This window comes from Acipenser ruthenus, chromosome 23, assembly GCF_902713425.1.
Source record: "Acipenser ruthenus chromosome 23, fAciRut3.2 maternal haplotype, whole genome shotgun sequence".
Taxonomy (NCBI): Eukaryota; Metazoa; Chordata; class Actinopteri; order Acipenseriformes; family Acipenseridae; genus Acipenser; species Acipenser ruthenus.
In genome coordinates this window covers 29566745-29683974 of record NC_081211.1, presented here as the reverse complement: position 1 = coordinate 29683974, position 117230 = coordinate 29566745, and the positions used below count along the sequence as shown (strand labels likewise).

General features: G+C 48.7%; 5 protein-coding genes and 4 non-coding genes across 15 annotated transcripts; 8 read left to right on the top strand and 1 right to left on the bottom strand.

The window, feature by feature from the left end:
• Positions 1-3860: 3860 nt before the first annotated feature.
• Positions 3861-13125, top strand: LOC117413300 (uncharacterized). Its single transcript, XM_058997226.1, has 6 exons — positions 3861-4006; positions 7667-7898; positions 8403-8477; positions 8575-8638; positions 10617-10796; positions 10991-13125. Exons 2-6 carry the CDS (start codon positions 7691-7693, stop codon positions 11712-11714), a joined length of 1251 nt encoding a protein of 416 aa, XP_058853209.1. The 5' UTR covers positions 3861-4006; positions 7667-7690; the 3' UTR covers positions 11715-13125.
• Positions 13126-14370: 1245 nt separating this feature from the next.
• LOC117431566 (F-BAR and double SH3 domains protein 1-like) lies at positions 14371-29653 on the bottom strand. 2 transcript variants are annotated; one of them, XM_058997224.1, is made up of 20 exons: positions 29484-29653; positions 26934-27031; positions 25966-26011; positions 23379-23452; positions 22873-23017; positions 22643-22758; positions 22465-22528; positions 22213-22341; positions 19701-19823; positions 19310-19405; positions 18879-18998; positions 18505-18609; positions 17837-17998; positions 17525-17638; positions 17255-17338; positions 17005-17164; positions 16232-16455; positions 15986-16142; positions 15835-15890; positions 14371-15246 (listed from the first exon to the last, which is right to left on the bottom strand). In XM_058997224.1, exons 1-20 carry the CDS (start codon positions 29502-29504, stop codon positions 15214-15216), a joined length of 2127 nt encoding a protein of 708 aa, XP_058853207.1. In that variant the 5' UTR covers positions 29505-29653; the 3' UTR covers positions 14371-15213. The 2 variants fall into 2 exon arrangements, with proteins under 2 accessions (XP_058853207.1, XP_058853208.1); XM_058997225.1 differs by lacking the exon at positions 29484-29653 and adding an exon at positions 29059-29152.
• Positions 29654-59075: 29422 nt separating this feature from the next.
• LOC117413068 (stress-70 protein, mitochondrial) lies at positions 59076-70408 on the top strand. The gene is made up of 17 exons (XM_034021804.3): positions 59076-59510; positions 60800-60858; positions 61177-61264; positions 62310-62491; positions 62770-62894; positions 62992-63065; positions 63406-63512; positions 63815-63977; positions 64092-64184; positions 65279-65488; positions 65879-66106; positions 66706-66810; positions 67256-67373; positions 67571-67665; positions 67788-67880; positions 68346-68486; positions 68765-70408. Exons 1-17 carry the CDS (start codon positions 59418-59420, stop codon positions 68846-68848), a joined length of 2058 nt encoding a protein of 685 aa, XP_033877695.3. The 5' UTR covers positions 59076-59417; the 3' UTR covers positions 68849-70408.
• Positions 64324-64527, top strand: LOC117413522 (small nucleolar RNA SNORA74). The gene has a single exon (XR_004546064.3). It is a non-coding gene; the product is annotated as a small nucleolar RNA SNORA74 (small nucleolar RNA).
• Positions 70409-71211: 803 nt separating the features above from the next.
• LOC117413079 (fibroblast growth factor receptor-like 1) lies at positions 71212-96103 on the top strand. Of its 2 annotated transcripts, XM_058997222.1 has the most exons (12): positions 71212-71911; positions 72290-72458; positions 73089-73153; positions 73625-73713; positions 74154-75317; positions 76657-77170; positions 77588-77683; positions 86409-86681; positions 92566-92655; positions 92872-93150; positions 93982-94335; positions 94646-96103. In XM_058997222.1, the coding sequence occupies exons 7-12, from the start codon at positions 77620-77622 to the stop codon at positions 94999-95001; spliced, it is 1416 nt and encodes a 471-aa protein (XP_058853205.1). In that variant the 5' UTR covers positions 71212-71911; positions 72290-72458; positions 73089-73153; positions 73625-73713; positions 74154-75317; positions 76657-77170; positions 77588-77619; the 3' UTR covers positions 95002-96103. The 2 variants fall into 2 exon arrangements, with proteins under 2 accessions (XP_058853205.1, XP_058853206.1); XM_058997223.1 differs by lacking the exons at positions 71212-71911; positions 72290-72458; positions 73089-73153; positions 73625-73713; positions 74154-75317 and having other exon boundaries at positions 76121-77170.
• On the top strand, positions 71689-71892 carry LOC117413521 (small nucleolar RNA SNORA74). Its single transcript, XR_004546063.3, has one exon. It is a non-coding gene; the product is annotated as a small nucleolar RNA SNORA74 (small nucleolar RNA).
• On the top strand, positions 72633-72836 carry LOC117413520 (small nucleolar RNA SNORA74). Its single transcript, XR_004546062.1, has one exon. It is a non-coding gene; the product is annotated as a small nucleolar RNA SNORA74 (small nucleolar RNA).
• Positions 73442-73516, top strand: LOC117413527 (small nucleolar RNA SNORD63). Its single transcript, XR_004546069.3, has one exon. It is a non-coding gene; the product is annotated as a small nucleolar RNA SNORD63 (small nucleolar RNA).
• Positions 96104-97907: 1804 nt separating the features above from the next.
• Positions 97908-113322, top strand: LOC117431625 (F-box only protein 38-like). Of its 5 annotated transcripts, none has more exons than XM_058997219.1 (22): positions 97908-98013; positions 99321-99571; positions 99785-99918; positions 100343-100506; positions 100861-101026; positions 101309-101446; positions 101708-101845; positions 102349-102442; positions 102905-103035; positions 103457-103627; positions 104264-104406; positions 104936-105137; positions 105377-105508; positions 105742-105888; positions 106114-106695; positions 107274-107374; positions 107689-107791; positions 107872-108038; positions 108494-108639; positions 109526-109629; positions 110248-110361; positions 110669-113322. In XM_058997219.1, the coding sequence occupies exons 2-22, from the start codon at positions 99441-99443 to the stop codon at positions 110845-110847; spliced, it is 3387 nt and encodes a 1128-aa protein (XP_058853202.1). In that variant the 5' UTR covers positions 97908-98013; positions 99321-99440; the 3' UTR covers positions 110848-113322. The 5 variants fall into 5 exon arrangements, with proteins under 5 accessions (XP_058853202.1, XP_058853200.1, XP_058853201.1 ...); XM_058997217.1 differs by having other exon boundaries at positions 102890-103035; XM_058997218.1 differs by lacking the exon at positions 97908-98013 and adding an exon at positions 98057-98163 and having other exon boundaries at positions 102890-103035.
• Positions 113323-117230: the final 3908 nt, after the last annotated feature.

Genomic DNA, 117230 nt, shown 5'->3' with positions numbered 1-117230 from the left:
AATGAGTTTTGTATCGGATCAAACAAATAAAACGTTTTGGTTTTTTTTGCAGAGAAAAGCCGACTCCCCAACCTTTCACTGTGGTTAATGTACTTCTGTCAAGGGAGGTACTTTCAGGTTTTCGATGCCATGGTAACTTCTTATCACTATTTAAATCTATGAGTGTTCTTGCAATGTCAGTAAAAGTTTTTTTTTTTTTCTCAAACAAACATACATGTTACTATCATTCCAGTTTTATCATGTGAGGTGTAAAGCATTTCTGAGCAGCCTTCGGTGTATCATAAGAACACAAACACTGTTACATATGATCACCACAGAAGTGAAGCAGGAAGCTGGTGTTAAAAAGCTAGCCTCAGTATTCACTGTGTGTCAGCCTGCAGAACCAGCTGGATCACACGCACACGCACACGCACACGCACACACACACACACACACACGCACGCTGCAGGGACAGGAATTAAGGTAAGACCACTGTCTGTCCTTTCAAAAATGATTATAGCCTATAAAAAGAAAAGCATTTGTATTTAAAAATAAGAGAAAACCCTTTTGTCTACTACTGGGCAGCAGTGTGGAGTAGTGGTTAGGGCTCTTGACCGGAGGGTCGTGGGTTCAATGGTAGGGGACACTGCTGCTGTACCCTTGAGCAAGGTACTTTACCTAGATTGCTCCAGTCAAAAAAAATTTTAAAAAACTGTATAAATGGGTAATTGTATGTAAAAAAATAATGTGATATCTTGTAACAATTGTAAGTCGCCCTGGATAAGGGTGTCTGCTAAGAAATAAATAATAATAACACTGCCAGACTGAGAAGTCTCTTTAGTTTTACACACAATAATATCCCGTGGTTCCTCAGCTTTACTGGTCCCATTCTGTACGAGCAGAGCAGGGTGGTGTCTCGCGTGCAAACTGACAAGCTCTTGCATATGTTGGTCTCGATCGATGGATACCGCCTGCCCAAGTCCAACAAGCCGGCCCAACGACACAGCAGTTAAGCACTATGGCTCATTTCCAGATGAGAGTGCCCACAACTGCAATACTGGATCCAGCTTCATGTTTATCATCTTGCCATCCATCTACTGCCTGGTTTCCTCCTCAGTCTGGCTGGGAACGGTACACTGCTAGTCCATTACTCCTTTTTGAGATGATACTGAAGCACAATATAAAAACCACAGACACAGGTTTAGGTGCTAGACTATTTGACCACAACTAGGAACTGAAAATGTGCTGCTTTGATGAAGAAAGCAATTCTGTTCCATTTGGGTTAACTCTTTTTTAAAATATCATGAATACTTCTTGCTAATGAGGGACAGTAACTGTGTCACGCTGAGGAGTGAGTGTTTTCCAGCTCATCCCATGTTTCCTGCAGATATCAGACCCGTTCTAACTTTCATACAGCCTTTACTCCACTGAAACGTGTGCGTCCTGCGCAGAGTGAACGTGTCTCTTTCACTTCTCATAAGGACGCCTTGTTGACTCAGATGGAGATCAGACCAGGTTTTATTTATTCATTAATTTATATACAGACATGCTCAAATTTGTTGGTACCCTTACAGCTCACTGAAATAATGCTTCATTCCTCCTGAAAAGTGATGAAATTAAAAGCTATTTTATCATGTATACTTGCATGCCTTTGGTATGTCATAGAATAAAGCAAAGAAGCTGTGAAAAGAGATGAATTATTGCTTATTCTACAAAGATATTCTAAAATGGCCTGGACACATTTGTTGGTACCCCTTAGAAAAGAATAAATAATTGGATTATAGTGATATTTCAAACTAATTAGTTTCTTTAATTAGTATCACATATGTCTCCAATCTTGTAATCAGTCATTCAGCCTATTTAAATGGAGAAAAGTAGTCACTGTGCTGTTTGGTATCATTGTGTGCACCACACTGAACATGGACCAGAGAAAGCAAAGGAGAGTTGTCTGAGGAGATCAGAAAGAAAATAATAGACAAGCATGGTAAAGGTAAAGGCTACAAGACCATCTCCAAGCAGCTTGATGTTCCTGTGACAACAGTTGCAAATATTATTAAGAAGTTTAAGGTCCATGGAACTGTAGCCAACCTCCCTGGGCGCGGCCGCAAGAGGAAAATCGACCCCAGACTGAACAGAAGGATAGTGCGAATGGTAGAAAAAGAACCAAGGATAACTGCCAAAAAGATACAAGCTGAACTCCAAGGTGAAGGTACGTCAGTTTCTGATCGCACCATCCGTCGCTTTTTGAGCGAAAGTGGGCTCCATGGAAGAAGACCCAGGAGGACCCCACTTTTGAAAGAAAAACATAAAAAAGCCAGACTGGAATTTGCTAAAATGCATATTGACAAGCCACAATCCTTCTGGGAGAATGTCCTTTGGACAGATGAGTCAAAACTGGAGCTTTTTGGCAAGTCACATCAGCTCTATGTTCACAGACGAAAAAATGAAGCTTTCAAAGAAAAGAACACCATACCTACAGTGAAACATGGAGGAGGCTCGGTTATGTTTTGGGGCTGCTTTGCTGCGCCTGGCACAGGGTGCCTTGAATCTGTGCAGGGCACAATGAAATCTCAAGACTATCAAGGCATTCTGGAGCGAAACGTACTGCCCAGTGTCAGAAAGCTCTGTCTCAGTCGCAGGTCATGGGTCCTCCAACAGGATAATGACCCAAAACACACAGCTAAAAGCACCCAAGAATGGATAAGAACAAAACATTGGACTATTCTGAAGTCGCCTTCTATGAGTCCTGATCTGAATCCTATCGAACATCTATGGAAAGAGCTGAAACTTGCAGTCTGGAGAAGGCACCCATCAAACCTGAGACAGCTGGAGCAGTTTGCTCAGGAAGAGTGGGCCAAAATACCTGTTAACAGGTGCAGAAGTCTCATTGAGAGCTACAGAAAACGTTTGATTGCAGTGATTGCCTCTAAAGGTTGTGCAACAAAATATTAGGTTAGCGGTCCCATCATTTTTGTCCATGCCATTTTCATTTGTTTTATTATTTACAATATTATGTTGAATAAAAAATCAAAAGCAAAGTCTGATTTCTATTAAATATGGAATAAACAATGGTGGATGCCAATTACCTTTGTCAGTTTCAAGTTATTTCAGAGAAAATGTGCATTCTTCGTTTTTTGTGGAGGGGTACCAACAAATTTGAGCACGTCTGTATATACATATAATCCGATTCCTAAATGCCAGCACTGATCAGCCTTTCTCATTCCATTCAAATCATGTGCTGACCTGACCTTTCAACTCTGTCAGCCCCACGGAGTTGGCAGAGTTGAAAGGTCATACTGTCACATGATTTGAATGGAACGAGGATGGTTGTTCCCTTCTGGCACGTAGGACTCTCCAGACAAGCTCAAAGCAAAGCAATGAATCTCAAAGCAAAGCAATGGATCTCAAACCAAGGCAATGAATCTCAAAGCAAGGCAATGGATCTCAAAGCAAAGCAATGGATCTCAAAGCAAAGCAATGAATCTCAAAGCAAAGCAATGGATCTCAAAGCAAAGCAATGGATCTCAAAGCAAAGCAATGAATCTCAAAGCAAAGCAATGGATCTCAAAGCAAAGCAATGAATCTCAAAGCAAAGCAATGGATCTCAAAGCAAAGCAATGAATCTCAAAGCCAGGTAAAGGCAGAGTTAGAGGAAAATGATGAAAACAAAACACTGGTGCAAAATACAATTCAAATGTATTTGCTTTGTTGTGATGCTGTTACAATATATCACATCCTGATGGGACATGAAAGGAGTCTACATATAGGACCCCTCCTCCCCCCCCCCCCCCCCCCTCCCCCTCCCCCTCCCCCTCCTCCTCCCCCGTTTTCATATGATAAGACTTGAGTATTTTCCCTTTAAATTTCCCTCTGTACCCCTCCTCTCCCTCCCTCCCTCTCTCTATACAGTCCCTGCAGTCAGTGTTTACCAGCATTTCGGAAGACGGCGCGCAGCAGCAGCAGCAGCAGCCGCTCAATGATCCCGAGTGGAGGGCGAGGCGGACGCTGTTAATAACCCCACTGAACAGTAAGTCCTCTAAGCGATCTTTCACCGAGCAGCGTGTGAGTGGGGGGCTCGGCGCAGCGACACAATCATTGGAATGTTCTTCATGGCGAGGGGAGTGGGCGGTGTTATGATTTCTGGTCTGGTGTATTGGGAAGAACAGTGCAGATAGATTGTGTGTGATGGTGCTGCCGAGCATGTATCCGAAAACACCTACAGCTAGAGACAATCTGAGAATTTATAACGGAACGCGTTTATTTTCAAAGACGTACTGCGAACACGACTGACAGAAACGAAAAACCTGCTGTTGATTTCGCTGGAAAATATGCTTTACTAGGGAGGAAGGGCTGATACTACATTCAGATTGATATGTTTACATATTTGTTTCAAATACAATGCATGTGCACATTGAAATGGTTTGATAGATTTCTGTTTTTATTTTGTGTATCTTCTAAACGCCTTGTCGTGGAAGCTGCGCGTAATACTATTGAAACACCGTGTCCCCAATGAGAGCCTCAAGGACAGGTGCGTCACGACGCTGCTGGTAACAGCATTATGGATGGGAGTCTGGAAAGATGGAGGGTGTATGCAGTGCGGGAGACAGCATGGACCCGCGCTGGGGTAGGGACCGAGGGGTTTTATCTCAGCGACTCCCAGTTATCGGCCATGCCGAAACGTTATTAATAATAATAATATCAATATTTCGCAGCAAAAGCAGTAGCCATCATTGTCGAACAACGCTGGGAGACGGCGTGAGGGGAATGTGATATGGTGATAAACACAATCACAGAGAGACAGGACGCAGGGGTGAGGTAGAGAGGAGAGGCTTAGAGGTGACGGGACAGCATTACACAACAGTCACTTTGTACTCTCCACTAATGCAATGTATTAGGGCATCATTACATCCCTGTTTGCGCGCCCCTCTTTATCACAAACAGACCTTAATGATTGCCTCGTTTGTTTACATCGCATAATGTTTTGTTATTTATTTTTATTTTATTTTGTTTTGTTATTTTTTTCTGGTGAATAAAATGAAATAAATCAAACTCCGCACCCCACCGCTTACTCCCGGATCGCACTCGCTGCTGCTTGCATGAGTGGGAGGTTCTGGAAAGGAAGACTGCATTTCAATTTCAAGTGACAAGTGTGTTAAATCTGTAACCTTTTCTAAGGGTTATGGTGTTATACCTGAAGTCAACAAACGCAGTATTAAATAATAAATATATTAAATATATGTTGCTGTATGTGACACATAATACTATTTAATTATACTACTGCTATTGACAATAATAATAATAATAATAATAATAATAATAATAATAATAATAACAATAATAATAATAATGTGCAGAAGAGACAGACCGCCAGGGAAACCAGTAAACTAAAAAGACAAGCGTATGAAATGCACAGTGTAGTGTGCTGTTCATATTGAGCTCTGACACACTGCTGTCCTGCTTTTAGATTTCACACTAGAGGACAGAGCTTGCCATGAGCCTGTATTGCACAGGACCCCCTGAGGGTGTTTCCTGCACAGCTGCACAGAGCTGGGCTGCGTGGTTCTTATAGGGAGAGCCGACACAAGGGTGAAGAGTCTTTATCACGTACAGGGACTTTGTGTTTGTTGCTTGCTCAGCTCGGCTGTGTCTGAGAGGATGATCCACAGCTCTTCTGTGTCTGAGAGGATGATCCACAGCTCTTCTGTGTCTGAGAGGATGATCCACAGCACTGCTGTGTCTGAGAGGATGATCCACAGCACTGCTGTGTCTGAGAGGATGATCCACAGCTCTGCTGTGTCTGAGAGGATGATCCACAGCTCTGCTGTGTCTGAGGGGTGATCCACAGCTCTGCTGTGTCTGAGAGGATGATCCACAGCACTGCTGTGTCTGAGAGGATGATCCACAGCACTGCTGTGTCTGAGAGGATGATCCACAGCTCTGCTGTGTCTGAGAGGATGATCCACAGCACTGCTGTGTCTGAGAGGATGATCCACAGCTCTGCTGTGTCTGAGAGGATGATCCACAGCTCTGCTGTGTCTGAGAGGATGATCCACAGCACTGCTGTGTCTGAGAGGATGATCCACAGCACTGCTGTGTCTGAGAGGATGATCCACAGCACTGCTGTGTCTGAGAGGATGATCCACAGCTCTGCTGTGTCTGAGAGGATGATCCACAGCTCTGCTGTGTCTGAGGGGTGATCCACAGCTCTGCTGTGTCTGAGGGGTGATCCACAGCTCTGCTGTGTCTGAGGGGTGATCCACAGCTCTGCTGTGTCTGAGGGGTGATCCATAGCACTGATGTGTCTGAGGGGATGATCCACAGCTCTGCTGTGTCTGAGGGGCTGATCCATAGCACTGATGTGTCTGAGGGGATGATCCACAGCACTGCTGTGTCTGAGAGGATGATCCACAGCTCTGCTGTGTCTGAGAGGATGATCCACAGCTCTGCTGTGTCTGAGAGGATGATCCACAGCTGTGCTGTGTCTGAGGGGTGATCCACAGCTGTGCTGTGTCTGAGGGGCGATCCACAGTGTGTGTGAATGATTTAGTAAATCCCTGGTTATTGTACTTGCTATCCCAGATTTCTGTACACCTTTTTGTAGTAAGATCTTTTGATCTGTTTTGTATGTGTATTCATTGACTCATAATACCTCTCGTTGAGAGTGTACTACCTCCTGCACTTCTTTGCATGACGGACTCAGCTAAGAGTGAGTGAGAAGTACAGTCTCCACTTGATTGGAGGTAGCAGCCGCACACTTCTGCACATACAATGCATGCAGTGAGAGCCCTGCAGTGGTGGAGGGGTGGGATCAGCTGGAGGCCAGTGCCAGATCTCGCTCTGTTTATTTACATGATGATATTCTCTCAGGGTTTCCAAGGAGGCGGTCCGGGGAAACGTCCTGGGAACTTCGCTAGGGAGCTGCAGTCAGCACCAATGACGACTTCCAGATGCTCTCTAAGAGGGGGGAACACGGAGACACTCTTACAGGAACAGTGGCTTGAAACCTGGGTCCAGGAGACCACCGGGAGGCCTAGGTTGAGGCAACTTTGCTGTATAAAACCACAAGTCTCCCCTGGTGGCCTGAAACCTAGTCTCCTGAAACCAAGTTCCAAGCCACAAAGTGTCCTCGTGTTCCCTCAGCTTCAGAAAGCAGGTGGGATTGTGGGTTCTCTGCTGATTCAGTGTAGTAAACAGAACAGCTCCCCAACACAGTGTTACTGGAGCAGTGATAGATGGAGCAGACTGCTCCCTGCTCTCTGCCCCAGCTCTTCCCTATTCCCTGTATGGATGCTCTCTGCTCCCTGCCCCAGCTCTTCCCTATTCCATGTATGGATGCTCTCTGCTCCCTGCCCCAGCTCTTCCCTATTCCCTGTATGGATGTTCTCTGCTCCCTGCCCCAGCTCTTCCCTATTCCATGTATGGATGCTCTCTGCTCCCTGCCCCAGCTCTTCCCTATTCCCTGTATGGATGTTCTCTGCTCCCTGCCCCAGCTCTTCCCTATTCCCTGTATTGATGCTCTCTGCTCCCTGCCCCAGCTCTTCCCTATTCCCTGTATGGATGCTCCCTGCCCCAGCTCTTCCCTATTCCCTGTATGGATGCTCCCTGCCCCAGCTCTTCCCTATTCCCTGTATTGATGCTCCCTGCCCCAGCTCTTCTCTATTCCCTGTATGGATGCTCTGTGTTCCAGGGCTGTGGGTGTCTGGAGTGAGGGATGGCGGACGAGGAGAGCGTTCCACAGGGGGAGGCCCCGGACCACACCCCCCCTTACATGATCTTCCTCCTGGTCCTGTTCTTCTTCCTCACTGGCCTGCTGGGCTTCCTCATCTGCCATGTCCTGAAGAAGAAGGGGTACCGCTGCCGGACAGGGGAGCTTGAGGAGGAGGAGAGCGAGGGCAAGCTGACCCGAGAGGACACCGAGGGTGGGTACAGGACATTCATACTGACCACAAAACAATAAAGGACAATTTAAAAAACTACTATCAGTAATGATGTATCACATTACTATATCATGAAAAGAAAGAATCCTGATTCACTGATACACAGTAATGCTATAGGGCTCTTCATGTGCCCTGATTCACTGATACACAGTAATGCTATAGGGCTCTCCATGTACCCTGATTCGCTGATACACTAATGCTATAGGGCTCTTCATGTGCCCTGATTCACTGATACACAGTAATGCTATAGGGCTCTTCATGTCCTGATTCACTGATACACAGTAATGCTATAGGGCTCTTCACGCCCTGATTCACTGATACACAGTAATGCTATAGGGCTCTTCATGTGCCCTGATTCACTGATACACAGTAATGCTATAGGGCTCTTCATGTCCTGATTCACTGATACACAGTAATGCTATAGGGCTCTTCATGTCCTGATTCACTGATACACAGTAATGCTATAGGGCTCTTCCTGTGTTCCAGATTGTGTTCCAGATGATCAGGCAGAGGACCAGGACACAGTGGAGCAGATAGTGAAATGCATCATTGAGAATGAAGGTAGGGCACCAGCCTCTATCACACCATCCCAGCCTCATGGAACTGCAAGTCAGGGTGCTGAAGTGAAGCATCAGTCCTGTTGCGTTTCTCTCCCCAGCGAATGCAGAAGCCCTGAAGGAGATGCTGGTGAACCAGGAGCCAGTGGAGCGGACGGACCCGCGGTGAGGACTGTAACTTTACTGATCTGTGTCTGTCTGTCCGTCTGTCTTTCAACATGTCAATGTGTTCAGCAGGGAGGGGAGGGGCTGCAGACCAGTGTGTTCAGCAGGGAGGGGAGGGGAGGGGCTGCAGACCAGTGTGTTCAGCAGGAAGGGGAGGGGAGGGGCTGCAGACCAGTGTGTTCAGCAGGGAGGGAGGGGAGGGGAGGGGCTGCAGACCAGTGTGTTCAGCAGGGAGGGGAGGGGCTGCAGACCAGTGTGTTCAGCAGAGAGGGGAGGGGAGGGGCTGCAGACCAGTGTGTTCAGCAGGGACAGGAGGGGCTGCAGACCAGTGTGTGCAGCAGGGAGGGGAGGGGCTGCAGACAGTGTTCAGCAGGGAGGGGAGGGGCTGCAGGGATCCTTAACCACGGCTGCTGATCCCCGGATTAGAGCCCCAGCCTGGCCCCAAGCTGCAGACAGTGTGTTCAGCAGGGAGGGGAGGGGCTGCAGGGATCCTTAACCACGGCTGCTGATCCTGGATTAGAGCCCCAGCCTGGCCCCAAACTGCAGACAGTGTGTTCAGCAGGGAGGGGAGGGGCTGCAGGGATCCTTAACCACGGCTGCTGATCCTGGATTAGAGCCCCAGCCTGGCCCCAAGCTGCAGACAGTGTGTTCAGCAGGGAGGGGAGGGGCTGCAGGGATCCTTAACCACGGCTGCTGATCCTGGATTAGAGCCCCAGCCTGGCCCCAAACTGCAGACAGTGTGTTCAGCAGGGAGGGGAGGGGCTGCAGGGATCCTTAACCACGGCTGCTGATCCTGGATTAGAGCCCCAGCCTGGCCCCAAGATGCAGACAGTGTGTTCAGCAGGGAGGGGAGGGGCTGCAGACAGTGTGTTCAGCAGGGAGGGGAGAGGCTGCAGGGATCCTTAACCACGGCTGCTGATCCTGGATTAGAGCCCCAGCCTGGCCCCAAACTGCAGACAGTGTGTTCAGCAGGGAGGGGAGGGGCTGCAGGGATCCTTAACCACGGCTGCTGATCCTGGATTAGAGCCCCAGCCTGGCCCCAAGCTGCAGACAGTGTGTTCAGCAGGGAGGGGAGGGGCTGCAGACAGTGTGTTCAGCAGGGAGGGGAGGGGCTGCAGGGATCCTTAACCACGGCTGCTGATCCTGGATTAGAGCCCCAGCCTGGCCCCAAGCTGCAGACAGGCATCGACGTGCTGTCATTCGTTAATGTGTCTCTGATTGAAATCTGTCCGAGTCTTCAGTCAGGTTCAGAGCTGCCCGGGTGTGCTGGAGCCAAGCTGTTTATCTATAGATTGATTTGATTGTAAGGCTGCTGCATTAGATTTTGTTGAAGTGTCCTCAGAAACACAGACTGTAACCGCAGGACACACTTCCTGTGTATCTGTGAGCAAGCTGCTGGAGCATGATAACATTCTGGCAAGCTTCCAGGAGGATTAAGGGATTATCTACAAATTACCAAATTTAAGAAAACAATACATGAATTCAAACTTTGCAAAGACTATTTCCTGTGACTTTATTTAGCACCCTCTGTCTCCTGCATTCCCAGAGCTAGCCCTGCAGCGAGCCTTCCTCGCTTTCTCCAGTCTCTAACTCTTCTCTCACCGGCTCTGTCACAGAGAGAGGGAATCACCCTGGGGGAAGCAGCTGGGATTTGGGCTCAGCGTTGCCAGGGCAGGGATTCAGTAGATTTTCCTATGCCACTTTGCTCTGTACCCACTCCATGGAGATGAGATGAAGAGAGGGGGGAGCTGTCTGTGCAGGCAGAGATACAGAATGCACTTCCTGTACCGTGAACCGTGTGACCAAGTTTAAACCTCTGTCTCTGTCTCACTCTGTCTGTGTCTCACTCTGTCTATTTCTGTCTATCTGTCTCTGTCTCTATCTCTGTCTCTCTCTATCTGTCTCTATCTCTCTCTCTTTCTGTCTGTCTCTCTGTCTATCGGTCTCTCCCTGTCTCTGTCTCTCTCTCTCCTCCCAGGTTTCCTCGCCAGGACAGTGCTGGCAGCTTACCGCCCCATCACCACACGGTGCACTCCGGCAGTGACCGCACAGCCTGCCACCACTGCAAGCAGAGCCAGGCCAAGAGAGCGCGGGGGCGAGCGAGGGCCCCCCGGGGCAAGACCCGCCCCAGAGAGACCACTGTCTTCTCAGTGGGGAGGTAACAGCACTGGGGGTTACTGCCAAGACAGGAATGACATCATAATAAACTAGCTGTACCGTGTATTTCATTTAACTATATATTAGAGATTGTAGTCTGTACTGTACATATTATAAACGAGGAAAACAAAATCTTGAGTCCGCAATCTGGAGTCCAGTGTTCCTAACAGCAGTGTCTCCTCCCCCTCCCCTCAGGTTCAGGGTGACCCACGTTGGGAAAAAGTCTGGCAATCAGGAGAAGACCGGCCAATCAGAACAAGCCGAGTGTGACACCCTGCAGAAGGACGACAAAGTCGGCCAATCAGAGACAGAGCTGCATGAGAGGTGCAGCCTTCGAGAAATGTTCAAAGACACACCCACTGACGACACAAATGGTGCGGTCCAGAGAGGGACTGAGCCAATGGGTGCGGAAGACAGCCTAGAGACGGGAGGAGGCAATGATGGGGAATCCCATGTGGAGGGGCTAAAGAATGGCACAGTCCAAACAGAGAGCACAGATAAAGGCACATCACAAACAGACAGCACCCATAATGGGACAGCCCAAACCAAGGACACTAATAATGGCACAGTTCAAAAAGACCACCCCAATAAAGGCACAGCTCAAACCAAGGACACTGATAATGGCACTGCCCAAACAGAGCACGTTGGTGGTGATGGTGCAGCACGACGCAAGAGCCCTCATCATGGCACAGTTGTGATTGGCGGACCAGCCGGCAGGGAGTTCCGTTACAGCAGAGTCCAAACGGAGGACGAGGAGATGGCACAGACGGAGGATTCGAAAGACGACATGGTTCAGATGGAGGACATTAAAGACTGTAAGGTGAGCCAGGAGGAAGGGGGGGAGGAGCCCCAGCGAGGCCAGTGTGTGGAGACAAACAACCGCAAGAGGGGCTCCGCCCACACCCCGCACAAGTGGTGAGGACCCCGGGGGTTCAGACTGCCTCCCTGTCCGTCAGAGGAAGGCAGCCCCAGCACTTCACGGGAATCCTCCATTCACAATCTGCAGTCCAGATGCAGATATTTCATCATGTAGATGGAAGTGACTGTTTCAGACAATCCTGTAGGTGCTGCCTTGACTCTGTATCCGCGAGGTACCCAGAAAATAAACCCAAAACAAAACAAACATCCAACCAGGGGCTGTTGTGACCCCGGCTTCTCCACCTCACTGCAGCGCTGGTCTGAGATCATTACCCCTGTGCCTCCCTTCTGTGATCAACAGACAACCAGGGCATCCCCCCAGCCCCCCTCTTAGAAGACCCAGTGAATCAGCTAGCTGTTTGTACTGAGCTTGCTGTTTTAATGGATTAGCGGGCCGCACTGTCTCTCTGGAGTCAGTGGCTCTGATACTCTCAGTATAGTGCTGAGAGCTCTCCGAGGAGGCAGTGTGCTTATCTGTTTACTGACAGGACCAGTATCCATCCCCTGTGCTGTACCGGAGGCTCCCATTCCTGCAGCTGGCCTGGCACTGAGTGAATCACAGTGCCAGCCTGTCTGCTGTACCTGCCATGTGGGTGCATTGTTAACGCTCCCTGGTCCCTTTGGTTTCAACAATAACAAAATGCAGCAGCTGTGAACCATGCTGTCTGGATTTCAAGGTTTAAGCCAAGTCAGCTGAACAATGAAAGCTGAAAACCACGTAGCGTCTGTACTGTATCTGTCACTGTGGATAATGAACAAACAGCCCTGCACACCTGCCCTGGATTTACTGTGTTTGTGAAAGAACATCGCCATCGTCCCCTGCTGTGTATGTTCAGTATTACATGGGCTGCACCTGCACTGCAGAGCTGAGCTGCACTGACAGCCCTGTGTGGGCCTCAGCTCAGGAGCTCTGTCAGTCTGGGAGAGCATCGCTTTCTTACCATGTGTCTGGTCCTTCGCATTGCTGTGCACATGTGCAATGGGTTACCTGGGATTAGATAGGGTTTTATAAGTCACCGACGGCTGGTTTCACAGCCCCAGATTAGCACTAAACTTGAACTGCTAGACCTAAAGAACAATCAAGGTTCTCAAGATTATTGCTAAGAGGGGTCTATGGAACCAGGAGTAAATCATTTAGACAGGTCCGTTAATCCAGGAACGACAGCTCACTCCCAGACCAGGGCTGCCCGCCCTCTGTCTGCCCTTAATAATGTCTTAGAGGGATTTAGAAAGAGAACGAAGAGACACAGGAGGCTTTGAAGGAACAGCTTTTTAACTTCCATTCCCCCTCAGCTCCGACCGTGCGGTCAAGCTGCTCCCGTCGCGTCCCCCCTCGGCTCCGACCGTGCGGTCAAGCTGCTCCCGTCGCGTTCCCCCTCCGCTCCGACCGTGCGGTCAAGCTGCTCCCGTCGCGTCTCCCCCTCGGCTCCGACCGTGCGGTCAAGCTGCTCCCGTCGCGTTCCCCCTCCGCTCCGACCGTGCGGTCAAGCTGCTCCCGTCGCGTTCCCCCTCCGCTCCGACCGTGCGGTCAAGCTGCTCCCGTCGCGTTCCCCCTCGGCTCTGACCGTGCGGTCAAGCTGCTCCCGTCGCGTTCCCCCTCGGCTCCGACCGTGCGGTCAAGCTGCTCCCGTCGCGTTCCCCCTCCGCTCCGACCGTGCGGTCAAGCTGCTCCCGTCGCGTTCCCCCTCGGCTCCGACCGTGCGGTCAAGCTGCTCCCGTCGCGTTCCCCCTCGGCTCTGACCGTGCGGTCAAGCTGCTCCCGTCGCGTTCCCCCTCGGCTCCGACCGTGCGGTCAAGCTGCTCCCGTCGCGTCCCCCCCTCGGCTCCGACCGTGCGGTCAAGCTGCTCCCGTCGCGTTCCCCCTCGGCTCCGACCGTGCGGTCAAGCTGCTCCCGTCGCGTTCCCCCTCGGCTCCGACCGTGCGGTCAAGCTGCTCCCGTCACGTTCCCCCTCGGCTCCGACCGTGCGGTCAAGCTGCTCCCGTCGCGTTCCCCCTCGGCTCCGACCGTGCGGTCAAGCTGCTCCCGTCGCGTTCCCCCTCGGCTCCGACCGTGCGGTCAAGCTGCTCCCGTCACGTTCCCCCTCCGCTCCGACCGTGCGGTCAAGCTGCTCCCGTCGCGTTCCCCCTCCGCTCCGACCGTGCGGTCAAGCTGCTCCCGTCGCGTTCCCCCTCGGCTCCGACCGTGCGGTCAAGTCAAGCTGCTCACAGTGTGTTTTTGTAGTGGGCAGCAGAGCAGTCTGTGTAGAGTGGCCTTACACTGAATAATGGTGTTCTTCTTGCATGTATCTATAGTGATCCGAAACTGCGGAAGCATAGGACTAAAGATAGTGGTTGAAAAATGACCTCTTTAATGATAGTAACAATGGGTTGGATATTCCAATCCTAGAAACCAGAACTGTGCATCTGAGAACATGGGAACTGCACCTGAGAAGATGCTGGACTGTTCTATTTTAAATTATACCAGATAAATACTAAAGATAAAGCTATGCATTTTAACAGTACTTCACTGTGTTTTGGGTCTTGTGTTTGTATTGAAATAATGGTCCAGTCTCCCCAGACAGGAAGAAACACACAAGAAAGTTCTGAAGTTGTCCAGCCGGTGTCACTGAGGAGCAGCTCTGATTGAGAGGCTTGCTGTATAAATCAGAGCACAGGCTGAGATTGTTATTTTTATTGGGTCCATAAAAGTGAACATTGCAAACACACTGGCACACAGGGTTCTGCATAGCAAGCTTAATGGAAACCAACTTCCATTGTTCACAGTATCGGGGTACACAGGCATGTCCGCGGGTAACAATTTGAAATGAGACGGGCCCTTTGACAACACATAGGTGAAACATGCAACTGAAAAAAACGGATTCAATAAAAACTGCAAACAAAATTAAAATAATTATTTAAAAATAAAAATAATAATAATAATAATAATAATAATAATAATAATAATAATAATAATAATAATGTTCAGGTAGAGCAGTATTTGTTGGTTTGCATTTCAATTGCTTGTTTTTTATACCAACAAAATAAATAAAACTGCGAGACAAGTGTGCCAGCCAAGTGAGCTACACCTGCACACCCAGCTGCAGGGGACTGGCATTATTGAGGCAGGAGGTCAAACATTTCACATACAACAAAAATAAACCCAGAATAATAATAATTAGAATAATAATAATAAATATAAAGTAGAATATTCTTTTCAATATATTAAATGCAACTCCTAAAAGAAAGAGAACCCCCCCCCAGAATTCCTCTTCTAGATCTTCCAGCTCTGTGGTTCCAGGGTTGGAATGCGTGGACGGGAGATACGAGACGTAACAGAAGTGTGCAGATGTTGTGCTGGGAGCGACTGTCTAGCGCACACAGGAAATGAGAGGCATGGTGTGTGCGACGCAGCCCAGCGAGAGGCGGACGTGTGGCAGCCCAGCGAGAGGCGGGCGTGTGGCAGCGCTGTGGAACGTCTCAGTCAGTGATGCAGGCTGGTTCTACTCAGACAAAGTGCTCGTCAGAGCTGGGGCTGGGGGAGGGGCGCACGAACCTGCAGGGAGCAAAGAGAGACAGATCAGAAACACTGCAGTGCTGCAGCACCAGAACTACTGTCCCAGGGAAAATATATCTCATTGGTTTGTATGTTAGGAGACTCAGCTCAATGATGCTTATATAAAAGAAACAAATACAAACAAGACTATCTTTAAACTTTAAAAATAAGAAAACCAAGATAATACATTGTGTGCAGTGAGACAGAAAGACGAACCTGAGGGCTTGTTAGGGATGGGTTAGCATGTAAATATACTGTGTTCAGTATTACTCTCGGTTTGGTTGTGCTGTGCTCATAGTCTTCGGTCAGCTCTGTGAATTTCAGGCATCACTGACCGCAGCTGCCTGAGCGTTCTGGAACTGGTCAGCTGCATGCGACACTGTCCACTCTGCAACTCACGGGACACTAGAAAAGCCTCCCCCGTTCTGATTTTATAACATGCTGTCCAGCAATGGACAAGTGCGAAACTACCAGCTGCTTGAGCTGTGTTGAAACGTGATGGGCTGGCAGGAGCAGCAAACACACACACACTCATATACTCACACTCACTCACACACACACACTGGATGGAAAGGAAAGCACACGTACCGGCCTGGCCCGCCGGGGGGAGTGATCGGGGGAGCTGTGGGCACTGCTGCCACTGTCTGGAGAGGGAGGAGAAGAGACGCAGTCATTAAAAACCTTCAGAGCAAGAACAAGACGCACTTTCCCGTCCCTCCCTCCCTGACCACAGTCCTACCTGCTCTGCTGTCAGGCCGCCTGAGCAACCCCAGCGGAGTCCCCTGCAGCCTGTCCTCCAGTCCCCTAGGTGGCGTACTCCCCGGGACTGGCAGTGATGAGGCTCCAAGGATGGGGAGCGGGGGGGAGAAGGGAGGAGGGCCAGAGGACAACAGCTCCTGAAACCAGAACAGAGACTTTCTTTTTTTAGTCCTGATTTTTGGTACCATGAAAAACTGCAATAAAAATGGTTGCTGTGCATGCTCACCTTCCCCGCCTCCTCCTCCTCCTCCTCCTCCTCCTCCTCCTCCTCTCCCAGCAGCTCCACCACGAGGGAGGGGAACACCCCGACTCTCCCGTTCAGCTCCCCCTCCCAGAAGCCGTCGTCCACCTGGACGTCTCCGCAGCGCAGCAGCCGGATCACAGCCCCCTCAGGGAAGGACAGCTCCTCCCCACTCTGCCCACAGTACGGGTAGAGCGCCCGGGCCAGGCCTGCGGGGCAGAGAGAGAGAAACCATCACCAACACTGATACAATACAATACGATACGATACAATACAATACAATACAATACAATACCAGCACAATCCAGCTTGCTTTTATAAAGCGCTCTTCATGCAGAGCATCCCAGAACGCTTTACAATAAAATAAAAAAATTAAAAAGCCACTGGCCAATCAATCCAGCTCAAGAACAAGCCCGTTTTTAAATTAGATTTCCATGGCTTGGGATGGATGGCATCTCCTCACCCCTCCTGATTTTAGACAGCGGAGAGCAATCGCTGGACTCTATAAGGAACTGATGAACCATCAGGCCAGCCTCATCTCTTCAGTTATTTTATCCAAATTTAAAAGCACCTCCAGTATCATAGTCTATGCAGAATTGCAACAGGACTGGCTTCTATTTAGACAGAGATGTGGAGTCCTGACCCCCGTTCTCCCAGTCTTTCAAAACCATGTCTAAAGAAAACGGCTGCCACAGTCCTTCCAAGCTCAGGGTGCAGGGACAGCAAGTGACATGCTTGTAGTAGAAACAGATTCTCACCTCCCGTGCATGTCTGTGAGCCTCTCCCCTGGGACCCCAGCGACCTCCCTGAGACAGGGCTCCCTGGGACTCTCTGCGACACAGCGTCCCCTGCTGACAGGCTCGGGAACTGCAAGTACCTCTCGGGCACGTACCCCACCTGCCCTGAAGCATTCCGAGCCTGAGGGAGGAATACAGACACGCACACACAGAGTCACACACAGATACAAAGATGCATACAGAGACAGAGACAAGTAGAGAAGTGTCAAACCTTGAGCCAGTCCTCCATGTCTCCGTCCTCTATCACCTCCAGCTCCTCGTCCTCCGTGATGGACAGCTCGTCTGCTTGGCAGGCCTGCAGACGGGACAGGAATGAGGAGGGAGAGAGGAGAGTGTGTATCACTGCAGAGGGCAGGGGAACAGTGGAGGGGTGCAGGGGAGAGGAGAGTGTGGATCACTGCAGAGGACAGGGGAGAGGAGAATGTGGATCTAGAGGAAATGTATCATTGCACAGGGCCCGGACACAGAGCCGCTCTCTCACCTGGTAGCTGTAGAGAACCCGGCAGGGCAGGGGGTAGCTGCGGGGGCAGGGGCTCGGTGCAAACTCTGTGAAAATCTCACCGTCGTCAAAATCCTCGAAATCAAACTCATCCTCCTGAGAGCAAAGAGACACACACACACACACACACACACACACACACACACACACACACACACGTCAATGATTTAGAAACACTGAAACAAGCCAAAAAGTTTATTTTACAAATGTTTTTGTACATCAAAACATTGATCATGCAATGTAATAATCCTCCCTCTGGTTATACTGGTGCTCTGGCAGGGCAGCTGGACTCACCAGGGGGGAGATGGCTCCGTTGGAGAGCCGTGCCTCGCTCAGCCGCCGCTCGCTCTCCAGCTCCTCGTTGGCCTGGCTCATGGCGCTTGTCACCCAGGAGTCCGTCTCCACACCGGCCAATCGCAGGAGAGCCAGACGAGAGTCTGCCTTCACCCGGCTCACCTGGGGACAGGACATGGCAAGGGAACCCGATTGAGAGCCTTGACCGCTCTGCACAACACCTCACCTCACCTTCACAACATGCAATGTGAAGTGTCTGGGTACAGCTCGTTCACACGTGGGTATAAAGTCACAGGAGGTCAGCGTGTCTCTCACTTAGGTGTGTGTCTGGTCTGCCCGGGAGGTCAGCGTGTCTCTGGTCTGCCCGGGAGGTCAGCGTGTCTCTGGTCTGCCCGGGAGGTCAGCGTGTCTCTGGTCTGCCCGGGAGGTCAGCGTGTCTCTGGTCTGCCCGGGAGGTCAGCGTGTCTCTCACTCAGGTGTGTGTGTCTCTGGTCTGCCCGGGAGGTCAGCGTGTCTCTGGTCTGCCCGGGAGGTCAGCGTGTCTCTGGTCTGCCCGGGAGGTCAGCGTGTCTCTGGTCTGCCCGGGAGGTCAGCGTGTCTCTCACTCAGGTGTGTGTGTCTCTGGTCTGCCCGGGAGGTCAGCGTGTCTCTCACTCAGCCTGACATACCTCAGCCTTGCGGACGCTCTCCTTCACCTCCTCCATCTTCCGCTCCACGCCTGCCAGCTCGTCCTCGGAGACCAACTTCCTGCGCTTCTCCAGCGTCTGCAGAACCTGACACACGGACACACGGACATTGAGAAGGACGCCTCTGAGAACCGGCCGCCCACCTTAACTTTCTGCTTGAGTTTATAAGGATCTTGCAGGATGGGACGGGGGTCCATGACACCATTGAAGACAGACAGAGAGAGAGCAGGTATCTGATTGGGAGGGGATGCTAAAGATCTTGATTCAAGACACTTTACTTAGAAAGCGTGATTTAATTAAAGCTCTTTACGATGTATTAGGATGTGATGGCGAGGTGTCTGTTTCTCTGGACTCACCCTTTCTCCGTGGGTTTTGATTTTATAGTCCTTGGCTGCTTTGGTCGCCCATTTCCGCGCCTCCTTCTCCAGACAGCTTTCCCCCCCCTGGGCACTGCCCTGATGGACCAGACCGCACACCTGCAACGGAAGCACGAGATGTTAAAAGACAGCTCTGACCAAGGAAACAAAACACTCCTATTAGTTAAACATTAAAATCACCAATTATTAAAAACAGAGTTCAGTACATAGGGCCCACCAGTACAATTTCAACCTCTGACCAGCAGGTGGTGCTGTGCATCACGTGAAACTCTCACCACAAGGGAAGCATTGTAAGAAAAAGCCCCCTGCGTGCAAATGTGCATTGAAAACGGAAGACAGCCCTTCTGAGTCAGTTCCCCTTGAACGAGCATGTGGAGTGTGGAGGACGCAGGGGTCCTCTGGGACGGTACCTTGTCGCTGGGTGCCCCCTGGAACAGGAAGACGGGTGCCTTGGTGATGACAGGGTTCTCCTGAAGAAAGAGCTGGAGGTCGTGCTCTCGAGACACCTGCACACAGACACAGGAATCCTCCACCAATCAGACACACCGGCACAGAGCAATTCTTTACTCTCAGGTAGAGACTTAACACAACCCCTGTTTCACCATTCCACAACTCACTCTTGTTTTCATGTGCAAGTTAAACAGCGAAATAAATAGGTCAATAAGCAAGAAAACTTTATTCATACCATATACCATATCACACCATAATAAAAAAAAATTCCTCCTTCAAATGAGCTATGTAGGAAACGGACTGGGTGAAGCTGCTGTGCAATGGGGTCTTCCTTCCCTCCGTGTAGGGTACCTGGCAGGAGTCCTGCAGGACCCCGAGGAAGGCGCTCTGCGTTGCCTGACAGCTGTCGATCTCAGTCTGGCTCAGCAGGGTGAAGTGCTCCCTCAGCCGCTCGTACAGGTCCCCATCCAGGTCCTGAAACACAGGGAGCAGAGCGGCAGGTCAGCCACGTGGTGGCGACAGAGTCCTGAGAGGAGAGATAGACCTGGAGCGTCCTGTGCTGAGGGCTGAACCCCAGCCAGTGTTACTGAAAGCAGAGATCTCTTGCTTTCAAGAAGTAGACTTGCACTCCGTTAACACTGACATGGAGGAGTGAGAAAACTTGCTTGCTGGGTTTGTTAAAATAAGACTCTCAACTGTAGCTACTTTGCTACATGCAACAAACACCACCTTTCAAATGCTGCATTTCTACAAGAAAATGGCACAGAAAAATTATAATTGTAGTGTCAGGCTTTTGGTTTCTTCTAAAATCTTTTGGCTCTCTGGTTAGATCAGTGCGTCATCAGCAGATGGTGCATGATCAGCAGCAACAGGATTTCCTGGAAACTAGGGCCCCTGTTCAAACACAGCAAGGGTTTTAGCAGAGGAGGGACAGATTCCAGAGTGACTGAGGCAGCCCCATGGAGGTAAACAGTTCATCAATGGAGAGAGAGAGGAGGAGGCAGAGGAGAGGGAGAGTGAGAGAAGAGGGAGGAGGAGCATGTGAGAGAGCGCGAGAGGGAGGGAGGGAAGAGAAGGGAGAGAGAGAGTGAGAGAGAGAGAGGAGGAGGATGGAGAGAGACAGAGAGGAAGAGAAGGAGAGAGCGAAGGAGACACACACAAGTGCAAACAAGCAGCCAGAGGGTCTGCCAAACCACAGGATGTTCTGCACATCGCTAGAGGCACCAAAGGACCGGTTAATCTCCTTTAAAAAACAGGCCTGATAACATTTCACAGGAAACGTCTAGTGCAAGGAGCGGATATTTCAACACAGGTCACAAGGTGGCGCAGTATCGGTGACAGCGGCAGGGCGCTCGTTAGCTGAGTCACGACAACATCTCCATGCTGTGGTTCTCCCACGCGTGGTTTCCCTTCTCTTACAGAAACATGACAGCCTGTCTCCAGCTACACAGGAAGCTGCTGAGCCACATGACTCCTCTGCTCATCGGGGAGCTCTCCCACACTGACCACTGGCAGCAAAGCCATTTCCGCCTAAACCTCAACTTCAGTGTGAAGATATTTAAAAAAGGAGCTGATAATACGAGGCCGTCCGCAGTGTTGTGGGAGAGAGAGAGAGGAGACAGTTATACTGGTCCAGGCCCAGTTCCCATGCACAGCCTGATGAAGTGAAGAGGGAGGCTTGTTAACAGACATGCATGTTTCATAAGAGTCACACACAGAGGTACAAATAAAACACACGCTCGATTGGTTTGTTCAAGGCACCGAGATTCAGACTCCCTCCCCTTTACTTAAAAGGATCTCAAGAAGAAACTGTTTGTTTATACCCAGTTATTAATAAACTGTGAACTGTATTTGTCTGTCAGTTTGCAATAAAAACACATTCAAAATATATGTTAAAAGTCCTTAAGGTTTTGTGATTAGGGCCCAAGTCACACTGTTCTGACGAATTCAACAAAGTTCATATTTATTAAACTGTTCCAGTCCAACAGCGGTTTATAAAAGTCTCATGACTTTTTTTTTTTTTTTAACACATCAAAACCAGTTTTTCCAGCGAGTCAGTGAAAACAAGAACACAGCCTTCCTCTCTCCCACCGCTGTGGAAGAAAGTAGCGCTGCAGCTGAGAGCAGAGACAAAGAGCCCGACTTACTGAAGTTCCCAAGTGTTCGTTTATTTCTTTCAGCTGACTGTGACTCAATAGAGGACTTCACTATGTGTGTAAACAACTCGCCTGGTGAGCCGATAAAGAAAACATCTCACAAATAAAACAGCAGATGTGTTTGTTACTCAACTGCAAATTACCACAGAATTAGAACGATTCTAGAAAGCTCACTTTTTTTAAATGAAATCTAGAAAATTCATACAGATGCCCATCAACAAGGATATAAAACATAATCGAAGGGAAGTTTCTTGTGTTCAGTAGAAACTTTACAAAATTCAATGAAAATCACCAGCCTTAGCATTTGAAAATACTGCTGATCAACCAAAGAAAAGGAGAGCGGGCTGAGAGCGTGTTACCTTGACGAGAGCCGAGGGGAGCGCGTGACCTTGACGAGAGCCGAGGGGAGCGCGTTACCTTGACGAGAGCCGAGGGGAGCGCGTTACCTTGACGAGAGCCGAGGGGAGCGCGTTACCTTGACGAGAGCCGAGGGGAGCGCGTTACCTTGATGAGAGCCGAGGGGAGCGCGTTACCTTGATGAGAGCCGAGGGGAGCGCGTTACCTTGATGAGAGCCGAGGGGAGCGCGTTACCTTGATGAGAGCCGAGGGGAGCGCGTTACCTTGATGAGAGCCGAGGGGAGCGCGTTACCTTGATGAGAGCCGAGGGGAGCGCGTTACCTTGATGAGAGCCGAGGGGAGCGCGTTACCTTGATGAGAGCCGGCAGGTCCTTGCTGTGATAGTGCTCCTGGTGTGAGTTCACAGCGGCCAGGGTAAGAAGGTACTCGTTACGAGCCTCAGTGAGCTGCAGGTTGCACTCAGACAGCCGATTGCTCAGCTGCAGGGGGAGTGAGAGAGAGAGAGAGAGAGAGAGAGATATTTATTTCAAGCTTTTTCGCTGGACCAGCGTTTATACTGGGGACTCCGTGCTTACACAACCTGGACTCAAGGGGAAGCATACCTTTGTGTTCAACTTCTGCAGGGTTGTTCTGAAATGGAAAATCCCATAGTCATTCTTTTTGGATCTGAAAGAAGAAGTAAAATCTATGAAAATGTAAATCAGATTGATGGTTCAATCGTTGTGTTTATTTATTTATATGGCGTGTGTTTGTTTGCTCTCTCCAGTGTCTCTCACTCACTTGTCCCGGGCGAGCTCAGTGATGCGCTCCAGGTGGTAATAGCGCTTCTTCACCTTGCTCAGCTCCCGCACCGCCTCCACCAGCTCACCCTGCACACACAGCAGCTGCTCCGAGCTCTGAGGGACACAGAGAGAGAGAGGGGGGGTGATGCTCTGGACAGGGGGGCTCAAGGAAGACATGTCTGAAAGCCCCTGCTCCCCCGCTCCCCCGCTCCCTCCCGGAGCCCCCACCTTCTTGGCGCGCTGCTCCTTGGCCGCTCGCAGGGTCCTGGTGGTCTCGCTGGTCAAGGCGCGGTAGTTCTCGGACGCAGCGACTCTGGACAGGCTGGTGTGGACAGTGGCTTCAATCAGGGACCTCCACACCGTGAACACACTTCTGCAGAGGAGGGGGGAGCGCAGTTACCAGACTACTTACATTAAAAAAAAAAACAAATCAGCTGATTAAATAAAGTTTGGTCTTCATGGACTTCTGCAGACTGTCGAAGTTCAAAGATTTTATTTTATTTTACAAACAACAACAAAAAAAAAGCTGGTCACTGACATGCAGGCAGAAATGTTTTGATAAAAAAAACTTAAATTTCAGATCCGCTCTGGATTATGAACCTGTCCCACCCTCTCATGTCTGAGGTATCGAACGACCCGGTCAAGTTACTGTACTAATGAAACACTGAAATCAGCCCGCAGTGTATGGAAGTCATGTCAGATATCTTGAACGCTGCGGATCCGAGGGTACGTACCTGCTGTCACTGGGCTCCCCTCTCCCACGAAGCCCGTCCCTCTTCATGTACTGGGAGGCCAGTCTGTGCAGAGCCTGTGAGGAGACACCATTATTCCACAGTCTGAACAGGGTGGCCTGCAGGAGCACTCTTCTCAACGCAGGCATTCCCATTCATTTCCTTTTATTATTATTATTATTATTTGTTTATTTAGCAGACACCTTTAAGACGACTTACAGAGACTAGGGTGTGTGAACTATGCATCAGCTGCAGAGTCACTTACAATTACGTCTCACCCGAAAGACGGAGCACAAGGAGGTGAAGTGACTTGCTCAGGGTCACACAATGAGTCAGTGGCTGAGGTGGGATTTGAACCGGAGAGCTCCTTTAACCACTGGACCACACAGCCTCCTTACTTTGAGGTAAAACCAGAACAATCAGGGCACATTTTCAAAGGGTGTGATCCTGTCTTACAACACGGACAGAAATGAGGCTCCCATTGCACAGCAGTTTGATCCATTCCTGGTTTCACGGTGAGTTTTAGATGTCACACCTGAGCTTCTTAGCTACACCCAGTGTCTAATCAAGCTCGTATCAATACCTGAAATGGATGCATCAGGAGTCTTATTTCCATTCCTGCATATCACCTATGCAATAGGATTCCATTTAAGCGCTCTCATATTATAGACTGGAGAAAGCACTGACAATATGCCCTCAAGGCAAGTACAGGAGACTACCATGCCATCAGTGTTAATAAAACACAATTAAAGACCTGTCCGCTTTGTACGAAAGAGAAACCCAAGTAAATCTGGCTCCAACCCACCTGCCACACTTCTAGCTGGCCTCGGTGCCTGTTTATTTGGAGCTGCTGCACTAGTAGTATTGATCTCTCCCCATTAGGACAGGATTCAGAGCAGCTGAGATCCAGCACTGCTCAGAACCACTATTCAAATCTACCGGTTGCTTTAGCTCACACAGTAGAGTGCATTAGGAAGCACTACTTGCATGGATACAGACCTTGTGAGAACTGACCCCAGCTGGATGTACAGCCTCTGCTCACACTGAGCTCCTGCATTGCTGACAGTGAGGAGAGCGCGCTGACCCCAGCTGGACGTACAGTCTCTGCTCACGCTGAGCTCCTGCATTGCTGACAGTGAGGAGAGCGCGCTGACCCCAGCTGGACGTACAGCCTCTGCTCACACTGAGCTCCTGCATTGCTGACAGTGAGGAGAGCGCGCTGACCCCAGCTGGACGTACAGTCTCTGCTCACACTGAGCTCCTGCATTGCTGACAGTGAGGAGAGTGCGCTGACCCCAGCTGGACGTACAGTCTCTGCTCACACTGAGCTCCTGCATTGCTGACAGTGAGGAGAGCGCGCTGACCCCAGCTGGACGTACAGTCTCTGCTCACACTGAGCTCCTGCATTACTGACAGTGAGGAGAGCGCGCTGACCCCAGCTGGACGTACAGCCTCTGCTCACGCTGAGCTCCTGCATTGCTGACAGTGAGGACAGCACACAGCAGCAACCAAAACCAAACAGCTAAACAAAGTGGCTTCTGTTTCCAAGCTGTCCTGCGAGACCCGTCCCGAGTACTTGCTCACACATTGAGCCTGCCCGCCACATTCCACAGTGACATCAGTCCAGGTGAGCAAACACTCTGTGTGTGTGTGTGTGAGCACACAGAACACCACCCCTCGTTTAATCAAGCCCGTTCTGTCCTGGGTAAACCATGTTCATTTCACTTGGGTTCCCATTCGAATTGTTACTTCACTTCTCCATTTCTTGGAATGCATGGGATGTTTACCAATGCGTTTCAAGTCAGATTCTTGAATACATTTTTGTACAACCCACCTTTTCCCAAAGCCATATGGAAACCCCAGTAGCAGCCTAAAGCACAACTGACTTCCATCAGCAGATATGCAACTGAAAGCAGCTGCCAGGCCAAGCCTGAGATCAGCGCACGCACGCACGCACGCACGCACACGCACACACACGCACGCACACACACGCACACACAACTTTACTCATGTACAGGAAGGTTTCAATAGCTCAGCTTCATGAGTCTTTAAGAAATCAGGAAATCAGTCATCCCTTTCACATAGGGATAGTCAGCGCAGAGCTGTCTGGTTAACGGGTGAAATCTGACAGGCGCCTCCCGCACCACGGTCTCCAATACATTAATCAGAGGAGGAGGAGCAGGGTCCTGGGCTTTAAGATGCAAACTCCACATCAGGGCTAAACTACAAAGTACCCTTTGTGTTACACGCATGACAGGGCTTTCTCGTGTGTGCTTTTTAGATTTCAAGTCATTAAAAGATAAAGATAAACATATCAGGTAATATAAAATTGCTGAAATCAGTATTCAAAATTTAAAATCTACTATAGGAGAGTCAGCTGCAAACTGCCAGTGCTTTCTCAGCACTAGAGTCAGCTGCAAACTGCCAGTGCTTTATCAGCAGTAGAGTCAGCTGCAAACTGCCAGTGCTTTCTCAGCACTAGAGTCAGCTGCAAACTGCCAGTGCTTTCTCAGCAGTGAGTTCGTGGGAGTCTCAAATTCAAAAAGCTGCACAGTGTCAGGCAGAGGCCCTGCTCAGCCGCAGTGCTTACCTGGCCATAGTCCTTCTCAATGGCAGCTCTCTGTTTACTGAAGGACCTGCAAGACAAGCAATGAAACGGCGTCAGAGAGGCAGAGACCCGTCCTTTAAAATGAAAAATGCATGAAGTAATATTATTTACTATACCTCTTATCTCCAGCTGTGTGCACCTGGACACGGTCACACCATCACCAATAGAGAATAGAAAGTGCTTCCAGCTGTAGCCACCTGGAGCAGCGCTCCATTACAAGCCAAACACACACACACACCAGCTTCAACTGAAGTCATTGTGTGTGTGCTGCAGCTTTAGTGTCCAGGTGCACCTACATTCTATGCACTGGCCATGGAACAAAAGCAGTGGCACAGCCCAGATTAACGATACACAAGACCCCATCACCCCTGCACCTCTGCAACCCATCACCCCTGCACCCCATCACCCCTGACCTCTGAGAAGAACATTCCATTCATCCTTGGAATTGAATATTTACACTCTAGTCAAACTGCCTCCTCCTCATTCACATGCTAGCAGAACTCTGCCTCATGCACTGCAGGTGCACAGTGTTTCTCTGCCTCATGCACTGCAGGTGCACAGTGTTTCTCTGACTCATGCACTGCAGGTGCACAGTGTTTCTCTGCCTCATGCACTACAGGTGCACAGTGTTTCTCTGCCTCATGCACTGCAGGTGCACAGTGTTTCTCTGCCTCATGCACTACAGGTGCATAGTGTTTCGCTGCCTCATGCACTGCAGGTGCACAGTGTTTCTCTGCCTCATGCACTGCAGGTGCACAGTGTTTCTCTGAGGTGTACAGCTGACTGGCAGCACTGCTCTTCACTCTGTCCACTATTCACTGGGATCTATGTTGAGATCATCAGACTCGCTGCACTGGTGACCAGAGCCATTGTCAAAGCCCAGTCCAGTGAATTAGCTGACTGCACAGCCCACCCCTCTGAAGACAGCATTGCAAGCCCGCTGCTCTCACCGGATCTCCTCCAGGAGCTCACTCTCCTGCTGCTGCTTGCTCTGAAGTTTGGCCGCTTGTTCAGCAAAGGTCAGCTTCACCTCCTGGGTCACCTTCACCTGGTAAATAAAAGCAGACACGTCCATTCAATTCAGGTTAGCTCTTATAGCATTACAAGAATGCAATTAAAACAAACAAACAAATAAAAAGAAACACTGCCTTGACACTTCATTAGGATCCTTCAACCCGACTGGATCTGACACACACACACACGCACGCACACCCTCGCTAGAACACCCTTCATTATCACAAACCTGGTCCCTGGACCCCAAATAAAACATTTAAAAAGATAATATAAGCACACGCTGTCAACATCCCGGTCTGTACGCACAGGACACACCTCCGCAGTCGACTCTTTTGTCTTGATGAAAAGCGCGCGCTGTGTAACTAGGCCTCCGAAACGAAAATCATTTCATGTTGCAACAAAGCTGGAATCTATATTGATCGTTTGAAAGAAGCAGTAATGCAGGCATGTCTCTCTGTCGTAAATATAGGTTGTCAAAAAGCACTCTGTTTTTTGGCTTGTTCAGCAACCATGTGGCTCAGTTTGGGATTCTTGCATGCTGGATTAAGATTTGATGCACTTTGAATCGATTCGTGTCAGATTGATTGAATAAAAGTTCAGCTTCGATTAAGGATTTTTGCTTTTGTTCAGTGTTCAGCGTTCAGGACTCCAGCGTTCAACAGAGAGAGTGCGCCGTGTGTATAATCGAGAGGACTCCAGCGTTCAACAGAGAGAGTGCGCCGTGTGTATAATCGAGAGGACTCCAGCGTTCAACAGAGAGAGTGCGCCGTGTGTATAATCGAGAGGACTCCAGCGTTCAACAGAGAGAGTGCGCCGTGTGTATAATCGAGAGGACTCCAGCGTTCAACAGAGAGAGTGCGCCGTGTGTATAATCGAGAGGACTCCAGCGTTCAACAGAGAGAGTGCGCCGTGTGTATAATCGAGAGGACTCCAGCGTTCAACAGAGAGAGTGCGCCGTGTATATAATTGAGAGGACTCCAGTGTTCAGTATTCACAGTTCTGTTGTCACTATGTACTGTAGAGATGTACCTGTTTTTTAGGTTTCTTCTTCCAGTCTGAAGGAAGTCATTAGATAATTGCACAGCAGCCTCTCGAAGCACAGACTAATCCCTGAATGGATTTACAATGCGAGTAGGGCCATTATAATACAGGGCTCCAGAAAGAAGACAAACAGTCTTACAAACTCACTTTAAGATCCATTTTACAAAAGGCGATCAATACATTTTCAATTGAAGTCTGGATAGCCAGGTTTACAAATGTGCTGAGCGATACATGCACACAGTGTCTTAAAATAAACTGCATTACTGGAAACCAGAGCAGCCTTGTCAGTGCCTTTCTATCAACATTAAAAAAGAATGCTTACCTAACTAAGCCCGTGTGCCTTCCACACTGCAGCCCAGCACTATCACCACTGAGCTACTCAAACACACTGCCTTCCACACTGCAGCCCAGCACTCTCTCCACTGAGCCACTCAAACACACAGCAGTCCAGCACTCTCTCCACTGAGCCACTCAACCACACTGCAGCCCAGCACTCTCACCACTGAGCCACTCAAACACACTGCAGCCCAGCACTCTCTCCACTGAGCCACTCAAACACACTGCAGCCCAGCACTCTCTCCACTGAGCCACTCAAACACACTGCAGCCCAGCACTCTCTCCACTGAGCTGCTCAATCACACTGCAGCCCAGCACTCTCACCACTGAGCCACTCAAACACACTGCAGCCCAGCACTCTCACCACTGAGCCACTCAATCACACAGCAGTCCAGCACTCTCACCACTGAGCCACTCAGAGTACATGTATTTACTGCCAACCTACAATTCCGGCACACCGTTAAGAAACGTGATAACCTGATCCACCTTGTTTCTATGTAAATATATCACATTCGCTCTACGGCCAGTTCATCTGTACGCACAACACAGAGCGTTGAATGCTTCAGGTCGAGTCCTGTCAGCTTCCAATTGCAATTCTTCAGTCTGTTCAAACATTTGATTATTTATTTTATCGATAGTTTTACTTTGTTTCTTTGTATTTTTTTTAAAGGAGGATCGACTCACGTGTTAAGCTAAAGAACAGCTCAGCCTAGCAGAAGAGGAGTCCCATTCTTCCGCGACTCTCGCTGCTTTTCTTTATGTATTTATGTATTGATATTGCTCTGGTGTGGAACATCACAGAAGGCCGCTCGTTGCGAGGCTGTGTTATATTTTCATGGTAGGAAACGAGAAAAGCAGAACTGTCTGTTCCGCATCATAACTATATCAGTGTCACCAACGCCAACGATGTGAAAAGAACAAAAATGAATTCAGTGCGTCTGGCAAACAAAATCAAACATAAACTCAAACTCAAACAGGAGCACTCGCTTAGTGAGTTACATATTGATAAAGCGTCCCGTTCGCACAGATCAGGACGCTGGGGCAGCGTCAGTATCCAGCAGCAATACCTCTGAGAGTCTGTGCGTATTTATTTACTCAACACCCGGTACCTTTCTCGGTGGAGGCTGCATTCTCCGTTTCTCTAGTGCTCTCCTCGGCGCCGTGTTTCTGCCTCTCTCTCTCACTCGTTTCTCGTTTCCGAGGTAAAACCTCCCCTGTTTCCGAAGCTCTCTCGTTCTCTCCACCGCTCTGTTAACAGGACTCTAGAGGAGGCGGGGCGCGGACTCACCTGCCAGGGCTCACCTGCAGAACAGCAGCGCCGACTAGTGGTCATGACTCAAGCGACTGCTGAAAACACTCGGTCTGCGTTTCAAAGCCAACTCCAAACACTAAGATTACCTGTTGAAGTTACAAACCTCAGATCAGGTAGCAGCTATTCAATTCAAAGCAGTTTCATAAAGATAGGTAGCTTACATGTTTGTTGTGTAACCTGAAAGGTTATTTATATAAAAAAAAAAAACATTACATTTATAAAATTGAAAATCAGGGGCAGCAGGCCCTGGAGAAGGTGAGGTCCAGTTGACGGCCAGCTTTGTGGGTAGGAGGGGATGGAGAGAGACAGAAGTCGAAGGAGTGAAGGAGAGGGAGGAATCCAGCAGAGTGGCTGGGGTTGGAGAGATGGATGTTGAAGTCACCCAGCAGGACAGTTGCGGTAGACAGAGAGGGGAGGGAGGAGAGTAGATAGTCGAGTTCATCCAGAAAGTGAGCGAGAGGCCCAGGGGGGCGGTACAGAACAATGAGCAGGAGTTGACAGGGAGAGGTTAGTTGGACTGCATGAAATTCAAAGGTATTGACAGAGAGTGAGGAGAGATCGGAGGGGACAGAAAAGAGTAAGGAGGGAGAGAGGAGAAGACCAGTCCCACCTCCCCGTCCAGTGAGACGCGGGGTATGGGACAGGACGTAGAGAGAGGACAGGGCAGCAGGAGTAACAGTGTTATCAGGGGACAGCCAGGTTTCAGTGAGAGCAAGGAAATCGAGTGAGAGGTGGGAGGCAAAGGCAGAGATGAAATCAGCTTTGTTAGCAGAAGAGTGACAGTTCCAGAGTGCACCAGAGAGTGTGCGGGAGGGGGGGAGAGGCAGAGGGATGAGGTTAGAGGGGTTGGAGGAGCAGCAGCAGAGGGAAGGCAGAGGACGAGGATGAGAGGACAGAACAGGGATGTGAGAGACAGTCATAGCAGGACAGGCAAGACAACAGGCACAGTGGGAGCAGTGGGGTGAAGGGTACAGACCTGACTAGTAGATGGCTTCTTCAAGAGCGCCGTTAGGTTCGGATACATGCGAACAGCGTCTCAGCGCAGGCCTCCCCTCGCTGGACTCCCACAGCTAGACTCCCGGCTCTTTTGTTGAGGCTCTTCAGTTTGCTGGCGCTTCTTGCTGGCGCTGAAATAAGCTGCTTGATTAAATGTTACAACTACTTGGCAAAAGAACCAACTAAACTGTGTGGAAACCAATCAAATAACAGCAGTTTTTTTTTTTAATTTCAGAAATATATACGATTGAGGTTATTAATATTCAATGAGGAGGAATGTGCTGTACGTGTGAGTGAGGTTATTAATATTCAATGAGGAGGAATGTGCTGTACAGGTGAGTGAGGTTATTAATATTCAATGAGGAGGAATGTGCTGTACGCGTGAGTGAGGTTATTAATATTCAATGAGGAGGAATGTGCTGTATGTGTGAGTGAGGTTATTAATATTCAATGAGGAGGAATGTGCTGTACGTGTGAGTGAGGTTATTAATATTCAATGAGGAGGAATGTGCTGTACGTGTGAGTGAGGTTATTAATATTCAATGAGGAGGAATGTGCTGTACAGGTGAGTGAGGTTATTAATATTCAATGAGGAGGAATGTGCTGTACGGGTGAGTGAGGTTATTAATATTCAATGAGGAGGAATGTGCTGTACGTGTGAGTGAGGTTATTAATATTCAATGAGGAGGAATGTGCTGTACGGGTGAGTGAGGTTATTAATATTCAATGAGGAGGAATGTGCTGTACGGGTGAGTGAGGTTATTAATATTCAATGAGGAGGAATGTGCTGTACGGGTGAGAGAGGTTATTAATATTCAATGAGGAGGAATGTGCTGTACGTGTGAGTGAGGTTATTAGTATTCAATGAGGAGGAATGTGCTGTACGGGTGAGTGAGGTTATTAATATTCACGTACAATATAGTTCTGGAACTGTATTAAAATAAACTGTCCCAGCGAGCATGCAAGCTCTAGCGGCATACACAGCGCGAGCTCCCCGATATGAAGCAGTTCTGAGAAACTACGCAATAAGGTTTGTTTGTTTGTTAGTTAGTTAGATTGTTTGTTTCTTTGTTTCTTTATTTTCCGTCGTTGTCTTTTCAATGGTTTATTACAGCACTGCGCTTACTGAGTGCAGCGAGTGCCATGCTGCTTACTTGCCAGCAAGCGTGATGCAAATGGGTCAGTGCAAAACTGTGCAGTAATACATGGTGTGCAGATTTGAGTGTGATTTGCTGTTGACATGCATCCTGAGCTCAGGTGCTGGGGTGTTGCATGCTCGCTTCCACATTGTGCAGTTTGTTGCCCGTCAAGTGAGCTCTTCCGGCTCTCTGTCGTGTTTCCTCTCTGGTATCTCTGAGGAGGCTCAAGCTCACACCCAGCAGACCTGCTTGTTGTGTACTGCAGTCCAGTCTGTGAGTGCTGAGAGAAGCTGTGACTGTCACTGGGTTTGCAAGTCTCTCTCTGTACCTGCAGCTTCGTCGTCAGCCATTGCAGAGAGTCAGCCAGAGCATTCGCATCAGATTAGAGCCCTTGCATGGCACAGCTAAGCGCTTTTCAACACTGGCTTCACCTCGCAGTCATCCTCGGGCAGCGTTGTTATGACGATAAGCACTCGATGAAAAACTGAACAACTCTAGAACCCCACCTGCCCTTCACAGGCCTGCAGTCTGGATTGGATACCAGTGGGTTGTAAGCAAGAGTTTTAACTCGGAGACACAGCACTGGGAGTAATGGCATTCGTTCAAATCTGTCTCCTGTTACTCTGAGCTGCATCCTCCAGAACTTCCTCCAGACACAAACCTGAGCAAATGAAAAGGCATGGTGGGCATGGTGAGAAGAGAGACACGCAGCACAGGAGATACCGAGGGTAAGTAAACATTTCCTTTAAAAAGAGTCACTAGAATGTAGTTCCAGTGAGGTTATTGCCTCTGAGCAGACAGCAGTGATGACCCTGAGAGAAATGAACCCCAGGGCTGTATAGATCCCTGAACCCCTCCGCTATCTTTATCCCAGTCGTTGATTGCTTTCTATTCTGAGACTTTTCTCTTAAAGCCGCTGTTAGTAAAAAGGTGTCATAATTAAAAAACAAAACCTGTTTTTTTTTTTACTTCCGCTGCGATTTTGTTAAACACATAATTATAAATACATGTCTTTAGTTTGGGGGAAGTGTGTGGTTATGAAGTCATTTCCTGTTGTGATAAGAAACAATGACGTCACCATGACATGTGTGGCTGGGTCCTTGTGGCTCCTGTGTGGGGAGCAGAGCGAGTCATGAGAGTGTGGAGGGTTCCAGTCCTGTGTGGCTGTGTCCCTCACTGGGTCCTTGTGGCTCCTGTGTGGGGAGCAGAGCGAGTCGTGAGAGTGTGGAGGGTTCCAGTCCTGTGTGGCTGTGTCCCTCGCTGGGTCCTTGTGGCTCCTGTGTTAAAAGCATTACTGTGCGGAGGGTTCCAGTCCTGGTTGGGATAGCTCACTGTGTACAGCAACCCCTGCTGGTCAGACACCACACGAGTCTAGGAGGAGACTTGCAGGCTGGGCCTCGTCTTCAGGGTTTTAGGGTTCAAAGAGTCTGCTTTCAGTAAGGGGGTCTGCAGTGAACTGGGGAGATATGAAGTAGTGCTATTGAATTATTCTCATCATCTTCGCTGTGTCATGCATTGCTGGCCGCTGCTCTCCGATTGTTACGTCTTCGGTTCATTCAATGCAAAAGTAAATAAGAGCAGAAGATGGAAGTGCGGCTTGCATAAGGAGTGTGCTCTGGAAATGATTCATCTCCGCTGGGAGCGGGGCTCACAGATAACACTTGTTGTGCTTGACTCAGCTGATAAAAGGCAGTCATTTTCAGCGTACCGTCTCTGCGGTGCAGGTACCAGTTTTGTCCGGCAGGTATTTCCCCTCCACAGGGCTATTGTTTGTTTGCTCACTTGGCCTGACCTACTTTGTCATAAACAATGCGATGAAAAGAATTGTTTTGAGAAAAGCACCTTGCACCTGATAAACATCACTTATGAGTGTGATGCTGCTGCTCTCTGCACCAGACTGGAAGGAACTCATTATCTGATCAACGCCCCTGATAGCTTAAAACAGCCTTATCTGCTCAAGAGATGTTCCACTGCTAATGAAAACTAACAACCCGTGTCACTGCCACTATTAATACAACAGTGCCGAATTGTTCTGAAGTGCAGACTCATTGGAAAGAAGTCCCACTCATTAAGACAAACACACACATAATTAAACAGCCCACTGGAACTGCAATGGGTAACGCTTTACACTGTGTCTCTAATTACTGTGCATTTGCATAGTACTTACTTAGTAAATGCATGTGTACTGACACATCATTACAATGTGATTATGCAATGTCCTAATGTGAACATCTTTTTGCATGATATAACCCAAACCCTAACTCTAACCCAAACCCTAACTCTAACCCTAGCCCCTCCTAACCCAAACCCTAACCCTAACTCTAACCCTAACCCTAACCCTAACCCTAACCCTAACTCTAACCCTAACCCTAACCCTAACCCTAACCCTAACCCTAACAATCGTGCAAAAAGATGTGTAAATGAAGCCCATGGTAACTATGCCTAATAAAGTGAGTTTGTGAGTGTGAGCGCCTGCATGTCCTGTATGAGTGTGTGGATCTCCAGGGAGGGAGGGAACCTCAACAGCAAGAAACAGCAACGCCAGGCTGGTATGCAAAATATTTATTAATAAAAGTGAACCACGTTTCTCTTTAGACACAACTATAGATAGATATATAACTTACAAATGAATAAATAGAATAAATTATATAAATAACAGCAAGTGCAATAGTTGGGTTTATTTCCGTAAGACGTCCTCAGGCAGAGTGTTTAAATACTGGATGAAGCCATGGAGCTGATCCATGAAGCCCCTGGGACTGTGCTTCGGGAAGCTGGTGCAAGTGCACTGGTCTCCTTCAACGGGGAAGCTTTCCTGGAAAAAGACAGAGCGTTTCTCAGTGGATGTGCTGCAGAGTCACTTCACTTCAATGCAGGGCAGGTATCATCCATTATCCCCTATCTGCCCTGGACCGCAAGACTTCCTCATTCTATTCAAATCACATGATAAAATGACCTTTCAACTCCTCACTCACTGTATTTAAAATGCAGAGTAGGTTTGGGCCAGCAGAGTTGAAAGGTCACTTTGTCACATGGTTTGAATAGAATGGGGAAGTCGGTTCAGTGCTAGGCAGTTAGGATTCACAGCAGGTTCAAAGACATATATGAAGAGAAATGATAATAACTGACTACTGGCATTGGAGCTCCAGAACCCAGACCCACCCTCCAGAATGCAACACTCCAGAACCCAGACCCACCCTCCAGGATGCAACACTCCAGAACCCAGACCCACCCTCCAGGATGCAACACTCCAGAACCCAGACCCACCCTCCAGGATGCAACACTCCAGAACCCAGACCCACCCTCCAGGATGCAACACTCCAGAACCCAGACCCACCCTCCAGGATGCAACACTCCAGAACCCAGACCCACCCTCCAGGATGCAACACTCCAGAACCCAGACCCACCCTCCAGGATGCAACACTCCAGAACCCAGACCCACCCTCCAGGATGCAACACTCCAGAACCCAGACCCACCCTCCAGGATGCAACACTCCAGAACCCAGACCCACCCTCCAGGATGTAACGTATTGTGTTGATTTAAAAACAAGAAAAGCTGTCCTCCCCTCACCTCTACAACTAGGATAATTTCTACTTCAATCTCTGCTTTGCGCTATAGCGTGTATATTAAGTATGGACTTTTTTTTGTTTTTATTTGATTAAATGCATATTTCAACTGCGCATGTTGGAAAAAACGACTAAAACGCCTTTGACAGTGCGGAGCAAAAAAAAAACTTAGTAAGAGGAAAAAGAACAGAAAGGTGACAGCGGGACTATAAAAACAAAAGATAAGGAGTGCGTAGAAACACCCACAGGGCACAGAAACAGAAGCAAGGGAAACTCATGATACAGCGTCAGACAGCAAGGCTGAAAACAAAGCACTTTTATAAAATACTCGGACAGCGCACAACACAGTGTAAACTCCTGACTCCTCAATCTGCTGGAACTGAACTGCAGTTACAATGCTGTTCTGTGCAATTACAATGACACTGATTGCACCTAGTTAAGCATTGCACAGTTACAGCTGGAACTGACCTCAGGGCTGCTCGTCGCTGTGTGGCAAAACCCCTGCAGACAGAGCCACGCCAGAAATGATCTGCTGTTATTCCCATGGCTTACACTGCTTTTCTACCAAACTTCTCCCCTCTGTAAGCACCCCTTCCAAAACGTGGGTTTCCGTTATTTCTTCTCTCAATTCTTAGCATATTGTCCCCTGACTATATTGTCTTTGTTTGGTGATGCTGTACGAATCGCGTGTGTCCGGTCGACGAGGACAGAGGAAGGCTATGAAATCAGAGACTTACCACCCGTCGCGTATTCATGAATATGCTCATTCTTCTGACCAAACCTTTTGTGGTCGTCACTGGGAGAGATGCCAGTCCTTTTTTAAAGCAACTTAAAGTGCAATTTGCCTGCATAAAAAAGAAGTGATAAAAGTGAGGGATAAAGTGAGTATGGGAGGAAATCTGGCTCGACTTTTCTAGCTATTGGATAATTGTGCATTGTTTTGTTTTTTGTCCTAAATGACAGCTGAATAAAGTGCAACGCTGTCCGGTGTGACTGGACAGATACAGTGTTGAAGACGGACTCGGAGGGGAGTGATCAGATCGGTGTAACTCGGCACAGCCTTCTCCCTGTCAGTCTCTCACTGAACCAAGTGAATCGTTAGCAATGGGAACTGGAAACAGACGAAGAAAGCTGTTCGCTCTGCACTCCAGTGCTTCAGATCATAGCTGGGGTCTCCTTTCTTTGTCCAAATCTCCTACTCTTAAACCCAGGTCAATGCAAATGTTTAGTCCAACCATGTTTGTATGTCCGCAGAGACTTAAAATGAACTTCTAGTTTTCCTCTCTGATCATTGCTGTTGTTTGGCTCCTGGCATTACCAGGAAGGCCCACATGATGCACAAAGACATACAATGTGCCACCTCCCTGCATCTGTTACGCCTGCCACAAGCGTGACAGGAAAGAAGAGTTAGAAAGACAGCTTTTCATTGAGAGACTCGGAACTGAAGCGCTCCGTTAATGGAGAAAGCAAAGTGTGGGTGAGATGGAAGGTAACAGCCACTTACATAAGCAGGGCCAGTCTCCGGCAAGATGTGTGGAGTGTGTAAAGAGCCATTCTGTACAGAAGAACAAGAACAGAAGAAAAACAAAGAAAAAAGGGTCATTCGTGCACACTGAGCGACTGTCAGCACCTCACCCAGCATATCACTTTCAATGAGTTACATGCACTCTCTCATGGGACTGAAGCTCCCTGTTTGAGGAATCCATTCCCAGATCCCCGCTCGATATATCCTGGAGCTCAAATGGGGTTGGGAAGGTTTCACAGGATTCAGGTCCACACAGACTTCCGGATCACAGAGTCCCCCAACCCCATATAAACTCAAAACAAGCCACAACAAAATCATCAATTCTTTATGCGTGTAGACGGAACACTTGAAAGGTATGTCCTAGAAAGTGAATCGTTCACTCAGTTAATACACTGGAATACACTTCTACAGCAATACTCTTTACATAGACTGCAAAGCGGCTTTCTTTTTTGTTTCCATTCTTTTTAACACTCACAAAACATCAGCATGCTATAGATGTTTGGCTTTTTTTAAACCTCAGTAATAGAATTAAACACACACACACACACACACACACATATATATATATATATGTATATAATGCTTACCTCTGGCAGCCCTGCTGTAATTTTTTTAATGTCTGATATAATTTCAGAGCCTCTGTTCTGTGATGCAGCGTAGTGCTGCACAGTCAGGAAGGTGATGAGGAGAGTCAGTGTGCACCTAGTCATTGCTGCAGGAAGCTGAAGAGTACTTGAGTGAGCGTGTCTCTGTCAGGAGCCAGTGTGTGTGAGAATGTGCAAGGACTTGGAGACACCGCTTTAAAAAGACTTGAGTATAAAAATCCCTGCGAGTGGGAAATCCCATTGTACAGGTGAGAGCCCCAACCGCACACACACACACACACTGTCATACGAACCCTCCTCCTCACACTGAGCAGCCAGCACTCCCTGGGTCTCTTATCTTGGTCTCCTCTTAGAGGAAAAGTCTTTAGGATTCCTCTGAGAAAATATTTCTGTGGTCTCGATTCGTTGTACCTCCTCAGAAACTCAGAAACTATGACAGCTAGGGCTGACAATATACAGCATACGTATCAGTTAATATGCCCAGTCGACCCTGTCTCTTATATCAGTTAATATGTACAGCTGACCCTGTCTCTCATATCAGTTAATATGTACAGCTGACCCTGTCTCTTATATCAGTTAATATGTACAGCTGACCCTGTCTCTCATATCAGTTAATATGTACAGCTGACCCTGTCTCTCATATCAGTTAATATGCCCAGTCGACTCTGTCTCTCATATCAGTTAATATGTACAGCTGACCCTGTCTCTTATATCAGTTATATATACAGTTGACCCTATCTCTTATATCAGTTAATATGTACAGTTGAACATTTCTGTCTTAGTGTCTTTTCATGAACACTTTGGGTGGGCAAGGGTCAACTGATTATTTGTCCATTTTTTTTTACAGTACAGAATACATAGTTTACACGTCCAAGTCTCCACACATTTTACAGTACAGAATACATAGTTTACACGTCCATGTCTCCACACATTTTACAGTACAGAATACATAGTTTACACGTCCATGTCTCCACACATTTTACAGAACAGAATAGCAGGGCTGGGGCACTGGCACTTTATCAATCAGTAATGAAAGAAGACGCTGCAGCTCTCAGGGAGCAGGGCTGGGGCACTGGCACTTTATCAATCAGTAATGAAAGAAGACACTGCAGCTCTCAGGGAGCAGGGCTGGGGCACTGGCACTTTATCAATCAGTAATGAAAGAAGACGCTGCAGCTCTCAGGGAGCAGGGCTGGGGCACTGGCACTTTATCAATCAGTAATGAAAGAAGACGCTGCAGCTCTCAGGGAGCAGGGCTGGGGCACTGGCACTTTATCAATCACTAATGAAAGAAGACGCTGCAGCTCTCAGGGAGCAGGGCTGGGGCACTGGCACTTTATCAATCAGTAATGAAAGAAGACGCTGCAGCTCTCAGGGAGCAGGGCTGGGGCACTGGCACTTTATCAATCAGTAATGAAAGAAGACGCTGCAGCTCTCGGAGAGCAGGGCTGGGGCACTGGCACTTTATCAATCAGTAATGAAAGAAGACGCTGCAGCTCTCAGGGAGCAGGGCTGGGGCACTGGCACTTTATCAATCAGTAATGAAAGAAGACACTGCAGCTCTCAGGGAGCAGGGCTGGGGCACTGGCACTTTATCAATCAGTAATGAAAGAAGACGCTGCAGCTCTCAGGGAGCAGGGCTGGGGCGCTGGCACTTTATCAATCAGTAATGAAAGAAGACGCTGCAGCTCTCAGGGAGCAGGGCTGGGGCACTGGCACTTTATCAATCAGTAATGAAAGAAGACACTGCAGCTCTCAGGGAGCAGGGCTGGGGCACTGGCACTTTATCAATCAGTAATGAAAGAAGACGCTGCAGCTCTCAGGGAGCAGGGCTGGGGCACTGGCACTTTATCAATCACTAATGAAAGAAGACGCTGCAGCTCTCAGGGAGCAGGGCTGGGGCATTGGCACTTTATCAATCAGTAATGAAAGAAGACACTGCAGCTCTCAGGGAGCAGGGCTGGGGCACTGGCACTTTATCAATCAGTAATGAAAGAAGACGCTGCAGCTCTCAGGGAGCAGGGCTGGGGCACTGGCACTTTATCAATCACTAATGAAAGAAGACGCTGCAGCTCTCAGGGAGCAGGGCTGGGGCATTGGCACTTTATCAATCAGTAATGAAAGAAGACGCTGCAGCTCTCAGGGAGCAGGGCTGGCTTTGTGACTCTCATTGATTTTTATCAGTGTCACTTCTGACTCGGAGAGATCACCAAACACTCTTCCAAGAACTGCCCGCCTCCTGGAACCTGGTTATCTGAGCTCAGTGGTAAGACAAACTCCTGAAGCAGCACAGCGGGGGAGGAAAGAAAGCTTCCCTGCTCTTTGTCACCGCTGCTTTTCACTTCCCCTCCGGTTGTTCCCTCTGCTTATTTGTTCCGTGCCTCTGGAGGTATGAGCTTTATCTGATTTCTGCAAGACGAGCCCTTTCCTAGAAGGTTCCCCGGAGGTTTCCAAGGTTAGTTTGGTGATTGATTCACTAATACAATCAAGCAACATTGTGTGTGTGTGTGTCAGTGTGATAAGATCAAAATGAATAACTCAGCATGTATCTCTAGTAAGTGGGGCCTGCCTGCCTTATCACCAGGACTGCGTTCACAAGTTGCTAAAGCTGGCTAGACGAGAGCCGTTGTGTTGTGTGATATGTCGGGGTGCAGGGGTCTGATCCACAGAGTCCTGAGTCCTTCAGGGTTTCTAGGTATCATATCAATAAGTAACTCATTCAATTGGTTCATTGGTTCAGTGAATAAATTCAGGGAGCAGGTGGAACAGAGAGCAGAGGAGCAGAACTGTGCGGCTCTGCTGTACGTGTTGACTGTATTAAACACTCCTTTTCCAATGCTGTCGTGAAATTACCTTCAAGCAGCTGGGTGCCTGTCAATAACATCTTTAAACCCAGAAAACCAAGGAAGGAGTGGCATTTAAAACACTTGGGTTTTCTGTCACTGCCCACCGAAATCAGTAGCAAAGCGATGGACAATGTAAATATGTATTCTGTCACTATACTGTATATTGAAAGAAATCTGGTAAATGATATCCGTGTATTTGTATTTCTTGCCTATCAGAGACCCGCGGTTTGATGAGATGAAAAGTCTGTTCACGTGCAGGGTTTGACTTGGGCAGTTCAAGCCTTCATCTGCTTCCATGTAATGCTTGAACTGTTTTACCTTTTTTCAATGTAATGAAAAGTAACAAAGTTCTGTGTGATGTTACCCGTTACTTCCCAACGCTGGACGCGCTGCATAGGCTTTAGATAGTCCAGTGGTTCTCAACCCTGGCCCTGGGGACCCCCTGGGTCTGCTGCTTTTCATGCAATCACTCAATTAAACCCTTTCATTCAACTCATCATTTGTTTAATTAGACCTTTTTAATTGTTCTCAGCTCCTGAAAAAGATGCAGATTTAAAATGTTACAGCTAACTTGAAATCTGCGACTGTTTAAGAGCTGAAAACAAGTAGAAAGGTCTAATTAAGCAAATGAAGGGTGGTTACCGAGCTTTTAACTTCCCCTCACCTCACCGACAGGGGACAGGATCCATAACGACACTGCATCACACAGCACTGCCCGTCACAAATGATTTCCGTGTGTTAGGAAACAGGTGAGAACAAACAGCGATTATGCTTGAGAAATGATTTTCTGCTCTTCTGAGCACCACTTTCATTTCCGTACGATACATCTCTCTAGGCGGTGGCTGGATTTGGAAGTCAGAGTATTTTTTGTACTTTTATCTTCCAGACTTTCATGTCTCAGGTCATGGACCTACACTGAGAAGTTTGTACAATTATTCTACTTTTTAAAATGATTCAAAGTTCAAATAATCAAGCTAGATAGCCTTACTGCTTCATTCAGGCCCCCGGTTTGGAACTTGCTGGCAGCAGAGTGCTTGCCTGTCACAAACAGACGTGTGGCTGATGCTATTAAGTTAGGAGTGTGTGCTTGAGGGCCCAAGGAACAAAGAGCCCTGTTGAAAGCGGCTGTGAGGAACGGAGAGGAGGAGAGTCAGGGGAGACTACCCACGGTCTGCTCTCTGCTCTGGATTCAAAGTAACCTGCAAGGGGCTTTGACAGTGCCATCGAGGAGCACCACAGCTCCCCTGACTGTGCGAGAGGAGACCCTGGCAGGCATGGGACTCTGCTCTGGCAAGGCCAGTGTGGCGCTCTGTTCGAGGGCTGTAGTGGCGAGCATGGAGGAGGGCAGCGGAGAGGCAGGATGCAGGAGCGACGGCACTGCTACCTGGAGCGAGTATTCTGCAGTGACTGAAGCCACCAAGACGAGGGAAGAGCCGGCAGTGCGTACCGGCACCAATCCCTCGTACAAGGGCTACCTGGAGCTGGGGGAGCCGCAGCCTGGGAGAGGAGTGGTCCAGGAAGAGGAGGAGACAGACACCGATGAGCAGCCTGGGAGAGGAGCGGTCCAGGAAGACGAGGAGACAGACACTGATGAGCAGCCTGGGAGAGGAGCGGTCCAGGAAGATGAGGAGACAGACACCGATGAGATAGAGGAGCAGCTCAGGTTCTCGGAAAGCGAGGGCAGCGAGTTCATCAACTGAGACAGACAGAGAAAGCGAAGAAAGGCTAAGCCAAGCGAAATACATTGACCCAGATTCAGGAATGAATGGATGGACAGCCTTTAAAAACAACATCAACAAACAAACCTGGAGGAATGTTTGACCAACAGGAATTAAACAGAGACTGCTTAGCTTCTGCACCAAGGACTGAACATGAAGAGTTGAAATAGTGCTTCTCATTGATAGTGGTTACATTATTGCAAGGTCTGTGTCCTTCTAAATGTACAATAGCACGGTCATGTTCTTTCATGACTGTGCACACTAGTCCAGTAATAATGCTATAAAAGTATGAAGCTTCGCTAGCGCAGCCCAACTCAAGTGCACAGCAGCCAGTGCTGAAGGAGCAGTCATGTGCCCATTGAAGTACTGCATGTGTTAGCGACAGTAGGACCACTGGCTTGTTGAGCTGTTAAAAGTACTGACTTTATATCTCTGTGTATAGCTGGGGTTTGTTTGTTTTTTTGTAACATTAATATCTTGGTTTTCTTGGTTTGATTTGTTGATTTATTTATTTATTTATTTATTTATTTTTTACCTGGCTTCAATATCTCGTTTTAAATATTTGGTTTTCTCATTAACAGAGTTGGCAGAGTTGTTTTGCATGTTCAGGTCACTTTCCCAGATGTTTTCTTTCAAAGAATAAAAAGGAAAGAATCCTCGAAGTTTTGTTGAATAATACAGACGTGTTTCTCTTTGTGTTCATTCAGACTTTGTTTGGCAGCTGGTTTCTAGTAACACAGTCATTGTGCTGATTTCATTCCCATCTGTCACTGGAAATGCATGGGGACCCCCGGGATGCTGTAGTTAACAGTGTGGCTATCCACAAATCTTAAGAGAGGACCGTGCACACTGCACAGTATATACAGCATATATGAGAATGAAATCCCTTTTGTACAAACGCCTTTTACTCTATTCAAGCCTCTCTCTTGTCCCAGAAGGATGTGTAAGAAGGCAGTCTGTTTTATTTCCCCCATCTCTTCTTGAGATCACGGGTCCAGGTAGTCTCTAAACAGAACCCCCACACACACACAGCAAGATAGGGGGGCAGTAGAGGGACTAGGTTCAGGTTATCAGTGTCTGATCCAAGTAAAAGCACTGCCATGTGGGGTGCTGGCTGAGTCACGCCAGCATGATTCCAATCCCGGTGATGCCCAGTTGGTGGGCTTGTCTGGGGGCAGGGTTGGGGAGGAAAGTGGGATGGGAAGCACTTTGCCACGTGGAGTTCCAGAGACCACGGCTGGGCGCGTTCTTTCTGGGTTCAGCTTGGCGATATCCACTGCTTGTGTTTGCGTGGCGGAAAGCACATTATCTAGACTGGGGGAGTGTGGGCTGCTTGTTGATCTGCAGTTCTTTCCTACAGTAAGTGAGTTGTAGTGATAAGGCTCAAGGTAAAATCTCTAACCAGCACAGTCCCCCTCCCCACACACCAGCAGCTATCTACCATTCTATCACAACGCTATCAGTAAACTACTTGTTTTTACTCTGCATGTTTAGGGTTTTTTTTATTATTTTTTCCTTTCGTCGCGAACTGCAAAATTGACATTGGTACTTTTTAGTTTAAAGTGTGCAGAACCAATAATAAGCGTCTAACTACACTTTCATATCCGATACAGAAGACGCTGGGACACTGCTTTGGCTCATGAGTCTAACTACACATTCATATCCGATACAGAAGACGCTGGGACACTGCTTTGGCTCATGAGTCTAACTACACATTCATATCCGATACAGAAGACGCTGGGACACTGCTTTGGCTCATGAGTGTAACTTCACATTATCGGACCACTTCCATTCCTTTGGTTTTGACTGCAGTGTAATTAACATGCCCAGTGCCAGTATTACCACGTTATTAACATCAGGCAAAATCAGCCAGTAGAATCTAAGCTGCCCCTCCTTGCGTGCCGACATAGGCAGGTGATATTGGAGCTGAACTCGAACGAGCACAAGGCTCAGTGGAGCTAGAGAAATACAGCAGCCTTGACTCAGAACTAACACGTCACACTGTCTCTAATTACTGTGTCTTTACATAGTAGTAAACACAGGTGTACTTACACACAATTACAATGTGATTATGCATAGTTACAATACACTTCATGTGGAAATCATTTTGCATGATATAACTGTAACCCTTTTTTGATACAATTGTGTACTCGCATATATTATGCAAAAAGATTCACACATTCAGTACACTGTGACTGTGCACAACATTGTAATTGTGTGTAAGCACACATGTATTTACTAAGTAACTACTCTGTAAATACACAGTAATTAGAGACACTTCGTGTAAAGTGTTACCAGAAATTTTCATTTCTATCTGGTTCCTGCTGCCCCCCAGCTGTCAGTGGGTCAGTGGGTGATGAGATGAGATGAAGTTAACGCTGCCCAGCTGTCAGTGGGTCAATGGGAAATGAGATGAGATGAGGTTAACGCTGCCCAGCTGTCAGTGGGTCAGTGGGAGATGAGATGAGATGAGGTTAGCGCTGCCCAGCTGTCAGTGAGTCAATGGGAGATGAGATGAGATGAGGTTAGCTGTCAGTGGGTCAGTGGGAGATGAGATGAGATGAGGTTAACGCTGCCCAGCTGTCAGTGGGTCAATGGGAGATGAGATGAGATGAGGTTAGCGCTGCCCAGCTGTCAGTGAGTCAATGGGAGATGAGATGAGATGAGGTTAGCTGTCAGTGGGTCAGTGGGAGATGAGATGAGATGAGGTTAGTGCTGCCCAGCTGTCAGTGGGTCAATGGGAGATGAGATGAGATGAGGTTAGCTGTCAGTGGGTCAGTGGGAGATGAGATGAGATGAGGTTAACGCTGCCCAGCTGTCAGTGGGTCAATGGGAGATGAGATGAGATGAGGTTAGCGCTGCCCAGCTGTCAGTGGGTCAATGGGAGATGAGATGAGATGAGGTTAGCTGTCAGTGGGTCAGTGGGAGATGAGATGAGATGAGGTTAACGCTGCCCAGCTGTCAGTGGGTCAATGGGAGATGAGATGAGATGAGGTTAGCTGTCAGTGGGTCAGTGGGAGATGAGATGAGATGAGGTTAACGCTGCCCAGCTGTCAGTGGGTCAGTGGGAGATGAGATGAGATGAGGTTAACGCTGCCCAGCTGTCAGTGGGTCAGTGGGAGATGAGATGAGATGAGGTTAGCGCTGCCCAGCTGTCAGTGGGTCAATGGGAGATGAGATGAGATGAGGTTAGCTGTCAGTGGGTCAGTGGGAGATGAGATAAGATGAGGTTAATGCTGCCCAGCTGTCAGTGGGTCAGTGGGAGATGAGATGAGGTTAACGCTGCCCAGCTGTCAGTGGGTCAGTGGGAGATGAGATGAGATGAGGTTAACGCTGCCCAGCTGTCAGTGGGTCAATGGGAGATGAGATGAGATGAGGTTAGCTGTCAGTGGGTCAGTGGGAGATGAGATGAGATGAGGTTAATGCTGCCCAGCTGTCAGTGGGTCAGTGGGAGATGAGATGAGATGAGGTTAACGCTGCCCAGCTGTCAGTGGGTCAGTGGGAGATGAGATGAGATGAGGTTAACGCTGCCCAGCTGTCAGTGGAGGGCCTTCCTGGGTTTAGCTGGGCTTGCCTGGCCGAGTCTGCGAGAGCGAATGCAAGCCAGAGACACAGGCTCCGGAACACAGTATGGTAACACGTGGCGCGCTTTAACTCACAGGAGATATCCGGCTGATTGTAACTTTCATATTTATTGTCATTTTTATTTTCCGTCGTTTCAAGCCATACTCCTACGTAGCGATGCTATCTGCGCTTGCACTCATTTTTATTCACAATTGTCAGGTCGCTTATCTGATCGAGGCCCTCACTCTGTTTTTTTTTTCCGCACATTGATCAAAACGTTTCATAGTGAAACAATGAGAAATATTACACCTGCTGCTGTTACAGAACAGGGACTTGCTCCTTTGTCTTTTGTTTGTTTCCCCAATGAGTACAGATTAACCCTTCGCCCCCGGCAGTTCTTCACTAGGAAGCTCCACTACCGTCACACCTGGCTCCCTCTTGCATTACAAACAGCAGATGCGTGGGGGGTGGATGCTGTTCAGGTCTCTTATTGACTGAGCCCCGGCTCATTGGGGTATATTTGAGTTACACGAGAAGCAAACGTTCCTCATTACTGTGACGAAAGACAGTGGAAATATTGGCATTAGGATCCACTGGGCTGATCGCACTGTTTCATTAAACCAGGAGAGATCTCCATGTGTTCTTCTGGGCCGCACTGTCTAAGCAGAATAAGCCCCTTTGCGTTCCTGAGCTGTGGGTGGGTTCGCCCCTCTGGGATCCCCTGGTAATTGGGATATCTCGGGTGGAATCAGCACACGGTTCCGCTGGTGTTAATGGGATGCTGTCTTTGTGATGCGCAGGGGAATCCCCGAATAATACACAGCAGGCTTATCTACACTGCAGAGACAAGCAGGGGGACAGGACCTGTTTGTAACCTTTTTCTAAATGAGTGTAGGGCTACTCTGCAGAAATACCTCCACCCCAGCATGTGGACACGGCTTCTCATGAACTGAAAGCCAGTACTCAGAAGGGCTACCTTGCACACATGCAGCACAGCGCCTCGCTTCCCCACCTTTGCACACTGTGGGACAGACAGGGCCTCTTGTGGAAAGCAGCATTCATGCTCAGCTGGGGCTTTCCTCAGCGTGCTCAGCAATGAGAACAGCACATCCTTCCATTTCCATGGTGATCGTTTCCAGTTCACAGTTTGAATGAGTTGCTGCAGTATCAGCAGCAGTCTTCCTCTCATCAATCATCATATACAGCAGCATACCCCTGCCCCTGCAACGCAACACTGCCCCCGGTGGACGTAACACACACTACATCAGCTCTGAGCTCTCTTCCATCTTAGCCAGGGTAAGTACCCGTGATAACAGACACTAAACTCCAGGACGCGGTGAACAGCTACCGACACCTCAAATAAGATTATTGAACAAAAAATTAAAACACCGTGTACAAAGCTGTAAAAATAATTATATTTTAAAATCATTATAGAGTAACACTCCCAGACCATAGTTTATCTGGCCTTTAATATCTGTCCCAGAAATAACTTGGGGGGGCTTGTTATAGCTGCAAATAATATAGCATAACATTCTGTACGTGGCTTTGTTGTTGAGCATTTATATAGTTAACTTGTAGCTATTTAATTACAATGATAAACTACGGTCCGTTAATAATAACGTTTGATGGATAACTGCAAAGCACACATATTTAATTATAATGGATGCACTACTCATTTTATACTTTACAAATGCATGCATAAAACGCGGCGCCATGCCCATCGCTGCACCATGCACACCTATCACCGGTGCTGGGAGAGACCGGCTCTCTCTGATGTAACTCAAACCTATCACCGGTGCTGGGAGAGGCCGGCTCTCTCTGATGTAACTCAAACCTATCACCGGTGTTAGGAGAGACCGTCTCTCTCTGATGTAACTCAAACCTATCACCGGTGTTAGGAGAGACCGGCTCTCTCTGATGTAACTCAAACCTATCACCGGTGTTGGGAGAGACCGGCTCTCTCTGATGTAACTCAAACCTATCACCGGTGTTAGGGGAGACCGGCTCTCTCTGATGTAACTCAAACCTATCACGGTGTTAGGAGAGACCGGCTCTCTCTGATGTAACTCAAACCTATCACCGGTGTTAGGAGAGACCGGCTCTCTCTGATGTAACTCAAACCTATCACCGGTGTTAGGAGAGACCGGCTCTCTCTGATGTAACTCAAACCTATCACCGGTGTTAGGAGAGACCGGCTCTCTCTGATGTAACTCAAACCTATCACCGGTGTTAGGAGAGACCGGCTCTCTCTGATGTAACTCAAACCTATCACCGGTGTTAGGAGAGACCGGCTCTCTCTGATGTAACTCAAACCTATCACCGGTGTTAGGAGAGACCGGCTCTCTCTGATGTAACTCAAACCTATCACCGGTGTTAGGAGAGACCGGCTCTCTCTGATGTAACTCAAACCTATCACCGGTGTTAGGAGAGACCGGCTCTCTCTGATGTAACTCAAACCTATCACCGGTGTTAGGAGAGACCGGCTCTCTCTGATGTAACTCAAACCTATCACCGGTGTTAGGAGAGACCGGCTCTCTCTGATGTAACTCAAACCTATCACCGGTGCTGAGAGAGACCGGCTCTCTCTGATGTAACTCAAACCTATCACCGGTGTTAGGAGAGACCGGCTCTCTCTGATGTAACTCAATCCTATCACCGGTGTTAGGAGAGACCGGCTCTCTCTGATGTAACTCAAACCTATCACCGGTGTTAGGAGAGACCGGCTCTCTCTGATGTAACTCAAACCTATCACCGGAGTTGGGAGAGACCGGCTCTCTCTGATGTAACTCAAACCTATCACCGGTGTTGGGAGAGACCGGCTCTCTCTGATGTAACTCAAACCTATCACCGGTGTTGGGAGAGACCGGCTCTCTCTGATGTAACTCAAACCTATCACCGGTGTTGGGAGAGACCGTCTCTCTCTGATGTAACTCAAACCTATCACCGGTGTTAGGAGAGACCGGCTCTCTCTGATGTAACTCAAACCTATCACCGGTGTTAGGAGAGACCGGCTCTCTCTGATGTAACTCAAACCTATCACCGGTGTTAGGAGAGACCGGCTCTCTCTGATGTAACTCAAACCTATCACCGGTGTTAGGAGAGACCGGCTCTCTCTGATGTAACTCAAACCTATCACCGGTGTTAGGAGAGACCGGCTCTCTCTGATGTAACTCAAACCTATCACCGGTGTTAGGAGAGACCGGCTCTCTCTGATGTAACTCAAACCTATCACCGGTGTTAGGAGAGACCGGCTCTCTCTGATGTAACTCAAACCTATCACCGGTGTTAGGAGAGACCGGCTCTCTCTGATGTAACTCAAACCTATCACCGGTGTTAGGAGAGACCGGCTCTCTCTGATGTAACTCAAACCTATCACCGGTGTTAGGAGAGACCGGCTCTCTCTGATGTAACTCAAACCTATCACCGGTGTTAGGAGAGACCGGCTCTCTCTGATGTAACTCAAACCTATCACCGGTGTTAGGAGAGACCGGCTCTCTCTGATGTAACTCAAACCTATCACCGGTGTTAGGAGAGACCGGCTCTCTCTGATGTAACTCAAACCTATCACCGGTGCTGAGAGAGACCGGCTCTCTCTGATGTAACTCAAACCTATCACCGGTGTTAGGAGAGACCGGCTCTCTCTGATGTAACTCAATCCTATCACCGGTGTTAGGAGAGACCGGCTCTCTCTGATGTAACTCAAACCTATCACCGGTGTTAGGAGAGACCGGCTCTCTCTGATGTAACTCAAACCTATCACCGGTGTTGGGAGAGACCGGCTCTCTCTGATGTAACTCAAACCTATCACCGGTGTTGGGAGAGACCGGCTCTCTCTGATGTAACTCAAACCTATCACCGGTGTTGGGAGAGACCGTCTCTCTCTGATGTAACTCAAACCTATCACCGGTGTTGGGAGAGACCGTCTCTCTCTGATGTAACTCAAACCTATCACCGGTGTTGGGAGAGACCGGCTCTCTCTGATGTAACTCAAACCTATCACCGGTGTTAGGAGAGACCGGCTCTCTCTGATGTAACTCAAACCTATCACCGGTGTTGGGAGAGACCGGCTCTCTCTGATGTAACTCAAACCTATCACCGGTGTTAGGAGAGACCGGCTCTCTCTGATGTAACTCAAACCTATCACCGGTGTTAGGAGAGACCGGCTCTCTCTGATGTAACTCAAACCTATCACCGGTGTTAGGAGAGACCGGCTCTCTCTGATGTAACTCAAACCTATCACCGGTGTTAGGAGAGACCGGCTCTCTCTGATGTAACTCAAACCTATCACCGGTGTTAGGAGAGACCGGCTCTCTCTGATGTAACTCAAACCTATCACCGGTGTTAGGAGAGACCGGCTCTCTCTGATGTAACTCAAACCTATCACCGGTGTTAGGAGAGACCGGCTCTCTCTGATGTAACTCAAACCTATCACCGGTGTTAGGAGAGACCGGCTCTCTCTGATGTAACTCAAACCTATCACCGGTGTTAGGAGAGACCGGCTCTCTCTGATGTAACTCAAACCTATCACCGGTGTTGGGAGAGACCGGCTCTCTCTGATGTAACTCAAACCTATCACCGGTGTTGGGAGAGACCGGCTCTCTCTGATGTAACTCAAACCTATCACCGGTGTTGGGAGAGACCGGCTCTCTCTGATGTAACTCAAACCTATCACCGGTGTTGGGAGAGACCGGCTCTCTCTGATGTAACTCAAACCTATCACCGGTGTTGGGAGAGACCGGCTCTCTCTGATGTAACTCAAACCTATCACCGGTGTTGGGAGAGACCGGCTCTCTCTGATGTAACTCAAACCTATCACCGGTGTTGGGAGAGACCGGCTCTCTCTGATGTAACTCAAACCTATCACCGGTGTTGGGAGAGACCGGCTCTCTCTGATGTAACTCAAACCTATCACCGGTGTTAGGAGAGACCGGCTCTCTCTGATGTAACTCAAACCTATCACCGGTGTTAGGAGAGACCGGCTCTCTCTGATGTAACTCAATCCTATCACCGGTGTTAGGAGAGACCGGCTCTCTCTGATGTAACTCAAACCTATCACCGGTGTTAGGAGAGACCGGCTCTCTCTGATGTAACTCAAACCTATCACCGGTGTTAGGAGAGACCGGCTCTCTCTGATGTAACTCAATCCTATCACCGGCGTTAGGAGAGACCGGCTCTCTCTGATGTAACTCAAACCTATCACCGGCGTTAGGAGAGACCGGCTCTCTCTGATGTAACTCAAACCTATCACCGGCGTTAGGAGAGACCGGCTCTCTCTGATGTAACTCAAACCTATCACCGGTGTTAGGAGAGACCGGCTCTCTCTGATGTAACTCAAACCTATCACCGGTGTTAGGAGAGACCGGCTCTCTCTGATGTAACTCAAACCTATCACCGGTGTTGGGAGAGACCGGCTCTCTCTGATGTAACTCAAACCTATCACCGGTGTTAGGAGAGACCGGCTCTCTCTGATGTAACTCAATCCTATCACCGGTGTTAGGAGAGACCGGCTCTCTCTGATGTAACTCAAACCTATCACCGGTGTTAGGAGAGACCGGCTCTCTCTGATGTAACTCAAACCTATCACCGGGGTTAGGAGAGACCGGCTCTCTCTGATGTAACTCAAACCTATCACCGGTGTTAGGAGAGACCGGCTCTCTCTGATGTAACTCAAACCTATCACCGGTGTTGGGAGAGACCGGCTCTCTCTGATGTAACTCAAACCTATCACCGGTGCTGAGAGAGACCGGCTCTCTCTGATGTAACTCAAACCTATCACCGGTGTTAGGAGAGACCGGCTCTCTCTGATGTAACTCAAACCTATCACCGGTGTTAGGAGAGACCGGCTCTCTCTGATGTAACTCAAACCTATCACCGGTGTTAGGAGAGACCGGCTCTCTCTGATGTAACTCAAACCTATCACCGGTGTTAGGAGAGACCGGCTCTCTCTGATGTAACTCAAACCTATCACCGGCGTTAGGAGAGACCGGCTCTCTCTGATGTAACTCAAACCTATCACCGGTGTTAGGAGAGACCGGCTCTCTCTGATGTAACTCAAACCTATCACCGGTGTTAGGAGAGACCGGCTCTCTCTGATGTAACTCAAACCTATCACCGGTGTTGGGAGAGACCGGCTCTCTCTGATGTAACTCAAACCTATCACCGGTGTTAGGAGAGACCGGCTCTCTCTGATGTAACTCAATCCTATCACCGGTGTTAGGAGAGACCGGCTCTCTCTGATGTAACTCAAACCTATCACCGGTGTTAGGAGAGACCGGCTCTCTCTGATGTAACTCAAACCTATCACCGGGGTTAGGAGAGACCGGCTCTCTCTGATGTAACTCAAACCTATCACCGGTGTTAGGAGAGACCGGCTCTCTCTGATGTAACTCAAACCTATCACCGGTGTTGGGAGAGACCGGCTCTCTCTGATGTAACTCAAACCTATCACCGGTGCTGAGAGAGACCGGCTCTCTCTGATGTAACTCAAACCTATCACCGGTGTTAGGAGAGACCGGCTCTCTCTGATGTAACTCAAACCTATCACCGGTGTTAGGAGAGACCGGCTCTCTCTGATGTAACTCAAACCTATCACCGGTGTTAGGAGAGACCGGCTCTCTCTGATGTAACTCAAACCTATCACCGGTGTTAGGAGAGACCGGCTCTCTCTGATGTAACTCAAACCTATCACCGGTGTTAGGAGAGACCGGCTCTCTCTGATGTAACTCAAACCTATCACCGGTGTTAGGAGAGACCGGCTCTCTCTGATGTAACTCAAACCTATCACCGGTGTTGGGAGAGACCGGCTCTCTCTGATGTAACTCAAACCTATCACCGGTGTTGGGAGAGACCGGCTCTCTCTGATGTAACTCAAACCTATCACCGGTGTTAGGAGAGACCGGCTCTCTCTGATGTAACTCAAACCTATCACCGGTGTTGGGAGAGACCGGCTCTCTCTGATGTAACTCAAACCTATCACCGGTGTTAGGAGAGACCGGCTCTCTCTGATGTAACTCAAACCTATCACCGGTGTTAGGAGAGACCGGCTCTCTCTGATGTAACTCAAACCTATCACCGGTGTTAGGAGAGACCGGCTCTCTCTGATGTAACTCAAACCTATCACCGGTGTTAGGAGAGACCGGCTCTCTCTGATGTAACTCAAACCTATCACCGGTGTTAGGAGAGACCGGCTCTCTCTAATGTAACTCAAACCTATCACCGGTGTTGGGAGAGACCGGCTCTCTCTGATGTAACTCAAACCTATCACCGGTGTTAGGAGAGACCGGCTCTCTCTGATGTAACTCAAACCTATCACCGGTGTTAGGAGAGACCGGCTCTCTCTGATGTAACTCAATCCTATCACCGGTGTTAGGAGAGACCGGCTCTCTCTGATGTAACTCAAACCTATCACCGGTGTTAGGAGAGACCGGCTCTCTCTGATGTAACTCAAACCTATCACCGGTGTTAGGAGAGACCGGCTCTCTCTGATGTAACTCAATCCTATCACCGGCGTTAGGAGAGACCGGCTCTCTCTGATGTAACTCAAACCTATCACCGGTGTTAGGAGAGACCGGCTCTCTCTGATGTAACTCAAACCTATCACCGGCGTTAGGAGAGACCGGCTCTCTCTGATGTAACTCAAACCTATCACCGGTGTTAGGAGAGACCGGCTCTCTCTGATGTAACTCAAACCTATCACCGGTGTTAGGAGAGACCGGCTCTCTCTGATGTAACTCAAACCTATCACCGGCGTTAGGAGAGACCGGCTCTCTCTGATGTAACTCAAACCTATCACCGGCGTTAGGAGAGACCGGCTCTCTCTGATGTAACTCAAACCTATCACCGGCGTTAGGAGAGACCGGCTCTCTCTGATGTAACTCAAACCTATCACCGGTGTTAGGAGAGACCGGCTCTCTCTGATGTAACTCAAACCTATCACCGGTGTTAGGAGAGACCGGCTCTCTCTGATGTAACTCAAACCTATCACCGGTGTTAGGAGAGACCGGCTCTCTCTAATGTAACTCAAACCTATCACCGGTGTTGGGAGAGACCGGCTCTCTCTGATGTAACTCAAACCTATCACCGGTGTTAGGAGAGACCGGCTCTCTCTGATGTAACTCAAACCTATCACCGGTGTTAGGAGAGACCGGCTCTCTCTGATGTAACTCAATCCTATCACCGGTGTTAGGAGAGACCGGCTCTCTCTGATGTAACTCAAACCTATCACCGGTGTTAGGAGAGACCGGCTCTCTCTGATGTAACTCAAACCTATCACCGGCGTTAGGAGAGACCGGCTCTCTCTGATGTAACTCAATCCTATCACCGGCGTTAGGAGAGACCGGCTCTCTCTGATGTAACTCAAACCTATCACCGGTGTTAGGAGAGACCGGCTCTCTCTGATGTAACTCAAACCTATCACCGGCGTTAGGAGAGACCGGCTCTCTCTGATGTAACTCAAACCTATCACCGGTGTTAGGAGAGACCGGCTCTCTCTGATGTAACTCAAACCTATCACCGGTGTTAGGAGAGACCGGCTCTCTCTGATGTAACTCAAACCTATCACCGGTGTTAGGAGAGACCGGCTCTCTCTGATGTAACTCAAACCTATCACCGGCGTTAGGAGAGACCGGCTCTCTCTGATGTAACTCAAACCTATCACCGGCGTTAGGAGAGACCGGCTCTCTCTGATGTAACTCAAACCTATCACCGGTGTTAGGAGAGACCGGCTCTCTCTGATGTAACTCAATCCTATCACCGGTGTTAGGAGAGACCGGCTCTCTCTGATGTAACTCAAACCTTTCACCGGTGTTAGGAGAGACCGGCTCTCTCTGATGTAACTCAAACCTATCACCGGGGTTAGGAGAGACCGGCTCTCTCCGATGTAACTCAAACCTATCACCGGTGTTAGGAGAGACCGGCTCTCTCTGATGTAACTCAAACCTATCACCGGTGTTGGGAGAGACCGGCTCTCTCTGATGTAACTCAAACCTATCACCGGTGCTGAGAGAGACCGGCTCTCTCTGATGTAACTCAAACCTATCACCGGTGTTAGGAGAGACCGGCTCTCTCTGATGTAACTCAAACCTATCACCGGTGTTAGGAGAGACCGGCTCTCTCTGATGTAACTCAAACCTATCACCGGTGTTAGGAGAGACCGGCTCTCTCTGATGTAACTCAAACCTATCACCGGTGTTAGGAGAGACCGGCTCTCTCTGATGTAACTCAAACCTATCACCGGTGTTAGGAGAGACCGGCTCTCTCTGATGTAACTCAAACCTATCACCGGTGTTAGGAGAGACCGGCTCTCTCTGATGTAACTCAAACCTATCACCGGTGTTGGGAGAGACCGGCTCTCTCTGATGTAACTCAAACCTATCACCGGTGTTAGGAGAGACCGGCTCTCTCTGATGTAACTCAAACCTATCACCGGTGTTGGGAGAGACCGGCTCTCTCTGATGTAACTCAAACCTATCACCGGTGTTGGGAGAGACCGGCTCTCTCTGATGTAACTCAAACCTATCACCGGTGTTGGGAGAGACCGGCTCTCTCTGATGTAACTCAAACCTATCACCGGTGTTAGGAGAGACCGGCTCTCTCTGATGTAACTCAAACCTATCACCGGTGTTAGGAGAGACCGGCTCTCTCTGATGTAACTCAAACCTATCACCGGTGTTAGGAGAGACCGGCTCTCTCTGATGTAACTCAAACCTATCACCGGTGTTAGGAGAGACCGGCTCTCTCTGATGTAACTCAAACCTATCACCGGTGTTAGGAGAGACCGGCTCTCTCTGATGTAACTCAAACCTATCACCGGTGTTAGGAGAGACCGGCTCTCTCTGATGTAACTCAAACCTATCACCGGTGTTAGGAGAGACCGGCTCTCTCTGATGTAACTCAAACCTATCACCGGTGTTAGGAGAGACCGGCTCTCTCTGATGTAACTCAAACCTATCACCGGTGTTAGGAGAGACCGGCTCTCTCTGATGTAACTCAAACCTATCACCGGTGTTAGGAGAGACCGGCTCTCTCTGATGTAACTCAAACCTATCACCGGTGTTAGGAGAGACCGGCTCTCTCTGATGTAACTCAAACCTATCACCGGTGTTAGGAGAGACCGGCTCTCTCTGATGTAACTCAAACCTATCACCGGTGTTAGGAGAGACCGGCTCTCTCTGATGTAACTCAAACCTATCACCGGTGTTAGGAGAGACCGGCTCTCTCTGATGTAACTCAAACCTATCACCGGTGTTAGGAGAGACCGGCTCTCTCTGATGTAACTCAAACCTATCACCGGTGTTAGGAGAGACCGGCTCTCTCTGATGTAACTCAAACCTATCACCGGTGTTAGGAGAGACCGGCTCTCTCTGATGTAACTCAAACCTATCACCGGTGTTAGGAGAGACCGGCTCTCTCTGATGTAACTCAAACCTATCACCGGTGTTAGGAGAGACCGGCTCTCTCTGATGTAACTCAAACCTATCACCGGTGTTAGGAGAGACCGGCTCTCTCTGATGTAACTCAAACCTATCACCGGTGTTAGGAGAGACCGGCTCTCTCTGATGTAACTCAAACCTATCACCGGTGTTAGGAGAGACCGGCTCTCTCTGATGTAACTCAAACCTATCACCGGTGTTAGGAGAGACCGGCTCTCTCTGATGTAACTCAAACCTATCACCGGTGTTAGGAGAGACCGGCTCTCTCTGATGTAACTCAAACCTATCACCGGCGCTGAGGAGAGACCGGCTCTCTCTGATGTAACTCAAACCTATCACCGGTGTTAGGAGAGACCGGCTCTCTCTGATGTAACTCAAACCTATCACCGGTGTTAGGAGAGACCGGCTCTCTCTGATGTAACTCAAACCTATCACCGGTGTTAGGAGAGACCGGCTCTCTCTGATGTAACTCAAACCTATCACCGGTGTTAGGAGAGACCGGCTCTCTCTGATGTAACTCAAACCTATCACCGGTGTTAGGAGAGACCGGCTCTCTCTGATGTAACTCAAACCTATCACCGGTGTTAGGAGAGACCGGCTCTCTCTGATGTAACTCAAACCTATCACCGGTGTTAGGAGAGACCGGCTCTCTCTGATGTAACTCAAACCTATCACCGGTGTTAGGAGAGACCGGCTCTCTCTGATGTAACTCAAACCTATCACCGGTGTTAGGAGAGACCGGCTCTCTCTGATGTAACTCAAACCTATCACCGGTGTTAGGAGAGACCGGCTCTCTCTGATGTAACTCAAACCTATCACCGGTGTTAGGAGAGACCGGCTCTCTCTGATGTAACTCAAACCTATCACCGGTGTTAGGAGAGACCGGCTCTCTCTGATGTAACTCAAACCTATCACCGGTGTTAGGAGAGACCGGCTCTCTCTGATGTAACTCAAACCTATCACCGGTGTTAGGAGAGACCGGCTCTCTCTGATGTAACTCAAACCTGATCACCGGTGTTAGGAGAGACCGGCTCTCTCTGATGTAACTCAAACCTATCACCGGTGTTAGGAGAGACCGGCTCTCTCTGATGTAACTCAAACCTATCACCGGTGTTAGGAGAGACCGGCTCTCTCTGATGTAACTCAAACCTATCACCGGTGTTAGGAGAGACCGGCTCTCTCTGATGTAACTCAAACCTATCACCGGTGTTAGGAGAGACCGGCTCTCTCTGATGTAACTCAAACCTATCACCGGTGTTAGGAGAGACCGGCTCTCTCTGATGTAACTCAAACCTATCACCGGTGTTAGGAGAGACCGGCTCTCTCTGATGTAACTCAAACCTATCACCGGTGTTAGGAGAGACCGGCTCTCTCTGATGTAACTCAAACCTATCACCGGTGTTAGGAGAGACCGGCTCTCTCTGATGTAACTCAAACCTATCACCGGTGTTAGGAGAGACCGGCTCTCTCTGATGTAACTCAAACCTATCACCGGTGTTAGGAGAGACCGGCTCTCTCTGATGTAACTCAAACCTATCACCGGTGTTAGGAGAGACCGGCTCTCTCTGATGTAACTCAAACCTATCACGGTGTTAGGAGAGACCGGCTCTCTCTGATGTAACTCAAACCTATCACCGGTGTTAGGAGAGACCGGCTCTCTCTGATGTAACTCAAACCTATCACCGGTGTTAGGAGAGACCGGCTCTCTCTGATGTAACTCAAACCTATCACCGGTGTTAGGAGAGACCGGCTCTCTCTGATGTAACTCAAACCTATCACCGGTGTTAGGAGAGACCGGCTCTCTCTGATGTAACTCAAACCTATCACCGGTGTTGGGAGAGACCGGCTCTCTCTGATGTAACTCAAACCTATCACCGGTGTTAGGAGAGACCGGCTCTCTCTGATGTAACTCAAACCTATCACCGGTGTTAGGAGAGACCGGCTCTCTCTGATGTAACTCAAACCTATCACCGGTGTTAGGAGAGACCGGCTCTCTCTGATGTAACTCAAACCTATCACCGGTGTTAGGAGAGACCGGCTCTCTCTGATGTAACTCAAACCTATCACCGGTGTTAGGAGAGACCGGCTCTCTCTGATGTAACTCAAACCTATCACCGGTGTTAGGAGAGACCGGCTCTCTCTGATGTAACTCAAACCTATCACCGGTGTTAGGAGAGACCGGCTCTCTCTGATGTAACTCAAACCTATCACCGGTGTTGGGAGAGACCGGCTCTCTCTGATGTAACTCAAACCTATCACCGGTGTTAGGAGAGACCGGCTCTCTCTGATGTAACTCAAACCTATCACCGGTGTTAGGAGAGACCGGCTCTCTCTGATGTAACTCAAACCTATCACCGGTGTTGGGAGAGACCGGCTCTCTCTGATGTAACTCAAACCTATCACCGGTGTTAGGAGAGACCGGCTCTCTCTGATGTAACTCAAACCTATCACCGGTGTTAGGAGAGACCGGCTCTCTCTGATGTAACTCAAACCTATCACCGGTGTTAGGAGAGACCGGCTCTCTCTGATGTAACTCAAACCTATCACCGGTGTTAGGAGAGACCGGCTCTCTCTGATGTAACTCAAACCTATCACCGGTGTTAGGAGAGACCGGCTCTCTCTGATGTAACTCAAACCTATCACCGGTGTTAGGAGAGACCGGCTCTCTCTGATGTAACTCAAACCTATCACCGGTGTTAGGAGAGACCGGCTCTCTCTGATGTAACTCAAACCTATCACCGGTGTTAGGAGAGACCGGCTCTCTCTGATGTAACTCCTGAGCAATTGTTGCCCTCTTTAACTCCTGACCTTCAGGGCGACGTGCTCTATCAGGACCCGGGCTGACTATAAATGCGCCGTACAAAAAAATGACTCTGAAAATTAAATTATGAAACGGTAAGCAGCGATTGTCACCCTTTGGGATAGCAGTTATCTCCGAGCGTGTGAATGAATGTGTGCAAGTAGCAGGGCATGCGGATTAAAATCCTGCGCGCCCTGCGGTTCGGTTCAGGCGTGTCCCGAGCTCCCCGGACGGGTCCTGTCAGCTGAGCGTGTTGCGGGCCCATGTGGTTCGGATAGTTCCAGAAGCAGAGCGACTCGTCGGGTTATTCAGTCCGGTTTACAAACCGCTAAGAGACATTGATTACCGGGGCGCTGACTCTCACACACACAGAGACTGCCTATTATTAAAAACTAACAAGAAAACGGGAATAGGATTTGCATGCCGTTCTGCAGTCACGACAAAGACGCAGCAAAGTCAAACGAGCGACATTCTGTAACCTGCCATTTCCATTATCGCTTTACTCAGCCAGTCCCAGAGCCAGACACACAACTAACCCGCAGACATGATGCTCAGTGCGGCCAGAACTGCCTCCCAAACTCTCCTGCAGACCCGGGCAGCCTGCACAAGGAGCGTCGCCTCTCTCGCCATGAACAAGGTAAGGCTTTTCCTAATTATAGTGTTGAAAACGGCTCCATGGCAGTCGGGAGCCGAGGACAGCACTTGAAGAAGCTCAGCTGTAGTTGTCATTTTTAATGTATAGCAAGTAGTAGCGATGGCAGCATCGTTAGTAAAATAATAATTTAATTTAATTGAAACGCAAAAGTCTGTTGTTATTAATCATAACGTGTGTAATGTAAGAGGACGGGGCGGCCATTGCTGTCGATTGAGTGAAGCATGATGTAGTGTTATTAAAATCGTACTTGTTACCACTACAAGCTAAATCAACGATCAGTAAAAAATAAAAGATAAACTCGAAACACGCAGGATGTCGATGCGGCCTCGCAGAAAGCCGGTTTAATTCAACGTGAAGTTTTTAGTTGTGATGTTGCGCTCTGTACGCATTCGGGGTTGCTTGCCAGTATGTCTGTAGGCCTTAACAACAATTTCTGACTTGACAATAAAAACACTTGAGACGTGTTTAATGAACGTGTACATCGTTCGTCTGAGTTGTTATTTTGTAAACCGTGTGTACTAGCAAGCGCCCCTACCAATGTTATATATTGTAATTGGATTGCGTAACCTCCGCCGCGCTGCCTGCGTAGATAGTCATTAAAAAAAATAGCAACACTGCGGATCACTGTTTTTAATAAACCAGCTTGCTTCACTTTGTTTCAGCTGTCACTGTGTGTTTGTGTTTGTGTGTGTGTGTGTGTGGTTATTTATTTTCAATGAAAGACTGTGTATTTTGAGGGGTTGAACAGATGCGGCTCTCTGTGCAGAGACTGTGTGTGACCTTCACGGCGTGTCCCTGAATGTTCCCCTGAAAGAACCGTCTTCCTTTATCGTGATGTGTGGGGTGGGCTTTGATGCCAAGGTTAAGCCCAGACAGAGCCTTGGCTGACACACTACATGCACGTAGTGTAACCTGTGATTATGTATTGTGGTTTAAAAAAAAGGGGGGAGGGGGAGGGGGGCACAGTTTAGAACTGTACTACATTTTGCACGTTAGGGATGATTTCAATCTTAAAATCCGCAGTTTAATTCTCTCAGCTGCCCCGTCTTTCTACATCAATGAAAAAAAGAACTAGAACGCCCGCCCAGTTCACAACGACATGCCTTGCCTGCTGTAAGGAATTTGAGAGCCTGTGTTACTCGTGCAGGCTCGATAATGTGCATCCGTGTGTTTTTTTTTTATGATAAAAGGTAAAGCCTTGAATTTCAATGACGTGTGTTGCCGTGGTAGTTAATTTGTTTTAGTGTTTTAATGTGTTTTTTATATTTTAGGGATGTTGGAACGGACTGAGTCGAGATGTTCTCAGAACAGTATCCAGACGTGACTATGCGTAAGTGTATATTGACTTTAGGGTATTTTATTAATGTACTTACAGTTTATGTATAGATAGGCTTATGTTTAGTTTAACACTTAAATACCATTGTGTATTGTTTTTACCTTCTACATGTTTCCATCGTTCAGCATTCTTCTTTATACTCTTAGCTTTTATCAGAAAGCAGATGTTGACAGGCCACTTGGTTTACATTCTCCAGTGTGGGTGTGTAGAGATCCCAGCCTCCCTGTGCTGCTCCACCAGCATTTCATTTAGCTTCTTCTCATTCTGATAGAGCAGAGTCTAAGGCTGCAGGTGTGTCTTCCTGTGTTGCAGGTCAGAAGCAATCAAAGGGTCAGTTATAGGCATCGATCTGGGAACCACCAACTCCTGCGTGGCGGTGATGGAAGGCAAACAGGCAAAGGTAAGTGCTGAGGAACAACTGCAGGGGTGGCAATAAGACTCCCATTGCATAGCAGTGTGAACCATTCCTGGATTTACTATGTGTTTAATAAGACACACCTGAGCGTCTTACCTAGACACACTGGGGCTAATCAAGCTGGTAGTGAAAACTGGAATGGGTGACACTGCTGTGCAATAAGAGTCTTATTTACATTCCTGAATTAGAAAAAAAGAATAGCAGGTTCATTCACTCAAGATGCAGCCTGTGCAGTCCTTGAGCAATGCTAATAAAAACAGTCCATGTAGACAACTACAACTACAAAAGTTATTTTTTAGTGTCAGCCCATCCTCGATTCACTCTAACCCTGGACTTGCTATCTCTGTCCCGTCTCTGTGCTCTCTGATTGGACCCCCTCTATCTCTGTGCTCTCTGATCGGACCCCCTCTATCTCTGTCCCTTCTCTGTGCTCTCTGATCGGACCCCCTCTATCTCTGTCCCGTCTCTGTGCTCTCTGATCGGACCCCCTCTATCTCTGTCCCTTCTCTGTGCTCTCTGATCGGACCCCCTCTATCTCTGTCCCTTCTCTGTGCTCTCTGATCGGACCCCCTCTATCTCTGTCCCGTCTCTGTGCTCTCTGATTGGACCCCCTGTATCTCTGTGCTCTCTGATCGGACCCCCTGTATCTCTGTGCTCTCTGATCGGACCCCCTCTATCTCTGTCCTCTCTGGTCGGACCCCCTCTATCTCTGTCCTCTCTGGTCGGACCCCCTCTATCTCTGTCCTCTCTGGTCGGACCCCCTCTATCTCTGTGCTCTCTGATCGGACCCCCTCTATCTCTGTGCTCTCTGATCGGACCCCCTCTATCTCTGTGCTCTCTGATCGGACCCCCTCTATCTCTGTGCTCTCTGATCGGACCCCCTCTACCTCTGTGCTCTCTGATCGGACCCCCTCTACTTCTGTGCTCTCTGATCGGACCCCCTCTATCTCTGTGCTCTCTGATCGGACCCCCTCTATCTCTGTCCCGTCTCTGTACTGTCTGATCCGACCCCCTCCTCATTTCCCCGCAGGTCCTGGAGAACGCCGAGGGTGCCCGCACCACGCCCTCAGTTGTGGCGTTCACTGCTGACGGCGAGAGGCTGGTGGGGATGCCAGCTAAGCGCCAGGCTGTCACCAACCCCAACAACACCCTGTACGCCACCAAGCGCCTCATCGGACGTCGCTTTGATGACGCAGAAGTGCAGAAAGACCTGTAAGTGCAGAGCTGCTGCGCCTCTGTGAAGAATAACATTGTGTCTTTACAGTTCAGCGATGGGAATAAGACTCCTGTTGCATAGCAGTGTCACCCATTCCCCGTTGTGCTACGAGCTTGATTACCCCCAGTGTGTAGGTAACACGCTTGGGTGTATCTATTTGAACTCCTTGTAAAACCAGGAATGGATCAAACTGCTCAGCAGTGGGAGGCTTATTTCCATCCCTGTAGGTTAACGGTAAGACCGGTGCTGTATAACCTTGCCCTCTCCTCCACAGTAAGAACGTACCCTATAAGATAGTCCGTGCTTCTAATGGAGACGCCTGGGTGGAGGCTCATGGGAAGCTCTACTCCCCCAGCCAGGTTGGCGCCTTCGTCCTCATGAAGATGAAAGAGACAGCAGGTGGGTGCATCGCAGTTCCTCGCATGTCTGGCAGGTGTTTTGCTGTGATTCTTCCTTGTTGAGCTGAAGGCGTGGTGTTGTTGTTTCCCCTCTTCAGAAAGCTACCTGGGTCACAGTGTGAAGAATGCTGTGGTGACAGTCCCTGCTTACTTCAACGACTCCCAGCGACAGGTGAGGAGCACACTGCTTACAACCGATAGGCTGGCTTAGACCAGCGTCTCTCTGTCTGTCTGACTTCCTGATGGTTTGGTTATTTAACAGAAATATGCTTCAAAGTCTTAAGCTGTACACACAGTCATGCGCTGTTGCAATTTCTGAAAACTGAAACAGATTGCATCCTTAGCTGGATAGTAGCAGCAATGAGGTTTGTGTGTTTTCAGCAGTGGTATTCATATATTTAACGTTTGCAGCAGAATTGGATGAGGTCAGTAATCTGTAGCACTAAACTTCTCTCTGTGTCTCTGTCTCTCTCTCTCTCTCTCTCTGTGTCTCTCTCTGTCTCTCTCTCCAGGCCACCAAGGATGCTGGCCAGATCTCCGGGCTCAATGTGCTGCGTGTCATCAATGAGCCCACCGCTGCTGCTCTGGCCTACGGGCTGGATAAGTCCCAGGACAAAATGTAAGTGTGGGGAACAGGACCCTGTTGTGCTGCTGGGTACACAGTGAATACTACAACAGAGGAATGCAAACAAACCATGCTGGCCGAACGCTGGGAACGTTAACCACACTCTTTATCTATTTAATATCATGCCTTTCTGTTCCAGAATCCATCAACTTGATAGACGTTGTGGGTGTCCTAGAATAGGGGGGAAGCAGGGGCTGTGGGGCATTCTGATTGACAGTAATGCTGTTCTAGTTTCTCGTGTGTGTGTGTTTGGTACCCGGCTGACCCTGGCTCGCCCTTCTCTTGTCTCTGTGCAGCATCGCTGTGTATGATCTAGGAGGCGGGACCTTCGATATCTCTGTCCTGGAGATCCAGAAGGGTGTGTTCGAGGTCAAGTCCACCAACGGAGACACCTTCCTGGGAGGGGAGGACTTCGACCAGGCTCTGCTGAGACACATCGTCAAGGAGTTCAAGAGAGAGGTCCGGGAGGCAGACACGCTGTTTGGTGTTTTCTGTGCTTTCCACGTGTGAGTGAGTTCGTATGGTAAAGGGATTTACCGTTTGCTCACTTTTTTCTTTCTTTCTCTTTTGCAGTCCGGTGTCGACCTCACCAAGGACAACATGGCCTTGCAGAGAGTCCGGGAGGCTGCTGAGAAAGCCAAGTGTGAGCTGTCCTCCTCCCTGCAGGTACGGGACCACAAAGGCATGTGTGGAGCAGCTGTGGCTGGACCACGAGTGCCTGCTGCTGCAACAGCCTTCCCAGCCCCTGCCATCCAGACAATGGCTTATCATCCAGGAGGACTCCGTTAGTTCTTGTGGACCACACCCCAGCGGTAGTCAGCTGTCCAGGCGTCTCCCCGTGCCTGTGCCGGTGTTACACTGCTGGGAGAGGAAGGCTCGGCCCGGTAGCCTGGCTGTAGGAGACACTGTTTTAGTGGCTGCTGAAGCCGGGCTGTGGCCACGCTCTGCACCCTCTGAGAGTGGACTGAACCAGCTCCCCTGGAGCAGCCCTACTCGGGGTGCACACACATACACACAGAGCTGCAGATAGTGACTTGTGTGGGTGTCAACTTAGAAGTCAAAGTTTGCTTAAAACCTGTACTTGAGTATACAGTCTTTAAATATTCTAGTATAGTATTGCATAGTCCTGAGTATTGCATCTAAAAAGTGTGTGTTTGATTTAAAAGGTATAATCTGATTCCTTATTAAAGCTAGATGCATCAAACACCTACTCCGTATCTGCTTTTGATAAACGTTCCTCCGGCTCAGCACTGCGTAATCAGCAGCGAGCCTGGCTAGAGCAGTGCTTCTGTGTCTCTCCTGAGTCCTCCATGCTGAGCTCTCTCTCTCCTGAGTCCTCCATGCTGAGCTCTCTCTCTCCTGAGTCCTCCATGCTGAGCTCTCTCTCTCCTGAGTCCTCCATGCTGAGCTCTCTCTCTCCTGAGTCCTCCATGCTGAGCTCTCTCTCTCCCGAGTCCTCCATGCTGAGCTCTCTCTCTCCCGAGTCCTCCATGCTGAGCTCTCTTTCTCCCGAATCCTCCATGCTGAGCTCTCTCTCTCCCGAGTCCTCCATGCTGAGCTCTCTCTCCTGAATCCTCCATGCTGAGCTCTCTCTCTCCTGAATCCTCCATGCTGAGCTCGCTCTCTCCTGAATCCTCCATGCTGAGCTCTCTCTCTCCTGAATCCTCCATGCTGAGCTTGCTCTCTCCTGAATCCTCCATGCTGAGCTCTCTCTCTCCTGAATCCTCCATGCTGAGCTGTCTCTTCTCTCTCCCGTGCAGACTGACATCAACCTGCCCTACCTGACGATGGACGCCTCGGGTCCCAAGCACTTGAACATGAAGCTGACCCGCTCACAGTTCGAGGGCATCGTGGGCGATCTGATCCGCAGGACCGTGGCTCCCTGCCAGAAAGCCATGCAGGACGCCGAAGTCAGCAAGAGCGAGATCGGGGAGGTGCTGCTGGTCGGGGGCATGTCCCGCATGCCAAAGGTAACGTCCTGCTGCCAGCTGCCAGCGCCATTCAGTGCCTAAGCTACCTGCACTGCGCTTACTGGACAGGTGTGTGTGTGTGTGTGTGTGGGGATGTATAGAGATAGAATTTAAAAACAGCAAGCAGCTTTATATCCAAGGAGAATCAGGATCCAACAGGATTACTCCTCGATCGCTAGAAATACTTAATGAAGAAAAAAAGTAATTGATAAATGGAAAACTCACCATCTTAATTATTAAAGTAGTTAATTATTTTTATATATCAGTCAAATGTTTCACAGTAACAGTTGAAACTCGCACTGTTTGCAGTTGACACCACTTTCTCCCTGCTCCACTCCAGGCGGTTGCTTGCTCTTGATGTGAATGTTTCTGTGCTCTGTGCTCCCCCAGGTGCAGCAGACAGTGCAGGACCTGTTCGGACGCGCCCCCAGCAAGTCTGTGAACCCCGACGAGGCCGTGGCCATCGGAGCCGCCATCCAGGGGGGCGTGCTGGCCGGGGACGTGACGGACGTGCTGCTGCTGGACGTCACCCCCCTGTCCCTGGGCATCGAGACCCTGGGGGGGGTCTTCACCAAGCTCATCAACCGCAACACCACCATCCCCACCAAGAAGGGCCAGGTGAATGAAGTGTCTGATTTATGTAGTGCTAATGAAGTCTGCTGGAAACTCAACAGTGTTTTCATGATGTGCATTAACACACTGAGAGGGGCTGTAGAGCTGTGATTGCATTAACACACTGAGAGGGGCTGTAGAGCTGTGATTGCATTAACACACTGAGAGGGGCTGTAGAGCTGTGATTGCATTAACACACTGAGAGGGGCTGTAGAGCTGTGATTGCATTACCACACTGAGAGGGGCTGTAGAGCTGTGATTGCATTAACACACTGAGAGGGGCTGTAGAGCTGTGATTGCATTAACACACTGAGAGGGGCTGTAGAGCTGTGATTGCATTAACACACTGAGAGGGGCTGTAGAGCTGTCCTGTGATTGCATTAACACACTGAGAGGGGCTGTAGAGCTGTGATTGCATTAACACACTGAGAGGGGCTGTAGAGCTGTGATTGCATTAACACACTGAGAGGGGCTGTAGAGCTGTCCTGTGATTGCATTAACACACTGAGAGGGGCTGTGGGGCTGTCCTGTGATTGCATTAACACACTGAGAGGGGCTGTAGAGCTGCCCTGTGATTGCCCTGTAACAAGTCTCCCTGTTTGCAGGTGTTCTCCACAGCAGCTGATGGACAGACGCAGGTGGAGATCAAGGTGTGCCAGGGAGAGAGAGAGATGGCTGCCGACAACAAGGTCCTGGGGCAGTTCACTCTGGTAAGTCGCCCTGTGACTCCGAGCCATGATAATGCCAGCTCTGCCCTTATCGGAACAGATAGGGAGGGTCTGCTGGAAAACTAGAGACAAATCGCTGTGTAGTTGCTGTTTTTGTATTCTGTTTGTCTTGGGCCCCTATTTGCTCTGCTGCTGTGTCCAAAGTGACCTGTTCAATGCTTTTTAAATAGTTTAGTCAGCAGGGATTAAAATCAGACTTCCCATTGCATAGCCATTCAATCTATTCCTGGTTTTTATTATGAGCTTAAGGTAACAGGCGCAAGTGCAAGTCTGTACAACAGGGGTAATGAAGCTCCTATTAAAACCTGGCATGGGTGAAGCTGCAGTGCAGGAGGTGTCTTGCTGCCATTGCTGGTTGTCAGTCTTGTGTTGTGTGCTCACCCCCTTTTCTGTGATGGTATTAACAATTGTGTCGCCCTTCCCACAGGTTGGGATCCCCCCTGCACCCCGCGGAGTCCCCCAGATCGAGGTGACCTTTGACATTGACGCCAACGGGATCGTCCATGTGTCAGCCAAGGACAAGGGCACCGGCCGCGAGCAGCAGAGTAAGCAGGAGATTCTGCACTGCAGACCAGAATAGAGAGAGAGAGACCTGTAGTAACAAGGAACGGTTGCAGTGCTGGAAAGAGAACCCCACTCAACACCGCAGATTTGAAGGAATTGGAATGGATTGAAAAGGAATGGGAATGTGTCTGGCTCCTCATGGCTCAGCCTGTTCTCTTTCTTTTTTTTTTTCCCCCAGTTATAATCCAGTCATCTGGCGGCCTCAGCAAGGATGACATTGAGAACATGGTGAAGAACGCAGAGAAGTACGCTGAGGAGGACAGGAGGAGGAAGGTATGAGAGCGGGGGGGGCTCTAGACAGCCTGCTAAACTTGATCTGCAGCTGGGGTGCAGTGCGGGTAAGGTGGGAGCTGGGAGCGGGTCGATGGTCTGACGCTGTGTGTTTTTCTCCACAGGAGCGCGTCGAAGCTGTGAACATGGCCGAGGGGATTGTTCACGACACAGAATCTAAGATGGAGGAGTTCAAGGAACAGCTCCCTGCCGATGAGGTGTGTGTGTGCCTCGCCCGCACAGCCTGCTGTGGGGTGAATACAGGGATGGAAACAAGACTCCTGTTGCACAGCAGTTTGATCCATTGCTGGTTTTACTATGTGTTTAATACGACACACTTGAGCTTGTTACCTGTACAGTGTGGCTAATCAAGCTTTTAGTAAAACCTGGAGTGGGTGGACCTGCTGTGCAACAGGAGTCGTATTTCCTTCCCTGCTGTGCAGTGAAAGTCTCTGCCCTGCAGTGTGTTCAGTGCTGGCTGTGATTGGACTGGGGTCCCTCTCTAACCTGAGCTCCTATATGTTCCTATTAAAACAAATATTCCAGCTGCGTTTCCTGATGCGTATACATTCCATTGAGACCTGCCTTCAGGTGGTTGATGGGAACCTGTGCACTCCTCCTGTAATTATTGAAGGCCCTTGCTCTTGTGTACCTGTAGTAACGGCTCCTCCTCTTCCTCTCAGTGCAACAAACTGAAAGAAGAGATCGTCAAAGTGAAAGAGCTGCTGGCCAGGAAGGACTCCGAGACGGGTGAAAACATCAAGCAGGCTGCGAGCACCCTGCAGCAGGCATCGCTCAAGCTCTTCGAGATGGCCTATAAGAAGGTAGGTACCCTGGGCCCCTTGACGTCTCTCCTCCGGCTGTGTCGTTACTCTTTCTGTGGAACAGCCTTGGGGTTCTGGAATGCCCTTCCGGATTGCTTTGTGTTGTTGTTGTCTGTCCAGGTTTAATACTGCTGCTCAGCTTCAGCTGCGCTTGGGATGAACAATTTACTGTCAATGTGCGCTAACAGCGAGTTATCGAATTCTGGATTATGGAGGGAGCACTGTGTAACTACTTCAACCTGTTTCAACAATGTGAATACTATCGTTTGTGTTTCCAGATGGCATCTGATAGGGAGGGCAGCAGCGGCAGCAGCAGCAGCAGCAGCTCTGGCAGTGAAGAGAAGAAGGAGGGGCAGCAGTAGAGCCCCGCACCACGCTGAATTGCCCTGGGGCATCCACACCTGGGGGCTGAAGAAGCTTGGGCGCGCATCGACCATCTGCTCTCCTGAGCGAATAACACGCACGAGTCATTCTCGTATACTGTGTTTTTGCAGTATTCTATACATAGCTGTTTTTTTCTGTTCTCTCGTAATTGTGTAATTTAGTAGTTCAGAAGTATATCTTGTCAGCATTTTTAAAGATGTTTTCTTTTTTTTTCATCCTGTTGTAAAAATGATTAAGGTGGTAATTATGGTATGTTGTCTGGAATGTCGCTTGGGTGCGTTGCACTCAGGATAGACCTCGCTTTGTCTGGTCCTGTCTTTTGCATACTTCTGTTTGAACTTAAATTATTTAAAACCACCCGAAAGGACTGTAACAGAGACACTGCGAGTAGTGTCACAAGGTGTGGCTGTTTCTGCCCCTGTCCAGCTCCGAGTCTGCAGCATCAGCAGCATCATAGTGACAAAGAAACAAGAAACTGAGCTCCAGATTCCCGCCACATTCACATGTGAGCTCTCGCAGCTGCTGCAATACTGCCCTGCAGTTCAGCTCTATTACCAACATGTGTCCCTCTCGACCTGTCTCAGTTACAACTCTCTTCTTTATTGTACAGTTTAAGAAACTGGATTTATTAAAATGAATATAATGTAAGACCAGCTGTCCACTATATTAATGCTGGTGGGGTCTTTATGGGAAAGGTGTGCTTGGTAGCAGTGGCCGTCCTTCTGTACAGGGTGATTTATAAACGCCATGCCATGTGGGAAACACGGGCAGCAGAACCCCGGCAGTGCCTTGTCACAGGGCTGTTCCTTTATCACAGTCTGGGATGCCTGCTGTGGTCTATGCACGGTCTGGCCTGTGATCAGTGAATGTGCCTGTACTTATGGTGTGTTTGTAAATTGCCATGGAGAAAAAAAAGGAAGGAAGGAAGGAAGGGAGGGAGGGAGGGGGTTCTGGGTGCTAATCTGAACACAGAATACTGTTCTATAGTTTCCTGTGATCCCTCTTTCTGCAAGGATTAGTGCAGCTTTATCCCAGAACATTTTATAAAGACAAAGCATGTGACCGCTCTTAACATGAAAGTGAAGCTCGTCTCTGTGACAACAATCTGTTTAGATTAGATATTCTGCAAGAACATCCATGTAGTGACATTTTATTTATATATATATATATATATATAGATGCACAGTTTTCAAAATGGAGAAATCACTAGTATGAAGAAAGGCAGTTTCTTTCTAGTGCTAAGATAATTCCTTTGTGAGTGTTTAAAGGTAAAGCTGAGCAGAAATAATAACTGATCTCTGAGTTGCAGTTCCTGCTGCACACTGCACGGGCCCCTGAGCTGCTGAAGGTTCAGAGTGGGGTTGTGGCTGGGCTGAGCTAATGGCTCTGCTTATACATTAACATTGACGAGGGGGTGAGGTCTAAGTACCGTGTTGGGAGTTCGGGAGTCACGGAATCGCATCCTATTCTTCTGCAACATTACATAATAACAAGATTGTTGTTGTTTTTTTTTTAATAAAATCTGAGATTCAAACTCTTGAATGTTTGTGTGTTACTTTCTTTCTCAATCAATCCAGTCACACCTGCAAGCACAAGCTGTCCTTTTCACAGGCAAGTTCCAATATGGGGAAAATGGGCTTTCATTATTCAGAAACTGATCAATATTAATCTCAGACTACCTTAACAAGACTCGCATTAGGGGGTCGAAATAGATTCCACTGAGCTCTACCAGTGGCATTGCAGTCCAGGGGAGCAGCGCCCGCTGATATAATGCTGAGCGATCATAAATACGTGGCTAAGGTAAAGTGATAACTACGGTAAATACACACTGAGGCTGACAACAGACCGGAGGCGACGGAGCTCTCACAGGACAGCCGTTCAGCTGTCATTCTGGAGAGTCATAGACTGGCATACATATATTAAAATGCGCTATCCAGGGAGCACAGAAGATACCTATTTAAGAAATCCGTTGTGCATTGCAAACCCCAGCAGCTGTTTAATATTGACCCGTTCATGCAAATGTGCTCATATGAGGCTGTAAATAAAGTGACATAGTGGTGTGCATGAAAGAGCGCTTCCTTCTCACCGCTGTGTAGTACGAGCTCGCAACGGCGCACAGCACTGCACTGATCACTGCACTGAACAACACAACCGCACCGCTCGAGTTTTCACATGGGCAGATTATTGCGTTCCAACAAACCTCCGGTGTCCCACAATGCATCATCGCTGTGCACATCCACAGGGAGAACTCGATGGTGCAAGCTTGAACTATAAAACAGGCTTCCGCAGCGCATGCTCGGTCTTGCTGATACCGGCGGATGAAGGTTGGTAGGAGGTTAGTATTTTTGAAAGTCAATCCGTTTCAATCTTTATAATCCTTGTTTTAAATGCATATTGTTTAGCGCCTGTCTCTGAGATGCAAGGGGAGCTTGCATCCTCTGCGAGGCTGCAGCTTACCCGATGCGAGTTTGGGAATGTTTTGCCGTATTGTTTAGGAGGCACGTCGATTACTATGAGGAAGATCCCTGGTGCGCATGCTTGTCGCCCTCCCCTAGAACGCGTGTGCCCGTGTTAAGAATATTCTAGATGTTTTTCTCTTGGGCAATGCCGTTTTAATTATCAGGTATAAGAAACGCAATGAACGTGAGTTACTTCTAGTTTGAAATTTGGTTTGGGGAGGCGGTCGAAAGTTATACCCGCGACAATGGAGAGCAGTGTTGTGGTGGGCTAGGGATGGTTAGTCTAGTTATGACCCCACCAAACCCGTTATAATGTTTCCCACAGCGATTTGAACCCATCTCTCGAATCGTGTTGTCGCCCCAGCGGTAGTCAGCTGTCCAGGCGGCTCCCCGTGCCTGTGCCGGTGTTACACTGCTGGGAGAGGAAGGCGCGGCCCGGTAGCCTGGCTGTGGGAGACACTGTTTTAGTGGCTGCTGAAGCCGGGCTGTGGCCGCGCTCTGCACCCTCTGAGAGTGGACTGAACCAGCTCCCCTGGAGCAGCCCTAGTCTGGGTGCACACATATCCACGCTGATGAATACAGGTTTGAAGGATTACATGCAGTAGCAACCATAAGGCAGTGAATACTCCTAGATCTGGCATAGATTGTCGGTGTGCACCAATTTTAATTGATTGAAATTGTTAAATGTATAATTTCACGTTATCCTGTTGCATCCCATTGGCGTCGGTTTCTGTTTAGTTCAGTATAATCACATTTACAGGACGGATGTCTGCATTAGTTGGCTTGTGCTCAGTTATAAACATGCCATCTATGTACTGAACACGTTGTGTAAGTCTGTACCTGGACAATACCACTTGCCTAGTCTTTCGAGTCCGTGGGTAACCATGGCGTGTTGCTGCATGCTCTTGCAAACCGTTTCTGAAGCTAGTTTAATTGCTGAGGTCTCTTCTCTCCACACAGACTGATGCATGTGAAGCTGCCCTGCGTGACCTGGTCCCTGGCCATGCTGACAGTGATGTCCCCTGGTAATCCCTTCCGTTCTCCAGCAGTGGGGGTGTAACGGGATGCAGGACCCCAAACGATCTACAGCACCATGGCTGTCATGGTCCACATTCACTGCTTGTGTGAGGTATAGTAAGATTGAATTATCATTTAAAGATGGACGGTTTTGTTAAACACACAGAGATCGGGAGGGTATGTATTCACAGCTAGAAAGCAGTCTTATCGCTCTTCTGATGCATACCTTGAGTGATTTAATGTACAGAAAGCATCTCATTCATTGATCTGCACAGGGTTGTTGCACCCCAGCGGTAGTCAGCTGTCCAGGCGTCTCCCCGTGCCTGTGCCGGTGTTACACTGCTGGGAGAGGAAGGCGCGGCCCGGTAGCCTGGCTGTGGGAGACACTGTTTTAGTGGCTGCTGAAGCCGGGTTGTGGCCGCGCTCTGCACCCTCTGAGAGTGGACTGAACCAGCTCCCCTGGAGCAGCCCTAGTCGGGGTGCACACAGATACAAAGATTTACAGGACTGAAGAGTGGTGCCTTGCCTGCATGCTTAGTTTTTTATAAACTCTAGGAAAACCTCATTGAGTTTGCAAGGGAGCTCTTCCCCTTCATAACTTCAAACTCGGATATAAGGGATTGAGTGATACAAAAAAATATGAAATGTCTTTTAAAAGCTTAACTGCATGTTGCATGCATTGGACATAATGCAGAAAAAGATTGAACCTGTGTTTCATAGATTGCTTTCATGTATTCATCAGGCATGGATTCTGTTGGTGGATCTCTGAATGATGAGACGGCAGCCTCCTCACAGCTGAATGCCCAGGTATAGTATTGTCAGAACTCCAAGGGCAGCTCTGTGTGATTTGAAGCTTCATTGCTAAACCAAGTCTGTACGATCATGGCAGAGGGCACTTCCTCGCTGTGATGCTTTAATCTTGGGATATTAATCTGCAGGACTTTGGCACACTACTTGTGTGCCTTCAGCAGAGACGGCAGTGCACATGCTGCAATGTGACCGGGAGTCCCCTGTGCATTGAATTGAACCATGCTGCTCCTGGAAGTGTCTGTCTGACTGTATGAGGAGCAGCGTGCTTTCAGACTGGGCTGATCTGTGCTGTGATGATGCGAATTCAACACATCATTCTGATGTTGCTGTGATGAGAGCACTTTCAAAGCACTGAGCACAGAGCTATACCAGGGCATTTGGGAGGGGCATGTATGAATAGTTCACAAAAATGATCAGCAGCAAATGTGGATTTATACACTAACATGTGCATTCAAATGTGTTCATCAGGCATTGAATCTGCTGCAGAATGTGTAGAAATGACGTGACTGCACAGTGATGGAGCTGCTGCTGCCTGTCCTCCCAGCCTTCCTGACAAGGTATTGTGATGTTCTAATATAAAGAATAGCTGCATGACTCCTCTATCGCCAGAATTCAGTGTGATAGAAGATTCAGATCCAATAACCAAGTCTGTACGATCATGGCAGAGGGCACTTCCTCGCTGTGATCCTTTAATCTTGGGATATTAATCGGCAGGACTTTGGCACAGGTTTACCCGGCTCCTTTCCGCGCTGACCTGACTAGAAGACCTGGGACACGGTTGCTACTGGAGGCATTTCAACTGTTTCATTGCAAACAAATTGTGAAATTATTGCATGGAACCATCTACAGAATAAGAGTTAATGTGACTTGCTTAATGTTGGGGCAGCCAGGGTTGGAGGGGTTTGTGTTCATTTTAAAATAATTTGAGGATGTCAGGTTATGAGAATGCTATTTTATAATATAACCCTAACTGATCTGCTGTTTGTCTTGTCTGCAGAGTTGATCAAGAGACCCAGAGGCTGAAGAGCACCCCTCTCTCTACATGTGTAGCTGCTGCTGTGAAACCATTCCATGTGTAGTGCTGGACTGTGGTGCAGGATCCAATATGAAACCATGCCATGTACAGTGCTGTGATGCATGATCCAATATGAAACCATGCCATGTACAGTGCTGTGGTGCAGAATCCAATATGAAACCATGCCATGTACAGTGCTGTGGTACATAATCCAATATGAAACCATGCCATGTACAGTGCTGTGATGCATGATCCAATATGAAACCATGCCATGTACAGTGCTGTGATGCATGATCCAATATGAAACCATGCCATGTACAGTGCTGTGATGCATAATCCAATATGAAACCATGCCGTGTACAGTGCTGTGGTGCCAAATCCAATATGAAACCATGCCATGTACAGTGTTGTGATGCATGATCCAAGAGCAAAACAAGCTGATATGGATGTTTTAAACATTAAAGTTGCAGGTTACAGTATTGAGAGTCCTGTCTTGAATGATAATGGTGTCCTTGTTTGTAATGTATTAGTAATACGATTGTCAGCATGGGATCTGTGGTCCCTGAGCAGGCATGCTGTTTGCTGCTGTGTCTAGCCTCCATGTAAACAGTGTACTTTGTGATGTGGTGGTGTGATTTGATCTGAAAGGTTTCTGCAGTCACCTCCTTGTCCATGCATTTCATCCATTGCTCAGTGTGTTACATTGACCCCAGTTTGTGTTGCTTTGAAATCTGCCACTTGATCAATTAAAACAAAACTTCAATTCACAATACAACTCTAATGAGGGGTGAGCACTGCTGACTCCCTTGCAGTGGAAGACACTCTTTCTTGCATATAGTATTTAGACAGGTCTTAGGCAGGCGTTTATGAAGAGACCTTACTGAGGTTAAGTGCATCGTGTCATGCTGTACTTGCTTGTACTACACGCTTGTGAGTTGAGTCATTTTGAATTGGATCTGGCAGTTGTAAAGGAGTTTCCGAGGATGAGCACAGAGAAGCATGCACGCACCCAGCCTGCAGCGGCTGCCGTTCTCTGCGTCTATAATGGAGATCTTCTATAACACAGCTCGCCATGGAACGAGACTGGAAGAACAAGCGGCTGGGATTGAGCGAAAGGGATGTGCTTCAGTTTTGTTTTTGAATGAGGTATTTTTACACTCTTCAAGTATGTTTGGAAAAGTCTGGGGTTTTTTGGAAAGAATTAACATCTCAGCCAAAGTAATTACTGCTGGAGGAGTGGAATGTTTTTTATTTCAACTCGGAATGGAAAGAAGTGAAATCCAATGCTCTTCATGAATCGTGAATATGAAAATATAATGAAACCTTATACCAGATTTGAATCGCGTCTTGCGGGTGGTTTTAGTTTTTTGAGAATACACTTCAGACGCACGTTGTACCTCAGCTTAAACTATTTGTGTTATTTTATGCAACGTGTGATATTAATAAATAATTATACGGATATAATAAAGAGAAATGTGAAATAATATTGATATATGAAATCAAAATATGTGTAATAATAATTTCGATGATGTAATTTGCGCATTCTTTTCATAGGTAGGCCCTGCATAGGGATCCGTTTAATAATGCAGTAAACTCGCCAGCCTTCACATATGAACTTGTCTTAAGAAGATGAGTGTCCTGCACGTGAATGTGTAGGTCGCATGTTTAAAACCCTGCGATGAAAGCATAGTGCAGTCTGCAGCAGCAGCGCACGCTGTGTCTCGCTGACTTGCTTTATTCAGTCACCAGTTCAAAGTAACTCGTTTGGACGTGAGCCACATTTACATTTCAATGCGAACGATAAAAGCGCAGTGGCGTGTTTGAAGTCTCCTAAAATACCAAATTAGTGCGGCGTTCTCAGAGTGATTCATTCATCTCTGCGTGTTGAGGGAGGGGGGTACCGCTTTAAAGGTGAGGAGAGGGGGGGGGGGGGGGGAGTACAGCCTGTGTCTTGATCATTGTGTATTGATGGTTTTATCAATTCAAATCGACACTACTTAACAATGTGGAAACAGTCAAAGCACGGAGTGATATCGAGATGATTGCTAGAAGCCACGATAAAAGAAACGGACACATATGAGCAATATTTCTACTGTAAAAAGTGTAACATTACAGAAGTGTTTGGGCTTTTATAAAAATAAGACAATTATACTACATATACCACTAATAATAATAATAATAATAATAATAATAATAATAATAATAGTAACACGTATTGGCTCAACCTGCAGTATTTCTTATAACTTTACAGTTGCGTGTTCATCCCCCGCATTTGAAGTACTGTAGTGCTATACAGAAAGGTTCTGTTCTATATTTGCCATGACTCTAAGTTCCATACGGGCTGTTCAGTGTATTTAAGGAATGTCAATGCACATCCTGTTCTTCGCGGCTGTTGAAAGGCGAGATTGTTAATGTGTGCTCGTTTCCAAACCACATTATGCAGCTCAATGCAAACTTCTTTTTTACGCAACCTATCCGCCCGCAGGGGGCGCTCACGCTGCATGGCACTGCGGAGGCCAATCGGCTTGAAGACCGTTCCTCTAGCCGGGCTGTGATTGGCTGGAAGCTGTCTACAGCTGCAAAACTTTGAGGCAAAGTTTTCAGCTTGTAAAGGATGCGAGTGTGTATTGTGAGGTCAGAGGAGAATCGCGAGGGACAGGTTCGCAATCATCATCATTAACCCAATCAACAATGGGCTTGCAAAGCTGACCAGGTCGACTACCTACCCTGTGGACAACAGACCGAGAGCCCACTGACACGCACCCTGCCACAGGAGCCGAACAGACGCGTGGACCTTATTTTAACGTGAGCAGCGCTTTCTGAAACCGCTAAACAGAAAATCTGCTTAGGTATAGCAGACAGCACACGTGTGTTAAACTCTCTATACAATATCAGTATATTATGCAGGGCTGTTTGATTGCTTAGGAATACTTTGATTCAGAATAAAGGCGGCGCGCTGTGGCTGTGGATGTTGTGAACAGCGGGTGCGGAATAAACAGGTGAGTTTGGATGTTTGGAGCTGTGGTTATGGACTGCTGCTTGATATTACTGGACTCAGTATATATATTAATCGAATATCGACCGGCTTCACATTGTCTGTTAGTTATATGTTTAGTGCGTGTGTAAGGTTTATTATAGTGAAGGACTGATGAGTTCAGAGCTTGTCCGCAATATTAATGTATTTATGGGGATGAACCAAGTATTTAATCACATTTAGTTCTGTACATTTATATATTTATCTGGCTTAAAAACACACTTAAAATAATAAAAATAAAAAAAAACGTTTTACTTTTCAAAAGCCCCGACCTACACAACAGCCAAACACAGCTTCGTGTGGCGAGAGATTCAGCCGCGTCTGCACTCTGTATGCACATGAAAAGGGCATGACTCTAATAAGAGATTTCCTTTCTCTGCAGTTTAAGAAGTCTGGTTTGTGAATTATTTTAACATGGAGATCATCGTGCACGTCTGTGTGACTGCGTCCATTCTTCTGCTGACGTGCGAGGCCAGGGGTAAGTGCATTGCAACGTGTTCCGAGTGCTTTAACAGAGTTAAGAAAACACATCCAACTAAACGAGTTTGTATTTTCATAACACGATGACACGCAGCCCGTGTTTCTAGCGGCCCGCTCTGTGATAATCTATGCTTTTAAAGCTCGGTGCTGAACAAGCGGCCGCTGTATAGGCGCTGTAATAAGAAACAGCGGTACTGGCAGATCAAAAATAGGTGTCTGAACTGTGCGTGGTGTTGGATCTGCAGGCTCACGGCTTTAACAATGGCCCTTATGTTTCACCTCAGTGCTGCGGTTAGGACATTATATATGTTGTGAGGTTGTAAAAATAAAGCACGGGTTTTGATTGCATCGAGTAACAGGAGCGGTTCCGTGAATGGACACATCTGTATGCGTTTATACAATGCGTCCTTTATCGAGTTCATTCAATATAATGTGCTTTTCATCCGCTCACCGGAATACAAATGAAAAAACAGCATAATAATAATAATAATAATAATAATAATAATAATAATCATACATACATACATACATACATACATGCATGCATACATACATACATACATACATACATAGATTCGGGTGTGTGGTTCATTTAAACATTACAATCATTTAAAATAGAAATAAAAACTATACTCTTCATCTTTGGTATTGAGTCCTGGTTTTTCATCAGTGGAGAAATTGTAGCATTCTCAGCCTACATTGTTAAATGGGCAATTAGTGAGAATACGTGTGAGTGAAATACTCCACACTGTAAGTGGCAGGTTAGTGTGTTTCCGTGTTTCAGTACAGGAGGTGAACATTGCGAATTGATTAGATTATGCTATTTCATGTCAATGCGTATTCGCTGAATCCACAAACGTGATTGCAGCTCTTTCGAGTCTGTTTTTTTAATTACACTGTCGGTCCTTGTGTCTCATTTGTTTTACTGATGTGAATACATGAGCAGGAAATAATCAAACGCCTTTATGAGCTGTGTGCTCCACATCGTCAGTGCCTTCTGTCTTATCATCTGCGTTTCTACGTGGACAGTAGTTTATTTCTGTCACATTTAGTGGATTTCTAGATGATTTCTCTCGTTTTTTTCAGTTGAGGAGTTTATTTGATTTAGTTGCGTTCTTGAAGTTAGTTTACCGGTATATGTTGTTTTTACGCAGACACTGGCGACTCTGAACAGGACTGCTAGTCGAAATCTTTGCCATTGAATAGATTGCGCTTCTTTTGGTGTTTCTAAACGCAGCAGCGCGGGGTTTAATCGCTGTGGGTGTTTTTGCATATGATTCATGCAAGATGTGGTTCTGATAGGATGAGAGAAATGTTTCTTTGGATACTGATGAAAAGTTCGCTTGTCGAACACTCCCTGTTCTTTAAAAGGCCGCCGTGTTTACTATCAAAATATACAAATCCAACTTCATGAAAGTCAGGACCTTTTAAAAAACACGAATAAACAAACACAGTGAAATGACGCTTTGGACGGAAATCCCTCAAATTCACCGACTTGCAAAATAATGGCGACATTACAGTAAAGAACAAGTCACAGAGCACTCCAGGGCTCCTGGGTTGGGCTGTGTAAATGAGATGAGGCACTCTGCTCTTTCAAACGTCTCCTCACACTCCTCATCTCCTGGCTTCATGTGATCTTGTTCTGGTGTTGCTATTGACCGAAGGGAGCTGCACTGTTATCCCAGGCGCTCCAGCGCTCTACCTCACAGTTCATCTTCGCTTGCATTTATTTGAAGGCGTTTCTTGAGAATATGCTGGCAGTGGATTTTCAGCCCTCAGTTTCCTAGTTTAAGAGTTGTATTATTAGCTGAATATGTGTGTGGATTCTGAATTGTACACACATCAGGAAACCACCCAGACCAAAACCTTCATGCCTGTATGACGATGACCAGCTGGGATGGAAATAAGACTCCTATTGCATAGCAGTGTCACCCTTTCCAGGTTTTACTAGGAGGTTGATTAGCCCCAGTGTAGAGGTAACAAGCTCAGGTGTGTCTGATTAAACTCATAGTGACACCAGGAATGGATCAGACTGCTGTGCAATGGGAGTCTTATTCCACCCCTGCAGTGGAAAAGGAGCTTTAAAATCGGACACTCAGTAAAGCCAGCAACCTCACAAGATGTTTCGCAAGGAGTCTCTCCTCGAGAGAGATTCACAGCTTGCCATGCATCTTATTGTGCGTGTGTGTGCAATGTTAAGGGCTAGCGCTCCTGTTGGGGTTCCAGCAGACTTCATTAGCACTGTAGAAATCACACACTTCATTCCAGGGACCTTGCCTTTGTCTTCATGACCTCGCAGCCTGTATTGTATCCTCTATTTACTGAAGCACTGACAGTGTTTGCACTCTCTGGGATAGTGGCTCTGCGTTTGTGAGTCGAACACACACACTGACACACACACACTGACACACACACACACACACACACACACACACACACACACACACACACACACACACACACACACTCTTTATTGTGTTTGGATTGCCTCTATTGTAAATACTTTGGAGCTCCAGTACTCCAGTGCTTGATGTCATGTTTCTGTGTCCCCTGGCTTGTTATTTGTGAAGGAGCCCCTGTGTGGGACGCGTCACACAGCCCGTTATAGCAGGAACGTGCCTATTGATAGAGCAGGCTGCAGGAGGAATGGAGAGGTCACTGCGGGTCTCGTTCTTCTGATCCCAGACTGCTCTTACCGGCTAGCTGGAAGCACTGGGACTTTTATTATGAGGACCTGCCTGCTGGCCACAGCAGCGCAAGAGACCTTCTGACATTCCCAGCGTGTTTCACATGCCTCTTCTAAAAGTGTCCCACAGCAAAAGCACAGCAAAGTGTAATAGAGCACAGTGAAAGCATGGTAAAGCATTGTAATACACAGAGAGGTATGGGAAAGCATAGGGAAGCATTGTAAAACACAGAGAGGTATGGGAGAGCATAGGCAAGCATTTAAAGCACAGAGAGGTGTGGGAAAGTGTATTACAAAATATGCATGTAAAACCATAGGACAGGCATGATAAAAATGCAGAAATACCGAGAGCACACACTTTTGTCCCGGGTTCAGGGTCGGAGTGCACCCCCCATTTTGCCCACACATCTCTATATATTAGACAGACACAGAGACAGGCACTGAGCTGTACATATAACCAGGCCGGGAGGGTCTGTTTTCTCTGTTGTCAGGGGAGGCACTCAGTGCAGTGTCTCCAGTGTGTATCACAATCACCTGGATGTCTCTGTTCACATTCTCACTAGTACTGTGTTTCACCACGGAGGGGTCAAGGCTGGAGACCACCCTCCCCTGCCTGCCACACAAGCCATTGCCTGTCCAGACCCCCTCCCCCCCTCTCTGCGTCACTGTGAAACGCTGATCACCCCCTTGTTTACTCCGGTTGCACTTAATCAAAAGTACAAGTTTGGTTAGCTGCAGGTACTGGCCCCTCCACTTCATTGCCCTGGTAATGGGCAAGCTTCACGCCTGTGCTTATCAAGCATGACAGATTACAAGGCAAGATTACAAGAACTCAAACAGTGAGAACAAAAAATAGGATTCATTGCAAGCTTTAGGGAGTCCGACATGAGATCTGCTCATTCGTGCCATCGTTCTTGTTTAAGCAGGTGTAATGCTTCATGGGTTTGAGGAGCTCAGTGGTTAGAGGGCTGGGCTTCAGTGTGGAAGGCAGTGGGTTTGAGGAGCTCAGTGGTTAGAGTGCTGGGCTTCAGTGTGGAAGGCAGTGGGTTTGAGGAGCTCAGTGGTTAGAGTGCTGGGCTGCAGTGTGGAAAGCAATGGGTTTGGGTGTTATCACAGTTCCTAAAGAGACCTCCCTAGTAATAGTAAGGATGCGAGTGTGTTGAGTAACACTAACCCTACAAGCCCTTGAATGACATTTGTGAGTGTTTGGTTTTGCTTTGTAAGTTTCTAGGATAGCGTAAGGTGTCACAGTCCTTGTCGGAGGCTAGTGTGTCTGCCTGTGTGTAAATGTGCAGTCCACATGCCTGGTTGCTAGTATTGTGCAATGCTGGATTCAGTACTGTCATGCATGTGATGAAGGCTGCTCCTTGGAAGTCTCTCTGGTCTGAAACACCCTGGAGATTATTTTCAGCTGCAGTTTTGTTTTGCCTCTTTTGATTGTATTGAAGCACGCAATCAGCAGCCTTTGTTGTGCACCAGAGTGACGGTGACATACTCAGCATGCCTCCTCCGAGTGCCAGCCCCAGTAAAGAGGCAGGATCGCTGTGTACTGTGTGCATGGAGCAGCCTTCCACAAGAACACATGCCTTATTCTACCTGCCCAAATGGAGTTACCATTCAGAGCTTTGAAGCATGAAACACAATTTAAAAACAACATTTCCTGTTGAGTAAACTTTACGCTACAATGAGAGTGAGCTGATTTGAACACGTTGTTCGTTTATTTGCCATCAAATGCAGACCTGCCTGGAAGCAGGGTTTCCGTTCTCAGCCTGATCTCAGAGACTCTTATCAGGCACAGGTCCTTTCATCGGAGGGAGGGGCTGTTGTGTCTGGGCTGGGTGTTCTGTAGCTGGGTGGTTCTTTACTTCCTTCCACCTGTACAGGACAGCACAGCGCTGGCTGGGGCCCAGGAGGAGGAGCGGATAGAATCAATCGGAGCGTGCAAAAGAACAAGAAATAACAAGAGCAGCTTGTTCACGGAATTGAGAACCCCTCCGATGGGTGCCATCAGAATGCCATCAGTCTCGCTTCCCTCGTACTGTTTGCACAGCTGGGCTGAGGCTCCGGGTGGGGGGGTCAGGTAGCTGGGAGGCTGCATTGTTCTCTATCCCCTGTAGACACAGCGGAGAGGCGGGACCCCTCCCTGATGCACAGGCAGAGGACACAGGAGATTTAACCTGTATGCGGGGGCCGTTGACTTTCACTCAGGGAGTCTCAATCCACGGCAGCTCTTTGTCTGTCAGTAACGAGGGATTACTGACCCTGAATAGGGATCACACAGCCCCCATTAGCAAGAACAGCAGCTGCCTCTTTCACATTAACCAGGGGAAAGAGCTTCACAGGCCAGGGCCTTCAGCACTCATGATAAAGTGCCTTGTGCAAACATCTCCCAGCCGTCCGATTGGTCCTGAAACTCCCCCGCTCCTCTGAATTCCAGAGTTCTGTGTGTTTTCATTGGGAGGCTCCGCCACGTTCCAGACCAGCGTTGAAACAATCCCATTTCCAATCAGGACTCTCTTGAAAGGAGATGTGTTAGGATTAGGGTCAGGGTTAGGGTTAGGGTTAGGACTCTCTTGAAAGGAGATGTGTTAGGATTAGGGTCAGGGTTAGGGTTAGGGTTAGGGTTTGGACTCTCTCCATACTGTTTGGCCGTGTTGACAGTAAAATTGTAAAAGTTATATTTTACTGCAGAAGGGCCCTTTACTAATTCACTGGGTTTTTGCTTTTTTTTAATGAGTTTTTTTTTATGTGTAAGTCAGATAGCAAAATAAAGACTGAGCCATTCAATACATAACTTATGAATCTGTTTGTTTTGTTTTCAATAGCGTGTGGCCAGTTAACCTCCTTGCTTTGGCTTGTAAAGAGGCAAGGCTCCCAATACTGTCAAGCACACCCACCAATCCAGCAATTAGAAACTCACGAGACAGCTGGGCGACACCATCAGAAACAGCCCTTATTGCTTGTAATAGTATCTGCGGTAATGGAGTTTTGTTTGAAAGCCGTGTGAGTGATTCCCAGTCGCTGGCTGTCCATTAGGGACGGCTGTGCCGTGTGCTCCATGATGCTGTCATTAGAGGGTTCTGATTCGGTTAATAACGGGAGACGTGCCTGTGTGTGGAGACTGTGCTCGGGTGCCACTCCAGCTCATGGATACTGAATAATATTTAAAATAAAGTCCACTACTTACAGTACTTACTGTCATGTAGCTTTTATTGATTTATTTACTTAACCAGGAGATGTACTCCTTGAGACCGAGGCCTCATTTACAAGAGGGTCCTGGAAACAGTAAAAAAAGAACTGTCTTCTAGCCTGGAACCCCCCCTAGAGGTGAGGCTGTGTTATGGCAACTTGCCCCTGCAGTTATATTTGTAACTCTGCATTTACCATTGTTTACCCTGGCTTGCCATGTTTATTACTATGTCATACCCTGCTTTTATTTTCTATGCCCCCCCTATGCTGTACCATGCTTTCACTCAGCTTTATTAGACTTTGCTGTGCTTTTACTATGGGACATATTTATATGAGCTGCTGGAGTCGTCTATCAGTTGATTATGAAATGGGACACAAAGAAGATCCCTCTGGAGGATGACAGTTAAATCCCTTCGTGTAGACAGTAGTTTAAGTGTTTTTTTGGGTGAAATATGCTGAGGTTCACCCCTCTCAATCTCAGTATGGTTTTGTTGCTGTACCCGTGCTTGCTCTGGCAGAAGTGTCACTGTTAACGCTGCCCTTTGCTCTCAAAGCTCCCTGATGCTGCTTCCAGCCCCTTTAGCAGCCAGGCTTGGGGTTTGTGGCCTCCGAGCTTAGCACAAGACTGCCCTCTGAGCCGAGCTCAAGACAGGAACAAGCTGCCCTTTGTGAGCCCCCTCCCCCAGCTCCCCCTGCAGCTGTATCGAGCGAGCAGCAGACTGAAGCGGTACGGCTGAGCCCCCTCCCCCAGCTCCCCCTGCAGCTGTATCGAGCGAGCAGCAGACTGAAGCGGTACGGCTGAGCCCCCTCCCCCAGCTCCCCCTGCAGCTGTATCGAGCGAGCAGCAGACTGAAGCGGTACGGCTGAGCCCCCTCCCCCAGCTCCCCCTGCAGCTGTATCGAGCGAGCAGCAGACTGAAGCGGTACGGCTGAGCCCCCTCCCCCAGCTCCCCCTGCAGCTGTATCGAGCGAGCAGCAGACTGAAGCGGTACGGCTGAGCCCCCTCCCCCAGCTCCCCCTGCAGCTGTATCGAGCGAGCAGCAGACTGAAGCGGTACGGCTGAGCACCCTCCCCCAGCTCCCCCTGCAGCTGTATCGAGCGAGCAGCAGACTGAAGCGGTACGGCTGAGCCCCCTTAGAGACAAAACCCACACTTTCTGTACAGGAGGGCCAGAGAAGAATCAAATGGTTTGTTCTGTTTTTATTTTGAAAGTCTTGGCTGCGATTTCTTTGACTGGCTGATACTGTAACAGGATGTGACAATATCAAGTATGAATTAAAGCAGGGTTCCAATGTACACACTGAGCCAGCGCTGTGGCAGGGGGGCAGCAGCCAAAGTAAATGGAAAGAGGAGCTCTCCAGGAAGACTGTCAGGGAAAAAGAGCCGAGTGCACGCAAGGAAGGCTGTGGAAAAAATAAACTTCCAAAAAAATGAATAAAGCCTAGTTTCCATCTTTAGTTCTTTGACAAATTCTCTAGCTGCCCCGGCTTGGGGTCCTGTAAATGCTACCCCCCCCCCCCCCCGCCAACGTAAACAAGGTTTTCCTTCCACCCCCCCAGGATTGAAAGCTGAAAGCAGCTCCCTTTACTCAGAGCGGCACTAAATCACTGCAGGAATGAGCTGCTGCTGCTGTTTGAACTGGAGCAGCGCAGACACGCCTCTGCTGGGAGGGTTCAAACATACAGAGACCTTCCTCTGAGATTCCCAGTCTCATTAGCAGCTCCCTTGTGCTGCGTGTCTTACTCACTCTATGTGTTTTTGTTTCAATGCTGATGCCGGTGTTACAGGATAATCCCCATCCTCAGGTCTGAGTGAGAAATAGCCTCGGCTGATCTTCACCCTGTCAGGTCAATCCTCACCCCCAGGTCTGTGAAAGCTTTTTGAGATCTTTGCCTTTCTTGAGGCTTCTCAACTTGCATTGGAATTCTGCCTTCGTGCTCAGAAAGGTCAGTTTCATCTCTGTAGGCATAAGCAGTCCTCAAGTTCAAGGAGCGCAAGTTCCAGTATAAAAATGTGGAGTTTCTTTCTCCAATGCTACAGAAGAGAGCGTGTCTATTTATTTTTTTATTTTTTTATTTTTTAATTAATTATTTTTTTTTAATTTAGTAGTCCCCAATTATTTTTATTATTTTCTCCCCAATTTGGAATGGCCAATTATTTTTCGGCTCAGCTCACCGCTACCACCCCTGCGCTGACTCGGGAGGGGCGAAGACGAACACACCCTGTCCTCCGAAGTGTGTGCTGTCAGCCCCCCGCTTCTTTACACACTGCAGACTCACCATGCAGCCATCCAGAGCTACAGCGTCGGAGGACAACGCAGCTCTCAGGCAGCTTATAGGCAAGCCCACAGGTGCCCGGGCCAGACTACAGGGGTCGCTGGTGCGCAGTGAGCCGAGGACACCCTGACCGATCTAACCCTCCCTCTCCCTGGGTAGCGCTTGTCAAATTGTGCACCGCCCCCTGGGAACTCCCGTCCTCGGTCTGCAATGGAATAACTTGGACCTATAGCCTGGACGTCCAGGCTACAGGGCGCATCCAGACTCCACATGGAGCGCCTTTTACTGGATGCGCCACTCGGGAGCCCTTAAGAGCGCGTCTATTTATTATCTTTGTAAGCATACCACGATCCCAGAAGACTGCTTTTGACTAAGTGAGAATTGGCCTGGGCTTATGTTCATCCTCTCTGGACAGAATACGGGTGAGAATTAGGCTGGGGTGAGGATGAGCCTGTAATGCCAGCTCTCCTGTTGTATATTGTGTATCCTGATGTTTCAATGCTAATGCCAGCTCTCCTGTTGTATATTGTGTCTCCTGATGTTTCAATGCTAATGCCGGCTCCCTTGTTCCAGGACCCCCACAGGTGACTCACCGGGTGGAGGAGAGGCAGGCGGTCAGGCTGGGCAGGACGATCCGGCTGTCCTGCCCGGTGGAGGGAGACCCCCCTCCCCTGACCATGTGGGTGAAGGACGGCCGTACGGTGCACAGCGGCTGGAGCCGCCACCGCATCCTGCAGCAGGGACTCAAGATCAAGGAGGCGGAGACGGGCGACGCTGGGGTCTACGTGTGCAGAGCTACCAACGGCTTCGGCAGCATCACACTCAACTACACCCTGACCGTAATCTGTGAGTACCGCGCGCACGCACGCACGCACACACACACACACACACTCACACACACTCAACTACACCCTGACCATCATCTGTGAGTACCGCGTGCATGCACGCACACACACACACACACACACACACACACACACACACACACACACACACACACACTCAACTACACCCTGACCGTAATCTGTGAGTACCACGCACGCACGCACGTACACACACACACACACACACACACACACTCAACTACACCCTGACCATCATCTGTGAGTACCGCGTGCATGCACGCACACACACACACACACACACACACACACACACACACACTAAACTACACCCTGACCATCATCTGTGAGTACCGCGTGCATGCACGCACACACACATACACACACACACACACACACTCACACACACTCAACTACACCCTGACCATCATCTGTGAGTACCGCACGCACGCACGCACGCACACACACACACACACACACACTCACACACACTCAACTACACCCTGACCATCATCTGTGAGTACCGCGTGCATGCATGCACGCACACACACACACACTCACACACACTCAACTACACCCTGACCATCATCTGTGAGTACCGCACGCACGCACGCACACACTCAACTACACCCTGACCGTCATCTGTGAGTACCGCACGCACGCACGCACGCACGCACACACAAGCACACGCACACGCACATGCACGCACGCACACGCACACACACACATGAGCACACAGGACTGTGCTCTGCTTTGGTTCTTGCAGTATTACAGGGTAGACACAGTACACCCACTAGCTAATTCACTAAGGGGATCGATTTCATAGGAAAACGTTCAGTCCCACCTGGTTATAAAGCACCAGGGTGTGCAGGATTTCTCCAGGAATCCTGAGCTTCCTTCCCTTGTGCTCTGGAGGCTGGGATCACAGGGCTGAGCAGAGCAGCTTCAGAGGCGTCTAGACTAGCACCCGGGCTACACATCAAACCTCAGCTTCCGAGTCCTTCTTTTAATAGAAAACACAACATGCCAAAAGAACACACATTCTCCAAGTGTGTCAGATGAGCCTGCAGGAGTGTGGCACGGGCTTGCCGTTCAGTTTGACTAGGAGTGGAGCAAGATGAGTCTGAGATCTGTGTGTGTGTGCTCCGCTGTCTGTTCCTGCGTGCTCCGCTGTCTGTTCCTGATGTATCCCTGGTGGTCTGATTGATTTCAGTGCTCTGTAAACCTGCTGTTTAAAAGCTAAAAATACACAGACCACATTGTTAGTGTGCGCTCCGTATAGAGCCTGCCTGCCAGGAGAGAACATCTACTTCCTTCCCCTGTAAGTATAAGTGGTTTCCAGCAGACCAGCTTCCCATCGGGGGCTGTGTCAGAGCAAAGAGCCCTGGAAGGAGGGTGGGGTGTGGAAGCAACCCTGTATCTGAGAGCGGTGCCTTAGAGTGAAGGGAGAGGGAATCCCAGACTAATGTCAGGGACGAGATGAGACGTTCTCAGAGTGAGAGCAGAGAGAGGTAGAGCGGATTGGTAAACAGCATGATGACTACAGACAGGATGAGAGCGGGACAGGAACCCTGCAATGAGGGGTGCGCTGCAGACAGGATGAGAGCGGGACAGGAACCCTGCAATGAGGGGTGCGCTGCAGACAGGATGAGAGCGGGACAGGAACCCTGCAATGAGGGGTGCGCTGCAGACAGGATGAGAGCGGGACAGGAACCCTGCAATGAGGGGTGCGCTGCAGACAGGATGAGAGCGGGACAGGAACCCTGCAATGAGGGGTGCGCTGCAGACAGGATGAGAGCGGGACAGGAACCCTGCAATGAGGGGTGCGCTGCAGACAGGATGAGAGCGGGACAGGAACCGAATCACTCACGCTCTCTCAAGCACAGTAGCAGGGTCCCTTCAGCAACGGCAGCACGGGGGAGTTGAGATCTGGAGACTGGGGACTCGGGTTAGACAGCGGTCAGGACCGGCTTTTTATGGGCGGCTGAACTCTCTAATTGTATCGGTTTGCTTGTGCGTGAGCAGAAATCATGTGTTGTACTTTAACGTGGGACGTCCTGAACACCAGCGCGCATGCACACCAATTCTACAAGCCCTTTGATTTGAGGAACACATGACAGCGTGCCTTAGCAGGGAGTGATCAGTGACATGAGGAGAGTGGTTAACTGCGTGGTTAGAGGGTGTGAGAGGCTCAGTGCTGGAGCGCTTACTGGAAAAGGTAGAAAATCACATCCAAAAGGACTTGGAGGAGCTGCAGCTCAGCCCATGTGTGTCTCAGCCTCCTGTTGCCAGAGAGGCAGCTTGTTTTGAAACGCCATTCTGAAGAGCTCGGAAACGCTGTGCAAAGCACGCTGTCAAAAACAAGGGCCTTTCATTTAAAGGGGAAGTTCAAAGCACACACACATATGGACGTAAATGAATCCATGCCTCAGCGTGAGGGAAGAACAGGGTTCATTAATACAAGTGAAAGATGAAAGGGAGGGTTTGTTCCAAAATTTCAAACTGTTTCTCTCTGTTTTTTTAACTTGGCCCCAATTAAAAGACAAGCAAAACATTATTTTGCCGTGATCATTGCAAAGATTAGGCTCTTGTACCAATGACTCCCCCGTGTGACCTCTGTCTTACCTTGAAATGAGTGCGAGAGGGACTCTGAAGATACAGGGCTCTGAGGAGAGGAGAGTCTCTACTGACATCACTGTACCCAGATCATAGCGAGAGGCCAGATAGCAGTGAGGAACAGGGGGGCTCTGAAGATACAGGGATCTGAGGAGAGGAGAGTCTCTACTGACATCACTGTACCCAGATCACAGCGAGAGGCCAGATAGCAGTGAGGAACAGGGGCTCCTAGATGGTGTGACCCCCACAGTGTAGTCTCCCTTCTTCACTTTGACTCCCACTGTCCTTTCTGTAATCAAGGAGGGCACACTTGCACACGCACACACACTCACGCACGCACACACACACACACACACACACACACACTCTCTCTCACACACACAATCTCACACACTCTCACACACACACACACGCACGCAGCACGTTTCATCTCCAGGGTGGTTGTAGGAGAGAGGCAGCGTGCTGTATGTGGTTCAGACACCATGGTTTTAATTAAACTCAGAGGATGCTAATCATCCACCTTCACTCTCTCCCCACATTACAGATCCCTTCAATTACAGTTAAACCCACATGCTCTCCGCACTGCCTTTCACAGTGGCTTTTTCTTTTGTTTTTAATTCAAAACTTTTCTCGTTTTCTTCATTTTTTGCCAGTTTTGTTTATCCTTTAAAAAAAACTCCTCCGCTCGTCTGCTGCTCGGAGCCACTTATGAGGCAATAAAAGAGCTGCTAAACTAGTAATTACAGCTGTGCGCTTCACCCCGCCTTCTCTGAAACTGCACTTCTGTCAAAGCTCTTTCATTTCCAGTGCTGGGGCTACAATTCAGCAATACCCAGTGCAGCGCACGTTCCCCCAAATAGACTGATTTCCTTTTCCTGTACATTGAGCTATTAACCCTAAAGGACCACACCGAGTAAATAGAATGATGCATTCAAAAATATATCTATATATGAAATATGAAATCTTATAACGTAGCGCTTATATCCGGTAGAGTATTCGATTCCTCGTTTTATTAAGTATTGATATATTATCAACTGTTATTTTGTCATGTTCACTACTTCTTGACGCTGCATGCTGTAGTTCTGTTTCATCGACTGGGATTTTTATTTATTTTATTTATTTATTTAAAATGCAGTGGTGTGCAAGGCTCTGTGTGAAGAACATGTCAAGAGGAAAGTTTAGGCTGTGCTTTGGTAAAAGCAGATCTCCAGATTGCACGAGGATGTATATATTCAAGCCCTCCTGACGGTGGAATAAAGGTCTTTGTATATTAATACTTGTGAATGAATGCAGAATGAAGCTTTTGAGAAAACCCTTTAATGATGTCCCAGTAGGACACAAATGATCTGCCTTGGCTGGTAAGCAGCGTCTGGGCTCGTAGTGACACAGAGAGCTGTGTAACCTGAGAACTGAGGGTTAGCCCTCTGTCCCTGTGGCTCACTCCATAGAGTTTCCTTTCAGAACCCTTGCAATGTGGATGGGAACCCCAGGAATCTCTCTCCACTCTGGGGGACTGGCTGTCTGGCACTGCAAGCTCTTTCTATCAGCAGCACTGAACACGTCCACCTAGCTCTGATCATCTGAAACTCGAGACCCGCCCAGCTGAGAGGACGTGGAAACGGTTGCAGTTGAAAGCATCTGTTTGAGATTCCTTTGTGTGCGTGCTGGAGAGAGGTCAGGTGCAGCACGGAGAGGTGTGTGGAGTCAGGCTGCTTACGAGAGCCAGGCTCTGCAAAGGGAATCTTCCAGGATTCCAGCCCTGCACCTGCTCTGGGAGTGAGACCCTGCTAACACCACTTAGGACAGAGGATTTGCCTTCAATTCCACCTCAGCGGGTCTCAATAGCCCCCGCTAGCCAGGATCAAGGAAGCCCATTTGAACCGCCAGTGCTGACTTACTCCAAAAAGACTAAAGAGCCCAAAACTAACAATAGAAAAATCGTGATTGTCATCTCTGCCAATCCCTCTGTGTCCCGTCCCGCCCCCCCACCCCCCACCCTCACCTCCTTTGTTTGGGGCTGTGGGTGTGGCAGGCCAGTGATTACACAGAGTTTGGAGAACATTGGGCTCAGGTTGCATCCATTCACAGCCTTTTCATCGTGTTTACAGATTGTTAAATAATGTGCATGTTACAGGCAGGCTCGGTAGAGGGGTTCACCTCTAGAGCACTCTCGGTTCTCTGGTGGGATGCTCTTCTATTGAAACAGCAGACATACTGTAGAGGAATACGCCCCCCTAGTGGTCACATAGAAGTGAATGTGAGAAGCCACTTCAGAACCACACTTATCGATCATGTCTGTGTGCTTCGTGTGTGAATGTGGGTTCAGACACCAACAAGCAAGCACCAATAGCATGTGGTCTGTGTGTTCACTGAAACGTGGGGCTCACAGCAGTGCACAGTATTAGCACTAGCGAGGGGAACAGCTTCAGTAAATGTGTCTGTGCGGCTGCATGGAGTCCTAGAACAGAGACTCTGTGTGTTTCAACATTCATCATCACAGCAGTAATGTTATCTTTGGGCTTGTACTCAGAGTTCAAGCGCAATTACAAAACACGCTCCACTCTATTCATAGCACAGTGCTGCTCGCTGCCAGCCTGCAGCATGAAAAAATAAAATCCAAATAGGATCAAATGGGAATGTGTTTAAGTGTCTGCATATACAGCAGTAAATCTGCACAATGCTTTTACAAAGCCATACCCTGCTAGTCCTAACACTTCAGTAGAATGTGCGAGAAACCACTCTTAGTTAATGTGTGCTAGGAGACGAAACTAGCAAAAAAGAAAGAAAGAAAGAAAGAAAGAAAGAAAGAAAGAAAGAAAGAAAGAAAGAACAGCCTACCCAACACGTGAGCTCACAGCCCTGAGCCTACCCAAATACAACAGAGCTCACAGCCCTGAGTGCGCCGTTTAGCTGAAAGACAGTGAATTGGTTTCCTGCTCAGGGTTAAGTCAGCACGCTGTTTTATTTTACACAGTGAGGCACTATGCGAGCCCCTGCAATACAACCCCTGTCTGTGCAGCCCTGAGTTACAATAGCACGAGAGTTAGCTGCTCGCGCGCGGCACCTGGTGATCACATATTGCACTTCCTATTACTTTTAAAAGATCTGTTTATCTTAAAGGACATGACCGGTGTCTGCCTTAATCTAGTGCTAGTTTGTGTTAGTGCTAGTTTGTTTGTCCTGCAGTATGAAGCCAGTGGACAGTCTGTAATAGTCTCGCACATGAATGGCTGATCTCCGGGTGTAACAGTTGTGTTTGTGCTCCTCTCCAGACGACTCTGCAGCAGGGAGCAGCAGTGAACCAGTCCCTGAGGACCCGAACCCTGAGCCGGCCAGCGAGGACCCCACCGGCATGCCCTTCGGTGAGTACCAGGGTCCCACACACACACATACACACACACACAGTGTCTTTCATTTATCACAACAGGCTTTTACAGCAGCTCAGGGTTTGGGAATTAAGGCCCATTTGGTTTTCTTAAAAGCAAAGATGAAATTTAAGATTCTGATGAAATAATGTTATTTATTGGACTGTCAGATATGATCCATTTAGAAATCTAGTACCGCTCTCCTCTCCTCAGTGAAGCCGCGGTTCACTCAGCCCACCAAGATGAGGCAGCGGGTCCTGGCGCGGCCGCTGGGCAGCTCGGTGCGACTCAAGTGCCTGGCCAGCGGCAGCCCGCGGCCCGACATCGCCTGGGTCAAGGACGAGCGTCTCCTCCCCCCCCCGCGGGACAACCAGCGGCCGCAGTGGACACTGACCCTCAAGAACCTGAGGCCAGAGGACAGCGGCCGCTACACCTGCCACGTGTCCAACCGCGCCGGCCAGATCAACGCCACGTACAAAGTGGACGTCGTGGGTAAGAGCAGCCGCCACACAGCTTTATAACGGGGGGCGTGTGGGGAAACAGTCACCACACAATGGGAAAAGCTTAGCACAGTGTTCTAAAGCACAGGCAAGCATCGTAAAAGCAACGAGAGGTATACTAAAGAGATTGTAATGCCATAAAAGCATGCCTTTTCAAATAGATTATTCCGATTTTTACTGAAAAACTGGGTAACAAAATGCAATTGTAAATTCCCTGTCTTCCTCTCTCCTCCCTCTCTCCTCTCCCCTCTCTCTCTCCCTCTCCCTCTCCCTCTCTCCTCCCTCTCTCCTCTCTCCTCTCTCCTCCCTCTCTCCTCTCTCCTCTCTCCTCCCTCTCTCCCTCCCCTCTCCCTCTCTCCTCCCTCTCTCCTCTCTCCTCTCTCCTCCCTCTCTCCTCTCTCCTCCCTCTCTCCTCTCTCCTCTCTCCTCCCTCTCTCCCTCTCCTCTCTCCTCCCTCTCTCCTCTCCCCTCTCTCTCTCCCTCTCCCTCTCCCTCTCTCCTCCCTCTCTCCTCTCCCCTCTCTCTCTCCCTCTCCCTCTCCTCTCTCCTCCCTCTCTCCTCTCCCCTCTCTCTCTCCCTCTCCCTCTCTCCTCTCTCCTCCCTCTTTCCTCTCCCCTCTCTCTCTCCCTCTCCCTCTCTCCTCTCTCCTCCCTATCTCCTCTCCCCTCTCTCTCTCCCTCTCCCTCTCTCCTCTCTCCTCCCTATCTCCTCTCCCCTCTCTCTCTCCCTCTCCCTCTCCTCTCTCCTCCCTCTCTCCTCTCCCCTCTCTCCCTCTCCTCTCCCTCTCCCCTCTCCCTCTCTCCTCCTCCCTGTCCCTCTACAGAGCAGACCAAGTCCAAGCCGATCCTGACTGGCACTCACCCGGTCAACACCACGGTAGAGTTTGGCGGCACCACCTCGTTCCAGTGCAAGGTGCACAGCGACGTCAAGCCTGTGATTCAGTGGCTGAAGCGCGTGGACCCGGGGGCCGAGGGGCGCTACAACTCCACGCTGGAGGTGGGGGGCCAGCGCTTCGTGGTGCTGCCCACGGGGGACGTGTGGTCCCGCCCCGATGGCTCCTACCTCAACAAGCTGATGATCATCCGGGCCAAGGAGGAGGACGCCGGCATGTACATCTGCCTGGGAGCCAACACCATGGGCTACAGCTTCAGGAGCGCCTACCTCACAGTGCTGCCAGGTGGGAGAGACAAGGAGCCCTCGCAGGGGCAGGGGTGGGGGCAGGGGCAGGGGCAGGGTTGGTTAACAGTTTATCAAGATGCGTTCTTATTTACAGTGATGACCTGGCCAGAGGCTCACACTGCCACAGCAAACACAATGAAACACAATAAAAGAGGAGTACAAGAAAACCCACAGTCATGAAACATAAAGCGTGTGTGTGTGTGTGTGTGTGCTGGACGCTGTGCTTTCTGCAGTAGTACATTTCTGCCTGTGTTTTACAGTAATGGGAGATCACTCACTAACCCAGCGCCCCATTGTGTTCCCCGCAGACCCCCGCCGGGTGGAGAAGCCGGCGACGCCCCCCCACCTGAGCCCCGGCCTGCCCTGGCCCGTCATCATCGGGGTCCCAGCCACAGCGCTCCTCATCGTGGGCACCATCGTCCTGTGGCTGTGCCACGCCCGCCGCCGGCACAGCGCTCTGCCCCCCCGGCCCCACCGGGACCCCCCCGCAGCCACGGACAGCCCGGCCGCCACGCCCGACTACCCCACCCAGAGACTGCTCAGCACCGCCCCGGGACTCCCGAGCAAGACCTACTCCAAGGTTTACACGGACGTGCACACTCACACGCACTGCCACGCAGACGGGAAGGTGCACCAGCACCAGCATTTCCACTACCAGTGTTAACCTGGGCTGCTCCGCACAGACCCTCCCCGCTCCCCAGGGCAGCTCCACGGCTTCAGAGTCAGGGGACTGTGTCTGGGATCTCCACAGAGCTCAGGGTCACATTTTTTGTTCATTTCTACTGGTGTGAGAAGAACTCTAAAGACTAAAAAAGCATCAGGTTGATTCAAGACTGGAGCGAGTTTACCTTGAATCGAAAAACAAACAAACCAAGACAGACAGACAGACAGACAGACAGACAGACAGATAGGCGTTTATTTTGTTTAGAAGCCTGTCAATATTTTTAAAATTATGACATCTTTTTTTTTTTTAAACTGTTAATTAATAAATTAATATAAGAAACCCATATATATAGGTATATCAGCTCCCGTTTAAACCTGGAAATGAAACGGTGATGTGTGAGCCGAAGACAGCCTGTTTCTAACCCAGCATTCCTTTCCCCTCAGTGACACCGCAGTGCTGTGTCTGGTGCAGTGCGTCTTCATGATGGGAATGAGCTTCACAGGGTTCAGGGAGAGAGGCGCTTGTCTGTGCTCTGCATATACTCCCTGTTCTGTTGATAAGCTAAGGGATTTGAAATTCAAGGAAATGGACTGACCCTATATGGATCTCGATCAGACCTGTGAAAATGGGACAAAAGCCATAAGTTTGTTACTAACTAAATACCCCGGTATCTCTGAACAGATAATCATCTCCTTTTAAAAAATATGTGAATATCTGATGAGCAAGACATCTCACAAGTAGAACGTTCCCCCGAAATGGTCTCCTCGTTCTAGGAAAGCAGTAGAACTGGGGACGGGGAGTTTGCTGGCAGATAACTTCACTCAGACTGCTTGCTCTCTAAATATCTTGGTGTCCCTGATTAGATATATATGTTATTTAAAATATTAAAGAAAGCCATATTGTATTTTTATATGCATTGTTTTGTACCTGTTTGCTGATGATTTAATACTGCTGGGAACAAACAGATCAGCACTGGAGTCTGTTTTAATAGTGATTCATTTCCTCTGTATAATGTACAGAACAATCCCATTGAAGAATTGCTGCATGCAATGCTTAGAATTCAGGAGGTACGTTTAGAAAAAAATAAAAAATACATCTCAAATGTTTTATCTTGTGTGTGTGTGTGTGTGTGTGTGTGTGTGTGTGTGTGTTAACAATGTCCTCAGTACATTAGGGGTTAACTGTTCACTGTGTTTGTATCTCCTGGAACAAGCCCCCAGTCCACATGCTGGCCCATGGTTCAGTTCACTGTGTTTGTATCTCCTGGAACAAGCCCCCAGTCCACATGCTGGCCATGGTTCAGTTCACTGTGTTTGTATCTCCTGGAACAAGCCCCCAGTCCACATGCTGGCCATGGTTCAGTTCACTGTGTTTGTATCTCCTGGAACAAGCCCCCAGTCCACATGCTGGCCATGGTTCAGTTCACTGTGTTTGTATCTCCTGGAACAAGCCCCCAGTCCACATGCTGGCCATGGTTCAGTTCACTGTGTTTGTATCTCCTGGAACAAGCCCCCAGTCCACATGCTGGCCATGGTTCAGTTCACTGTGTTTGTATCTCCTGGAACAAGCCCCCAGTCCACATGCTGGCCATGGTTCAGTTCACTGTGTTTGTATCTCCTGGAACAAGCCCCCAGTCCACATGCTGGCCATGGTTCAGTTCACTGTGTTTGTATCTCCTGGAACAAGCCCCCAGTCCACATGCTGGCCCATGGTTCAGTTCACTGTGTTTGTATCTCCTGGAACAAGCCCCCAGTCCACATGCTGGCCATGGTTCAGTTCACTGTGTTTGTATCTCCTGGAACAAGCCCCCAGTCCACATGCTGGCCCATGGTTCAGTTCACTGTGTTTGTATCTCCTGGAACAAGCCCCCAGTCCACATGCTGGCCATGGTTCAGTTCACTGAAATCTTTGATTGAATTGAAATGTATTTATTACAGCCATTCAGTCATGCTGGCTCCATGGAGTCTGTGGCAATACACTGCAGATCAGGGGCAGTCCTGCTTTTGTCTGAAAATACTTTAGAAAAACATGGCTGTGCCTTTTTGAAGCTGCTGTTATTACTGAAACTTGTGAAAACAAGGCAAAACCCAAGCGATTCTTTGTATGCACGCTCTGCCCCCTGCAAGTGATGCATCCCTAACACAGAGCGCGGTCCTGGGATGGGCTCTTCAGAAATGTGCTCTTAACCCCTGCGATGTAGGGGTCACTTAGCATCCCGGGTTCACTAGAGCAGGAAAGAAAACACACTGGCGCTGGACTGCCCTTCCGTGCTGGTTTACACTCCCGAATGCAGCAGGAAGAAGCAGTGATGCAGTATACAGGGATTCAGAGAGGCCTCTGAGAGTGCATGCAGAGCAGGGGAGGCTGTCATGCAAGCACCCAGAGCACCTGAACCAGGCAACAGAGAGCTACACTATATCAATATACATATACATAGACCACTGCAACTGAACATCCTGCAAAACTGTCAACATAGGGATATTGGTGATTGTCTATTTGAATTGATGACTATATGACCACACGTGCGATTCATTTAAAACAGTCAGAGAAAAGGAACACAGAGCCACGCATGGTGAAACGCAGGAGGCATTTTAGAAGTGGTTTAAGATGCCTAATTAAAGCACAGAGAGGTCTCACGTTTCCACACGAGTGCCTATTGTTTTCATATCACTGATTACTGACTGGAAATTGAAATTCTCATGCCCAGAGGTTTTCATGCGGGTAGGTATATGAAGGATATAAATGACACATCTTAAGGTGTTCTAATGAATCTGAACACTGTTGTATATAGTGTGTATACTGCTGTATATATGTATATGCATTTGGTTGTTTTAAATGATCCTGAATAAAAACAATTCAGTATATTAACCGGTAGGCATGTTGACCCTGTCCAGATGAGGTTTCCTTCGAGGCCCCGCCTTCACCGGAGGTGAGCGTGACGTAACGGGGCGGGGTGGAAAGATGGCGGAAGTGCGTCTCTGAGTTGCAGCAGGAGAGAGCAGAGGCACACAGGTTTGCTTTAATTTTCTACCGATGCTTTTGAAATGTGAGCTAGGGCGAACCATCGGTGGCGTGGCAGGGGGTCTCTGTGCGCCTCCGGAGCGGGACAGGGGTCTAGCACCAGCCCGTGGGGTTTGATAAGCCGGTAGCGGGGAGAGGCCTGTATGTTGAATTTAACACAGGGGTGCATCTGCTTCCATCGGAGTTGCCTTTTAGTTTTCCACAAAGAAAAAAAACTCCACAAGTCTAGTTCCATTAAACAGTTTAGCAGCTCGGAACCGAACTGCAGTTCGCTGATGTAATTATCCCACGTGTATCTTTAGACTCGGTCCCGTTTTGTTGAGCCCGGAATGCGATGAGTTTGTTTTGGGTGTTGGGTTTGTTGTGTTGTGTTGTGTCAGTGTTGTGTTGTCGTAGGAAAGACTGCTAGTGCTGGCGAGATTGTTTTGAAAATAAAGAACGATGTTCTTATTTTATAACATATCGGCCTTGTTTTTTTTAGAGTCTGGGTTTCGTTTAAAATAAAATCCTGCATATTCTACAGTCCCCAGTGCGTTCAGATCTGCTGCTAGTTAAAAATGAACCAGCAGTAATCGACTGAGAGGAATCAATTAAAAGCGAAATGGAAAAAAGCAGTTGAACCCAGCCCTTGGCTGTGCGGTCATGCGTTTTCTTCAACGGTGCCGCTGTGTACTTGTGCTGCTGGTCTTTCATTTCAACTCTCATTTCCACTTCGTACGGATGGACTGTACAACCTGGATCGGCCTGCTCATTTTCAGTTTTTCTTCAATAAAAAAGCATGCGTGTAGAAAGGTATAGCTGCATCTGTATGTACAGTCGCTCCTTAACCAGTTTCAGAGATTTTATTCAGTGTCATCATCCTCAATTCCAGCGTGTCAATTACCCTCCATTCAGAAATCAGCATAGCCTAAACCTACACGAAATGCAAGCACGTTTCAACACAAACCCAAATGTGCATTCCAGTGGCCAAGCTTAATCCAAGTCAGGGATCGAAATAAGACTCCCGTTGAATAGCAGCTCCACCCATTCCAGGTTTTAATACCAGCTTGATTAACCACAGTGTAACACACTCAGGTGTGTCTTATTATTAAACTCATAGATCTTATTTCCATCCCTGCAAGTACAGGCCATAGAAAGCAAGTTTACCTATTTTTAAACGGTTTTTGTTTTCCTATAATTGGGAACAGGACATCCTAGGGAATGGGATCTCAGCATGTCTTTATTGCACAGCTGTCTTTTTAAATAAACAGCTTTTACAGCACACTTACAGCATGCCCTGTGCACCCTTTTTGTTGCAGAAGTGACGAGTGTGTGATTGCGTAGGAGCGAGCGAGTGAAACGCTCTGATAGAGTGATAGAAACGGAGCGGGCGGAGGAGCACAGCCTTTCCTGGGGTGATTCTCTTCCAGCCCCCTGCCATGATGGGCCCCCGCCGGAAATCCACCAAGCCCCAGGGCGCTGGAGGAGGGCCGGCCGACGTGCGGAAGCAGGAGGAGCCCAAGGACTACATCAACGAGCTCTCCCACGAGGTGCTCTGCCACATATTTAAGTGAGTTTCCTACAGTGGAGGTCTATAGTGAGATCGGATATTCTGGATACGTACTCCAGGATACAGGGTTTACAAAACTGCGTGCCATTGTTCCACGCTGAAAATGATCACGATTCTCACCTGTCTACAAATAGGCTAGTGTTGTGTTTTTTTTGTACTGAAATAATAATTGCGCAGGGCTGCTGATCTGTGACCCTGTCCTCTCTCTCTCAGGTACCTGCCCCTGCTGGATATCATGTGCATGGAGTGCTTGTCTCGGAAGCTGCGGGAGGCGGTGATGCTGTACCTGCGGGTGGTGAAGGTGGTGGACCTGTGTGCCGGGCGCTGGTGGGAGTACATGCCCTCAGGTAGGCAGAGCCAGGCAGGTCCATCTCTCTATCAGTCCTCCGTCCGCCTGAACGCAAGCTGCAAAGACAGAAGCTGTTATATAAAAAAGAATACATAAATAAGTGAACAGATCTTGTTAGTTCTGCTCACACGGTTTGTATTTGCACAGCTAGCCTGGGCACAGACAGCCAAAACAAAAGTGAGCGCTGCAAACAACCGCTTGAGGGGAGCGTCAGAAAGAGAGGTTTATACACAGAGGGTCTTTATATACAGGTAATTACAGTACTCCTGGGAAGTACATTACACATGGGGATACGTCACAATGGGCAGGCTTTTCAGTTGTTTTGTTGTTTTATAGAATGTTTTTTTTTTTTTTTTTAAGTAAAACTGAAGAATTACTAAAACAAAGCCAGCCCCTGTCCTCCCCTCCCCTCCCCACCCCAGGCTTCACAGACTCCAGCTTCCTGATGCTGCTGAAGAAGATGCCAGACCTGGAGCAGCTGTACGGCCTGCACCCCCGATACCTGGAGCGGCGACGGGTTCGAGGACACGAGGCATTCAGCATCCCCGGGGTCCTGGAGGCTCTGCAGGCCTGCCCCTCTCTGCTGGTATAAACACACACACACGCACACACACAGCGCATAGACAGACGGACACAGACACACACACACACAGAGCGCATAGACACACACAGACAGACAGACACACCGCATAGACAGACAGACAGACAGAGAGGACATACCGCTTAGACAGACGCACACAGCAGAAAGACTGTTTTGTTTCTACAAAAAGTTATTTAAAAAAAAAAAAAAATGTTTAGCACATTTATGGCTGCTTATAGCCCAGTAATGGTTTCCATTGTTTTCTAGTGCCTGTGTAAGTCCCTAATGGAAGCAGAGTTTTTGCACTGCGTGTGTGATTGACGGAGGGGTGAGTCGTAACGAGCTGCGTTTCCTCGGCAGGGAGTGGAGACGTCCCACTTGGAGCTGGTGGAGGCCATCTGGAACTACATGCCTCAGGTGCACGTTCTGGGAAAATTCAGGAACCGGAACGGGGCGTTCCCGATCCCTCCAGAAAACAAGCTCACCATTCCCATCGGTGCCAAGATCCAGACCCTCCACCTCGTAGGTAGGCTGTGCTCCCTGTGTCGTATCAGAGCCCTTGAAATTGAGAACGCCGTCTCTTGTTGCTGCTATTCTCAAAGCTTGTGTCTTCATTGAAAAAGCTGCTAAGCATGCAGTAAAGAGAGTGTCTTTCGCCCTGGCTATCCAGCATGAACGCGGAGGGAATGTCTTGCACTCCCTCTGCAAATGCAGAACTGAGAGATGCTGGCACAAGCCTGCAGCCTGCAGCACGGCCAGTGTTTGCAGTGCCGCGTAGCTGACTGGTGCTGCTTCCTGTGTGCTCCAGGAGTGAATGTGCCGGAGATCCCCTGTGTTCCCTTGCTGAGACACCTCTATCTGAAGTGGGTCCGCCTCACCAAGCCCCAGCCCTTCAAGGACTTCCTCTGCGTCAGCCTGCGCACCTTCGTCATGAGGAACTGTGCAGGTGAGCCGTGCCTGAAACAACCATACCGGGGCTGTGTCTTCTACAGGGGGAATCAAACTAGGATCCTGGGATTGTGTGTGTGAATAGAGATATGTAGTCTGTAAAGCCTATCTATAGAGGGATAGGTTGAGTAATATATTGATCTGTTATATATGTATATTCAAGCCGTCTGATACAGACTCCCTTCAGAAGGCTGGATCACATCAGTTCTGTTATTCCTGTATCGGTGCATTTCTAACGGTGCCCCCCTGCTCCCCGCAGGCCCCACTAACTCCCTGAAGTACGTGCCCCTGGTGACGGGCCTGGCCTCGGCGAGGAACCTGGAGCAGCTGGAGCTGGTGAGGGTGCCCTTCCTGGGGGGGCTGATTCAGCACGTGGTGGAGGACAGCTGGAGATCAGGTGAGAGGGCTGCTCTGGTGCCTTCCGTCCTTCATTTCAATCATGCATTGGTTAAAGCTGGAGTCACTGGGCTTGTTTTTTTTGGCCAGCTCAGGGTCATGCACTAAAGAAGAGACATATTAATATAGAATTGTTTCTCCAATTTCTCTAAATTTATCAGAAATAAATGTTTTATAGTTACAATATGTAACCATGAAACAGACAGTTGTGCTAAATGTAGAAATACTAAAATAAACTTTAATAAATGTTTAATCCCCCAGAAAGTCTTTTTCAGTGTCAGTGGGTATTTTATATTTCTGGATCACGGTTGTTTTTGTAAAATCCCTTTTTGGAGAATCCGCTGTATATGGAGAAATCCCTCTCCTGTGTATTAGTGTGTGCTCTATAAGGAAGTGTCTGTGCAATGGCCATGACATTCTTGAAAGAGCGACACAAGTACCAAGCATGTGTTGTTCTGTATCGAAGAACACGGAATTACTAGCCTGATTCCGTCTGTGTTCCAGGGGGGTTCCGGAACCTGCACACCATTGTGTTCGGAGCCTGTAAGAATGCACTTGAAGTTGACCTGGGCTACCTCATCATTACTGCTGCCCGAAGGTGAGAGAGAGAAATGGGTAAAACATTGACGCAGCTGGGGGCAGTACAGATAAATGATTTCACATATTGTGCTAGCACCCTGGTTGTAAGGCAAACTGCACATGACAGCACAGCGATGTTCAAAAGCTCCTCTCCAGCGTGCCTCCTGTTTCGCACCCCAGTAAACCACGTGTTACTCTTGACCGGAAGGTTGTGGGTTCAATCCCCAGTGGTGGACACTGCTGTTGTACCCTTGAGCAAGGTACTTTACCTAGATTGCTCCAGTAAAAACCCAACTGTATAAATGGGTAATTGTATGTAAAAATAATGTGATATCTGTATAATGTGAAATAATGTATAATGTGATATCTTGTAACAGCTAAGAAATAAATAATAATAATAATAGAACAGCCGTACCTTGTGTGTACCTTGTGCAGCGAGACGTATATAAATAAGGCAGATATGAAGTGCTGTGTTTTCCAGGCTGCACGAAGTCCGAATCCAGCCTTCCCTCACCAAAGACGGGGTGTTCTCTGCGCTGAAGATGGCAGAGCTGGAGTTCCCCCAGTTTGAGACTCTGCACCTGGGATACGTCGATGAGTTTCTGTTACAGTGTAAGCGCTCGCACATTCTTTATTAAACATCAGCTTGGTGGGGCGGCTGCATCGTTGTAATTGTAATTGAGGACTGTGAAATGTTAGGTCATTTTAGGTTAGTGCTGTTCAGGGTCTGTGAAACCAGCCGTTAATGAGTCACAATATATTTCAGTTGAGCCAGAACTTCAAGCATTGATGACGGCACTATCCAAAATGTTTGTCACCTTGATGTTTTTAAGTGTAGGTGACATTGACATGATTAAGGCTAACCGTGGCAGAGAGGGGTGGGCTCCCAATCTGTAGGGTGGTTACTTCTAATCTATGTGTGGCTTTACAGTTCCCATACCTGGACTGGTAGTTGATTGTTGATGACGGGTGATCATATTAATCCAGCCCTAAGTCTACAGGGGCTATTATGTGTTTCTTTCTCCGTTCTCAGGTAAAATGAGCCATGCTGACCTGGTGAAGTACGGCTTGGCGGACGTGACGGAGAACCCTGGCATCATCACCGACATCGGAATGAAAGCGGTCAACGAGGTCTTCACCTCCATCAAGTACCTCGGCATCTACAACTGCCCCCACCTCCACACCCCACACACCTGGATCACAGGTACCCCACCTTCACACACACACCTGGATCACAGGTACCCCACCTCCACACACACACACACACCTGGATCACAGGTACCCCACCTCCACACACACACCTGGATCACAGGTACCCCACCTCCACACACACACACCTGGATCACAGGTACCCCACCTCCACACCCCACACACCTGGATCACAGGTACCCCACCTCCACACACACACACACACACCTGGATCACAGGTACCCCACCTCCACACCTGGATCACAGGTACCCCCCCCCCCCCACACACACACACACACACACACACCTGGATCATAGGTATCCCACCTCCACACACACACACCTGGATCACAGGTACCACACACAGACACACGCGCACATGCACACACACACACTCACTCTTCAAAAATCAGACTAATGGCAATCCCAAGATTTTTGTAGCGATTGTTGAAATGTAATACACAAGTCTTGGCTTCTCATAATGTCTGATACTGATGACCTATCCGTTGTAACAAAAGCACCCGGGTGCTTTATAAAACACTGTTTGATATTTTTCAACTTTGAAGGCTGCCAGTAAATGACAAAGTACACAGGTTAGGACTGTAACCTTGTTTGAGTCAGGATGGGTATTAAGGACGCTCCCTGTTCCCAGATCACTCCCGCTGGAGCCGGCTGGTGGACCTCACCCTGGTGCGCTGCCATGCCATTAAACTGGAATCCTTCAGCCAGTTCATCGAGACGCTGCCCAGCCTGGAGTTCATCTCCCTGGACCAGATGTTCAGGGAGCCGCCCAAGGTGAGCTGCCTGCTCTGCCCCCGGCTCGAGGGCACAGGCTTCTGTATGTGTTTATTTGGGTTCATCCATCACTGTTAGACTCAACTGTGCTGAATTTAGAAACTTCACAACAATGGTACTGTGCTGTTTGTTTTTGTTTTGTTTTTGGGAGAGAAAGACTTGTCATAAGTTTTTTTTTGTATTTCAAAATGTATTTCTGTTGGACAATAATGAAAATTTTGGTTAACGATTAATGGTTACCAAAAAATCACAAAGGTTTCCCTGTAGTAAAAGCATAGCAAAGTGTAATAAAGCACAGTGAAAGCATGGTAAAGCACAGAGAGGTGTGTAGTAAAGCATATTTAAAAACATGGATAACCGTGGGTAACCATGGGTAAATGCATTTCCAGGTGTAATGAATCGCGCTGGTTCTCTCTGCATTTCCGGGTGTAATGAGTCGCGCTGGTTCTCTCTGCATTTCCGGGTGTAATGAGTCGCGCTGGTTCTCTGCATTTCCGGGTGTAATGAGTCGCGCTGGTTCTCTCTGCAGGGCTGTGCCCGCGTGGGTCTGAGTGCTGGCACAGGGATCGGAGTCTCCTCGGCTCTCGTCAGCAACCAGAACTCCAACAACGACAACGACAACAACAACAACAACCACCACCATCAGAACAACAACGGCAACATCGCGCCGCCCGGGAACGATGAGGCGAGAGAGGAGGGGGGCGCCCCCGAGCAGCAGCTCCACGCCGAGGGTACGGCACGGGGCCCGTCAGTTGTTCTTCTAGCTATTTTTATTTTTTTAAACTAGAAACTTTTTCATTAAAGACAATGTGCAGCTGTGTTTCCTTTTGCTGACGTTTCTTTTTCTTTTCTTGGTAAAGAGGTGCCCAGTTTGTGCTGGGTCAGAAGATGTGTGTGTGTCAGTCAGTGTCAGGTTTGAAACGCCCCCCTCACACTCTCTCTCCCCCTCGTCCTGCTGCACTCTTTCCAGAGCTCCATGGCATGGAGGAAGCCGTGCAGGAGAACGTGGAAGCCGAGGCAGGGCTTGCAGCAGGCAGTCCACAGGACACGCCTGGACCCACACAGGCTGTCAAACCCATGGAGGTGGACGAGGAACAAGCAGGTACGACATTTCTGATTTATACAACAGCAAGGGTTGTCCCCTCGTAGCCAGAGCTCAAGCAGTCGTTTATCAAATGAATGCAATGCCCTGTCCACCTTTAAATCCAGGCTTAAAACATGTGCGTGTGTGCGTTTGTTTGTTAGTAGCTAGCAGTCTAGTGGTTCGATAGTTTGTTAGTATGTAAGGCTCAGTAAGCACACTCGCTCAGTTCCAAAGCTGTGTGTCTCCCTCAGGCCCCAGCGGAGTGCAGCCCGCAGTGAAGAAGCTGCCCATAGTGGTGCCCGATTCAGACAGCGAAGACGAGGAGGACGGAGAGAGGACGGCCGGCACTGAGGAGCGGGCGACTCCAGGATACGCTGAGGATCCAGGGAAACACAGCAGTGAGTTTTCATAACAGCAGCACACACAGATCTGAAAGCACAGCAGTGACTCCAGTCCTGGTCTAAATTCTTTAGTTGACCCAAATCAACCTCCATCCAAACCCTGACGTAGTTAATGATGTCATTGCTAAACCTGGAGCAGAGTGGCTCTCCTGGACACCCCTGCTGTAGAGCCAAGTCATTGTGTCACATTGTAATGGCGCAATGCCCCCCTTTCTCCCCCAGGTAAAGGGAAGACCCCCCTGCGACGACGAGGGGGCCCCGTTCCGGAGCAGTGCTGTGAGAAGGGCTGCCAGGTGACCAGCGAGCAGATCAAGGCCGACATGAAGGCTGCCGTCGAGACCCCCGAGCGGGGAGGCAGGGGGGAGAGCTCGAACCCAGGTCGCACGGGGGACGGGAGATGCATGTGCTCCATGCGCTGGAGGGACGCCTCTGCTGCTAGTCGAGTGCAGCCGGGGGCAGGAGGCAGCAACGAGGGAATGGTGCGCTGCACTTGCAGCAGGACTCGGCCCACTGCAGAGGGCAGAACTCGAGCCGGCGCAAACGAGCCTCCCGGCAGCACAGCCAGAGAGCAGGGGACAGGCCCTGGAACACTGCCCGGGGGGGCAGGGCGTGGAGCCATTGAGACCCCTCCCAGGACTCAAGGTGGCCCAGTGCCGCAGGGCAGCAGTAGGACTAGTGGGCACTCCTCTGAGGAGGGGGCAGGGGGTAGGGGGCAGGACAGGAGGCTGAGCGATGGGTACCCACACCGACCCGTCACCAGAGCCAGGAGCAGGCTGTCCCTCGTGCCTCTGGTCCCCGAGACAGGTAGGGTTCATCGGTACCTCTGTAGTGCTGCTGCAGGATAACCAACCGACCGAACACAACATGGCATCACATTTTACTTACTAGAGTGCCTGGATGCAGTGTGGAAGGCAGTGTGTTTGAGTGGCTCAGTGGTGAGAGTGCTGGGCTGCAGTGTGTTTGAGTAGCTCAGTGGAGAGAGTGCTGTGCTGCAGTGTGTTTGAGTAGCTCAGTGGTGAGAGTGCTGGGCTGCAGTGTGGAAGGCAGTGTGATTGAGTAGCTCAGTGGTGAGAGTGCTGGGCTGCAGTGTGGAAGGCAGTGTGATTGAGTCGCTCAGTGGTGAGAGTGCTGGGCTGCAGTGTGGAAGGCAGTGTGATTGAGTAGCTCAGTGGTGAGAGTGCTGGGCTGCAGTGTGGAAGGCAGTGTGATTGAGTCGCTCAGTGGTGAGAGTGCTGGGCTGCAGTGTATTTGAGTAGCTCAGTGGTCGGAGTGCTGGGCTGCAGTGTGGAAGGCAGTGGGTTTGAGTGGCTCAATGTTTAACTTTGTCAAAGTTGTTATATTGCTCCAAACTTTGAATGAAAGTTTTAACTCTTCCCTCGTAGAGCTCTCCAAACCAAAGCCGCGGGCCGCTGTGAAACGGAAACGAACCGCAGACAAATCCACGAGCACCAGCGACCCTGTCACTGAGGACGACCATGTGCAGGTACGAGAGAGGCAGCCTAAACTGACAAAACAAAGAGATGCAAAAGAACCGAGACTACTGTAGGCTACAAGCTACACAGCGCTAGCCAGGATGTTGTTATGTACCTCGCAGTGGAAATCGCATTGTGCATTTGGATCGGCTCTTTATAAAGGAGACGTTCTAGAATTGTGGCTCGTATTGTCCTGCCCCATTTTGTTGAGTCAGAGACCACCCCTGGAATTGGTGTATTAAGTTAAGCAGTACTGCTCATAGCCACTGGGTGGCAGTGCATCAGCAGTGTGCTCTGCTAAGTTCTGTGTCTCTGTGCTTTGCAGGTGCTGACTCTAAAATCCAAAAACCTGGTGGGGATCACGTTAACAAACTGTGGGATAACAGACTTAGTGCTGAAAGACTGCCCCAAAATGATGTTCATTCACGGTAAGGTGGGCATGTGTGTCTCGTGTGGCATTTTCTGCGTTTTGTGTTTTCTTGGCCTGATCTCTTCTCCCTCTTCCCAGCTACCAGGTGCCGGGTGCTGAAGCACTTGAGGGTAGAGAACGCCCCCATTGTGAACCGCTTCGATTACGCACAATGCAAAAAGCTCAACATGGATCAGGTGCTGGACCAGATACTGCGCATGCCCCCCGAGAGGAACCGCATCATCTACCTGCGCCCCATGCAGCAGGTGCGGTTCAGACGAGCTAGCGAGCACAGATAGTCTGGCATGGGCTTGTGTTGTGGGGCCTTTTATTACAGCAAGGTTTCGATTAACACCTGTTTCTTACGGTAAGACGGCAGCTGCACTTCATAGTTTCTAAAACCTAGAAAAGAAATCCTGCTGCAGACTCCTCACACTGATGATGAAGGTATTCTGTTGAGATGTTGACTTGACATTGCAGGGGAGCACACATGTTGTCCTTGGGGTCCAGACTGCTCCAGGTTTTATCTGTGTCATTAAACAATGAAAGACCTGGAAGGAGGTGACATGGGATCGTTTCAGTAATTCGGGGTGCAGGTGGAGCGACGTGCAGGGGTGCTCCGGACACCTCCAGGGCTGGATCTGTGCTCCCCTGTCCCCTGGCGTTGTGCTCAGCAGACCGCTGCCTCCTGGCTCTTACCTCTCGCTGGTGTTCTCTGCAGGTGGACACGCTAGCCCTGGAGAAGAAGATCTTCTGTGGACCCTATCCGTACCACGTGTGCATCATCCACGAGTTCAGCAACCCCCCCAACGTGAGGAACAAGGTGCGCATCCGCAGCTGGATGGACACCATCGCCAACATCAACCAGTGAGTCCTGTGAGGGGCGAGGCAGCACAGGAGAGCCTGCAGCATGTGGCTGTGGCTGCTACTCTTCACACAGACACACAGAGAGGGCTGCATTGTCATGTGCTGGCTTCTGTTCTATTAGATTATATTATATTGCATTGTATTATATAATGCGTGCTTTAAAAATGCAAAGTTCACAATCGGTGCAAGTCTCAATGGACATGCACACTGATAGATACAGTGGATAACGAAGAACGTGCCGCACATTTAAAATCTTGCAGCTCTGCGGTTACTGTGATTTCTCTCAGGTTTCCCCTAATTTAGTTTTTTATAAAAAAATTTTTTAAAAATCCCATCTTTATAGAGGTTTTAGGGTTTTGTTGTATTTGATTGATACATTAATACAAATTTAAAATGTATTTACCAAAAAAAAAAAAAAATCAGCTCAACACATATTTTAGTAAATGATGAAATTTGTTTTAATCCATTTATTCAAGCATAATACTTTTCATTAAAATAATAGAGACAGGCATCAGGGCTTTTGTTTAACAGGGAACGCTGGCCTTGACATGAGTTCAGCCGGCCAGCAGATGGCAGTGTCCTCACAGCAACATGTCCACCATGTGGAGGTGTGTGCTGTCTGTTACCATTGTTAACCATTTTTGGCATTAAAAGCAATGGCGAAACTCTGTGCACTAATAGTAAGCTGCTGTCACGTTGTCACAGAATCGATGAACTTGTTAAGGACCCTGCCTCGCGTTTGACCTGCTCTTGAAGGTATTAAAGGTTGTCCCTGGGGGTATTGTCTAGCTCACTGTGCTTTGCTGCTTGTTGGTTTGGATGCTGCAGAGCTGCCCTTGCTGTGGCCTCTGTTTCATTCCTGTCCTTTTCTCTTTGCGCTTCACAGAGAGCTCATCAAGTACGAGTTTTTTCCAGAAGCCTCCCGGACGGAGGAGGATGTAAAGAGGCACCCGCACTACCCCTGGGGGCGGGACATCTACACTCTGGAGGGTGAGTGACAGCCTGCCTTCCAGTCAGATTCCAGGCCCTTCATGTGCAGTCCCTGGATTGGTTAATGCTGGCTATACAGTTGCACAATCAGCATATCTTCTTCTCAAGTACAAATCTGCACCGTGGGCTCGGTCAATAGAAACAGTCGCTCCTGACGTCAACCTCTCAGCAATCATTTCTAGAAGAAACTAAATCAAGCAGAACACAACCAGGAGGGCATTCGCCCAAAACAATTCTCAAACTGCACTTCTAGCTATTGTTTTTAAACCTATAAATAAACTAAGTTTCCTTTTAAAGACAATGTGCAGCTAAGATCCCATTCTTTTTCTTTTCTGGGTAAAGAGGTGCCCAGTTTGTGCTGAGTTAGATGTGTGTGTGCCAGACAGTGTCAGGTTTGAAACATTCTCTCTCTCTCCTTCCTTCCTTCCTTCCTTCCTTCCTTCCTCCCTCCCTCTCTCTCCTTCCTCCCTCCCTCCCTCTCTCTCCTTCCTCCCTCCCTCCCTCTCTCTCACCCCTTCTCCCTCCCTCCCTCTCTCTCACCCCCTCTCTACCCCTCCCTCTCTCTCTCCTCTCCCTGTCTCCCCCCCTCCCTCTCTCTCACCTCCTCCCTCTCTGCAGGTCTGGTGGATGGCGCCCCCTACTCGATGATCACAGACTTCCCGTGGCTGCGATCGCTCCGCACTGCCGAGCCCAACAGCTACGCACGCTACGACTTCGAGGATGACGAGAGCAGTGAGTTTGTAATCCCAACACTCCCCAGGGCCAGTCTGCAGGCTTACTGAGAGAGCTGCAGCGTGGAAGGCAGTGGGTTTGAGTAGCTCAGTGCTTAGAGAAAGCGCTGGGCTGCAGCGTGGAAGGCAGTGGGTTTGAGTAGCTCAGTGGTTAGAGAAAGCACTGGGCTGCAGCGTGGAAGGCAGTGGGTTTGAGTAGCTAGAAATGTAGTAATTTAGTGCCCTGTGGACAGATGAATTGCCGTTTTGGACTGGTAGTGCGTCCCTCTTCCTCCTAGCCCCTCTCACCCTCTCTCTCCCTGCTGCAGCCACCATCTACGCCCCGCGGCGGAAGGGCCAGCTGTCTGCGGATATCTGCATGGAGACGATCGGGGAGGAGATCTCGGAGCTGCGGCAGAGCAGGCGGGGCGTGTTCCAGAGAGTGGTGGCCATCTTCATCCACTACTGCGACGTGCGGGGCGAGCCGGTGGAGGACGATTACATATAGCCAGCTGCAGGACCCTCCGAGAGAGGGGGGAGACTCCACCGCCATCCCAGTCAGTGGAGCGTCTCTACAAAGCTAGACAAAGGGAAACCCCGCCCACCCCCAGTATCTAATGCTGCCCTTCACCTCACACCTGCACGTGGTTCAGCTGCCTTGCTGAGGTGCTTTTCCAGCTACAGCAGAGGCATGTCCAAGTCTGCCTTCCCTTTCACCCCCTTCCAAAACTGGCTTGTGCCTGCGTGCTTTCTGATTGAAACGTGCCCTACGGAGGCATTGGCCCCGTTGCATTGTTTAGGAAAGGGTGCGTGCGTGCATCCAGACTAGAAGAGTGAGTGTGTGGATTGTGCTGCTTTTAATGTACATGGAAAACGCTGCACAGTGTCTCTGCTGACCAGGATGGGATAAGGCTGCACAGCGAATGCACAGCTGCTGTAGATGGAAACTTGTGGAGCAGCACGCTTTCCTAAGAGCAGGGGACTAGCCGTAGAGCAGGAGGGCAGTACAGTGCTGCCGTGGGACGTCTGAAATGTGAGAGGGACGACGTTGTGTTGTTTTTTTTTGCTTCCTACCTCTGGTGCTCACAGATCGAATCAAGCTTTCGAGAAGCACCCAGTTCCAGAGCTAGGAGCACACGAGCGACAGACCTGCCAGAGTCTCTGCTTTTTGTGATGTTGTACTGTCCATCTGCGTGTTTTATTGGGGTTTGTTGTTTTGTTGTTGAGTGTTTTACTGTTTTTCTTTTCAGACTGGAAGGTGATGTCAGACTTCCCCTTTAAACCCAAGCCCTGTAAAGTCCTTCACTCGAAGGCTTGTCCCGGTGACCCCTAAATTTCTCTGTTGAAACCAGTGAGAGCGCACTGCCTAGAACCGGGTCCAGGGTCCAGGTGACATCCCCTTCCAGTCTGGAAACGAAGGGCATGTCTGAGTGGAGAGAGAATAACAAACGATATGTGTGTGATTCGCAGCACAGAAAACATCACAATAAAGTCAAGGCACTAATCAATGCTGATAATACAAATGAAAAAGCCATTAACCTGTCGCTTCTGTGCTTCATGCTCGTAAGCATCTAACTATGCCCGGGTGTGTCTCCTCCCCTCCAGGCTGCTGGGAGACCGTCCCCCGTCCCCTGTCCCCTTCAGCTGTATAGCAGCACCCAGCCATGTATAGAGAAGGTGTGTACAGATATGAAGAGCTGTTGGGATTGTCTGTTATTTTTTGCGCTCATATGTTTTATAAGAAAAAAAAATACATAACCGATTTGAGTTATTGATAAAAGGGAGAAGAATGAGTGAGTGTGAGGAAATGCATCTTGATTGTACTCGTTAGCCAGGCTTGCGAGCAGATAACTCTTAGTATTTTTCTAGTTGGGACGACAGTTTACCCTCAGCCTCTGAGATCGGAGGCATCGTTTACTCCTCATTTTTGTGCCTTTTTTACTTTCAAACTGGAAAGTGTTTTTTTTTGACTGGCTCTTGGGAATGAAGTCATGCCTGGAAGGTGATTTTTTCCAGTTTATAATGGGGAAGTAACTTTTCATGATGATGCAGATGACATGCCATGGGTGACCCGGAACATTATTCCAGTCCAGCTGCATTTACTGCTAATGAACCACACGCTCCTGTTTGGCTTGTCTGGGCGCATCGAGAGAGATCCTCTGATCGGGTTGCTGGTCTCTATAGAGACTTTTCAGAAGCAGCGACCGCGGGGATGATCATAGCCGGCTTGGCTGTGCTCTTCTCACGAGGTCAGGCACGCGGACGCACACACAGAACTTTCTGTACAAACTGCTGGACATGGGAGCTCCAGATCATCGCTGCTGCAGGAACACACATGGCAGAATCTGTTCAGAGACCACCTGTCTGTCACAGAAGTCGTACCAGAACGCAGAACAGACCCACAAGGCCACGGTCGAGCAGAACTGACCCGGATCAGGTACTGACTTGTGGGGAGTGTGTGCTCTCCTCCCCTCCCAGCCATGAAACTGGGGGAGAAGCAGCAGGGCAGTCCAGAGAAAAGGAAGAGGGGCTCCTGGAAATATTTTCCACTTAATGAAATCAATGATAATGCTACGTATGTGCCAGCCCTGGTTCAGATGATTTAGATCGTTCTGGTGATGGTTCTAAGCAGGACACAGAAGTGGCTTGCAGACAGTGAAGAAATGCTCTTGTTGCACAGCGAGGTTTCTTGTTTCGACGGGGAGTTTCAGACCCTGAACTTGAGTCTCTTGAGACAGTGTTTTACCGAGTTCCTGCAGAGAAGCAAAAGGGAATTACTTTGTGTTTAGTTTTTTTGTAGTTTTGTTTGTTTTGTTAGTTTTTGTTTTTTGTTTTTTACACAAAATCGAGAAAAAAAGTGTTTGTTTGGAGCGACTGTTTAATACGATGTGATGCTAGGAAATTTCTAAAAATAAAACATATTTATTTCTACATTATATGTTATATTTGTTATTTCTCGAGGAAATAAACATTTACAATAAAATCTTTTCTTCCAAGTACTTCTTTTTTTTTTTTTTTGTCTCTGTTCAAATAATCTCGTTTCCAACACAGTAAAGTTCTAGGAAATGATCTTAGTGCACACGCACAAATAGTCTACAACGATTACCATGGGACCACACTGTCCCTGTGTCTCCACTCTGAACACTGGACCACACTGCCCCAGTCTCTCCACTCTGAACACAGGACCACACTGTCCCAGTCTCTCCACTCAGCACAGGGCCACACTGTCCCTGTGTCTCCACTCTGAACGTTGGACCACACTGCCTCCCTCGCTCCCTTCAGAAACGCTTCCTTGTGAGAGTGAGTCAGGATTATACATGGGTATGGTTGATTGTATCTTTGAAGGGGACTGGTTAAAATAAATAAATACAAATGAAACCCCTGGAACCCTGACCGATGGAGCGCTCGGTATTCTGTCAAGCAGTTTTACTGTAGTACAGTGCTTTGTAGCACAGAATCTCACAGCTGTACCTTTGTATGTGACATAAAGGGAGAGTATGCCATGCATTAATCCACATAGTCGACTGTGTGCCTAGGATTTTGCAAGGGAACATTTAAGTAAGTGCTGTATGGAACCCTGCCTGTGCCGACACAGTTGCTATGGAAATGAACACTTCTAATGACCCGAACGTTCTCTTATCAAAACCTGCCCCAATGGGTTTTTTTTTTCTTTTTTGTTTTTTTTATAAGAGCACATTTCCCTTTTCACCAAAAAAGTTGAAAACCTTGTAACTGGCCGCAGTGGTAACATACCTCTTAGCTGCGTTCATGTGTAAACATCATTTCCTATTACTGATAGAATCCAGACGTGAACCACAGTGAAATATCTGAGGCATTCTCGAAACTGAGATTACCAAAACAGGCTGGGTAGAGCAGGAGGCTATTTTTAAATGGAAGGGGACGATAAACCTTCTGATTAAAAATAAAACATACCCGAACTGTGTGCATGACAGATTTCACAGGTTATTTAAACTAAGCAGTGCATGCAATAACAGATGGGGGTTGCATTTTTCCATCACAGCGAGTTAGTTGGCGGCCCATTATTTTTCCCTGTTTGTTAATGCAAGCTCCTTCATCGCTGTCTGCTCGCTGTCTTCGCTGTTTCCGTCTGAAGGGCAGGACTGCAACGCGGTGCTTATCCAGCTATAATCCCACCGCCCTCATGGAAATAAAGAATTGCCTTTTTTGGGTAGAATTTAAGAAATGATGCATACAAAAACATTTCTGCTTCAGAATGTCAAAACTCAGGAAAGTCATTAGGCAAACAACTTGCTGGTTGAAACAGATTAGCCAATTCAGTAAATGCTGTCATAAAATGAGCACCAGAGCCTAATGTAGATGGGATACAGACATCTGAAATGTCTTTGTGTGGGACCGCTTATATCACCTGGAAACAATGTAACATTAAACAGCTGCAAGTGTTTAATGAAGTATATATTCATAATGAAATAGTCCAGGGCACTGTGACAGAAGCAAGCTGATTTTCACCCACACAAGATCAGAGCTGGCCAGTTTGCTCACTCTCAGCATTGTATCAAGCAGCATCGCGTGCACAATACTCTACCAGGACAGTAAGATTGGAAATCAAGATGGCAGGAGAGAATGACATGCTCAAGAGACGAGCCATGTGACAAAGTACCCTGGTGAGGCCCCTCAATGCAGACTGCAGCTGAAATCAAGGGCCCTTGGGAGGGAGGGAGTGCCTTTGTTACTCTGGGATGATGGGTGTGTTTGATTTGGGTATCTTGAGTTGTGTGTGTGTTTGAGTTGTGTGCGTGTTTGAGTTGTGTGTGTTTCAGTGCAGACACACAGAGAATTGGAAGAGTGTACACCAGTCTAGTGTAGGCTGCTCTGCTTCCAGGGCTGGAGTTTCTGGCTTTGATTGGAATACCAGCGTGCAGGAGGGGAATTACATCAGGCAGAAAGCATTGCGATTATTAGGCAATGCATACACTTCCCTGGAAAATGAATTATGCACACAGCATACAGGCTTGGACAAACAGCACGGCGTGACATTTAAAGAGGGCAAAGCTACTAGAAACACCCAGAAACAAAAAAGAAAGTAAAAACATCTGACACCCTTGCTTAACGAGACTCTTAGATCTGATTCCCATCTCCCTGAAGGAGGATGCAGGTCATGGTTTCAAATCTTTCAGAAAGGTTTCCTGCACCTGTTCCATCAGCCCCTCAGTCTCCCAGGGCATCTACAGAGGGATAGTGACCGCCAAGCACCTGGAATCTGATTGGCTGAGCCGGTCCGCTGAGTTTTATAATGAAGTCTACAGTGCTTTCCAAAGAAATCAGACAACGGGCTGAAGCGATAGTGACTGAATTCAGTCAGGTTTAAAAACAAGCAGCATTTACAAGAAATCTATAGAATACTTTGAACTGCCATAAGCCCAGCAGTGAGGAGTGTAGAAATCTGCAGAGGTAATATCCTCCATAGCACTGCCAACCATACTGTCTGCATATGCATCACATCCAGCGGTGCACAGTTGTTGACACTGCAGTATAAATTATATCCATTTATCAAAGACAGTAGGTAAGCAGACAGCCCGTTCTCATTTGAATGCAATGTTTATTTTTGATGTATGCGATGAATTACATCCTAGCTGTAAATGTTTTCTAAGTGCTTTAAAAAATGAAGCCTTTGTATTTGAGAAGATAAAGAAACAGACTTGACTATTTTCAGAACCATAACAGTTAACCAGCTGGCCCAGAATCAAACTTTAACAGGGAATTTAAAAAAAAAAAAATCACACACACACAATCTGACTCCAAGGCAAGTTTATTAGAACTGTCGCTATTTCCAAATAAGGGCTGGGTTTGCTCCCTCTGTAGTGGGAGGCAGGCAGGGAGTCTACTGGAAACTCAGGATATTTCTCATAGACAGCCAGGGCTTGAGTGCAAAAGACAAAGGGCGCTCCATCACCCTGACATCTTAATCCTGGGCTGCTAGTCAGCAGGGTGGTGTGGCGTGCTTGAGAGCTCTATAGCAGGCAGGCAGCCTTGCCGTCTCCAGCCCGACTGCGTGGAAGGGGCTCCCAGCACAGGACCCTGCTTAGTGTACAAGCATGTGTTTGAATTGAACGACTCATTAAAAGACAAGGTGCTGCTTTAACATTTACAACGCAGTACAAGAAACACTAATAACACACGCACACACACATGCACACACTGACCTCACACACACACACACACATGCACGCACGCACGCACGCACACGCACGCAAACACGCACGCACGCACGCATGCACGCATATGCACACACACATGCACGCACGCACACACACACACACACACGCACACACACTGACCCCCCACACACACGCATGCACGCACGCACACACACACACACTGACCTCACACACACACACACACACACACACAAGGCCGCCTTCTTGGCAGGCTTCTCAAGGAGGTTCATGTCTTGTAAACACCTGCAGGACAGTGAATAGCTGCTGAGGGCTGCTAATATGGTGGAGCTGAGCGGACAGTTACTGTGGCATTGCAGCGGGGCTCTGTGGAAGTGCTCATGTGAGCGCAGGACAGCCACAGTGCTACACTGTTACCTCATTGGAAACATGTCCATGTTTGACATGACAAGCACTGCAAACCAGCTTTGTTTGCAATCTTGTTGATATTCACAGGACAGTGATTTCAGCCCAGTAGTAAAGCCTTTCAACATCGCAAACCTATACAGAGGAAAGATGACCAACTACCCAAAGCTGCAGAGAGGAAAAGATAACATGGAGCCCGAAGATGGGCAAGTAAGACTCAATTAAAAAAATAAAGACAAATCTACTTTTATTAATGCTCTGGCCAGCCAGGCTCTGAGACACTGGCTGACAGCAGTTCTTTTTTTCAACAGTCCCAGTCTGCAGGAGATGT

Coding starts and splice junctions, on each gene's coding strand:
- LOC117413300 (XM_058997226.1), top strand. CDS start 7,691: ATGGCGGACGAGGAGAGCGTTCCACAGGGGGAGGCCCCGGACCACACC. Junction 7,899..8,402: donor GACCCGAGAGGACACCGAGG/GTGGGTACAGGA, acceptor CCTGTGTTCCAG/ATTGTGTTCCAGATGATCAG. Junction 10,797..10,990: donor ACTGTCTTCTCAGTGGGGAG/GTAACAGCACTG, acceptor CCCTCCCCTCAG/GTTCAGGGTGACCCACGTTG.
- LOC117431566 (XM_058997224.1), bottom strand. CDS start 29,504: ATGCAGCCTCCACCGAGAAAG. Junction 19,824..22,212: donor ACCTGCCGGCTCTCATCAAG/GTAACGCGCTCC, acceptor CCTGTGTTTCAG/GACCTGGATGGGGACCTGTA. Junction 19,406..19,700: donor TCCTGCAGGACTCCTGCCAG/GTACCCTACACG, acceptor GTCTGTGTGCAG/GTGTCTCGAGAGCACGACCT.
- LOC117413068 (XM_034021804.3), top strand. CDS start 59,418: ATGATGCTCAGTGCGGCCAGAACTGCCTCCCAAACTCTCCTGCAGACC. Junction 61,265..62,309: donor TGGAAGGCAAACAGGCAAAG/GTAAGTGCTGAG, acceptor ATTTCCCCGCAG/GTCCTGGAGAACGCCGAGGG. Junction 63,066..63,405: donor TCAACGACTCCCAGCGACAG/GTGAGGAGCACA, acceptor CTCTCTCTCCAG/GCCACCAAGGATGCTGGCCA.
- LOC117413079 (XM_058997222.1), top strand. CDS start 77,620: ATGGAGATCATCGTGCACGTCTGTGTGACTGCGTCCATTCTTCTGCTG. Junction 93,151..93,981: donor GTACAAAGTGGACGTCGTGG/GTAAGAGCAGCC, acceptor GTCCCTCTACAG/AGCAGACCAAGTCCAAGCCG. Junction 94,336..94,645: donor CTACCTCACAGTGCTGCCAG/GTGGGAGAGACA, acceptor TGTTCCCCGCAG/ACCCCCGCCGGGTGGAGAAG.
- LOC117431625 (XM_058997217.1), top strand. CDS start 99,441: ATGATGGGCCCCCGCCGGAAATCCACCAAGCCCCAGGGCGCTGGAGGA. Junction 101,846..102,348: donor GGAGGACAGCTGGAGATCAG/GTGAGAGGGCTG, acceptor TCTGTGTTCCAG/GGGGGTTCCGGAACCTGCAC. Junction 104,407..104,935: donor TGTTCAGGGAGCCGCCCAAG/GTGAGCTGCCTG, acceptor TTCTCTCTGCAG/GGCTGTGCCCGCGTGGGTCT.